The 142715-nt window shown below is 41.8% G+C and overlaps 1 protein-coding gene across 1 annotated transcript; it reads left to right on the top strand.

The window, feature by feature from the left end:
• Positions 1-22776: 22776 nt before the first annotated feature.
• Positions 22777-134793, top strand: LOC308619279 (angiopoietin-1 receptor-like; the record flags this gene model as incomplete). Its single annotated transcript, XM_081237903.1, has 23 exons — positions 22777-22873; positions 68143-68454; positions 81936-82046; positions 82911-83063; positions 86317-86448; positions 87149-87289; positions 89995-90123; positions 93181-93332; positions 95300-95444; positions 100914-101075; positions 102860-102994; positions 106696-106983; positions 108705-109004; positions 117044-117198; positions 118728-118938; positions 121299-121409; positions 123735-123925; positions 124472-124585; positions 129231-129301; positions 130270-130310; positions 131199-131295; positions 132839-132938; positions 133787-134793. The coding sequence occupies 23 exons, from the start codon at positions 22777-22779 to the stop codon at positions 133859-133861; spliced, it is 3423 nt and encodes a 1140-aa protein (XP_081094029.1). The 3' UTR covers positions 133862-134793.
• Between the last annotated feature and the right edge of the window lie 7922 nt (positions 134794-142715).

Raw genomic sequence — 142715 nt, 5'->3', positions numbered from 1 at the left:
ACACACACACACATATATACAATGGAATACTACTCAGCCATGAAAAAGAATGAAATAATGCCATTTGCAGCAACATGGATGGACCTGGAGTTTATTGTACCAACTGAAGTCAGTCAGACAGAGAAAGACAAATACCATATGATAACACTTATATGTGGAATCTAAAATATGACACAAACGAACTTATTTACAAAACAGAAACAGACTCACAGACATAGACAGCAGACTTGTGGTTGCCAAGAGGGAGGAGGGATGGGATTGGGAGTTTGGGATTAACAAATGCAAACTATTATATATGTGTAACTGAACCACTTTGCTGTACACCAGAAACTAATACAACACTGTAAATCAATGATACTTAAACAATTTTTTTACAAAATTGGGTCTGCTTGAGCCCTATTTGGACCATGTGTAGTACAGTTGAGAAAGCTGGTCTGCAGAGAGGGGAGGGAGGAAAGGGGGAGGGGTTGAGAAGAAGAGGAGGAAGAAGTGAAGGAGGAAGAGGAGAGAAAGAAAGAAGCCATATGCACAGACAGAGAAACAGAGACAAGGGCACAAGTGACCACAGGCAGAGGAAGACCAGAGAAAGGGAGACAGTGGGGAGAGAGTAGCTTCTTTTGTTCTTGATAGTCTTCTAGGAACTGGTTCCATTTCCTCGTGAAGCCTAGTTGTGTTTCCAACCCTTGGGACACATACATTTTTCTTGAATTAGTCAATTATCTCATTTTACTCCAGCTAACTTGAGTGGGTTGTTTCTTTCTAAGAACCCCTAACTAGGACAGAATTTATCACCCTTACAACATGCCATCCTTTACATCCTAAATAGTGCTTTGAAGCACTACCTGATAAAACTTTCTGTGATAACGCAAATGTTCTGTATCTTTTTTGTCCAGTATGGCACACACTAACCACATGTGGCTACTGAGCACTTAAAAGGTGGCTAGTGTGACTGAGAAACTGAATTTTTCATTTTATTTCATTCTAATTAATTAAATAATTGATTGACTTAATTAATTAATTAATAATCCAAAAAGCCACATGCAGCTAGTGGCTACCATACTGGACAGGGCAGCTCTGAAGTCTTCAGTGCTCTCTTCTCCATCACCTCATTTGACCCTTTTAAAATTCTGGTGTGATTTATAGCAGATTTAGAATAGGTGCAGTAGATTTGTAGTAGGTATCAATATCCCTGGGTCTCCAAGAGATAAAATTACTTGCTGAGGGCTTCCCTGGTGGCGCAGTGGTTGAGAGCCCACCTGCTGATGCAGGGGACACGGGTTCGTGCCCTGTTCCGGGAAGACCCCACATGCCACAGAGCCTGTTGTGCTCCGCAACGGGAGAGGCCACAACAGTGAGAGGCCTGCATACCGCAAAAAAAAAATTACTTGCTGAACAAGGTCCCATAGTGAGTAGGGACATGGCTAGGATCAAAATTCAGTTTTTGATTGCTAGCAAATGCTCTTTCCACGTAGCCTTACATTCTAAAAAGTGATGCTCTTCAACCTGTCCTTCCTGCTGATTCATGAAGCCCCTTTACCTAGAGCTTCCGTCCATGTATTCCCCAAAGACCACAAGTATCGACTGGCTGGAAGTGAAGAAGATGTCCTGTGGCCTGGAAACAGAGAGGAGATCACTGATCCATTCATGGGCCAAACCCTAGCAAAATGAGCCAACAGCTGTGGCCAGAGTCAGAAGAGTCCATCATGGCATCAGTTAAAATGGACTTGAAGCAGGATCCACTGATCCACTCCTCTGCTATGCCACACTCAAACACGGTTCAGTGATGCATTCAACCTTAAGTTATTCCAGCAAAACAAAAACAAAAACCATCTAAGACATTCCGACTGCCTCTCACAGGCTCTGCGCTTCACTCAGAACTGCTGATTATTCAGCTGAATGCCTCTTCTGGCCACTCCCTGCAGCCTCCCTGCAGCCTTGGTCGGCTCACTCCCTCCCTCTTAAGCCTACCCTCTTCCTGTTAGGTTTTCACTGCAAGGCCATATTGTCAGTGAGGTGTTCTTGTCCCTCGTCACCTGGCCTCGAGTGTACACACCCTCTCAAAGAGATCCGTGCAGAAAAGCGGATCATGTGACACCCTACCTTTGGCTGTCTGTGAAATCACATTCACAGTACTTCAGAAGATCACCAGGGGGCTTCCCTGGTGGCGCAGTGGTTGAGAGTCTGCCTGCCGATGCAGGCAGGGTCCGGTCCGGGAAGATCCCACATGCTGCGGAGCGGCTGGGCACGTGAGCCATGGCCGCTGAGCCTGCGCGTCCGGAGCCTGTGCTCCGCAACGGGAGAGGCCACAACAGTGAGAGGCCCGCGTACCGCAAAAAAAAAAAAAAAAATATATATATATATATATATATATATATATCACCAGGAAGGTTATCACCACACAAATTCTGCACACTGTAGCAATCTCTTCTTCAAAAGAATACCATCCCAAAGGCTTAGCCTGCCTGAAAAGAGACTTTAGAAAGCCGAGGGCCTTCAAAGAGCATTTCCAAAATAAAAATATGAGCTAGAGCTTGGGAAGATAGGGAAAGGAGGACAAGGACGTTTATTTTCTCTTAAAATAGACAAGTCCCTCTGTATCACAAATGTTTAATTGATGACAGTAAAGCAGCAATAGCCCAACAGCTGCCCCCTCATGTCTCCAGTAAATAAGACTTGCTGTTCTGTTATTCTGATAATGAGGGTACCATCAATCAATTCCCACGGTCCTCAGAGCAATCTCATCACCTTACATGACCCTCGTTATCACTAATTCTGCTGTTTCCCCAGGGCCTGGCATGTCTGGGTGCACGGACACCAATGTGGAAACCTTCCTCCGTACCAGTGCCAGGCTCTCATGGACACTACCAAGTCCCTCTGGCACCTCTGTTGAGAGTGTGTGAATGAGACAGATAATCATTGCAAATCCTCCTAATCGCAAAACCCGCCAGTGGCTGGTACTCACTAATATTTAAATTAAAAAAAAAACCTTGTTTGAGGTTTGGGAACTTTTCTTCCAGACATACTTAGAAAACAAACTTCAAGACATCAATCTCTTGAAGTGGATGGGTGTTTATTCAAACGTTTAACCAGCTTTAAAGTCACTCTTCCTTTTTGCTCCAGTGTAACAGGCTTACCTGAGGGAACAGTCATCTTTGTAAGATTATTTCTCAACCAAGTCCCTTAATGTGCTGCTCTTGGCTACCATTTATTAAACTCTACTATGCACCAGATTTTTATGTATATTATTAACATTTTAATCCTCACTACAACCTTGCATGATGGATGATTTTATGACCATTTTATATAAAAAGAAATTGAGGCTCAATCATATGAAATAATTTTGCAGAAATCACAAAATTAGTAGATGGTAAGGCTAAGTTTTGAATCCAGACCTCTCCAGTGCTGAAATATATATGATTTTTTTCTCACTAAAGTTGCTTTAAAATCTCATGAACATCCTTATGTTTTCAAAGCCCCTTCACAGGTAGATGTCAAAGCTCCTCACAAGCCTATAAAGGAAGCTAGAACAGGTGGTATTATTATCTGCATTTTACAGATGAGAAAACGGACACTTCCATCTCCTAATGCTGTTGCAAATGTGTTCATCATTTTAACATGCTCAGACATGTCTCTCCCGTTCAAACTTTTCTGTCTAGAATAAAGTTTTCTGGAGAAGGGATAGGTTGGTCAGTGGGCCCCTGTGTTTAAAGACAATGGCACTCCAGGATGGATAAAATTCATTACACCACTGAATGACTGAACAAAGAGGCATCTGTCCATGTCTTTATCTGAGCTTCAGATGCTCTACTGAGGCAGGTACCCAAAAGAGTTTTGAAGTAAAAAGGCAACAAGAAATCCATCTACATGGGGATATATGTATACATATAGCTGATTCACTTTGTCATACAGCAGAAACTAACACAACATTGTAAAGCAATTATATTCCAATAAAGATGTTAAAAAAAAAAAAAAAAGAAATCCATCTAACCTTACTTTCAACCCAGAGCCCCAGCAGGACCCTTGCCCATAATTGACACTGTAGGCTTATTACATGGTTAGAGCAGTGCTTCTCAAATGTGAACATGGGATCTTGTTAAAATGCAGGTTCTGATCCAGTAGGTCTGGGGTGGCACCTAAGAGTCTGCAGGCCTAACAAGTTCCCAAGTGATGCCAAATCTATTGGCCCACGGATGACACTTTAAGTATCAAGGCCTGATCTAACTAAGAGAGCTTGCCAGAAATGCAGACTCTCAGGCCTCTCCCCAGACCTAGTACATCTGAGCCTGAATTTCAACAAAATCTCAGAAGTATATGTTTTAAGGAGTACTGGGTTAGTGGGCTGCCCTACTGGCTGGGAAAGGGGAGGACTAAATAAACTTCCCTTCGTTGTTTTGTCAACAGTTTGCTTCATAAACCTAGTTATCGGCTGAGTGTGTGTATGTGAGAAAAAGAATGAGAGACTCAGTGTTTTGAATACAATTGCCTTGACAGATAGTGACAATGACCAGGTCTCTTGATCTGCATTGATTTGGATAGCACAGCCCCAGAACTCAGGACGTTCCCAGCAAAGACCTTGTCATAAATGCCAGATGGACTATGGCTGCTGCTACTGCCATGGCAGCCTCAGGCACAAAAGCTGCTTTGACTAAATAAAATGTGGGACTAGCAACGACACTGTCGTTATTCTCTGTCTTTGTTCAGTCTCCAGAAAGAAAAGAACAAGTCACCAGCTTTGCTCTGTGGCTAAAAACTATGGCAAATTCTATGTTATGAATAACACCCACTACAATCCTGGTTCTTAAGAAATGTTTGAAGCTAACTGCTCATTCAACCAATAAACCTTCACTAAAGGGCTAGGCACCAAGGACACAAAGTTAATTAAAACTTGGGCCCTGCCTTTGAAAAGTCCACAGCTTGCTGTCTAGTTCTGAGGTCAGTTCATTGGCTTTTGCTTTTTTAGCTACAAAATTAAATGCCCCAACATGGATCATGATGGGATTCCTTCACGGTATTACTCAGGTTAGGAATGAAAAAGACAGTGAAGAGAAAAATTCTCTTAAATTTCAAGTAAACAGCATAAATTGATTCAAATAAACAGCATAAAATTGACAGGCGCTCCATGTGTTCTCCATATTTTCTGCTAAATAGATCAATTATAGCAATAAAACATGTGCACTATAAAAATATGCAGAGAGCATTCAGCTGGGCTGCAAGGGAATGTTGACAAGGTAACTAAGCAACACTGGCAAGAAAAGTTCTTATTTTTCTTTTCCTACTGATGTCTGCTGACTTATTAGTTGAAAAATCAAAGACTCCTCACCAAGGATAAGGAAGAAATGAAACAGCTCTCCCATCCACTCCTGAGATGCGTCCTCTTTAGCTGTGACCACCTCTAGAGACGTTGGAGGTACAGAAGGGCAGGCAGGACAGAAAGTAGAGGGACCAGAGAGATATTAGTCGGGGAAAGGAGGTTTAATGTCTCCTCTGTGGGATGAAGCACTCCTCCTGGCAAGACCAGCTGGCAGGGCAATCCACTACAGGAAGGCCATGAGGAAAATGGGGGCCCCAGAAGGACCCCACATGAGGGAGTCCATGCCATCTTCATTGCTGGGGTCCCAGGAGCTAGGATGGTGCCTGGAACAGAGCCGACTTCACTGAATGTTGGCTGAATGAATGAATAAATGACAGTGAATGAAGAACCCTTTGCATCAAAGTGAAACGACAAAAGTGAAACCAAATTGGACCTCCTACCTTTCATTATTTGGGGACTCCACCTCAAACTGTAAGTTCACTGCCTACGCACTGAGGTCAGATATTTCCAACTGCTGGGCTGTCCTGAAAAGTCAAGACATCTGTCCAACTTCTCTCTCAAATGGGCTGTTCTTTCCCATGTGTTACCTAAAATTCCAGCTCTTCAGAATTAAAGAATAACTCACCTGATTTATTATCTTCCCACTATTTTTTTCGCTTTATGGCTAGAATAGTCCATGGAACCCTCCTCTCACACTCCAAATATTGAATAAAAGTACATTAGGTTTTTATTTTAGAGGAGTGCGTGTGTGTGTGTGTGTGTGTGTGTGTGAATAAATTCAACATCATCTAACCTTCTCAGGCTCCAACAAAAGGATTGTGCCTAAAAAGTGACTCTATCAACCTTTATGTAGTGTTTTACTCCTGCCTAGTCATTAGGTACTGTCTTTGCTCACAAAACAATCCAAAAATTGGAGAGATTCCTGCCTGAGAAGCCATCTTGCCTTTTTCTTTTTTGTGGCCCAACTAATCGACTTCCTCAACTTTGAGCTGCTGTACCGTTGCGTTTTAGACCAGTTGGGAGAGACAGTGCTGCCTCATTTTAATCTTCAAAGGCATGTATGATTTCAGAGCTTTAAAATGCCCAGGTTATTTCTGAACACAGATGAAATCAGTACAAACAGGTGCAGCCTTACAGAAGTCTGTTGCATAACCATCACTCCCCATCAATTTCTAACTCTTCAATATCCATTCAAGTTGCATTTTCATTGTTTCATTTGTATATTTTAGTCACCAGTGTGGACAGTCTAGCATTAAAAATAGGAGTAAATATTCCAAAGAGGAAAATATTGCATGCAAGCTGGTATACTGCAGTGGCAGCAATAGCAGTGATTGATCAATGCACAGGTGTTTACAGCAGAGACCCAAAATGATTCTTCATTTCACAGACTCAGAAACATCACCATTCAGAAGAGGACACTTGATGGTAAGAAAGAGTAAAAAGAGTGGAAGGATAGAAAAGGGTGGGATTTAGGGACTTCCCCGGTGGCGCAGTGGTTAAGCATTTGCCTGCCAAAGCAGGGAACATGGGATCGAGCCCTGGTCCGGGAAGATCCCACATGCTGAGGAGCAACTAAGCCCGTGGCCACAACTACTGAGCCTGCTCTCTAGGGCCTGCGCGCCACAACTACTGAGCCTGCGCGCCACAACTACTGAAGCTTGCGTACCTAGAGCCCGCGCTCTGCAACAGGAGAAGCCACCACAATAAGAAGCCCGCGCACTGCAACAAAGATTATTCTCCACTCGCTGCAACTAGAGGAAGGCTGTGCACAGCAATGAAGACCCAACACAGCCAAAAATAAATAAATACATAAATTTCTTAAAAAGAAAAAAAAAGAAAGAGAAGAAAAGGGTGGGATTCACTTGGTGTGGTTAAATTTACCATATACTCACACTGTGCTGAAGAAAAGACAGACTTTTAAAAACATATTTTCTTAAAGAGAATAAAGGTCTCTTAAATAAAGTCCTTCCTGAGCCCAGTAGAGACTGGCTTAGATTCCCAGTAATGAGGGAGATGGCAAATCTTTGGTTCTACCTTGCATAGGGTTGATTCAATCTTACCACAGTTTTAAAAATAAATAGTGAGGGCTTCCCTGGTGGCGCAGTGGTTGAGAGTCCGCCTGCCGATGCAGGGGACACGGGTTCGTGCCCCGGTCCCGGAAGATCCCGCATGCCGCGGAGCGGCTGGGCCCGCGAGCCATGGCCACGGAGCCTGTGTGTCCGGAGCCTGTGCTCCGCAGCGGGAGAGGCCACAGCAGTGAGAGGCCCGCGTACAGCCAAAAAAAAAAAATATATAGTGAAAGCAAAATTATTGCAAGATAAATGCTCAGTTGACCCATTTAATATTCATGAAAGGCATCCTAATTATTTTAATAATTTTTAAAAGAAAAATACTTCTCCAAGTTAGTAACCACTTGCTCTCTATTATTTCCAAATCTTTCGCCTAGCTAGAGAATATTTTTGTGGTTAGAAAAAAATCCTTATGATTTGAGACCATAATACTTAGGCAGGTGCCAGTAGAGAAATGGAGGATGAGGAGGTAACTACAGGTAGAGCTAATTTAATTGCTGAAATTAAAAAAATAAGGCAGATAAAAAATGTATTTTTACTTTTTAAAGCAAAGGTGTATACCAGCTGGTGTGATGTCACTCAGAACCTCCATCGGATACTGGGATAAAGGTCATTGTCAATTACCATTTCCTTCTTTCTCTTTGAGACAGGATATGCCAATTCTTTCTTGGAAAAGTCTTGCTTTAAAGGGAAAACATTCAAATTCAAGGAAGTTGGTTCCTGTAACTATCAACAGACTTATTTACTTTTAGACACTCTAAGTGACTTTGAGTCTCAGAGTCTGGAAAATTTTTATCCCTGGCACTATGGAAATTTATGTATGACATCTGGAACCACTGCAAGAGATCTTTGAAGGGGGTTAGAGAACACAAAATGCACTAGAAGACTGGAAATTGGAAAATACATTTCTAATTTTCAAAAGAATACTATTTTAAGCTTGGTGGGATGGGTAAAACTAACACCAACTGCAGGCAAAATTTGGAGGCAATATAGCCCAGTAGCTAAGAACACAGCATCTGCAGGGTTGCTGTGGGAATTCCAGAGGGCATATTGGTTAAATGTTTGGAACACAGCAGGCACTAAGTAACGTGGCTGCTGCTATCATCGTCATCATCCTTTGAATCCTGTTATGACTCAAGTTTTAACAGAGACTCAGATTCCTGAGATAGCAAACAGCCAATTAGAATGTTAGAATGGTTAAAAGTCTACTCAACCTAATTGCATAATAGTAACAATAACTAACATTTATTTATTTTAACAGAAAATTATGAGTTAGGTATTATTGTCCCCATTTTATACTCAGGGAAACTTGAGATACAGTGAGAGTAAAACTCGTCCCAGGTCATAGGAACAGTAAGTAGCCAAGCTGACTCCAAAACTCTCAACCCTAATTTAGACTGCCTCTCTAGACAGGTAGCTCACAAAAAAGACCAGAGGAACTTCTAGGGCACATCTAAGGGGGTTAGGGAAGAGGATGGGAGAAACACAGACCTAGCCCTATGTACACGGTCATGTGCCACCCCCCAATGATACATATTTCTTGAACTTTTGTGGTCTGGAGTCAGGTCCTGGCAATGACTCTGACTGGCTACATCTTTGGACAAGACACCCTTTATAAGCCTCAGTTTTGTTTTCTTTAAAAATAAAGGTAAGGGCTTCCCTGGTGGCGCAGTGGTTAAGAATCCGCCTGCCAATACAGCGGACATGGGTTCGAGCCCTGGTCTGGGAACATCCCACATGCCACAAAGCAACTAAGCCCGTGCACCACAACTACTGATGCTGCGCTCTAGAGCCCTCAAACCACAACTACTGAGCCCACACGCTGCATCTACTGAAGCCCGCATGCCTACAGCCCGTTCTCCGCAACAAGAGAAGCCACCACAATGAGAAGCCCGCGCACCGCAACAAAGAGTAGCCCCCGCTCATGGCAACTAAAGAAAGCCGGCGCACAGCAACGAAGACCCAACGCAGCCAAAAGTAAATAAATAAAATAAATTAAAAAAAATAAAGGTAAGCACCTGGTGCTTACCTCTCAAGGTTACTGTGAGAATTAAAAGAGATATCTCCTGTGGAAGCACTTCATTAGTAGAAAACCATTATATCATTACTGACATGGTGACTTCTGACGTAACAACAGGAAATGATATGAGTAATGGAAAATGATTCAGTTCGATGCAAGTGTGTGTTTATGAGTCAGGGGAAGGGGTGGCAATGGGAGCCCTGCGTATGAGGAAAGAAATCAAATGCTTCCTTCTTGCTTCATACGGATGGACTTCTAATTCTCAGGAAAAAAGGAAATAATATTAATCTAAGTGATTTGATAATGAGTCAAGATTCCTCAATATTGCACTTCCCTGAGGGCACAGTGGTTAAGGATCCGCCAGTGCAGGAGTCTCAGGTTCGAGCCCTGGTCCGGGAAGATCCCGCGTGCCACGGAGCAACTAAGCCCATGCACCACAACTACTGAGCCTGCGCTCTAGAGCCCCCGAGCCACAACTACTGAAGCCCACTCACCTAGAGACCGTGCTCTGCAACAAGAAAAGCTACTGCAATGAGAAGCCTGCGCACCGCAACGAAGGTCAGTCCCCGCTCGCCGCGACTAGAAGCAAGCCCGCGCACAGCTAGGAAGACCCAACGCAGCCAAAAATAAAACAAATAAAACATTAAAAAAAAAGATTCCCTACTACTTATAACATACTTAGCTTAATATTGTGAAGAAGCTCTAGTATTTCTGCATGTAATAAAATCTAGTGCAATATTATTTCATGAATTTTGATATACCAGGGCAAATTACATGCTGCATACCCTCCCATTAATCTCTCAAACACTTGTTTTGAATGGAATATAAAAGTTTCTCATTAAAAATTTTTAAATGCTTTACATTGAATACAGTACGTTTGGTTTTAACCCAGCTATGATTTCTGTGTGTTGGTAACAGAATAGCTTTCTCAACTGATTAGAACGTTACTCCTGTTATCAAACAGTGTTCCAGCTGGAGGATTTAGGCTGCATCCCCAGAAACTCTCTAGAGAGAAAAGACAAACATCTACCTGGGAGCTTTTCAACTCGAGAGGGGAAACAGATGGACAGGAGGATAATGCTGCGATAACACGGAGACAAATAATTAATGATGCTATATCCTCTCTGCCTTCTTGAACACATCCACAACTAAAAAAGAGGCTTGAAATAAAACTGAATCAAACAAGTGATTGTAAACGATGTGGCCACCTGGAGGACTGCACAGAGCCCTACCTTTAGAGTCCGAAAGACGTGGGCTTGAGTCCAGACTCTGCCCCTTAACGAGCTACTCTCCTGGGATAAACCCTCCCTCTTTGTGCTTCAATTTCTTCTTTGGTTAAATGAGGGTACTAACGCAATATCACAGCGTGTTTGGGGGATAAGGGAGACAGTGTGAGTAAAGATAGACAAATTTCAAATGTTACATTTATTAACCCAGATTTCTCATAGTATTGGATTTCAAGTGGCTTCATGATCAATAGGGGTCCCAAGCATAACCTGGGCTGTTCTTTGACATCTTCTCCATAAGACATGACCTTCAAAACTGTACAAAATCTTGGAAAGTTTGAAGGAGAGATCCATTTCCCCATTCTTGGTTTTTATCAGGAAGAATTTCCCCTAAGGATACAACTGGCCTTTCTCTGTTCTTGTACCAACGTTACCCCAGGGGAAGTGGAGGTACTAACTCATGTAACTGGTGAATTTGAGAAGAATCAACTGGCCACATGCTCAGCTGGCTCAGCCTTCCCTCCTGAGAGATGCCTGCCCTCAGGCAGTGTGCTATTTGCTGCTTCCCCAAAGCCCCTTGTCTCCAGTGCTGCATGGGAAAAGGGGGGTAAATCTATAGGGTTTTGATGTAAGCAAACAAATTTCACTAACAGACCTACAGCTACATCCTATAAGCAGTAAGGCCGATCTGTTGTTGCTTCAATCAATTTCTGCAGAAGTCATTTAGAGAAAACTGGTAGTATTTGTTTCGAGGGCCCTCATGGAGATCCCAATGTCATGTTGTGCCCACAAGCTTGCCTATGCAAACGTAGCTGTTTTTTAGTAGAGCTGCAGTACGACATCAATTCAAGGACGGCCCTGTTTAAGACATACCTTATTTATCTGCAGAAGGTCTGTGTCTGCACACCAGGCATCAGTCTCCTCAAGGGTTGACTCAGACAAGAGAGACCACCCATCACAGGGATCATCTCTCCCACATACTGTGCAGCCACAGCCATGGACAGTGAGAATGCTAACAGAGGAACCTCTCATCTGTGAGGTGTTTCTAAACTTTCCACAACAGTCAGTGAGTACCGGGCGTGACAGCCCCAGGTTGAAGGTGGCTACCATCCAGGAACAGTATATGGCCAGCCTTCTCCATGGGGAATCTAAACATCTCCACCCAGATAAGGCTTCTCCCTTGCCCAGCCTCAGGGCCTCAACCTCTGGTATAGTAAAGGCAAAGAGGTAGAGAGGAAGGAAGAAAGGGGTGGCTCACCATCTCTGTCCTGTGACTTCTGCATCTTGTACCCACCTCTCTCTCACACTCACACGGTAACCTCACACTACACTGCATCCCTGTGTTCACACATCTGGCCCTTCCATCCGTCTGGGAGGGCTAGGATCTCACCCTAGACTTCATCACAGCACGAGGACCTAGCGCAGGACGGGGCACAAACAGAAACTCAGTAAGTTGTGTGGTTGAACTGTGTGTCTAAATTATTGCTAATCAAATGGTGCACAGATACAACAGTTCCTTCTCCAGGTGAGAGGGCCACGCTCCCAGAATCATGATGAGAGGATGATCGACAAGAGAAACCTTTTCAGAAAACAGATACTTCATTCAAAGATCAATAGCAGCTACTAGATGTGCAGTTCCCCAGGCCAATCTAAACTGTGCCCACGTTTTCATTTTCCAGCATCCACCGAAAAGTCAGCTCCTTTGGAAGGATGCCCAGCCTTAAAAGAATGTTTCAAAACTCGTTGTCGATCTCTGTAACCATCTTCACATGGTGCTGCAAAGGCCTTTACCTGTGTGCTTTGTTTAAAAACAAAGTTTAAAAAATATACCTCAAAGGAAAAATGATGGGGAAGACAGGAGGGCAAGCAGCTTGCGGAGTTTTTTTTTTTTTTGAATATAAGAAGAAAACGTATCGCATCACCTCCTTTGGTGCCAACTCTACTTCTGTGACTTTGGTGACCATCCCCAAGCTTCTGCCTCTGCTGCATCCACCCTTTGCTGCCCTTCACAGCGGGACGTGGCAGCAGGCATCCTGGCCCCTCAACTGTGTCCTTAGATCATCCTGCACAACACCTTAAACTCATGCTCCTCAAGCCATGACCCTGCCACCCACCCCACGCATATGCTGGGGAGGCCTGCGAGCGAGATCACTGCTGGGAGGTTTCACAGCGGGAAGAAGTCTCGAAAATCACTTAACTCAATTCAACCTCTTAATGTATTAAACACAAAAACAGAAACAAACACACCTAATGCCCAGAAAAGTGAGGAGAGGCCCACACCTACAACAGACTGGAACTGAAACAAAGCCTCAACTTTGGTGCCAGTGTTCTTTCCACTAAGGCAGGAATCTCTTAAATGTTTATGCAGACCTGACACCTAGCTGCCCTTCCAAACTGTCCCCAAGTTCACAATAACTATCTCTTTCAACACTACAACACAAACCATATACATATATATATACATATATATATATATACACACATTATATATATACATATATACCCATACACATGTATATGTTTTTATGTATAGATAGTATATATACATGTGTGTATATATAATATATACATGTGTATGTATATATTATACATATAGTTTTTTTAACTCCCCTGGTAGTTATTAAGTCTTTTTTTTTTTTTTTTAGCAACAAAGACTTTTTTCCCCACATGAAGTCTTATGCAGGACACAATTATATAAAAATAGAGAAAAATTCTCTCTTCTTCAGTTGAAGCAGGGAAAAGAACCCTCACTCTTAGTCTACCCACCCTCAACAAGCCCTGAAGGACCTTCAGGTGTGGCTCTATGAATCCGATGACTCACCTGACCCCTAATGCCCACCGCACTTGTCAGGGACTAAATTTCTGCCCCAGTCCTCTCCTAGGCTTGCCCACCTGCAGTCAGCCTTCAGCCTGCAAGGCCCGGACATCTGTCACCCCTCCGAGCAGCCTCTCCTGACTACACTGTTAGAACTGACTCTTGTTACTCCTTTGCTCCCAAAGCTTTGAATGTGTAACTGTTGCTCTGTGCCAAACAGTCTGGACCATTCGTTATTCTCACACCTCACCCCCACCTCCCCGCCCATCTACCATGAGGGCCCACCCACCCATCTGGCAGGCCCTGCAGGTTCATCAAGACAAGTTTCAAACCCAAGCGGCCACGCCACGGAAGGCTCAGCCCACCCCTTTGCCTCCTCTCCTGACCCTTCCCAGATCAGACTTTTGTTTCTGCTCATCCTATTTTTTTTGCTGTGGGAATTTTTTCCCTTTGTTTATGTATTTATTTTTATTGAAGTACAGTTGCTGTACAATATTACATAAGTTACAGATGTATAATATAGTGATTCACAGTTTTTAAGGGTTATACTCCATTTATAGTTATTATAAAATATTGGCTATATTCCCCATGTGGTACAATATATCCTTATAGCTTATTTTATACCTAATAGTTTATACCTCTTACTCCCCTCCCCCTGTATTGCCCCTCCCCCTCTATTGCGCTCATTTTGGACACTTGATTCTCAACCAATGTTTATGGATTTGACTGGCTTTTCTGTGTTCTCCACTGTTCCCCTGCACTGCCTCCCATTTGTTCTTTTTCTCTTTCATTTTTCCCCTCTTGAGCCCTGGGGACTCTGGTAGAGGTGGGTGACTGCTGAAGAAGAAAATATGACCCCTACTTGCCCAGAACCATCTGTCCACTGACTCTTCAGTTCTCCCTGGGCCTCCTGGGCACCCTCAGAAATGAACAGGAAGACCAAGATAACCCTGGGTGCTTGTTTAAAATGCAGACCCTCGGGTCCCACCCCTCACTTTGCATATACTGACTGATGCACTTCAGTGTTTGAGAACTCCCTGAGCTGGGGAGTTTCACACACTAGGCCTGGCTTACCATGGAGTCCACATGGGTCAACAGCCATTTATTGAGGAGAATGGGTAGGACAGAAATGTGGTCACCTGAAGCACTGAAGGTCCAGCAATAAGAGCGACAGTAAAAGTCCTTAGGGGAAAGGAGGGCTAGCTGAAATCACACTGAGCACGGAGAGCGCGGCTCTCCCCCTGACTGGTCCACCAGCTACACCACTGATGGCGAGCCTGCTCAGATTCACCACCTCCTGTGTTCTGTGTCTATGGGCCCCCGTATGGTACAGACTGGTGGTGAAGTCAGTGAGTCTGAGATCAGACTGCTGGGTTTGACTCCCAGGACTATCATTTTCAGAGCTTTGGGCTCTTGAGCTTATTATATAACATTGCTAAACTTCAGTTTCATAAAATTATCTATTTCTTATTATATATATATATATATATATATATTCTATTGTATCTATTATCTATTTTCTATCTAGTGTTGTTATGAGAGCTAAATGACATTATCCAAAGAAAGCATTTGACCCAGCACCAGGCACAAGGTAAGTCTGTAATAAGCACTAGCTTTTAATTCTTATCATTAACATAACGCTTTCTTGACCTCATTCATATAGACATGTGTCCCCACTTCTGGACAGCAAACTCCATAGGCTTTCCACCTTCCTTCTCTTATAAACACACTCTTACTAGATTACACCTCGAAGGATCGTGGTGGTAATGGAATAAGACAGGAGGTGAAAAGATGTCTGAAGTGGGTCTAGCACACCGTAGGCACTCAGTAATGGCAGTGGCTATTGAAAAGGCTGACCCACCTTGACCAGTTCTGGAAGCGAGGGACAGCAGGAACTTCCTCCTCAGGTCTGATGCTCTGACACCTCCTTCCACTCACTAGGCACAGGAGCCTTTCAGGAGGGCAGGAGCCCTGTTCAGGAGGCTTCTCCAGGGACCACATGGAGAAAGCGGCCAGAAAGCCTGTGTTGATTGGACATTTATGCCTATTAAGATAGGAATTCGAACTCTCTCAGGGCAGTACCAGAAAAACTCATCCTGAGTCCAGGGGTGCTGTTTCAATACCAAGTATCTTAATTCTGACTTTCTTATGTAACCATAATGTGTAGACTTGCCAACAATATAAAAATAGAAGACAACCCCCAAAAAAAATCAAAAGAAAAAAATCGTCTTGAAGTTTCTAAACCAACTTGCATGGAAACAGTTACCCCACAAAAGGGTGACGGGTATAAATTTTTTCATTCATTTAGGAGAGTGGTTTTTGTTCTTCCTGTTTTATTTTTTGGGTAGGTTTATTTATTTTTCCCACACTATTCTTTAATGACAAGTGAGGGTGACACCACTCTTCTTGAAAACAATGAAAGCGCAGGTTTAAAAAAAAAAAAAAAGCCCTTAAAAACCTCCAAAGGCATGGGAACTTTTGCTCGGAGACGTGTGCTGCTCAGGCCAACTGCGGAAAACAAAGGCCTTGAGCCAAATGCCTGCGGTGAGGACTTGCTTTATTTCTGGTCCAAGCACAGAGGCCAAGAAGCCACATCCACTGACTCCTTTTTCATTTAAGATTCTACATTCACCAGTATGTCTCGTTGAGAAACCCTCCATTAGAGGTTTCCTCTATTTGTTCAAAGAAAGAAGAGGAAAAACAGAAACACAGCCACCACTCCTAGAAAAACAGCACCCGCCTACCGCCCAGCAAGAGACCAAAACAGGTGTTTGATACTATTGCCTTAGACTGCATTTTATTTTCTTTAAACTGCGTTTTATACTTAAGGAAAAAAAAAAACAGCCAAAAGCAGCTCCCTGAGTTTAAACAGTTTTTGATTTTACGTAAGAGCTAAATGACTCAAACTCCTTTTGGAAGAAGGTGATGTAGCAATCTATAAAAACCCTGATAAGCATAACCACAAACATTTCTCCCACTAATTTTAGTCAATTAAAAAATATATAGTAAGTCTTGAAGCCTCTTCAATAAGTGGTGCTGGGAAAACTGGACAGCTACATGTAAAACAATGAAATTAAAACACTCCCTAACACCATACACAAAAGTAAACTCAAAATGGATTAAAGACCTAAATAAAGCCAGACACTATAAAACTCTTAGAGGAAAACATAGGCAGAACACCCGATGACATAAATCACAGCAAGATCTTTTTTGACCCACCTCCTAGAGAAATGGAAATAAAAACAAAAATAAACGAATGGGACCTAATGAAACTTAAAAACTTTTGCACAGCAAAGGAAACCAAAAACAAGATGAAAAGACAACCCTCAGAATGGGAGAAAATATTTGCAAATAAAGCAACTGACAAAGGATTAACCTCCAAAATTTACAAGCAGCTCATGCAGCTCAATACCAAAAAAACAAACAACCCAATCCAAAACTGGGCAGAAGACCTAAACAGACATTTCTCCAAAGAAGATATACAGATTGCCAACAAACACATGAAAGAATGCTCAACATCATTAATCATTAGAGAAATGCAAACCAAAACTACAATGAGATATCATCTCACACCAGTCAGAACGGCCATCATCAAAAAATCTAGAAAAAAAAAAATCTAGAAACAATAAATGCTGGAGAGGCTGTGGAGAAAAGGGAACCCTCTTGCACTGTTGGTAGGAATGTAAATTAGTACAGCCACTATGGAGAACAGTATGGAGGTTTCCTCATAAAACTAAAAATAGAACTACCATATGACCCAGCAACCCCACTACTGGGCATATACCCTGAGAAAACCATAATTCAAAAAGAGTCATGTACCACAACGTTCACTGTAGCTCTATTTACAATAGCCAGGACATGGAAGCAACCTAAGTGTCCATCGACAGATGAATGGATAAAGAAGATGTAGCACATATATATAGTGGAATATTACTGGGCCATAAAAAGAAACGAAATTGAGTTATTTGTAGTGAGGTGGATGGACCTAGAGTCTGTCATACAGAGTGAAGTAAGTCAGAAACAGAAAAACAAATACCGTATGCTAACACATATATCTGGAATCTAAAAAAAAAAAAAAGGTACTGATGAACCTAGGGGCAGGACAGGAATAAAGACATAGACGTAGAGAATGGACTTGAGGACACAGGGAGGTGGGAAGGGTAAGCTGGGACGAAGTGAGAGAGTGGCATGGACATATATACACTACCAAATGTGAAATAGATTGCTAGTGGGAAGCAGCTGCGTAGCACAGGGAGATCAGCTCGGTGCTTTGTGACCACCTAGAGGGGTGGGAGAGGGAGGGTGGGAGGGAGACACAAGAGGGAAGAGATACGGGGATATATGTATATGTATAGCTGATTCACTTTGTTATAAAGCAGAAACTAACACACCATTGTAAAGCAATTATGCTCTAATAAAGATGTTAAATATATATATATATATATAAAAGTCTTAATATAGTCAAAGACTGAAAAATGGAGTTCCACAAAAAGAAGACTGTCACATTAAAAAAGGAAACACATCTGACAGCCACTTCAGCACATCTTAAACGCAGATTTTTACATAACTGATCAAGATAGAAACCGTTGGCAAGTATTTATATTTTAAATCACAAGATGGCTGGTCCCAACCCTAGAAACTGAGAGTGATACGCAATGAGCCGGGCCTAATTTCCTCTCCCCTAATTTGCCTGAACCCAGCGGAGTTTCTAGAAAAAGACAAAACCTGACAGAGCAGGGCAAGGATGGCCAAGGAGCCCTGATTTTCTTCAGTTTGAAAGGCCGCTCCACTCGGGTTCTCATTTCTGCAGGGAGTGCAATCCGCAGGACCGGGCTCGCTGTACCGAGTCAACCACACGTTTTTCTCATCTCGCGGAGTGATCTTGGGAAATGTGATCACATCCTGCGCAGGCGCCTGGGGGGAGGGCAGAGGGGCAGGGCAGTTGCCCCAGCACTAGGAGTCGCTCCAAGTTTGTTAAGCTTTGCTCGTGCGGCACCGGGCTCGCAGGAGGGCCCAGACAGGAAGGAGGCAGGGCTTTGGCTCTCAATTTGTCCAGTATGAGAAGCTTTCCAAGCGGGCAGCGCAAGCAGAGATGGAGTTGCTGCCCTGAGAGCTAGGTCCCTAAACTGTTCTACATCCAAAGAGGGCCTCGTGGCTTGTGGGGACCTGAAAGTGGAAAGTCAGGCCGGAGCATGGGGAATTCCAGTCCCTTCTCCAGCCAAGGGGCTAACCACAAACAGGGAAGGTCAATGATGGCCCCATCAAGATGTTCCCTAACACCATCAGAGGTCTGGTACTTCCCCCAGCTCCGCACCCCAGCCCACCTTGCTCACAGGAGGAAGGCACCTCCGCATGCATTTGGGAACCTGCCAAGAGAACCTAAGCTTTCCACGGGGGCACCCGCCCTGATGGCAGCCATCCACACCTGGAACACCTTTGTTTGGTCTTTATAATAGTCTCAGTTTAGAATGTACTTAATTTTATAAAGCCACCTAAAATTGTGTGGGAAGGAGATAAAGCAATTCTCCTGATATCCACTTTCCCTCTAACCTATCCAAGTAAACATAAGAGGGTCCTTTTAAGTAAAGGTGCTTTCGGACTAATGAAGAAATAAATGTACACCTCATCATTCCATGGCCTACCAGAAACTCCGGAGGACAGAGGAGTTAGAAGAAATGATTCAAGTGGAGTTTCCGTAGTCCTCATTGGCCCCATCAACCCTCCCCTTGTCTATCACTTTTTCATCTCTCTCACCAAGGCTGGCTGAAAAAAACCTCACTCAAGCCAGCAAACAAGTGAAGGCAATGACGTTTTTCAATGGCAGCATACCCAGGTCATCATACCCTAGACTAGTTGCCATGATGATGAGAATGGCATGTACCTGCTGGTTAGACCCTTCCTATCATTTATGTGACAAGACACACAGCTATTTCCTGTTGTGGGAAATTTTGGAGGGGCAAGAAAAAGGAAGACAGGAAGGGAAGAGAGACTCCTGACAAAATCTGGCAAAGGCTCTTTGAGGATTTACAACCTGTCCCTCTCAGGCAATAGCAAATAGTCCCATCAAAATGAACTTTGGAGTAACACTTTTGAAAAGAAATCTTATAGTGTTATACTTGGAATTTTATTTTATTATTATTTTTGGCCACGCCATGTGGCTTGCAGGAATCTCATTACCCGACCAGGGATTGACCCCAGCCAGGGCAGTGGAAGCCTGGAATCCTAACCACTAGGTCACCAGGGTACTCCCTATGCTTGAAATTTTAAAATATGCATACTTCTTCATTCAGCAAACCCACCTTTAACAATCTTTCAAAAGACAAATATGGGGGCTGTTGCGGTAGGCAGACTTCTAAGGTGGCCCCCAACGATCTAAGTAAGCCTCCTGGTATCCATGGCCCTTGAATAATCCTCTTTGCCTGAGTGAGGGACCTACTGACTTACTTCTAGTGAATAGAATACAGCAAAAGGCATGGGGAATGCTGCTGAGATTAGGTTATAAAAGATTGTGACTTCCGTCTTGCTTGCAAATTCTTCCACTCTCTTCTGCCTGCTTACCTTGACGAAGCCAGCTGCCATGCTGTGAGCTCTCCTTTGGAGAGGACCACACGGCAAGGAAACTGAGGGTGGCTTCCAGTCAATAGCCAGTGAGGAAAGAAGGCCCTCAGGCCAACATTCCATCAGGAACTGAATCCTCCCCACAACCACTGAGTCAGCGCAGAAGCAGATAGTTCCCCAGTGTATCCTTGAGATGACTAGCCCCAGCCTACACCTTGCTTACAGCCTTGAGAGAGATCTTGAACTGGAGAGCTCAGCTAAGCTGTGCTCTGACTCCTGACCCAGAGATACTGGGAGATAATACACGTAGTTGTTTTTAAGCCACCAAGTTTGGGGGTTTCTTTTTACGCGGCAAGAGATAAATAATATGACTTTTAAGCATCATCGTTTACAATCACACACAAAAAAGGGAAACAGCCCAAAAGTCCATTCTGAGGGAGCTAGTTCAGTCAGGAATGAAACATCCATACAAGAAATACTGGGCAGCCCTCAAAATGTAACGAGGCAATATATCTGTATTGAAATGGAAAGAAGTCCACGAAAAGGAAAAAGCAAGTTGCAAAACAACGTGGGACTTCTAAAACATAGCAGAGATCTAGATTTTGATTCCTGTAATCTCCAGACAAGCTCCTCATGCAGTGTTCCCATCTCAGAAAATAACAACTGTAGTTATCTAGTCGCTATAGGCAAACAAACAAAAGCAAAAAAGGAGAGATCATTCTTGACTCTTCTCTTTCCCTCTAACTGCTCATCTAATCCATCAGTAAATTACACAGTTTACCTTCAAATTTCCACCCCTCCCACGCTTCTCAGCACCTCCACAGTGACTTCTCCCATCCAAGCCACCATCCTCTCTTTCTCAGGCAGCTGCAATGGACCTGACTCGTTGCCCTGGCTCTTCTGCAATCTATTTCCAGACAATAGCCAGAGTGACACTGAAAAAATATGAATGACATTAGGCCACTCCCCTCTCTAAAGCCTGTAAAATTCCCTATCACAGTCAAAATAAAAACCAGAGTTGTTATGTTGGTTCACAAAGTCATGATCTACAGATCTGGGCCCTGGATATTTCTCCTTCCTCTACAAGTCTCCCTCTCACTTATCTGCTGTGTCCACACTGACATCCTTGATGTTTCTACAACACACCAAGTTCACTATCATTTCAGGGCTGTATTAGTTTGCTAGGGCTGCCATAACAGAGTACCACAAGCTGGATGGCTTAAATAAGAGAAATTTATTGTCTCATGGGTTTGGAGGCTAGAAGTCTGAAATCCAGACGTTGGCAGGGCCATGCTCCTTTTGAAGGCACTAGGGAAGGGTCTCATCTATGCCTCTCTCCTTTCTTCTGTGGTTTGCTGGCAATCTTTGGTGGCCCATGGCTTGGAGACACCATCACTCCGATCTCTGCCTTCACCTTCACATGGTGTTCTTGTCATGGGCGTGTCTGTCTCCAAATTTCCTCTTTTTTACGAGAACACCATTCTTAATGAAGTAGGGGCCCACCCTAGTCCAGTATGACCTCATCTTAACTAACTGTATCAGCAATGACTTTATTTCCAAAGTAGGTGACATTCTGAGGTGCTGGGGCTTAGAACTTAAACATATGAGTTTTGGGGGCATATAATTCAACCCATAACAAAGAGCCTTTGCAATGGCTGTTCCCTTTTCCTGGAAAGCTCTTTACCCAGTGTGGCTGCCATGAGGACGTGCTTCACAGCCATCCAACTTACAAGGAGCATAACTGACCAGGAGTCATGGCTACTGTGCTCTGAAGTCCATCTCTGCATTTGTGATAAAGTCATACTGTCCACAAGCTACTCCTGGTCAGTGACTGGGCAGGGCAAGATTGCCAAGGCAAGCCTATTCCTGGGAGATGAAAAATTCACCTGATAGGGGACTTTGGCTCAAGGGCTCTCCCCCAGCCTTGCCAAACTCTCTCAGAACAGCACAGAACTCTAGGAGGCTTCCTCTCAACCTTCTGTCCTCCCCCCTCCTCTTCACCTGGTCTCAGACTTGCATCATAATCTGACAGCGCTCCCAGGTTCTCACCAAGTCCCTCCCCATTTTCCCTCCTAGTCTGAACAGAGCACTCAAAAAGGCCCTGAACTTGACTGAATGCTTTGCTGTACCTGACTTGAAATCCTTCATAAGTTATTTTTTGAAAAAGGAGACTCACATTTGCACTTTGTATTGGACACTGGTCTTGTTCACAGGGGTTGCTTTAATAAATCTCTTGCACAGCTAATCCTGCGTTAGTGTCTACTTCTTGGAGGACCCAGACTAACACCCCAGATATCAGCATGACTCTTTACCACTTCATGTAAGCCTCTGCTCAAATGTCACCTCCTCAGAGAGGCTTCCTTTGCTGTCCTAAATATAGCACACTCCACCCAACCCAGTCTCTCTTTCTCTCTCATTATCCTGCTTTTATTTTCTTCATAGCTCTCTCTGATTTTACTGTATCTTTTTATTTAGTTTGTTTTGTCTTCCCCTTGAGAATGTAAACCACACAAAGACTTGTTTTGTTTAGTGTTGTACCCCAACACCTATAACAAAGCCAGGCTTGTAATAGGTAGCCAAAAATAGTTTGTGATAAATCAATATATTTTAAAAATCATATAAAAATCACCTAGATCTTCTTTCAGTTCCAAACATATATAAAACATAAGCTAGTGTGACCATCTTGAGAATGTACTTCACAGACCTATAAAATATAACTTTTTAAAAACACAGGCAGGCCATAAATGAAGAGAGAATCCAAAGCCAAAGCAGGAGGCATGAGAGCAAATGCTGCACTCACCCAGTGTGGGGTTGAATCTGGATACAGCTGCATAGCGGCCTGGGGCTGGAATTTTAATGCTCAGGTGAGGACAGGTAATGTGGCCTGGGCCCAAGCAAGGTAGGGGACTGGAACCGACATAACTGCATAGAGTCAGAATTCTTGAAAACCTGCCTCTACATGAAAGTAGGACCAGAAAAACTACCACCACTCCCTAGTAACTCAGGAAAGAGGCCAGTAAGTGTGTATTCTGCCCTAGTCTCAGGGTGAAAAAAACAAAACATCTCATGAAAAAAAAAAAACATCAAGCATGTGTCATGTACAAGTGTGATACCCAGATATACACTGTTTAAATTGTGCAAGAATCCTGAGCTGATAAATTACAATAAAAATGTTCCCAGGACCAGAGAAACCTTTGCAGAAGCAAAACTCAAATTACCCTGTAGAAATGTTTTCATAACTCAGGACTCCTTCAAGATTCCTTCAGAATAAACAAGTCCTGCTGAACAAACCAGACAAAGAAACAAACCAGTCAGAGGGAGAGGCCACATACATAACAAGCAGAACGATTAGCACCTCAAGAACTGATAGTAATAGAATAATCTGATGGAACTATAAACTAAATACGTTTAAAGGTATTTTTAAAGTAAAAGAAGGAATAAAAACTATAATGAAAGAACCAGCCTCTTTGAAAAACAAAAGGAGAGCTTTGGGGGAAAAAAAGAACTAAATAGAACTTTTGTGTGTGTGTGTGTGGTACGCGGGCCTCTCACTGCTGTGGCCTCTCCCGTTGCGGAGCACAGGCTCCGGACGCGCAGGCTCAGTGGCCATGGCTCACAGGCCCAGCCTCTCCACGGCATGTGGGATCTTCCCGGACCGGGGCACGAACCTGTGTCCCCCTGCATCGGCAGGTGGACTCTCAACCACTGTGCCACCAGGGAAGCCCCTAAATAGAATTTTTTAAATGAAAAATACAGTGCTAGGTTGAATATTAGTTACAGCTAAAAAGAGAACCAGTATCATGGAAGATGGGTCTGAGGAAAGTACTCATAATGTAGTAGAGAGAGAAAAAAAAAGAAATAGAAAAATGTGAAAGAGAGGTAATAAGACATGGGGAGTATAAGACATGGAGAGTATTATATTTGAGAAAATAAAATATCCTTTTAATTGGAGTTCCAGGAGGAAGAAGTAAAATAGGCAATATTAAAAAGATAATGGCTGAGAATTTAACAGAATTAAAGTAATACCTGTGATGTTCGTTGGAACCATCACAAGTCCCAGGTAGGATTCAAAAGAAACACACACACACATACACACACACACACCTCAGAACTAAAGAGAAAGTCATGAAAGCAACCAGATAGAAAAAGAGGTTACCAACCTAATAATGGCAATTAGATTAGCACAGGAGTTTTCATCAATGACACAGAAGCAAGAAGATACTGGAATAACACACTCAAAGTGGTAAAAGAAAATAAATGCCAAACTAATGTTCTATAACTAAATTCCTGCTCAAAAATGGGGGTGAAATAAAGACATATCTATACAAAGAAAAGAATATCCAAATCACAGAGGCTCCTTGAAAGAAAATATTAAATAATAATAGTACATTTCAATTTAAAGTAAATTAAACTAAGAACAAAGTAAGATAAACAATGAGCAAAGATCATAAAAATAATAATAAATTTATAAACACCCATACTATTTAAATTTTTTTAAGATTAATGGAGGGGAGAAGTTATAAACAACTTGGAACTAAAATATTAGATAGCAATAATATGGAAGTATGATTACCTTAAAGTATTTTAAGGTCCTTGTGTTGTTTGGTAGAAGAATAGCAATTTTGAAGAATGAAAGTTTTTAAAGCTAAGCATGCATATTATAATTTTAGGGGAAATGAGAGTGGGGATAGGGCAGAAGAAATGTAATGTATAACTTCCAAAGTAAAAGTGGGGAGGAAAAGGAAAAAAAAGAACACTCATATGAGATGTGTACAGATAAATAAAATCAGAAAGAATCTGCCATGGGCAGATCCTCATTAAAGGAAATTTAAAGACTGTAGTTCAAGCCAAGGAAATTGATCACAGATGAAAGACATATAAAAGAAGCTAGGGCTTCCCTGGTGGCGCAGTGGTTGGGAGTCCGCCTGCCAATGCAGGAGACACGGGTTCGTGCCCTGGTCTGGGAAGATCCCACATGCCGCGGAGCGGCTGGGCCCGTGAGCCATGGCCGCTGAGCCTGCGCATCCGGAGCCTGTGCTCTGCAACGGGAGAGGCCACAACAGTGAGAGGCCCGCGTACCGCAAAAAAAAAAAAAAAAAAAAAAAAAAAAAAAAGAAGCTAGAAGAAGGAACTGAGCAGATACAAGAAGATACAAGATAAAAGATCCCAAGCTATAAGAAAGTTAAGAGGACAGAAAGTGGTAAATATATAGGCAAATCGGTACTAGCATTGACTCTATAGAAGAATAAAAGAAGCAATATCTTGTGGGATTTTTAAAAGAAAAGAAATATAGACTTAAAATATACAAAACAACTAGCATACAAGGGGGCGGAAATGGGAAAGGTGTCCTTCAGAGTAAAGTAAAGATATTGATCGCTTCAGATTTTGGTAAGTAAAAGATACAAACTATAATTACTAGGTTAACCACTAAAAGGATAAAAAACAGATGGTATAGGGTTTCCCTGGTGGCGCAGTGGTTGAGAATCTGCCTACCGATGCAGGGGACACGGGTTCGTGCCCCAGTCTGGGAAGATCCCACATGGCACAGAGCGCCTGGGCCCGTGAGCCACGGCCGCTGAGCCTGCGCATCCGGAGCCTACGCGCCGCAACGGGAGAGGCCACAACAGTGAGAGGCCCGCGTACAGCAAAAAAAAAAAAAAAAAAAAAAAGATGGTATAATTTTCAGAGTGGTACAGAAAAAAAAAAGTGGAGTGAGACAACAAACTCAGTCAACCCAAAAGAAGACAAGAAAAGAGAAAAGAAACATAGAACTTGGGGGACAAATAGAAAGCACAAAAGACTCTGGCAGACATTAATTAAAATATATCAGTAACGATGATAAATGCAAGGCCACTACATTTTCCAGTTAAAAAAATGGTAAATTTGAACAACTCCTGGGGCAGGCGAAGTCACATAAATGAGTAAACAGCAGGTACAGGAAAGCAACAGCTCAAATGAAAGGGTAACTGATACCTCCTCAGGGCAGGGGAGACAACAGAGTATAGTGGGGCCTGGGGTAAACTGGTGAGAGAATATCTGTCTGAAGAAGGCTGTTCTCACGGATTGCTGCCATGTGGGAATATAGCCCAGTGCTATGTATGTCAACATTCAAACAAAGCTGGAAATTCTGAGTTTTATGGGAAATCTGATTTTTAAACATAGGCTATTACTTTTTTAACAAAGCAATCCTTGAAAAAAAAAAAGAATATCCTATTCATTCAGTGAATGGAAGAAAAGGAAATAAAATGAAACAAGCAACCAAGCAAAGAAAAAGCACAATAAATAAAATGAAGAAACAAAGACATAAAACAAAAGAAAAAAAGAGCCACCTCTGGAAGCCTTTGCAGCACAAATGGAAGTGATGGCTTCTACTAAACACCCACTGTGATCCACACCCTGTAATTTCCACCCTGTTCAACCTTATCATTTGGCTGAAGAGACCTAACATTAAAGGATGGGGAGGGCTTCCCTGGTGGCGCAGTGGTTGAGAGTCCGCCTGCCGATGCAGGGGACGCAGGTTCGTGCCCCGGTCTGGGAAGATCCCACATGCCGCGGAGCGGCTGGGCCCGTGAGCCATGGCCGCTGAGCCTGCGCGTCCACAGCCTGTGCTCCGCAGTGACTGAAAACTCCAAATAATGTCTGGATGTTTATTCCATCAGTTCTGCTTACACCAAGTCTCCTCTGGGGTTTACTGGATACCTGGGCTCATCTACCTGGTAATAAAAATAGTGATGTTAAAAGATACCTGAAAGGATGGAGGAGGAAGCAGAGAAGGGAAAAGAAGAATCAAGGATGTTCACCTTATGTGACTCTGAGTCTGTTATTTGAGCCAGTTCCTGGAATGTCAGTTCTTCCCCATGGCCTGTGAGGTAAGGTCCCAAATGTTCAGTGTGGCTTCCAAGGCCTTTCAGACCTGGCTTATTGCAGCCTGTCTCCACACCTTTGCCCAGGCTGCTGCCTCTGCCAGGATTCCTGTAGTCTCCCCGTCCACACTTCAGACCAAACCCACTCCCAAGTGAAGCATTCTCTAAAGGTTGCTTAAGGTGCCTGATGAAATCCCTGTATGAGGAATACATCTCATGGCTATTTTTAAACTTAGTCGGGCTCTGCAAAAATATGTGTAATGAGACAAAGACAACTGTGTTCATCATAATTCCAGAAGGCCTGAGGGTAAATGGATTGGCCTGATGGGGCTCCTCCCAGCAAGGGATGCCCCTATGGTTGGGACTGGACTCTTTTCCTAGAGGTTCTTGCCTGTGGACAGGCCTCCTGCTGAAGCTGTCTCACTAACTGGAAAGCAGAGCTACAGTGCCTATGGTCTAATCTCTATGGGCTGTACCTAAATATTCTAAGGCTTAAAAGAGAATACAGGACTTCCCTCGTGGCGCAGTGGTTAAGAATCCGCCTGCCAATGCAGGGGACACGGGTTCAATCCCTGGTCCGGGAAGATCCCACATGCCACAGAGCAACTAAGCCCGTGCGCCACAACTACCGAGCCCAAGCACCGCAATGAAGAGTAGCCCCCGCTCGCTGCAACTAGAGAAAGCCCACACGCAGCAATGAAGACCCAATGCAGCCAAAAATAAATAAATAAATAGATAGATAGAAATTCAGCAAGACCTAAATAAAAAAAAAAAGAGAGAGAATACAAAGAGAAAAGCATACAAATTAACAAATGCTTAAGTAAATGTCTATAAATATATGATGCTTACTTGTTAATTTTTTTTTTTTTGCAGTACGCGGGCTTCTCACTGTTGTGGCCTCTCCCGTTGCAGAGCACAGGCTGTGGACGCGCAGGCTCAGCGGCCATGGCTCACGGGCCCAGCCGCTCCGCGGCATGTGGGATCTTCCCAGACCGGGGCACGAACCTGTGTCCCCTGCATCGGCAGGCGGACTCTCAACCACTGCGCCACCAGGGAAGCCCTTACTTGTTAATTTTTAAATCTAATATCCAAAGATACTTTATTCTATATGGTAAACTACATTGTCTCACTTTTTAAAAACACGTGAATGCCTAACTCCTGAGAAATCAGAGCAATCATGAATTGAATGAGTTCATTATAGTCAGTTTCAAAAGCCAAATTATAAGAACGCTTTTCATTTCTTGCAGCAGAAACTACATTTAACGTGGGCTGTGGGCAAAAGTTGAAATGTTCGGCATGTGTGTGGGCAGACGAGGACTCAGGGCCTCAGAAAGAAGGCCATGAAGACCTGGTCCCGTGCACAGCTGGAGGGGACGCGGAGGGCTGATGGGACGTGAAGCAGTGCAGGGGGCATGGCAGAGGGCTGGTCATGGCTGAGGTGGGCCCCTCCTCTGCCCCCCACCTCTCATGAAATCATTAATAAAACTACAGGCCCAGGAAAATGCTGATTTCCATTGGATTTCTTGCAGAAATGGAACAAGGATAAGGCTCAGAATCCAGGTCGGATCCTGAGTAAAAGTGAGGAGGCTGCATGATTCAGCAGCAGGGGCAGAGAAGGAAAAGGGGGGCCAGAGCAGGGGTAAAGGGCCATGTTGAACTCACAGCACCAGGAACTGGGGTTCAGGCCAAGTTCTCCCTAAGTCTTTGAGGGGCAGGAGTGCTCCAATGAGACATGTTACCTGCATTTCATGATGGATGCTCTTCTGAAAAAGCGCCACCAGTCAAGATTGTCTGGTGCTAAAGACAGACTGGAAATAAAAGTGATCAGGCGTCCTTCATAAGGGCTCACCTTCAGAGAGTCAAGCTAATGAAGAGAGAAGGGGGAGGGGCTAGACAGCACAGAAGCCCTTGATCCAACAAGGTCTCCCAGGGCTTCCACGGAGGCCTGCTGCCTACCAGGTGCGGGCTGAGGAGGCGGCCTTCATGTTTCCAGTTAGAATGGACCGATATTAAAACCAAAGTGGAACAAAAAACCTGGGTGGGGCAGGAAACCATAGGAAGTGCATGTTTCTCCCTGTGCAAAGCTGATGGGTGGGAAGCAGAAAACAGAGTAGACCAAAGTCCATTATTGTGAGCTTATTTTTACTTTAAATAAAAAACAGAAAGAACTTGAGAAACTATTTGCTGTTAGCCTCCAACTTCGAAGTCACTCTAACCCATCCACATTAAAGGGCCACCCTAAAGGCTCCCCTGAAGCAGTCCCAGGAGGTTCCCTTTTGTTTGGTCCAGAGGTTGTTCCTGCTGCATTTCAGGCCTGCCCACCTCCTGAGCCCTGTACCTGCCCTGTGGGCTCGATGCCTGCACAAATCAACCCCTATGCCCCCTCCATACATTTCTTCTCTTGCCCTCTCAGAACTCAGGATCCCATGCATCCTGGGGCTTTGTCTGCAGGCACTCATATCCAGGTATTGGGCTCACGAGGGGACCAGCCAGTAAACTATCAATACATCCACACAGCCAGATCCAGGTGCCCACCTTGGAAGGGCTAGCCTGGGACTCTGAGACATACAGTGACAGTGACCATACACCTCAGTCCATGAAAACTTGACTCAGCCTTTAACAACACATGAACCACCCTGGAAAGTCAGCCTTGCTGCTGTTTTTGAACAGACCACTCAGCCAAGCTCTAGAGTGGCATTTTCCATTGCCAGGTGGACAGTTTCAGCGGGATGTCTCGTTGGCATCCAGTCCACATGTTGATAACATGTCAATAACAATAAGAATCATAGTCAATACTCCTATATATCACTTACTCTATATTATTAACTATTGTTAACCATAAAAGTGCAAACTCCCTGAGCTGTTATTCAAGCCTCTTTACAATAAAAGGGTCCAAAACCTACATTTAATCTGTCCAATCAGTATTTTTTGAGCACCTGCTAGGTCAGGCTGGGTTTGGGGGGTGAACAAAACAAACATAATTCTTATCTTAATGGAGCTTATAATCTGGTGAGGGAAAAGCCATTAAACACACACACACACACACACACACGATACATAATTACAACTTGTGCTGTGTGCCAAGAATGACAGAGCAAGTGTTACAAAGAGAGTACAGTGGGGCAAGGGCTAGTTTAGATGCTGGGCCCAGAACTCTGGTTTCCAAGTCAATGCTCCACTAAGCATCCTGGAAGCAATGAAGAGAAATAATTTTCTGTATCATGGGCAGTCACGTCCCAAATGAACAGAAGCAGAACTGGACCAAGCATAATTGGTGCTAGTCCCGTGGCATCCAAGCATCAGGATTTCATGTTTGGTTATACCTTTCACCTGGCATTCAAGGTCCCACATTCTGACTACAACCTAGTTTTCCAGCTTTGTGCCAGTTCTGCAGTTCTAAAGGCAAGGAGCAGAAAGCCAACCGGGCTAGTGGAAGAGGAGAGTGGTGCTTTTAAGCATATAACAGCAATAAGGAAAACGTAGCACTTGGTCTGTTTGAATTGGAACGAGAGCCAAGGCAGCTTGAGAGTCCTCAGTGTAGGGAGACAATTCTCCATGTTGTTTCTGCAAGTCTGATCCCCAGACTATCTCTTCTGGAATGTTCCCCTTAGCAGACAACCTAGGAAGCTAGAGAAATGTCCCCTCCAGATCAGAGGGCACATTTGTTTCCTGGTCAGCAGAGTAAAGACAGGGAACAACCCCAGCCCAGAGAAGATCTGTCTACACTCCAGGGTAATAAAGATAATGGCACTGTCTCTGGAGGGGAGGATGGGTGGGTCCCCCTATAAAATGGGGGGTTTCCTAAGTTCAGTGCTGCTGAGCTGGGGAACAGGCCCCTGTGTGCACAGCACCCACCTGGGCCCACATCCGCATCACCCCCATGGGACTCGAGGGGCAAGGGGAACTCATGTGAACAGGAAGTTCACACCGCCTGAGGGACCACGAGTCGTAAACTACCTAGATGCTCGTGATCTAGTAGCTCCCCTCTCTAGCCTGCTCCTTAGGGACTGCTTGGTCACTTGACCCTTACGAGCACGAGTTTGAAGATCTCCACTCTTGTATTTGCTGTTAATGACTCAACTATTTCCACAGGTTCTCCATGTACATCTTTCTCACCTCGATGCTGTGTATCTTTTCTCTGCCTTATAACGTGGTTTCTGCCAAATCACGGTTTCTGTCTTCTCTAATTTGGTTTGCTTATGGCCTTTTAGATGCATCCTTTCAGCTTTCACAGCTGTCTGATAATCTTCATTTCCAATACCAAATTTCTGAGGAAAATAACCTATTGCACCAACCTGTCTCTGATGGGACAGAGATTTTCAAGCCAGGCCAGTCCATAGGTCTGTTAATATGCAAACTGGCTCCCCTTGAGTCAGGTGACGGTTATTTATCTGTTGTCTTTCAGCCTCACAACTGCCCTCCTTTGCTCTGTATCGCCCCTGGGGCTGGAAGTCTGCAAAAGACTTTCCCAAAATCCCTCACCCACTGGTTTCCTATTATGTTGTAAACATGGGAGGAGAGGAGGGAGAGCATCAGGTAGAATAAAGACAACATCTTCCCGAATTTAGCTCTTACAGGGTGGCAGCTCTTGGAACAGCAGCAAGAGTAGGGTGATTCAGAACTCTAGCCATCCCACCTAACTCGGCTCAATAGTCAGCCCAGCAGTTATCAGGGTACCGTGCAAACATGATTTTTTACACAGAGATTCAAGATGGGTGTCACATCTACAGAGAGTTCATAATACACCCACTGAGTGGCACTGACTTAATCCCACAGGGCGCTCTTTTGCATACCCAGCAGAACTGCATGACATCGTGGTGGGCACACCGGGGGAAGCCCAGCTTACAGAATGTACGTTTCAAGGCTGCCTGTGCCCGCTTACTCGCACCAGGGTTAGAAGGAGGACTAGCCTAGGGTTGTAGCCATCCTATGGCAGGGGCTCAAAATCATTCCTACTTATTCTGGAAAGATTGGTAACTTGCACAGACTAAAGGGGCGAGCCATGATGTTTCAAACGTCTGGTGGGGATTTTAGATAATTTTGATTCCCATCTTCGTTTTGGAAAATTTAGATGCTGCCACCAGGTTTCCTTTCCAGCCATCTTGGGTGTGTTTTTCAGTTTTCCTCTGCTGTTTCATACTCACGGGTATCTTTCTGCCCTAGCACAGCCTCTTGTCAACAGTATTCCCTTTTACTCCTCCTGGTCTGTCCTCCTCTTTCACTTGTGATTTTCCTCCCTTGTCATTTAAGCTTTCTCAGCTATGCACAGAAACCCAACAGAAGCCTTTTGTGTGGGGGGATTCCCTCCCTCGCAGGCAGTTCTGAAAGCAACAGGTGCCCCTGCAGAGGCTTCGGTTGGACCTTAGACCTATACCCAGCAGCTGCTAATCCTGGGCTCTCACTACTTTTTTTTTAATTGGAGTATAATTGCTTTACAATGGTGTGTTAGTTTCTGCTTTATAACAAAGTGAATCAGTTATACATATACATATGTTCCCATATCTCTTCCCTCTTGCGTCTCCCTCCCTCCCACCCTCCCTATCCCACCCCTCCAGGCGGTCACAAAGCACTGAGCTGATCTCCCTGTGCTATGCGGCTGCTTCCCACTAGCTATCTACGTTACGTTTGGTACTGTATATATGTCCATGCCTCTCTCTCGCTTTGTCACAGCTTACCCTTCCCCCTCCCCGTATCCTCAAGTCCATTCTTTAGTAGGTCTGTGTCTTTATTCCCGTCTTACCCCTAGGTTCTTCATGACCTTTTTTTCCCTTACATTCCATATATGTGTGTTAGCATACGGTATTTGTCGTTCTCTTTCTGACTTACTTCACTCTGTATGACAGACTCTAGGTCTATCCACCTCATTACAAATAGCTCAATTTCGTCTCACTCTTTTTAAAAAGCAGTAAAATGGACTTCCGTCAAAACCAAGTGTGCTGGAGGTTAACTCTCTCATCTTGAACTCAAGCCACTCTTGCCTCGAAATTTTCCAAAAACACTAAGCTCATTTCTCTCGCCATGGGAGGAGAGAAAGACTATGCTGCTGGTACAGAACACTGCTTACATTGGAGGTGGCATGGATTTCCCTAATCAGCAGATAAATGCAAACTGCATGTGTGGGTGGGGTGGGAGTTGGAGGGTTCTTTGCAGGGTGCCAGAGTTGCAGGTAAAAGCACATATTTCCCTAGCTGGGAACAGGCCCTGGAGAGGGAACAATGCCACACCAGATGAGAATTTATTTCCTCTTTGTCCATGAAGGCATTAAGGCTCAATATCATAAGAGTAATGTCCACCTGTAAAAGAATACACAAACTAGATTCTCTATACTATCAACACAGATGTATCTCCAAAACAATCATGAAAATTCAAAGAAATATATAAAACTTGACTTTATGTTGTTTATGGACTCATTCATATATACACTAAAAGTAAAAAACAAAAAAAAAAATGCAGGGGATCGATGCTTACCAAGTGCAAGAGTTGCTACTCTGGAGAGGAGTAATAAAGAATGGAGGTGCAGCTTTAGATGTATCTGTAATGGTTCATTTCTTTAATAAAAAGAGAGATCTAAGCTTTTGCAGCAAACTGTTTATGTCTGTAGATGTAGGCCGTGTGCATTTAGGTGTGTAGCATATTATTTTCTGTATATTTCTGTTTGTTTGAAATACTTCATGACATAAATAATTAAAACACGAGAAACGGGGATTGTACAGTGGCATTCCCCAAATTACACACCTCCCGTTAAGCCCTGGAAGATGAGATCGATAGAGAAAGTTATGAAATCACATTCACTGAAATGTAATAGAGAACAAAAGACAGAAATAGGCACACATCTGTTTCAAAAATTATTTAGGACCCACAGATTCAATGCAATCCCTATCAAACTACCAATGGCATTCTTCACAGAATTAGAACAAAAATTTTTACAATTCATGGAAACACAAAAGACCCCGAATAGCCAAAGCAATCTTGAGAAAGAAAAACAAAGTTGGAGGAATCAGGCTCCCTGACTTCAAACTATACCACAAAGCTACAGTAATCAAGACAAAAACAGAAATATAGTTCAATGGTACAGGATAGAATGCCCAGAGATAAACCCACACACATATGGACACCTAATTTATGACAAAGGAGGCAAGAACATACAATGGAGAAAAGGCAGCCTCTTCAATAGTGGTGCTGGGAAAACTGGACAGCTACATGTAGAGGAATGAAATTAGAACACTACCTAATACCATACACAAAAATAAACTCCAAATGGATTAAAGACTTAAATGTAAGACCAGATACTATAAAAATCTTAGAGGAAAATATAGGAAAAACACTCTTTGACATAAATCACAGCAAGATCTTTTTTGACCTACCTCCTAGAGTAACGGAAATAAAAACAAAAATAAACAAATGGAGCTTTTTTATCATAAATGGGTGTTGAATTTTGTCAAAAGCTTTTCCTGCCTCTATTGAGATGATCATATGATGTTTATTCCTTAATTTATTAATGCGGTGTATCACATTGATTGATTTGCATATATTGAAGAATCCTTGCATACTTGGGATAAATCCCACTTGATCATGGTGTATGATCCTTTTAATGTGCTGTTGGATTCTGTTTGCTAGTATTTTGTTCAGGATTTTTGCATCTATGTTCATCGGTGATATTGGTCTATAATTTTCTTTTTTTGTGATATCTTTTTTTGGTTTTGGTATCAGGGTGATGGTGGCTTCATAGAATGCATTGGGAGTGTTTCTCCCTCTGCAATTTTTTGGAAGAGTCTGAGAAGGATCGGTGTTAGCTCTTCTCTAAATGTTTGATAGAATTTGCCTGTGAAGCCACCTGGTCATGGACTTCTGTCTATTGGAAGATTTTTAATTACGGTTTCAATTTCATTACTTCTGATAGGTCTGTTTATATTTTATAATTCTTCCTGGTTCATTCTTGAAAAATTGTACCTTTCCAAGAATTTGTCCATTTCTTTGTGGTTGTCCATTTTATTGGCATATAGTTGTTTGTAGCAGTCTCTTATAATCCTTTGTGTTTCTGCAGTGTCAGTTATGATTTCTCCTTTTTCATTTCTAATTTTATTGATTTGGGTCCTCTCCCATCTTTTCTTGATGAGTCTGGCTAAGTGTTTACCAATTTTGTTTATCTTCTCAAAGAACCAGCTTTTAGTTTTATTGATCTTTGCTATTGTTTTCTTCATTTCTATTTCATTTATTTCTGCTCTGATTTTTATGATTCTTTCCTTCTACTGACTTAGGGTTTTCTTTGTTCTTCTTTCTCTAGTTGTTTTAAGTGTAGGGTAGATTGTTTATTTGAGATGTTTTTTGTTTCTTGAGGTGAGATTGAATTGCTATAAACTTCCCTCTTAGAACTGCTTTTGCTGCGTCCCATAGGTCTTGGGTTGTCCTGTTTTCATTGTCATTTGTTTCTATGTATTTTTTTTATTTCTTCTTTGATTTCTTCAGTGATCTCTTGGTTATTTAGTAGTGCACTGTTTAGCCTCCATGTATTTGTGATTTTTACAGTTTTTTTCCTGTAATTGATTTCCAATCTCGTAGCATTGTGGTCAGAAAAGATGCTTGATACAATTTCAATTTTCTTAAATTTACCGAGGTTTGATTTGTGACCCAAGATGTGTTCTATCCTGGAGATGTTCCATGTGCACTTGAGAACAAAGTGTAATCTGCTGTTTTGGGATGGAATGTCCTATAAATATCAATTAAATCTATTGGTCTATTGGGTCATTTAAAGCTTGCATTTCCTTATTTATTTTCTGCTTGGATGATCTGTCCATTGGTGTAAGTGGGGTGTTCAAGTCCCCTACTGTTATTGTGTTACTGTCAGTTTCTCCTTTCATGGCTGTTAGCATTTGCCTTATGTAGTGAGGTGCTCCTATGTTGGGTGCATAAACATTTATAATTGTTATATCTTCTTCTTGGATTGATCCTTTGATCACTATGTAGTGTCCCTCCTTATCTCTTGTAACAGGCTTTATTTTAAAGTCTATTTTATGGAGCTCAATATCAAAAAAACAAACAACCCAATTAAAAAATGGGCAGAAGACCTAAATAGACATTTCACCAAGGAAGACATACAGATGGCCAACAGGCACATGAAAAGATGCTCAACATCACTAATTATTAGAGAAATGCAAATCAAAATTACAATGAGGTATCACCTCACACAGGTCAGAATGACCATCATCAAAAAATCTAGAAACAATAAATGCTGGAGAGGGTGTGGAGAAAAGGGAACACTCTTGCACTGCTGGTGGGAATGTGAATTGGTACAGCCACTATGGAGAACAGTATGGAGGTTCCTTAAAAAACTACAAATAGAACTACCATATGACCCAGCAATCCCACTACAGGGCATATACCCTGAGAAAACCATAATTCAAAAAGAGTCACGTACCAAAATGTTCATTGCAGCTCTATTTACAATAGCCCGGAGATGGAAACAACCTAAATGTCCATCATCCGATGAATGGATAAAGAAAATGTGGCACATATATACAATGGAATATTACTCAGCCATAAAAACAAACAAACTAGAGTCTGTCATACAGAGTGAAGTAAGTCAGAAAGAGAAAAACAAATACTGTATGCTAACGCATATATATGGAATCTAAAAAAAAAAAGAAAAAAATGGTACTGATGAACCTAGTTGCAGGGCAGGAATAAAGATGTAGACAGAGAATGGACTTGAGGACACAGAGTGGGAGGGGGAAGCTGGGGCAAAATGCGAGTAGCATCCACCTATTTACACTACTGAATGTAAGACAGTTAGCTAGTGGGAAGCAGCAGCATAGCACAGGGAGATCAGCTCGGTGCTTTGCAATGACCTAGATGGGTGGGATAGGGAGGATGGGAGGGAAGCTCAAGAGGGAGGGGATATGGGGACATATGTATGCATATGGCTGATTCACATTGTTGTACAACAGAAACTAACACAGTATTGTGAAGCAATTATACTCCAGTAAAGATCTATTTTAAAAAAATTATTTAGGAACGGTCTGAGCCATCCTGCACACAGAGTACCCAGAGTGCTCTTCCTCATGTCCAAATCTGATCAGGACTCCATGCTCAGTGTCCTCAAGGGCTCTCTATTGCCTTCCAAAGCATGTCGCCATGGCCTAGAGGACCTCTTCTGATCTGGACCCTGCTCACCCCTCCTTGAACTCAATGCCACCATATCCTTTCCTTTGAACTCAATACCCCAGTCAGAATATACTTCTCAGGTGCCGGCAGAGCACCATTCTCTGATTCCTGGGCATTTGAGCATGCAGCATCCTCTGTCTGCCTTGAGCACTGTCCTCCTTTGGCACTCCCTGACCGCTGCCCTTGGTTCCCTCCCACCCACTCTTCAGTTCTGAGATAAGACCCACTTCTGGGAAGCTACCCCTGCCTCTCCAAATCTGAATTAGGTAACTTTATTCTGTACTTCCCAAATCATAACTCTTATCACAATGGAAGCCAACTGCCTGGCGGTCTCTTTTCCCACTAGAGAGAGAGCTCCACGTCAACAGGGACTGTATTCTGCTGTCCTCTGTATGTCTCGCACATGGCGTAATGCCTGGCACCCAGGAATTGTCCGTAAATATTTGTTGGTGAGTGGGAGAGTGCATGAGTGACTGGATGAATGAATGGATCTAGAAATGGGACTAATTAGCTTTCCTAGTCACTTCCAACCCAGTGTCAAAGGGCCCAATAATCGGTTCATTTTCGGACCAACATAAAAATCTTAGTGAAAATCTTTCAACCATTTTTTGTTTTCTTAAAATGATCAAGTTTTAGTTAATCAAATCTAGCAGGCTAGATTAAAAGCTATCACAGGATTATTCAAAGCAAAGTCTATTCAAAACTGGTAGACATTGGGGCAAAGAATAAGATAACATTTTACAAATTTATAATAATAATAACCTCCCAGTGATTACTAATTCTTTATGGTAATGTAACAAGACATCAGGACCAACAGCACAGCTAAAGCTCGAAAGAGGGAATGTGTCTCTTGTGCTCACCATTATGAAACAGCAATGCAGCCAAACTTATGCCACTGACACACTTTCCCTCTGTGCTGTACATAAAAAGTATCACCTGGCTGGGCCTCTGCAGACCTGGGTCCTCTTATTTAAGGTCTCTGACCAACACAGAATTCCAGGGCATTGCTTTGACACCATCTGGTCCAATCCCCCTACTGCAGATGATGAAACTGAGGCCCATCTCTTAGTGAATAAACAGGTAAAGAAGACCTACTATGTGTCAGGAGACGTTCTAGGCCCGGGGGAGACAGTATGAATGAGACACACAATCCCTGCCCTGAAGATGCTCATGGTTTAGTAAGGGTGGTTTAAACACAAACACATACACACACGTGCACAATCACAATCACAATGACACATTGAAAGTATTATCTTGTGTGTTTGCAGAATTATGAGTTTGCTCAAAGAGGAAGAAGCAACTAAGAGTATTCAAGAGGACTCAAGAAAAGCTTCCCAAAGGAGATGAAATTTGAACTTCGTCATTTAAAGATGAGTAGGAGTTTGGTAGGAGACAAGAAAGGGCATTCAGGGCAGAAGGAAAAGCATATAGACAAAGACACAGTGTGAAAGCACTTGATCTGCTGGGGGAGAAGCTAGTGGACTTACTGGATGGCAGTACGGAGTGGGGAGAGGAGGTTTAGAGAGATTACATAATGGCCCTAAGGTTTCATAGTAGAATAGCTCCAAGGCCCACCCAACCTGGTTTCTTGACTCTCCTTCTAGGGGTCTTTTCACTGGACCTTGAGGCCTTTACTACCAATGAAATGTAGCCATCTGAAACTGCGATCATATTTAATAAATACCATCAGATGCTGTGGGCACAATGGGAAGCTCAAGGGGGAGGCCAGATGGAAGCACAGAAAGTGAAATAAGAGGAGGATTATAACAACAATGACAACAACCAGAACAAAAAGATTACTTATCGAAGTCCCAAATAGCACATCATATAGCCATTTTTTTTAATTTAGAAAATTAAGAATACCTGGGCAGAGGAAGATGATAATAATAATGATAATAATTGCAACAAATATTCCTTGTACTTTACACTTTTAAAATCCTCTTTTACCTATATTATTTCATCACAAGAATAAGCTCATTATATAGTATGAACAAAATTAATATGTGGTCCATACAAAAAGAAGATATATTAGATATATTATTTATAACTGTTCATTTGAGGCTGTCACTGCTGTGAAAATATAAAACGGATGCCTTTAGGCTGAGAGATTTGGCACCAACTCCAATTAAACCAGAAGGTTAGAAAAACAGAAAACAGAAGTGTATTTATGCTGTTTATTAAGGAAGAGAATGTTTTTCTCTCAAATGAAGTTGTGCAAGAGAGCACAGCAACAGGCTCAGAAAAATAACTGCGGCATCTTTTTAGGACATTTTAGGTCCCACTATAATTTTGCCAGAGTAAGGCATGTTTTCTTTCTAAAAATAGTCACTGTCCATCAACCTGCTTTTGGAGAGTGGGGGAAAAGACATGTATCAGGATCAACCATTCTTTTTCTATATGCCAGATTAGAAAGGTAATTCCTTAAAGATCAATATAAGCATTTTTATATTTTATAAGTATCTTTTATTTCACATCATCACTTTTATAGGCATACCTCCTTAAACTCCAGTCTGAGATACCTAAACTGAATATTGTCTTCTCACCCCCCTGCCCCTCACCACCCCGACTCCAATTGAGAATCCTTGCAGTGAAGAAAAAAGAACGTTGCAAATGAGATTTGAGAGTGGAGGAAGGGAAGCCCTTGACCTCTCAAAGGCAAATTGCAGAGTATTGTTTTGTAAAACTGAAAACACCGCATGTGCGCATATCTGTTTCTGTATGTTTGCATGAGGAAGGAGAAAGGTGTGGAACAATTCGGGCCAGTCCATGGAGGAAATGGGAGGAAGGAAGTGGGAAAGAAAATTAGAAGAGAGATTATTAACTTTTCTTCTTGTATCCTCATAATGTTCACACTTGTTACAATGGTCAAAAAATGTCATACTTTTCTTGTAATTGAATAGAAAAAAACTGGAAAGAAAAATAGAGCCCATGGATTTTTTAAAAAGTCTTTAAAAAGTTGATTCAATTAGCATTTCCTGAGTAAAATGTATCCCATAGCAAACAAATAGTCTCTTAAGGCCCAGGTATCTGACAGGTAATCTGCCAGCCAAATACCACCCAAATGACCCCCAAGGTGGAGCCTACCAGAAGATTTCTGGAGAAATAGTTCATCTACTATCTAGCCCCGTAAGTAAGCAGACCAGTGGGGTTCAACCACTGACCCAAACTGCATTTGGGAACTGCAAGTTTAGAGTACTTATTAATTGTATTTGGAGTGGAAGAGTATTAACTCGAGTTTTAGACTGTTCGGGTTAAGTGTACCAAATTTCTATTATGAAACTGAACTGACAGATTAAAAAAACTAAGTGTAACGCACGCTTTCAGGGAGGTGTGTCTACAGTACTGGGGAGTCTGTGGGTCCTGCCGGGGAAGGAGCAAGCCTTTGGAATCAAGCAGTCCTTGGTTTGCATTCTCGCTCGGTTACTACTTGCTGCGTGGCCTTGGACACATCCCTTGACCTCATGAGCTTCTGTTTCTAATGTGCAAAACAGGGATAAGTTTTCCTTTCTCGTGGGTTGTAGAGAGAAGTAAGATCGTATACTTAAGTCACTTAACAGTCACACTGGCAAGCCATAGACACAAAAGAAAGGGAGCTATATTACTAAATTATTCCATCACTCACTGATCTAGTGTCGGCTCTCTCTGCTCAGACTTTTAAGAATACACATTTGTAATGGTTCCCCGTCCCCATTCACATTCGAGTTTAAATCATGTGACAAAATCTGGATCCTGGAGATCTTGTTAAAATGCAAAATACTGGGTTGGCCAAAAAGTTCATTCGGGTTTTTCTATACGATATTATGGAACATTTCCATAAGATGTTATGTGTTTCCATAACATCTTATGGAAAAACCCAAATGAACTTTTTGGCCAACCCAATACTATTCAATAGGTCTGGATGGGGTCTCAGAAGCTGCATTTCTAACAAACTGCTAGTGATGTGAATGCTGCTGGTCTGGGTACCACAATTGGAGTAGCAAGGCTCTAGGGTAAAGCAGTTATAAACTAAACTAAAATAAATTAAGCTGAGGGAGATGGGAGCGACTCTGAGGCAGTATTAGCTACTCTATCCCTGTGCCTGTACACATTGAGCACACTTCCACTGTAGCACTGAGCACACTTCCACTGTAGCACTGAGCACACCATTGGGATTCTCCTGTCTGCTCTATGGGTCGAGAGCACCCATCCTTACGGCCTCAAGTGTTGCTGCACTCAATTCAGATATTCAATCCAGTTATGCATCAATAAGTGAATGGATCCATGAATGTGGTGAATGAATGAAATTCAAGGAAATTGCTGTTGGTTAATATATAAAAGTCTATATGAGTCTGAACTTCATACTTCTTAACTGCTGGGCTAACTTCACTTAAAATTAATGTTGTTGGGATTAAGTACTTTATCTAGTTTGATAGTCAGGCAAAAGAACCACCAGGAAAGATTAATCCTGTGCATTCACCCTAGAAATATAAAGTTTAAAGAGTTCCCTTTACGATAGAAAAGAAAAATCCAGAACTCCCCTCTCTCAAGGGAAGTCTCCTGTCCTCCAGGAAGAGTAACTACAATTCCGAGCACCTCAATGGGACAACACCTCTTACAAAACCATCATGCTGATAACATTCTATTATAATGAGCGTACATTCTCTTTTAAGGCATGTAATAGCTTTATACCTCTACTACTTTAGGTTATAGGTTTTCTAAGTAATTAAGGATCACTAAAAACAAACAAAAACCCTGCATTGCTTTTATTACAAAATACAACAAGTTTTCCAACTGGGGCTTCACATCAGTATCAGCTTGTACAATCAAGTCATGTAGTCTTTACATGGTTTATCTTACTGCACAGATAACTGGAGATTAGATTTGCCAAGGAAACTACTGTAGCAAAAACTGGTTTTCTTGCTAGGAGTTAGAAACCTCATTAAACCAGAAGGACCACTAAAAATTTAAGTTTCATTAGGCAACACTAGGAAGCACTTGTCCAAATTTGATGTATTTATATAACTGATTTTTGTTTTTTTTGATCAGAGCCTCAAGTTCTAATTCAATTGGTCAGCTCAGGGCTGTCTTCTTATGGCTCTTTTGTTGCAAATTGAGACACTGTGTGTGTGTGTGTGTGTGTGTGTGTGTACAGTTGGTACAATATCTACTTCTAAATGTCTCCAGATATGTTTAAAATTTTAGTTCTACAGCCAAAATGTTCAAAAAATTGGGCATGGTAAGCTGTGACTCATCTTCTCAATAGAATAATAGGATTTCTATAAATATGGTACATTACATTTACAATAGGGAAAACGGTAATTACATGCATCTTTAAAATTTAGCTCTGATGTAATCAACTCACCCCAGGTTGTCAAAGGTACTAGTTTTTGTCAGTACAGGAATCCACCTATTCTAAACTGAATCTTTCTCCTGGGGAGCCTACGGCACACACTCTCCCTAAGCTTACTGGAGAACTTTTAAGTCATTCTTTAATTAATGCTTTCAGCACCTCTGTGACCTCATTATGCTGTTGTTATTAAGCATTTGATTTTCTTGGTCCCAAGAGTTCTCAAAGCAAATACATGCTCCCCAGCAGACATTTATGTTTTCTTACAGAAGAGTTGGTTTCCCATGCACAATATAAAACAAATGCTAAGTAGCATGATGGTTAAGAGGGCCCAGACTTTTTCCAAACATTTTCATAGTTGGCAGCATTCCACTTTCCTTTTCCTGGAAGCCAAGAAACCTAAGTGGTTATTCTTCTTCATGGGGTAGAAATATCTAGGTAAAAGCATTCAAAGAATATTCAGAGCAGCCTCCCATTAGACATCCTTAGAAAAGCTCCCTATTTAGGGCTCCCATAAAATGCCACTGGGATATTAAATTCCTACAACCTTTCTGGAGGTCACCATAAGCCCAGCTACACCCTTTGACTCACAAGTCACTTTTGAGTATTTTTCCACAGAAAAAATCATAGATGTGCAGAGAGCTTGGATGTGAAAGATTATGAATGTCTGTATCACAACACTGTTTATCACTCAAATTTGGAAAAACCTATCTTTCCAAAAATAGATCAGTCATAGGTTATCCATACAGTGTAATTCTATAAAGACTTTTAAAAAGCTTTAATGTAATATATGATATGAAAATATGTATGATTTCGTATTACACATAAATAAGTAGATAATGAAATAGCATATCTAGAATTATCTCAATTTCCTAAAAAGATGTACATATGTATATGACTGAAAAGAAATAAATGCAAAAGTTAACAATAATTAAACAGTAAGGTAGGGTGATTTTAAATTTCTTTGATTTTCATGAATTTTTGTAGTTTAACATTTACACTAAATATGTATTATTGTATAATACTTTTGTTAATTAAAATAAAAAATGTTTTCCTCATTTTGTTGTCTTATCAGCATGACTATAGCCTTCATACATGTGAAATAAATTAATCACTACATTAGTAGGAAATAAACGGGAATAAATAAAAGTGAAATGAAGTTAATGAACTATATAGATTTGGCATTCGCTTCTTACATATATATTTTTTAACATCTTTACTGGAGTATAATTGCTTTACAATAGTGTGTTAGTTTCTGCTTTACAACAAAGTGAATCAGCTGTACGTATACATACATCCCCATATCTCCTCCCTCTTGTGTCTCCCTCCCCCCCTCCCTATCCCACCCCTCTAGGTGGTCACAAAGCACCAAGCTGATCTCCCTGTGCTATGTGGCTGCTTCCCACTAGCTACCTATTTTACATTTGGTAGTGTATGTATGTCAGTATTACTCTCTCACTTCATCCCAGCTTACCCTTCCCCCTCCTCGTGTCCTCAAGTCCATTCTCTACATCTGTGTTTTTATTCCTGTCCTGCCCCTAGGTTCTTCAGAACCTTTTTTTTTTTTTGATTCCAGATATATGTGTTAGCATACGGTATTTGTTTTTCTGTTTCTGACTTCACTCTGTATGACAGACTCTAGGTCCATCCACCTCACTACAAATAATTCAATTTCGTTTCTTTTTATGGCTGAGTAATATTCCATTGTATATATGTGCCATATCTTCTTTATCCATTCATCTGTTGATGGACACTTAGGTTGCCTCCATGTCCCGGCAATTGTAAATAGTGCTGCATTGCCAACAAACACATGAAAGGATGCTCAACATCACTAATTATTAGAGAAATGCAAATCAAAACTACAATGAGGTATCACCTCGCACCAGTCAGAATGGCCATCATCAAAAAATCTACAAACAATAAATGCTGGAGAGGATGTGGAGAAAAGGGAAGCCTCTTGCACTGTTGGTGGGAATGTAAATTGATACAGCCACTATGGAGAACAGCATGGAGGTTCCTTAAAAAACTACAAATAGAACTACCATATGACCCAGCAATCCCACTGTTGGGCATATACCCTGAGAAAACCATAATTCAAAAAGAGACATGTACTGCTTCTTATATTTAAATAAATTTCTCCCTGTAGATTCTCTACCAACTAGCTCCAATTTCTAACAGCTCATCCTTTTTCTGAAGCAGTTCAAGGATTCTTCGTAAATTCAAGACAGACAAGGAAATAAAACGTGCAAAGGAAGCTGGCCTTGGCAGAACGAAGAGGGGTGGAAACCATGAATATGAATGGACGGAGCTTTCATGACAACAAGATAATGGGAGGAGGGAAATGCTATTCAGATGGCAGCTGCCAGCTCCCTCTCCCCGCCTGTCACTCCCCTGCTGCCCACCCTCTCCTCCCAGCCTTGATTCTCAGCCCATAAGTATGCTGCGGTGCTTGTAGCCTTTGTGGCGGTCTCCACTCCAAAAGCACAGAGGATAAAAGGCCACAGTGTTGAAAGCTTGTGCTTCAGAGAGTAACAACAGTGCTAAAAGTGCTTAAGAATACCTTGCTACTTTTCATATCAATCACAGCATTTGCCAAGCTACTCCCCAACCTACTAGGAGTACAAGGGTGAGCCCTGTTTAATTAGCTTCGGGAATCTTACGAGCTGTGCTAGACCATTAATTAGAGGAGTTGTAGGAATAAGTGTGTGATGCCTGTGTTGGGGAGGAGAGGGCCAGTTAGGCCCCGGTCTTGGGAAACCATTTGCAAACGCACCTTTGGACAAACTTAAGAGAAAGTAGGAAGTTAGGAGAATTCGCTTCTTACGAAAAACTGTTGAAGTCAGCAGTACCCTAAGTTTTTGTTCTGGTACCCAATCTCTTTGAATACAAATACCACTTAATAATGCTTGAATTATTTGTTCTTAATGCCAGAATTTTCTCATCTAAGCCAACAGAGAAAACTGTGATTTGTACGAGCAGGGTCTCATACTCAAATGCTTTTAGCCGTCAGACAGATAAAGGACAAACAGTGCCAGGGCTCATGTGCCACTTAAAAGGGGCAGGGACTCAGTACCAGCAGCAGTTGCTAATGTGGGGATAAAGACCTAGAATTGCTGGATCTTCTGATTTTCCAAGAATAACTGGAAATTCAAATGTTTATGGAAAATCTGTGTATTTTTACAGGTTGACAACTAAAAAGAAAAATCAATGCTTTCTAAGCACAGACAAAACATCTCTGAGGACCAAAATAGGCCTGTGCACTGCCAGTTTGCAATTTCTGATTCCAAAGAACAAGATCTTAACATAGGATTTTTAAAGTGCATAATACTAAATTTCTCTGTATATGTATAAATGACCATCCAATGAACAGACTAGAAAAGAATCACGAGGGGGCTTCCCTGGTGGCGCAGTGGTTGAGAGTTTGCCTGCCGATGCAGGGGATACGGGCTCGTGCCCCAGTCCGGGAGGATCCCACATGCCGCGGAGTGGCTGGGCCCATGAGCCATGGCCACTGATCCTGCGCGTCCGGAGCCTGTGCTCCGCAATGGGAGAGGCCACAACAGTGAGAGGCCCGCGTACAGCAAAAAAAAAAAAAAAGAATCACGAGGGAACTTCCCTGGTGGTCCAGGGGTTAAGACTCTGTGCTTCCAATGCAGGGGACACAGGTTTGATTCCTGGTCAGGAACTAAGATCCCACATGCTGTGCAGTGCGGCCAAAAAATGAAAATTAAAAAAAAAAATCATGAAAAAAAAAATCATGAACTTAAATTCTAAACTGCCTGACCAACTTACCCTAATCAAGTTCCTAAATTCCTCTGGTATGTGTTTTCCTCCTTTTATTAAAATAGGAGTAATGGGGCTTCCCTGGTGGCGCAGTGGTTGAGAGTCCGCCTGCCGATGCAGGGGACAAGGATTCATGCCCCAGTCCGGGAAGATCCCACATGCCGCGGAGCAGCTAGGCCCGTGAGCCATGGCCACTGAGCCTGCGCATCCGGAGTCTGTGGTCCACAACGGGAGAGGCCACAACAGTGAGAGGCCCGCGTACCACACACACACACACACAAAAATAGGAGTAGCGTACTAAGGTTTTACAATTTAAATATTTTACCCGAGAACTTACAAGAGCAAATGCATTTATTTTTACACCTCAGAGCTACTAATAACTTACTTCTTTTGGGTATTTTAAAAAAAGGAGGAAAAAAGGAAAATCACATAGAGTCCAAGGGATGAGACTGGAGTTCTGTCTCCTCACAATTCAACAATTAAGAACCTTCTCTAGGGCTTCCCTGATGGCACAGTGGTTAAGAATCTGCCTGCCAATGCAGGGGACACGGGTTCGAGCCCTGGTCCAGGAAGATCCCACATGCCGCGGAGCAACTAAGCCCGTGTGCCACAACTACTGAGTCTGCGCTCTAGAGCCTGCAAGCCAGAACTACTGAGCCCGCATGCCACAACTACTGAAGCCCGTGCACCTAGAGTCTGTGCTCTGCAACGAGAGAAGCTACCGCAATGAGAAGCCTGCGCACTGTAACCAAGAGTAGCCCCCGCTTGCCACAACTAGAGAAAGCCCGCGCGCAGCAAAGAAGACCCAACGCAGACAAAAATAAATAAATAAAATAAAATTTTTTTAAAAAAGAAGTAAAATTAAAAAAAGAACCTTCTCTAAGGGGATGAGTAAGAAAGCAAGCCTATTAACCCTCTAGGTTCATGAAACAAGTCGTCATGTCAACCAAGTAGTATTCTAATTGTCTTGGCAAGACAAACTCAGGTCCTTACTTAAAACACATGGAAAGGAAATGTGTCAGGTTAAGACATTTTTATCTGTCTTTAATAACTGGAATATTAATCACATCTAATCCAAAGTGATATTAAGATGAGTAACTCAAACACTGTCCAATTTAATAAACATTCTCAGTTTCCTAGGACAGACACGTTATTATTTACAAATTTGCTTTCCACTCATGCCATTTCTCATTAGAAAGGCGACGTCCGGTCTGTGAGGGAAATGAGTCATACTGGGCCACTATCCCACCTTCTGAGGGACGAATCGAAGCAGGAAACGATTGGCTTTTTGTGTGTGTGTTGGTGTCAGTACAGGAAAACCGTGTATTCTAATACTGAACGATCTCAACATTGGGGCATCATTTTTTTCTAAATATTGTTTGCAACTTTCAGAACCATCTTATATTGGACAGAATTATAATTTTGCCCTTAAGTTGGATGTTGAAGTGATTCATAACATACAGCTATCACTGAATGCTGATAAATTTTTCATCGAAAATCAAGCTTTTAAGACAGTCTCATGTTAGATTTATGTTTATTTACACCTAACTTAACTTCATCTTGTTCTGAAATGCTGTGGCATAACTTGACCTGAACTCAGGATTATGGAGAACTTCCAGTGATTGAAAAATCACTATTAAAGGGAGTATACCAGAAACCAGACATCCAGAACTGAGTTGCCAATTCCCTTTAACTGAGTCTGGTTGATCTTCTTTAGTTTCTGCCTTTCTGTGTCTCAAATTCTCTGTACTGGGAACAAAACTGTGACTTTTTACCTATAAGGTATCTTGCAAGGAATGCCAAGTTCTTTGCAAAGCTGCCTTATTATGCAATCCAAATAACAGAAAGCACAAACAGGTGTCTTACTGAACACATGGAAAGAGTCCTCATTTAAAACTCCAATTACAGCAATAGGACCTTTCTATTGAAAAGGCACTATTGGGACTTCCCTGGTGGCACAGTGGTTAAGAATCCGCCTGCCAGTGCAGGGGACACAGGTTCAAGCCCTGGTCCGGGAAGATTCCACATGCCACAGAGCAACTAAGCCCCTGCCCCACAGCTACTGAGCCTGCGCTCTAGAGCCCGCGAGCCACAGCTACTGAGCCCGCATGCCACAACTACTGAAACCCACGTGCATAGAGCCCCTGCTCTGCAATAAGAGAAGCCATCACAATGAGAAGCCCGTGCACTGCAACAAAGAGTAGCCCCCACTCGCCACAACTAGAGAAAGCCCGCATGTAGCAACAAAGACCCAATGCAGCCAAAAATAAATAAATAAATTTATTTTTTTTTTTTTTAAAAAGGCACTATTTATGAGATAAGGACTCCACATTGAGCAAAGTAATCTACTTCCAGCAAGGGAAAGTGTCAGAGAATTGATTGTTTTAGGGCAGCCTTTCATTTTTTGCTTTACAAAAAGAGATGCTGCTAGACAAAAGGAAATTGTAAAATTGCAGTTCAAGTTTTACCTTTAGCCCCCAAGGCTCTTTCAGGAAATGCACACCCTCAACCAAAAGGACAAAGATTGGAATCTAACTCCGTTTGTCTTCTACTCTTCTGCCACCAGTTCAGCTCTCTTGTTTCTTCCAAACACACACCATCCCTCCCCTACCGAGTCGGTACATCTCTGGTTTCCAATCATCATTTGCTAAGCATTTTGTTGTAAGCTCTTCTTTCATACTTCACTGCCTGCCATCAGGTCAAATGAGGTAATGAGAGAATTCTCCACCTCAAACCCAAAACAACCTTTATATCAGCAGGTCTAGCCATATAGGACCTAGACCTACCTTGGTGGAGTTACTGGTCTGTGTCTCCTATACAATATCAAAACCAAAGAATATTTACACATTCTAATTCCACCATCTCTTACCCATTCAAGAATATGCTTGTTTGGAGATTTAACTGTCCTTCATTTTCTTCCTGAAGTATAGGGTCTAGACAGACAATTACCTCTTTAACTTACCATGCTACATTCAGCATTTCACCTCTGAATAACTCAGTACATCCCACTGGATTAAAGGTAACTATTGAATATCTTCTAAAAACAAAAAACAAACAAACAAACAAAAGCCACCCTTCATCCAAATGAGGGCTGTTGGTGGAAACTCTAGTCCAGAGATGGCCAAACACACACCTCTCCCGGTGCACAGCCAGGGAAGCCATCAGCCAATCAGACAGAGGCTCTTTCAGAATCTTCCCTAACTCAGCATCTCCAGGCCACTGCTCCTGATGGGTCAGACTTGGTTCTCTGGATGAAAAGCCTTTGTCAGGTGGCCCCCAAACCCTCAGTCCACCAGGATGCAAAAACTAAATCCTTATTACAGCCAGGAACATCTTCAGTCTTTTAAGGAGAACATCACAAGGAAGTAAGCACAGATCTTTTTCTTTTTCTCTCTCTCTCTCTTTTTTTAAAAGTGAATGGTGTTGGGTTTTTTTAATTTATTTTATTTTTGGCTGCACTGGGTCTTTGTTGCTGCATTTGGGCTTTTCTCTAGTTGAAGCGAGCGGGGGCTACTCTTTGCCGCGGTGCGCAGGCTTCTCATTGTGATGGCTTCTCTTGTTGCGGAGCATGGGCTCTAGGCGCGCGGGCTCTAGAGCGAAGGCTCAGTAGTTGTGGCTCATGGACTTAGCTGTTCCGCAGCACGTGGGATCTTCCCGGACCAGGAATCGAACCTGTGTCCCCTGCATTGGCAGGCAGATTCTTAACCACTGCACCACCAGGGAAGCCCCTTTTCCTTTTTTTAATCTATTTCAGAGAATGAGAATGAATTGTTTCCCAATTCAGGGAAGTGGGAGCCAGACTCCAGGCATCTAATGGTTTATGAATAAAGAGCTAGGGGTGACTAAACTGGAGAGAGAACCTGATGTATGTGTGCGGCCTAAGAATCAAAAGGAAAAAGGAGGGCAGGGGAGGAGCAGGGAGTTGACCAAATTTCACTTTTCTTTACAAGGTACCTACATTTTACTAGAGGGAAAATGGACCACAGAATGTCAGACCCAGCAACTTTTTATTTCATGTTTTTGTCATTTTCTCCGTCTGCTCCAATTCAGGGTCCAAGTGCCCTAAAAGGCCAAAACAAGCCTAGAACAAGACTTCAACTTCTCTCAAATTGGCAAGTTACCATAAATGAAAATGCAAGTGGAGGCAAACTGGGCCCAGCAGGCTGCTGCTCCCTCCAGCAGCCCCGACCCTGGCTCAGCAGCCTGAGAGCTCTCCCGTGCTTCGGTCTCTTCTTCCTGATTACTTTGCCCCAGATTCCGACTTGAGCATTGCTAAAAATAGTGATCAGACCCCTCTAGAGTTTGGCTGTCTGGTGGCACCAGAATCGTAGGCTAATCATTTAGTGGACCCTATAATGTGCTGCCCAGATGCCTTTAGGGCGGGAGCATTTATTCCCACAACACTCCAAGGGAGTGTTGGAGGCTGCCAGCTCTCAGCCTCTTCAGGAATTACAGGGAGTTAGAGCCACCTTGCTGGAGGGAGTTGCTGGCTAGGGTCTGAGCAGAGCACATCCAGTGCCTAGTTGACGGAGGGACATAAGGCCTGGTCCCCTGCCTTAGTGCAGCCCAGTTCCAGAGCCCTCGTGCATCACGGTCAACCTCTCCCTCTGCCCAGTTCTGCTGTTCTCACTTCTCTTGCCAGGCGTTGTTGTCATAAGCAGTTCCCCATAAATCCCCTACATGCAAATCGCAGGTCTCAGAATCTGTTTACTGGAGCACTGACCTGTGGCACTGACAATAGGTAGATTGACAATCTTGGTTAGCACTGTAGGTATTTGCAATTCTCTCTCTCTTTTTTTTTCCCCCATGTCTTTAGGGGAAAGTTGAGAAAGGCTACATCAAAGGTGCTAGTCAGACGTCATTTTAAAGCTGAGATCCAGACTTCATTATTAAGATATACATTTCCATTTCATGATGTAGTTAATTAAATATCACCTCACATTTGGTGTATCTTAAATTCCTTCGTTTTGTTTCATTTTGTTCACTACAAAAAACAGGTGTAGTGGGTTTGAATTTTCAGTTACAACAGTCTGCCAATTTGAACTTCATTTTTTGAACTGTGCAAAATAATAGAACATAAATTCCTATTACCATTGAGATTTGAATTGAATCTTGGAAGAGATTAGAATTGAACCTTGGAAGAGATTAGAATTGAACAGATAAATATATGTAGGGAAGGTCATCCTCGGCAGAAGGAACAATGTCATCAACGGCTAGGAAAGGAAAGCCTGTAGAGCGTTTGGGGCTAAAGAGACAATGGCACCAAAATTTTGCAGGAGTTCAAGTGAGAGAGAATGAGGGCGTGAAAAGGAGTTGAATGTGGGAGATAGTACTGAGCTAGAATGGGCAGAATATGGTGATTATCCAACCACTGTAAACAGTGAGGGAGAGATAGTTGTTGACAATAACTCAGGGTTTTCAAGCATCTGTGGTTAGAAAGATGGAGACATCAGAGATCAGGAGAGAGAGAAGGTGAAGAGAGGGGAAGATGCCGAGTTCATTCTAGACATATCGCAGTTGAGACGCCTACGTAGGTGAGCAGGAGGCCTGTTTATAACCTGTTTTATAGCTGGGAAGAGGTTGGAACTAGAGACCGAGACTTGGAACAGGTGATAACTGAAGTCTTGGGAGTTGGTGAGATCACTGTGAAAACAGAAATGGAGTCTTCCATAGTGCTGGTCAAGCTATAGTCTCTGGGCTAAGGCCATGGCCACTTGCTGAGTCTTGGCAAGGAAGATGAATGGGAAATTAGATCCAAAGGAAAACTTCTATTTGAGATTCATAGGCTTACACTTTTCTACTGGGATGATCAAGGTACTAAGGCAAATGTATACTCAGTCAAACAGTACATACATATGAAGAACCTACTGTGTCAGGCTCTCTATCAAGGAAGAGGAAGACATGAGTTCTAACACTGTTCCGGATGTTTTACATTTAAGATCTCATTTAGTCATCACTGTTGCTTATTTTGTCTAAGTCGGTTTCTTCATCTGTGATATGAGATATAAATGAATAATTCATGTGGTCATTGTGAAAATGAGGTACAACAATGTATTTAAAGTATCCACAAGGTGGTAGGTCCTTAATAATTTATTGCTCTTATATTACGACTAATAATTTTAGGAATTATTTATGTGTAATTGACACACTGCTGTTGAAAAGCAGAACTAGCAAATACTTAATAGCAGTGATTTGCGAACTGTGCTTCTTAAAGAAATAGCCTGTCTAGGGAGGTGCCTGAGGAGCTGTGTCAAGGGTCGGGGGAGCAGATACCAAGCTGGGCTCCTGTCTCCCTGCCGAGACACAGGAAGCATGGTTTTATCTGGTTAATTCTCAGACCTCAACACAAAATTTCATTTACATAAAGGGAACGACTGAAACATGAACGATTCTTGAAACGTGTATAGACCAGAAGGTACAAGGGGAAGGAGTGGTTCTCAAACCCTGATAGAGCAGTAGCATGAGAAGACTCCCCACCAAGTTGTGGCTTCTGTAGATGGCTCAGTGGGGTGGTGGAGACCTGGGAGAATAAACACCCTGATCACACTCACCTACCACCCTCCTGTCTCCATCTGGATCCCCCTTGTAGCTGAACCCAGCGGGTCACAGGTAACCTCCCTGGCCCCAGAGCTGGGTGGAGGAGGTTGGAGAGCAGCTGGCAAAGGGCACCCCTTGTCAAAATGAAGAGAAGAAATGGAGCATGTCTTGGGCTTAGAAAGCGAGACTCTTACCCGAGGACATTTACATTTTATACTAACTTTGACTTGAAAATGGACCCAGCCTATGCCAAGAGTATCTGACACAAACATGTAATGAAATTTCCTCTTGGCTTTCATGGTTTTGGACTGTTTTCCCTCAAGTGACTGCACAGACAGGCTCTGTCTCCTTGCTGCCAGAAAAGTCTCAGTCGATCTTAGATTGTCTACTTGGGAAGATAAAGGAGGAGCTGTTTTCCTAAGCCATTAGTGATAAACTCCCAGGCAGCTGCTGTATGTAGGATCGTGGCCTGTCACACTGCCATGCCTACTAGATATCTGTGCAGTCTGTAAGACAACAGCCTCTGCCCTGTGGCATCTGGGAGGCTCCCCAGGGTGTGTGAGAGCATGAACCAAGCCTTGGAGGCTAAGCAAGTGTTCGCCAGTTGACGGGGAAATAAAAGAAGCATTGGAGGAGGGCTCATGCAATGCAGATAAGGAGTATGGCTTGTTCAGATTCCAAGGACGATTCCTTGAGAAGAGCTCCCAACATGTTTGGAATGATGTCATTGCCACTGTGGCCCAAAGAGATGACACTAACTATGATACTCAGGGTTTCTCAAGAAGCCTCTCTTAACAAAGACACATAGATTAGCACCTCTTGAGACATTCAGGCCTGCAGTTCGATAGGGGAAAAACTGACATAAATTTTATAGTTGGAATTCTACCTGGCAAATGCATCTGTAGTTTGGAAGTATGCAAGATTTTTTTTTTGATGGAGGGGAGGGAATATGGTTTCACAAGCTGCTTCCCAAGTAGGAGACTTCCAATCACAGAAATAATTCAGGTAATGCCCAGAGGACAATAGATTCCAGAATTGTAATAAAGGAATTCCTAAACTAAATGAAATGAGACTAGAGGGTCCCTGAGCCCTCTTTCACTACTGAGTTAAGATCATGACCCCATTGGTTAGTCAGTGGTGGGGGTGATGCTTCAGAATGCAGAGCTACTGTCCTGCTCTAAGAGTAAAGTGAAGCAAAGTATAAGAACTATAGACTGTGCAGAGGGTCACTTTTTAAAAAAAATTTTATTGGAGTATAGTTCTCACTCTTATTTATTTTTTTAATCAATGTATTTATTTATTTATTTAATTTATTTTTGGCTGCGTCGGGTCTTTGTTGCTGTGTGTGGTGTTTTCCCTAGTTGCGGCGAGCAGGGGCTACTCTTCGTTGTGGTGCACGGGCTTCTCATTGCGGTGACTTCTCTTGTTGAGGAGCACAGGCTCTAGGCACGCGGGCTTCAGTAGTTGTGGCACGTGGGCTCAGCAGTTGTGGCTCGCGGGCTCTAGAGCGCAGGCTCAGTAGTTGTGGTGCACGGGCTTAGTTGCTCCGCGGCATCTTTCCGGACCAGGGCTCAGACCCATGTCCCCTGCAATGGCAGGCGGGTTCTTAACCACTGTGCCACCAGGGAAGTCCCTAGTTCTCACTTTGAAAGATGAGGAAGAAAATGTAAGGAAGGTTCTCTTGTCCAGGGACACAGCGGGAGGCCTTTGGGCTATGTCAGTGGTCTTCCCGAGGGTTAGCTGGCAGAGGCCCATGGAGTGATGGCTTGTGTCCATCTCTGAGGAGCCCCCTCATCTCTCTCTCCAAGGCTCCCTCCACACCACCAAGCTGGTTGTGAAACTGCTTTTCCAGAATCACTTGCATGTGCAGAGATTTGGTTTCCTGTTAAGGTCAGTCCTGTAAGAAAGGGGGCAGCAATCAAAGGATTTTAGAAGGAAACACAGGGAATCTTCCTTAGCTCATGATCAGCCTGTTTCCTGCTCATGTGGGTTTGAAGTGTGTGGGAGGGTGGTCACACAGCAGGACACAAAGCCATTAGAAGTTCTTCCTTCTTTGGGTGCCTTAGCTCCAAGATGACTTAAAAATTAAAAAATTAAAACCCTTCCTCTGGGGCTGACACAGACCATCTTTTCATACAGATTCACTTGATCAAACTGGCTTCATGTCATGCTAATACAAAGAGCCCTTTACACAAATGTCAGTGATTTAGGGCTTCCCTGGTGGTGCAGTGGTTAAGAATCCGCCTGCCAATGCAGAGGACATGAGTTTGATCCCTGGCCCGGGAAGATCCCACATGCCATGGAGCAACTAAGCCCGTGTGCCGTAACTAACGAGCCTGTGCTCTAGAGCCTGCGAGACACAACTACTGAACCCACGTGCCACAACTACTGAAGCTCACATATCTAGAGCCCGCGCTCTGCAACAAGAGAAGCCACCACAGTGAGAAGCCTGCGCACCGCAACAAAGAGTAGCCCCCACTCGCCACAACTAGAGAAAGCCTGCGTGCAGCAATGAAGACCCAACACAGCTAAAAATAAATAAATAAAATAAATAAATTTTTTTAAAAGTCAATGATTTAGAGGTTATTTTCCCATTTTACAGATGAGGAAAATGAGACAGAACATCAAGACCGAAGCTCTTAACTACTCCACTATCCTGTTGATGGTGCCAGGCTAATAACAATTGACAGAATTGTCACTTGAGTTTAAGATGTACTACTTTAACTATATATAAAATAGATAATTAATAAGAACCTACTGTATAGCACAGGAACTCTACTCAATACTCTGTAATGACCATATGGGAAAAGAATCCAAAAAAGAGTGGATATATGTATATATATAACTGATTCACTTTGCTGTACACCTGAAACTAACACCAGATTGTAAATCAACTATACTCTAATAAAAATTAATTTAAAAAAGAGTCAGTAAACAAAGATCTTTTCAAGAAAATTTATATCAAAATGTAGTCAAAGGGGGCTTCCCTGGTGGCACAGCGGTTGAGAGTCCGCCTGCCGATGCAGGGGACGCGGGTTCGTGCCCCGGTCCGGGAGGATCCCACATGCCATGGAGTGGCTGGGCCCGTGAGCCATGGCCTCTGGGCCTGTGCATCCGGAGCCTGTGCTCCACAACGGGAGAGGCCACAGCGGTGAGAGGCCCGCATACCGCAAAAAAAAAAAAAAAAATTTAGTCAAAGGAGCATTCTTGGACTTATAATTAAAATTCCAAAAAGAAAAAAAAAGATGCTCTACTTTCAATTACTGTTGAATTCTTCAAATTCAACTTAAATATATTAAAAATATGCACAGTCTGTCAAACACAGTTCTTTGTGCTAGGAGCTAGAGATGAACAAAATAGAGGTCTTTTCTTCAGGGAGCTCACTGTCTAAGGAAGGAGACAGATGTGTAAATAATTAAGCAAAAAACTGCCATTAGATTGATTAGTTGCATGTGTTTTTATAATAAATAAAAGTCTTCATTTTAATATTATAAAAGATAGACAATACTAAATATGTAAAACAATAAGTGAACATCTGCCTTCCTCCTCACCCCACCCTGATCCCTAAGCCTGGCAATTTCATTAGCCAGAAGTACCACTACTGGTGTGTGACTTCTAGGCTTTTCTCAATATTTTGACAAAAATGAGATCAAACATACTGTTCTGCATCTTTTCTTCACTTAATATATCAAAGGTATAATTCCATGAAACATAATATTCAATTAAATGTATGAACCATCATTTATTTAGCCGTGCTCCCAATCATGAACTTTGTGTTGTTTCCAGTTGAGGCTGTAGGCTGCAGTGAATATTCTTGCCATATCTTTGCATATTTTTTTAAAATGCTTGGCTATTTATGTATGTATGTATGTATGTATGTATTTATGGCCGTGTTGGGTCTTCATTTCTGTGCGAGGGCTTTCTCTAGTTGTGGCAAGCAGGGGCCACTCTTCATCGCGGTGCGCGGGCCTCTCACTATCGCGGCCTCTCGTTGTGGAGCACAGGCTCCAGACGCGCAGGCTCAGTAGTTGTGGCTCACGGGCCTAGTTGCTCCACGGCATGTGGGATCTTCCCAGACCAGGACTTGAACCCGTGTCCCCTGCATTAGCAGGCAGATTCTCAACCACTTCACCACTGAGGAAGCCCCTCTTTGCATATTTTTATTGGTAATTATGGAGGATACCTTTTTACTATAATTTTAAAAATTAATATACAGCTAAGTTATGTTGTGTGTACAGCTTTATGAGTTTTAATGCAACTGCCACCACGTTAGAATAGAGAACAATTCCATCACCCCCTAAAATCTTTTTTGTGCTGCCCTTTTTAGTCACATCTCTCCTACTCCTAATCCCTGGCAACCACTCATCTGCTCTTCATCCTTATAGGCTTACCTTTTCCAGAATGTTATATAAAGGCATTCATACAGTACATAGCTTTTTTATATTGGTCCTTTTACTCAGCATAATGCCATATTGTTGCAAGTATTAATAGTCTACCCCTTTTTATTTCTGAGTAGTATTCCATTGTCTGGATGTACAACGGCTGTTTATGCATTTGTCTGTTGAAGAACATTTGGGTTTCTCCAGTTAGGGGTGATTATGAATAAATGGAGCTGCTATAAACATTCACTGTATGAACATAAAGTTTCATTTCTGTAGGGTAAATACATAGAAGTGGGATTGCCGGGTGATGTGATAAATGTATATTTAACTTTATAAAAAAAGATTAAACCATTTTCCACAGTGACTGGACCATCCATTTTACATACCACCAGCAGTGATTGAGTTACAGTTGCTACACATTCTAGCTAGCACTTGGTGTTGTCAGGGTTTTTCTGAGCCTTTCTAATAGGTGTGCAGTGGTGTCTCACGTGGTTTTAATTAGCATTTTCCTAGTGGATAATGATACTGACCATCTTTCTGTGTACTTATTTGCCATCCACATATCTTCTTTGGTAAAGTGTCTCTAATCTTTTGCCCATTAAAAAAATTGAATTGTTTTCTTACTGTGAAGTTTTGAGAGTTTTAAGATATATTCTGGATGTAAGTTGTTTGTCAGCTATGTTTTCTCCCAGTCTGTAGTTTGTATTTTGATTTTAACAGTGCCTTTCATAGATCAAAGTTTGAAATTTTGATAAAATCCAATTTATCAACGTTTTTCTTTACAGATCACAGTTCTGGTGTCATAGCTAACAACTCACTGCCTAACTCCAACATCATGAAGATTTTTCTCCCATATCCCAAAAGTTTTGTATTTTTACATTTTACATGGTCCATTTTCATTTAATTTTTATACAAGGTGGGAGGTTTTAGTTTAGGGCTCTATTTTTTTTTTTTTTGGCATATGGATGTCCAGTTGTTCTGACACTATTGTTGAAGAGACTAATCTTTCTTCACTGAATTGTTAGAAGATACATTTTTGATATGAACCAGTGTAATATGTGTATAGATTAATCATTAAAAGAGTGGGTTTTGAAATCAGTTTGCCTAAATTTGAATCTCAGTTCTACCACTAATTACTTGTATGACAATGACCAAGTATTTAACCTCTTTTTGTCTTAGTCTCCTTTTCTGTAAAATGAAGATAATCATAGTGCCTATTCCATAAGGTTCCACGAGGATTAAGTTATTACATGTTACACACATGGAAAAGTGCCTGACATATAATAAATGCTGAAATAGGGTTAGATTTTATGTAACTTTACAACTGTAGATTTGCAAGCATGTCCCAGAAATGCATTTCCAAGGAATATTGGAAATATTGTGATCATTTTTTCCAATTTATTACAGTTGCCTATTTGTTTATCTTCCTCTGTGAATTACTACTGATTTATTAATTTATAGAATTTACTTATGTATTATACATATTAACTCTTTAAGTTTTATCTATAACAATATTTTTCCCATTTGGCCTTTTTATCAATTACACCAACGGTGTAGACCTTCCTGTTTATCTGCTAGCACTAGATATTATGACCCTCTCTATTGTTAGTTAATTTGATAGACAAATAATGAGATGTCCTTTTAGTTTGTGTTTCGAGATTTGTAGTCAAGTTAATTATCATTTCATATGGTAATTATTGTATCAGTTAATTTTTGTTGAGTAACAAGTCATCTGAAAACGTAATGGTGAAACAGCAAACATTTATTATATCTTAGATTCTGTAGGTCAGCTGGAAAGTTCTTTGATCTAGGGTGGATTGGCCGATCTCTGTAGTCAGCTGATGGCTTGGCTGGGGCTGGATGGTCTAGGATTGTTAATGCACATATCTGGCAGTGGGTCTATTGGGCCTCAGCTGGAATGGCTCATGTCTGTATCATGTGGTCTCTCATCCTCCAGTAGATTAGTCTGGGCTTTTCCTCATGGTGGTCTCAGGGTCCTATAGAGCAGTAGGAGGGGCAGGCCCAGGGGAAAAGCACTTTTAAAGTTTCTGTTTTTGTCACATTTGCGAATGTTTCATTGATCAAGGATAGTCTCATGGCCAAGCCTAGATTCAAGGGGTAAAGAAGTAGATTTCACTTCTCAATGGAAAGAAATGCAAATTATTGTGACCATTATATTTCAATCTACTGCAGTTGGCTGTTTATTTTATAAAAGATTTTGGAATTTTCTATAGTGCAATCTGTCAGTGTTTTCCTTTATGGATTTGTGTATATTCATGCCTTTGGATGACCAGACTGTAAGCTTCTTGAAGGCAGAAACCATATTTTATTCTTTTCTTCATCCACGGAAGGCAGCATAGGGCCCAGCTCATAGTACATATTAAGTCAGTGCTTATTGAATAAATTCACTCATCGAAGACCAGGCTTGCTTGCTTGCTTATTTATTTATTTATTCCTTCATCAGCGATTATTGAATAGCTGTTAGATGCCAGGCACTGTGCTAATTGTTAGAGATACAATAGTGGACAAAGGGCAAAATAGAATTCTCTTGTGGTGTTTAGAGTGAAACATTGTGACTGGTAATGGAACTTAGTGAGACATGGGTTCAAATTCTATTTGTCTGTTGCTGGGCATATTACAGAACATCTGTGAGTTTCTTTTTTTAACCTATAGAATGGAATATAAATCCCTTCCTTCAAGTGCACAAAGAATTCAAGCGCACAAAGTTTGTAAAACACCTTGCATAGTACCTGTTACGTAGTCTATAATAAACAATGTTGTCTTTCTTCCCGACACGGTATAATCTGAAGCCTGCTGAGAACACTCGCCCTCTTTCTTTGTCAGTCTCTTAGAAATGATCATAGTCCTGAACTTCTCCCATTACAGACTCACTTCTTTGGTTTGCTCTTCTGATAGTTCTCAGAGTTGTCACTTTAAGCTATTCTTAAATTCTTATTCTTATTCTCTTTTTTGTGCAAGCAAATCAACCCAAATTGCCTTCCTTATTGGGATCTGGAGAACAGGGAACTTAGGAGTTAAAGAGCTTGTTGAATTCTGTCTTGGACGATAGAGATATTTGGTTGTGGGAGTGAGTATGTACGTCTGTGCACATCTTTTGGCAGCAGAAGGGAGAAGGGAACTTGGCAGGTGATTGAAGCAGAAGAACCCAGAAAGAGAAGGTGGCCTGGCTCCAAAGATGGATTCCTCTCACACCAGAAAAATTTGCTGGCAGTGGACAAATACGATTCAATTAGAGAGCATCCCTCTCTCAGGGCGAAATGATAGGAAAGATTATAAGGCAACATTGTAAGGCTTGCGGGGATTTATGAGGTGGGCAAACCTCATTTCTGGGAATTCCCACTCTCTCTGTCCTGTACCCTTCCCAGCTTTTTGGCTGCCTCTCCTCAATGTCTTTTCTCTCTTGGCCCAGTTTCTGCCAAGCTCCAGGATTCTTCAGGTACCATCCTGTCAAAATGATGAACATTCCAAATTCCCTCACATTAAAGGTTTGTCCATTTACCCTGCTACCCTGGGGTGACAGAAAAGGCCCTGGGGAGAAATTCACACTTGAGGGCTGGCTTTGCCATTAGCCTTTGTGTGACCCGTGGCCAGTCTCTTTTCCATGGGCCTCAGTTTGCCCTTTATAAAGTGTGAGGCTTGCACCAGCCAATCTCTAAAGTCTTTTCCAGTTTAAACAATCCTTGATTTGATGGTGCCATGCCTCCTCCAGCCCCACCTTACAGAAATGGAGTTTTGCATGTAAGTGTGCATATGTGCTGGGCATTTAGTGAAGTCTCACTCTGTGGATGTTGGGTCTACTCCTGTGTAAAATAAAAACTTGCTTGCTAACTGACTGGTGGCCATCCTGATGTTCTAACTAGAACGTGCGGCATTTATCCTGGATGGAAACTTTCTGGCGTTCACGGAGTGGGGGGGTGGGATGCTGTCTCCTCCAGCAGTTGGACGAGGGTCCTGTTTGTCAGGGGGGCGGGGATGGGAAATGGGCATGCCCTTGGGGCGAACAGGCTTGGCGCAACTCCTGAGTGAGAGCAGTTTGTTGTGAGGGAGACCCAGCCTAGTCATATCAAGGGTGTCCTTGTCTAACTCCCAACTGTGCATGTAAAAAGTTAGAAACTTCCTTTGGTTATTTCCAGGCTTGTGCATGTTGGTATCTTTTCGTTAATTGCCCACTATCTTCTCGGAAGGAAATTTGAGGATGAAGTTATTGCTCAGAGACTTATTACATACATAAAAGTATCCTAGAAACAAACAAACAAACAAACAAAAGATTAAAATATTGGAAACATGCCTGGGAACGGGATTTCTTCTGGGAACACAAGAAGGGAGAGGAGACGCGAAAAATACTTTAACATAGAGTTGACACATAGAAATGGTGCCAGTAGTTCTTAGAATCCAATAAAAAGAAATTAGTGTCAACTTTAGGATGTTGACATTAACCAAGAGAGGACATTCTAGTGGTGAGTCCTATTAAACACTTACTCATTCTTCAAAATCCTGCTCAGTAGTTACCCTTTGGGGGAAAACTTTCCTGACTCTCTTCTCATATCCCTTTCGCTTTGTCCTGGTAATTCCAACTCTCCTTCAGGCCAAATGTCGCTTCCTCAGGGAGCCTTACCTGATTCACAAACCATTTCTCCTCTCCAGCCAAGTTTGATTAAGTTCACGGTTATGCTATCCCATAGCACCTTATAGTTCTCTCTCATGGTACCTATCATGGTTCCAGTGTTATATTTATTTATGTGATTGGTTTGCCATATCTGTCTTCTACATTTGCCTGTAAATTACGTACGGGTTGAGATCAGATCTGTTTTATTCATTGTTGTGTCTTCAGGGTCAAATATAGTACCTTAGCACATGGGAGGTGCTCAGTAAATTTGTTAACGGATGAATAGACATATAAATAATTTAATGAGTTGGTTTTTTTTAACTGAAGAGAATTCTCCTCTTCTGGACACCATAAAAAATAACTAAACTAAAATCCAAACAGTTCCACCAAATAATCTTGGATAGTTTTGGGGATGTCTTTGCTTCTTTGCTCATTGTCAGGGCCTTGATTTCAGAAATGCTTTTGGCCAAGACCTTATCAGTTCATTGCCAATCCCCTGATTTCAAAAATACTTTTGGCCAAGTTAGTGCTCATTGCCATTTTACATATTTAGACTCTAAGATATCTGCTGCTGTTGGGAAGGTGAGACAACCAAGGACACCTTGGAAAAATTTGAAACATAGTCAGTACTAAACTTCCAAGAAATCATACAGACAGTCGTTCCGAAGATGTGATGCCTTATTCCAAACACATATTAGTGAAACTCCACCCAACACCACAATTCTGCGGTAATAAGAAGCACAAGGGAATAGCCACACTCTGCAGTAATTTAACCTGCTTTTTCTGCTTAGCTGGCAAGTGCTTCAAAGGTTGGGGAGCTGTGTTAATCAGAACTTGCCTCTGCAGCTGTGCTGAACTTGAATGTGGATGGAGGGGCACAGCAGACTAATTGGAGTCAGCACCTTGTGAGGCAGGGACATGTATTTTCATTGACACTTATTCATTTAACCTTTCATTTTCTCCATCTGTAAAAGTAAAATTGTTAAAAGTGATGACCTTTGAGGTTTTATATGTTTTATTTAAGCAAATTCCTTTCTCCCAAATGAAAATTTATGTGGAGCCGAAATATAAAACAAACAGATGAAAGTTGAGCTGCTCAGTGAGAGTGTGTGTGATTGGCTGTCATCCAAGCTTCTCATTAGGGGCTTTTCCAGGTAGGACCTTAGCAGAATCAGAAGTCCTTATAGGGTTTTTTTTGTGTGTGTTTTCTAAGAAGGAGTTACGTGACTCAGTCCCAGGTCTGTCGTGACTGCCTGGCTCCGTTTTATTTTTGGTCCCTGTCAGCCACACCTGGTCCATTTTCTATATTCTTTCTTAGGGGATTTCTCTTATTTTTACGTTTCCTCAGGGGGTGTTATTTTAGTTTTACAGAAGCAATACTGAGTATAAGAAAATCTATATGCAGGGACTTCCCTGGTGCTCCAGTGGTAAAGAATTCACCTTCCAGTGCAGGGGACGTGGGTTCGATCCCTGGTTAGGGAACTAAGATCCCACATGCTGCGGGGCAACTAAGTCCACGCACCACAACTACTGAGCTGGCGCGCCTCAATGAGAGAGAGAAAACCCACACACCACAACTAAAGAGAAGCCTGCGCGCCACAACTAGAGAGGAGCCTGTGCGCCTCAATGAAGATCCTGCGTGCCGCAACTAGGACCCAATGAAGCCAAAAAAAAAAAAAAAGAAAAAAAAGCTACTAAAGTTAAAAAAGAAAGAAAATCTATACTCAAAAAGAAGATTTAAGCAGCATTTTGTGTTCACCACAATGAGATTTAGTGAGAAAATGTTACTGCAAAATGTTAGATGCTGTTCAGTACAGCACACAGAAAACATAATGAGCAGAACAATGTTGTAGGATATTGTTATGCTTCAACTGTGATGAACAGTCATTTGTTAACCCAATGGATGCTGTGCTACATTGGCCAGTATCTCCTTACAAACAAGAGACACTTTTATGCAAATATTGAAAAGTGTTTGTGAGATCTTTGCTGAGGAAAAATAATATCAATCCCCAAAGCACGTTAAGATGTATGAAATTCCATATGCGTCTTACTTACAGCAGACTCTTAGTCTTGATGTTAGAAGTGTGAATTGAACTAATTAATGAAGTTGATTCAAGCTCTTCAGGCTGTGGTTGTGGTGAAACAACTCAAAACTGGTCTGCAGTAGGACTTGGAGAGGATAGTTTTGTAGTGGAAGAAAAGGTGTTGGTTTGGGGATGGATAGCTGTGCAAGCCCAGGTGGGCTCTGTCTCTTGGCATTTATTCTCAGGAAAATGTCCCCAATAGCAGATTCCTGGGTAGCATCAGTCACGCAGTAGCAGTTACACCTTTCACTGTGCCAGTAGCAGAACCCTTTTGAGAAGCCACAGGCTAAAATTGTACCTGTGGCAGGAGGGCCTCTGCTTCTTTCTTCTTTTTGAAAGGTGAAGTTTGGCCACTCTCCTCCTCCCTTTTCTTATATTTTATTTTAACCAATTTTTTTTTCAGCATTGTGGAGTGATGTCACATTTTCTATTACTAGTCCAAAGTTGAGAGAAAAAGAAAATGCGTTATATGGATGTGATCCAAAAAGATTTGGAGTGAGTGTAGGGATAAATGATGAGAGACATATATATTTCTCTGGTTCTAGATTCCCTTACAAATGCACCTTTTTAAGGGAAGAGCAGTTAACATTTACTTTTTTACATTTAATTTTTATGTGTAGATAATATTCCAATGGTTCAAAAGCATTGTATACATTACGTATACAGTGAAAAGTGTTCCTCCCATCATTATCCCCCCAATGACCTCATTCTCCCCTAATGGGTCACCCTTGTTCTTAGCTTCCTGTATCACCTTCCAGAAATTCCCTGGAGCATATGCAAACAAGAACAAATACTGGTTCTTGTTTTAGGAAAGCTAAACAGATGATTTTTTAAAATTCATTCCAGGAACGTGGTAACTATTTCTTCCTGTATCTAAAACTCATGTACAAAATTCTTCTGATATTTTAGTGTAAGTGGCAGTACAAAGGTCAGAGAACTCATGGGTGGAAGAGTGCTTCCTGAAACTGACATGCTGAATAAGGGTAGCAAAGTGTAGTGAGATCCAGACTCTCAGAGTATACAGTTTCCCTTTCTATCCCTGAAAGTAAAGGGAGAGAGCTGGGAGGAACAAAAGGAAAAAGAAACGAGACCCATACCTAGAAATAATTTACAGATGCAGTGTGGTTGTCTTTTCAAATCAACTGCTTTTTCTATTATTTCCTAAAGTCATTAAATAAACCACAGCCAGTGCTAATGCAGTTTGGTGAGTTCAGAGCAGAGCCCTTGGTTTTGGCAAATCACTCAGCTGGCCCTAGAAATGGGGGTGGATCCCACCGGAGCTGAAAGAATTACAGTGTCTCCTTCCTCTTGATGACTCTCTCTGGGAACATGCCTGGAAGGAGTGAGTGTGGGAGATGAGGTGGTGCTTACTCAGAGGCAGGGCTGGATGTGTGTGTGTGTGTGTGTGTGTGTGTGTGTGTGTGTACGGGTAACTGTGCTGTGGTGTTATTTTTGGAGGCTGTAAAATAATTCCACAGCTAGGTTTCCTGGCTCATTCTCTCTTGTGATGCTTTTCTTATCCTAACCTCTGTTCCCTCTCTTGAAATCCTAAAGTTAAACCAATGAGGCTAGAAGCAAGATAGATGCTTGAGGGTCAGGCTTGGGAACCCATTCTACTCAAGATTTCTTCCCTCAGCATACTGAGTTAATATTACAAGAAAAATATTGCAACACCAACTCCTACTTACATTAAGACTTGACTTTGAAATTCTTCCTAGTGAATCAGATAAAAATGTAGCTCCTAATAGGATCATCCTCAAAACATCACTGTATACATCAAACATTGGCAAATGCTATCAAAAAAAAATTGTATGAGGACTTCATGGCAGGCACAGTGCTTGGCATAAGTAGGTCTGGTAAATGAATACCAGTCAGCTCCAAATCCTCAGCAACCACTGATCACCTTTCTATAGCATTTTGTAAAAGCGTAACATTTGCTTTCCCCCCTCATGAACTCAGTAATTATCAAAACAGTCTTTTAAATATGGGCAAAGGGGTCAGTTTAGACTCAGAAGAGCACTTTCATTTTTTAAAAAAAATTTATTGAAGTATAGTTGATTTACAATGTTGTGTTAATTTCTGCTGTACAGTGAAGTGATTCGGTTATACATATATATATTCTTTTTCATATTCTTTTCCATTATGGTTTATCACAGGATATTGAATATAGTTCCCTGTGCTATACAGTAGGACCTTGTTGTTTATCCATCCTGTATATAGTAGTTTGCATCTGCTAACCTCAAACTCCCAATCCTTCCCTTTCCCACCGCCCGTCCCCCTTGGCAACCACAAGTCTGTTTCTGTTTCATAGACTGGTTCATTTGGGTCATATTTCAGATTCCACATATAAGTGATATCATATGGTATTTGTCTCTTTCTCAGTTACTTCACTTAATATGATAATCTCTAGGTCTATCCATGTTGCTGCAAACGGCATGATTTCATTTTTTATGGCTGAGCAATATTCCATGGGGTGTGTGTATATATATATCACATCTTCTTTATCCATTCATCTGTCAGTGGACATTTAGGTTGTTTCCATGTCTTGGCTATTGTAAATAGGAGAGAACTTTCATTTTTAACCTCATTTTTCAATAAGTGGGAGCCAAGTGAATTGGTGAAATTGAATTAGATCTGGTATAAAATGTGTCCATATGTCCGTCCATCCATCCATCTAGCCAACAAATATTTATTAAGTCCTCTATATGCTGAGAATAGGTAGAATATTCATATGTAAATCAATGCAAATAAAACAGCTTCAATTCTCATCCTAATGGAATGTATCATCTAGGAGGAGAGAGATCAAATAAAATAATCACAGATTGTGGTAATCTTTATGAAGGAAACAAATAGGAGGCTGAATTGAGGGTGGTGGGATGAGAGTGTGTAGATATTGTAGATAAGACAGGTAAAGAAGATCTCCACAAGATAGGCATTTAAGCTAAGACTCCAAAGGATGAGAGAAATTAGCCATGAAAAGTATGGAAAAGAGCGGAAAAGAGCATTCCAGGCACAGGGATCAGCATGTCCAAAGGTTTTGAGGTAGGAAAGGGCATGGTATAGCTAAGGAACTGAAAGACCAGTGAGAATTTGAATTCCAGCTCTGACTTCAATAGCTGTGGAAGATAGAATAAGCCACTCAATCTTTTGAGCCCTAATTTCTTTCTATTTAAAAATGAGATAATGGTGCATACTCCCAGGAGAGAATTTGATGAATATTAAATGAGATAACATGGAACCTACTTGAATCACTTTACATCTACATAAAGGTCCCTGAGACTCCAGTAGCCCTCATCACCCGCTGTGCTTGACCTTTCTAGTCTCCTGATCATTTTACGTAGACTTGAGAATCAACCGTCACTGGAGCCAGAAAACAACCTACATCCCTGGTATTTCCACATTCACCAAGAGGAGAGAATAGCCACAGATTCCATTTGCTTATCTTTGAAACTTTGGAAATGAGAAGAGAAGGGGAAAGAGGGAGAGGGAGAGAGAGAGAGAGAGAAAGTGAAATGAGAGGGTTTTCTTTTTGTAAATGTGCTTTATCACTTAGGAAATAAATCTTAAAAGTCAGGTAGCATTTTCTTTTTACATTTGGGAAGATTTGAGGTTTGGGGCTAGGTGTTCAGAAAACAGAATAAAGAGAAATGAAATGATGGTCATTGGGTACCCTGTATATTGCAGACACAGTGCTTGGCAGGTTATGTAGTTTACCTCATTTAATCTTTACAAGAATTCTGCAAGACAGGTCTTATTAGGCTCATTTCAAAGATGAGGGTCAGAGGGAAATGTAGACTTCACTCAGTCCCTCTCTTACCTTGTGGAATTTAATATGGAATCAGGCAATACTTTGATAATGATGAGAGTCTATAAAGTTAGCATATGGTGTATGTCATTGACATATTTATTTAGAATAGTTTATTATTGGGATAGAACCACATTATCATTAATTGATCAATAATTAATGATAAATAATGATAATTATTTATTCAGTTCATGGTAATGATAATAATGCCATTATCATGAATTTGTCTCAATTCAGCAAACACTGAATACTTAACTATGTCTCAGGCACTGTAGTGTGTAAAGACAGCTAGTGCACATCTTGTTTTGGGAATGGAGAATAACTGATAGTCCATTACAGCTAGGGTGTGCAATGGGGCAGGAGTGGTTAGCAGGGTCTAGGTGATGCAGAGTCTTGATGCCATGCTAAAGAGTTTTGGATTTTGTCCAATGAGAGATAGGCACATGATCAGAGTAGCATTTTAGAAAGACTGCTCACACAGTTATTTTTAGACAAGGCTTTGTAAACACCAGCTTATCCTGTGGGGCCATGTTAATAACCTTCCTCATACATTATGTTCCCTCTTTTCCTTTTAGCAACAGTGGACGGTGCCATGGACCTGATCTTGATCAATTCCCTACCTCTCGTGTCTGACGCTGAGACATCCCTCACCTGCATCGCCTCTGGATGGCACCCCCATGAGTCCATCATCATAGGAAGGGACTTTGAAGCCTTAATGAACCAGCACCAGGATCCACTGGAAGTTACTCAAGATGCAACCAGAGAATGGGCTAAAAAAGTTGTTTGGAAGAGAGAAAAGGCCAGTAAAATCAATGGTGCTTATTTCTGTGAAGGGCGAGTTCGAGGAGAGGCAATAAGGATACGGACCATGAAGATGCGCCAACAAGGTAACATGCCCTTTGGTTGTGGGCAGGTGAGGTCCACTGAGCCGCAGACACCCGCCCCTTGTCTTGGCAGCTGCTCACTCAGGCTGGGTATGAGCTGCCTGAGAGCATTAGAGATAAGAGATCATCTAGTCCAACTCCCTCACATACAATCCTTTCACTAGACCTTGTGCCTAGTGCATGAGATGAAATGAAATATATCACATGTTCTACTAAGGGCTCCATGGTCCTGATGGAGATATGAACATGTTACGTGTATATAATATGATTCACAGCAATGAATACAAGTGTCCACCACCAAACTATGGGCTATTTGGAGTTTTCCCATTGATTTTTCATTTGATTCCTTATTTGTTTTCTTGGCCTCTGAGTATTCTTAATGGAAGTTAATGTTTTCAGAGGAAAAATAAGGTAGAAATAAAAAATTAAGGGAAACATCTCTCAATTTAATTAGTTACTTGGCATAGTGGTTATCTATTGACATAGTAATGCTGTGTAACACACAACCAAAACCACAGTGATAAGATGTACACGGTGATATACAGTGATAAGCCTTCATAGCTTGTGAGCCTAAGTCAGCTGGGTTGATAGGTGGCTGATCTTGACTGGGCAGCTTTCTCATGTGTATGGATATTGGCTTATTAGGTTGGCCTTGGTTGGGCTACCTTGGCTCTGTTCCACGTGACTGTTATCTGTTAGCAGGCTAATGTAGATATGTTCTCATGGAGACAGCAGGGGTGCAAGAGAACAAGCAGAAACACACACGGCTTCTTGAAACCTAGCCTTAGTACTGTATACTCTCACTTCTGCCTCACTTTTATCGCCCAAAGCAAGTTGAACAGCTGAGCCTAAAGTCAGAATGGGAGGGTATTACACAATTACATGGCCAAGAGTATGGATACAGGGAGGGATGAAGAATTGGGGCCCTTTTTTCAGGCTACATGATTTAATTTTAGAAGTTGAGTACCCAGGCCCAGCTCACAGAACACCAGAACTTTTGAAGGAGGACCTTGAGAGCCTTCTGTAAAGGAAGAGTATTACTCCTTTCTATGCCTCACAAAGCAGTGATGTGATGGAACCTTTCTCCCAAAATAGAAGTGGGTCCTAAGCTGTATCTTTAGGCCAGTCCACCACACTCATGGCAGTTGGAGGAAATGTCATTGTAAACATTATTTAATGACTCTGTTCTGCCCTAAGGCTCCCAAGCGTGGACAGGCAGGTAGACTTCTGGTGCTCTTGATGCTGTCTACTGGGAAGAAGGTACAGATTCCAGCAGAAATGACCTCTCCTTGTTCTGACGGAAATGATCTGGCCCCTCACCCTCAGTCCCTTTCTCTGGGTTGGTTATAACTAAAATGAAGGGGTCCTCACCAAATTAACATCATCATAACCACACGAGACTGTGGCCTGAGGATGTGTCATTTCATGAGACAATGACATTGTGAGCTCTTTAGGATTTGATTTTTAATTGTAAAACTGATCCAGATAAATAATGCACCTCTGCACATTTCTGATTGTCAGCTTTTTTTTTTTATTAGTCTCTGCTTTTCAACAAAGTGAATCAGTCATACATATACATCTATTCCCACATCCCCTCCCTCCTGCGTCTCCCTCCCTCCCACCCTCCCCATCCCACCCCTCCAGGCGGCCACAAAGCACCGAGCCCATCCCCCCGCGCCACGCGGCCACCCCCCACCATCCATCCACCCAACGCCCGGCAGTGTATACACGTCCATGCCTCTTCCCCGCCCCGTCACAGCCCACCCCCCCATATCCCCAAGCCCACCCCCAGTAGGTCTGTGTCTCTATTCCTGTTTTACCCCTAAGTTCTTCATGACATTTTTTTTCTTAAATTCCGTATATACGTGTTAGCATACGGTATTTGTCTTTCTCTTTCTGACTTACTTCACTCTGTATGACAGACTCTAGGTCTATCCACCTCATTACAAATAGCTCAGTTTCGTTTCTTTTTATGGCTGAGTAATATTCCATTGTATATATGTGCCATATCTTCTTTATCCATTCATCCGATGATGGACACTTAGGTTGTTTCCATCTCCGGGCTATTGTGAATAGAGCTGCAATGAACATTTTGGTACATGTCTCTTTTTGAATTATGGTGTTCTCAGGGTATATGCCTAGTAGTGGGATTGCTGGGTCATATGGTAGTTCTATTTTTAGTTTTTTAAGGAACCTCCATACTGTTCTCCATAGCGGCTGTACCAATCCACATTCCCACCAGCAGTGCAAGAGTGTTCCCTTTTCTCCACACCCTCTCCAGCATTTATTGTTTCTAGATTTCTTGATGATGGCCATTCTGACTGGTGTGAGATGATATCTCATTGTACTTTTGATTTGCATTTCTCTAATGATTAATGATGTTGAGCATCCTTTCATGTGTTTGTTGGCAGTCTGTATATCTTCTTTGGAGAAATGCCTATTTAACTCTTCTGCCCATTTTTGGACTGGGTTGTTTGTTTTTTTGCTATTGAGCTGCATGAGCTGCTTATAAATTTTGGAGATTAATCCTTTGTCAGTTGCTTCATTTGCAAATATTTTCTCCCATTCTGAGGGTTGTCTTTTGGTCTTGTTTATGATTTCCTTTGCTGTGCAAAAGCTTTGAAGTTTCATTAGGTCCCATTTGTTTATCTTTGTTTTTATTTCCATTTCTCTAGGAGGTGGGTCCAAAAGGATCTTGCTGTGATTTATGTCATAGAGTGTTCTGCCTATGTTTTCCTCTAAGAGTTTGATAGTTTCTGGCCTTACATTTAGGTCTTTAATCCATTTTGAGCTTATTTTTGTGTATGGTGTTAGGGAATGATCTAATCTCATACTTTTACATGTCCCTGTTCAGTTTTCCCAGCACCACTTATTGAAGAGGCTGTCCTTTCTCCACTGTACATTCCAGCCTCCTTTATCAAAGATAAGTTGACCATATGTGCATGGGTTTATCTCTGGGCTTTCTATCCTGTTCCATTGATCTATCTTTCTGTTTTTGTGCCAGTACCACACTGTCTTGATTACTGTAGCTTTGTAGTATAGTCTGAAGTCAGGAAGCCTGATTCCTCCAGCTCCATTTTTCGTTCTCAAGATTGCTTTGGCTATTCGGGGTCTTTTGTGTTTCCATACAAATTGTGACATTTTTTGTTCTAGTTCTCTGAAAAATGCCAGTGGTAGTTTGATAGGGATTGCATTGAATCTGTAGATTGCTTTGGGTAGTAGAGTCATTTTCACAATATTGATTCTTCCAATCCAGGAGCATGGTATATCTCTCCATCTATTTGTATCATCTTTAATTTCTTTCATCAGTGTCTTATAATTTTCTGCATACAGGTCTTTTGTCTTCTTAGGTAGGTTTATTCCTAGATATTATATTCTTTTTGTTGCAATGGTAAATGGGAGTGTTTTCTTGATTTCACTTTCAGATTTTTCATCATTAGTGTACAGAAATGCCAGAGATTTCTGTGCATTAATTTTGTATCCTGCTACTTTACCAAATTCATTGATTAGCTCTAGTAGTTTTCTGGTAGCATCTTTAGGATTCTCTATGTATAGTATCATGTCATCTGCAAACAGTGACAGCTTTACTTCTTCTTTTCCAATTTGGATTCCTTTTATTTCCTTTTCTTCTCTGATTGCTGTGGCTAAAACTTCCAAAACTACGTTGAATAAGAGTGGTGAGAGTGGGCAGCCTTGTCTTGTTCCTGATCTTAGTGGAAATAGTTTCAGTTTTTCACCATTGAGGACAATGTTGGCTGTGGGTTTGTCATATATGGCCTTTATTATGTTGAGGAAAGTTCCCTCTATGCCTACTTTCTGCAGGGTTTTTATCATAAATGGGTGTTGTATTTTCTCGAAAGCTTTCTCTGCATCTATTGAGATGATCATATGGTTTTTCTTCTTCAATTTGTTAATATGGTGTATCACATTGATTGATTTGCATATATTGAAGAATCCTTGCATTCCTGGAATAAACCCCACTTGATCATGGTGTATGATCCTTTTAATGTGCTGTTGGATTCTGTTTGCTAGTATTTTGTTGAGGATTTTTGCATCTATGTTCATCAGTGATATTGGCCTGTAGTTTTCTTTCTTTTTGACATCCTTGCCTGGTTTTGGTATCAAGGTGATGGTGGCCTCGTAGAATGAGTTTGGGAGTGCTCCTCCCTCTGCTATATTTTGGAAGAGTTTGAGGAAGGATAGGTGTTAGCTCTTCTCTAAATCTTTGATAGAATTCGCCTGTGAAGCCATCTGGTCCTGGGCTTTTGTTCTTTGGAAGATTTTTTTTTTTTAAATAGGCTAATTTAATTGTATTCACTGCTTACATGGTCATACCACCACTTAAAGGAACTCTGACAGGACAATCTACCAAAAGACAATTATTTTCATATAGTGTTATTATTTTTAATCACAGTTTCAATTTCAGTGCTTGTGATTGGTCTATTCATATTTTCTATTTCTTCCTGATTCAGTCTTGGCAGGTTGTGCATTTCTAAGAATTTGTCCATTTCTTCCAGGTTGTCCATTTTATTGCCATAGTGTTGCTTGTAGTAATCTCTCATGATATTTTGTATTTCTGCAGTGTCAGTTGTTACTTCTCCTTTTTCATTTCTAATTCTATTGATTTGAGTCTTCTCCCTTTTTTTCTTGATGAGTCTGGCTAATGGTTTATCATTTTTGTTTATCTTCTCAAAGAACCAGCTTTTAGTTTTATTGATCTTTGCTATCGTTTCCTTCATTTCTTTTTCATTTATTGCTGATCTGATCTTTATGATTTCTTTCCTTCTGCTAACTTTGGGGGGTTTTTGTTCTTCTTTCTCTAATTGCTTTAGGTGCAGGGTCAGGTTGTTTACTCGAGATGTTTCCTGTTTCTTAAGGTGGGATTGTATTGCTATAAACTTCGCCCTTAGAACTGCTTTTGCTGCGTCCCATAGGTTTTGGGTCGTCGTGTCTCCATTGTCATTTGTTTCTAGGTATTTTTTGATTTCCTCTTTGATTTCTTCAGTGATCACTTCGTTTTTGAGTAGTGTATTGTTTAGCCTCCATGTGTTTGTCTTTTTTACAGATCTTTTCCTGTAATTGATGTCTAGTCTCATAGCATTGTGGTCGGAAAAGATACTTGATACAATTTCAATTTTCTTAAATTTACCAAGGCTTGATTTGTGACCCAAGATATGATCTATCCTGGAGAATGTTCCATGAGCACTTGAGAAAAATGTGTATTCTGTTGTTCTTGGATGGAATGTCCTATAAATATCAATTAAGTCCATCTTGTTTAATGTATCATTTAAAGCTTGTGTTTCCTTATTTATTTTCATTTTGGATGATCTGTCCATTGGTGAAAGTGGGGTGTTAAAGTCCCCTACTATGAGTGTGTTACTGTCGATTTCCCCTTTTATGGCTGTTAGTATTTGCCTTATGTATTGAAGTGCTCCTATGTTGGGTGCATAAATATTTACAATTGTTATATCTTCTTCTTGGATCAATCCCTTGATCATTATGTAGTGTCCTTCTTTGTCTCTTCTAATAGTCTTTATTTTAAAGTCTATTTTGTCTGATATCAGAATTGCTACTCCAGCTTTCTTCTGATTTCCATTTGCATGGAATATCTTTTTCCATCCCCTTACTTTCAATCTGTATGTGTCTCTAGGTCTGAAGTGGGTCTCTTGTAGACAGCATATATATGGGTCTTGTTTTTGTATCCATTCAGCCAATCTGTGTCTTTTGGTGGGAGCATTTAGTCCATTTACATTTAAGGTAATTATTGATATGTATGTTCCTATTCCCATTTCCTTAATTGTTTTGGGTTCGTTATTGTAGGTATTTTCCTTCTGTTGTGTTTCTTGCCTAGAGGAGTTCCTTTAGCATTTGTTGTAAAGCTGGTTTGGTGGTGCTGAACTCTCTCAGCTTTTTCTTGTCTGTAAACGTTTTAATTTCTCCATCAAATCTGAATGAGATCCTTGCTGGGTAGAGTAGTCTTGGTTGCAGGTTTTTCTCCTTCATCACTTTAATTATGTCCTGCCACTCCCTTCTGGCTTGTAGAGTTTCTGCTGAGAGATCAGCTGTTAACCTGATGGGGATTCCCTTGTGTGTTTTTTGTTGTTTTTCCCTTGCTGCTTTTAATGATTTCTTTGTGTTTAATTTTTGACAGTTTGATTAATATGTGTCTTGGCGTATTTCTCCTTGGATTTATTCTGTATGGGACTCTCTGTGCCTCCTGGACTTGATTAACTATTTCCTTTCCCATATTAGGGAAGTTTTCTGCTATAATCTCTTCAAATATTTTCTCAGTCCCTTTCTTTTTCTCTTCTTCTTCTGGAACCCCTATAATTCGAATGTTGGTGCGTTTAATGTTGTCCCAGAGGTCTCTGAGACTGTCCTCTGTTCTTTTCATTCTTTTTTCTTTATTTTGCTCTGCAGCAGTTATTTCCACTATTTTATCTTCCACCTCACTTATCCGTTCTTCTGCCTCAGTTATTCTGCTATTGATCCCATCTAGAGTATTTTTTATTTCATGTATTGTGTTTTTAATCGATGCTTGATTCATCTTTAGTTCTTCTAGGTCCTTGTTAACTGTTTCTTGCATTTTGTCTATTCTATTTCCAAGATTTTGGATCATGGAAATAGAATCTTGGATCATCTTTACTATCATTATTCTGAATTCTTTTTCAGGTAGACTGCCTATTACCTCTTCATTTGTTAGGTCTGGTAGGTTTTTATCTTGCTCTTTCTCCTGCTGTGTGTTTTTCTGTCTTCTCATTTTGCTTATGTTACTGTGTTTGGGGTCTCCTTTTTGCAGGCTGCAGATTCGTAGTTCCCATTGTTTTTGGTGTCTGTCCCCAGTGGCTAAGGTTGTTTCAGTAGGTTGTGTAGGCTTCCTGGTGGGGGGGGACTAGTGCCTGTGTTCTGGTGGTTGAGGCTCGATCTTGTCTTTCTGGTGGACAGGTCCACGTCTGGTGGTGTGTTTTGGGCTGCCTGTGGCCTTATTATGTTTTTAGGTAGCCTCTCTGCTAATGGGTGGGGTTGTGTTCCTGTCTTGCTAGTTGCTTGGCATAGGGTGACCAGCACTGTAGCTTGCTGGTCGTTGACTGAAGCTGGGTGCTGGTGTTGAGATGGAGATCTCTGGGGGATTTTCCCGCTTGATATTATGTGGAGCTGGGAGGTCTCTTGTGGACCCGTGTCCTGAAGTTGGCTCTCCCACTTCAGAGGCACAGCACTGACTCCTGGCTGCAGCACCATGAGCCTTTCATCTACCCGGCTCAGAATAAAAGGGAGAAAATGTAGAAAGAAAGAATTAGTAGAAGAAAGAAAGAGAGAGAGAGAGAAAGGAAGAAGGAAAGAAAGGAAGGAAGGAAGGAAGAAAGAAAGAAAGAAAGGAGGGAGGGAGGGAGGAAGGACGGAAAGAAAGAAAGGAGGGAGGGAGGAAGGAAAGAAAAAGAAAGAGTGAAAGGAAGAAAGAAGGGAGGGAGGGAGGGAGGAAAGACAGGAGGGAGGGAGGAATGAAAGAAAGAAGGAAAGAAAGAAAGGGGCAGAGGGAGGGAGGAAGGGAAGGTAGGAAAAAAAGAAAGAAGATAAAGTAAAATAGAATAAAGTATAAAATATAGTAGCATTATTAAAAATAAAAAAAGTAATTATTAAAAAAAAAAACGGACAGATAGAACCCTGGGACCTATGGTGGAAGCAAAGCTATACAGAGAAAATCTCACACAGAAGCATACACATACACATTCACAAAAAGAGAACGGGGGGAAAGCAATCGAAAATCTTGCTCTCAAAGTCCACCTCCTCAATTTGGGATAATTCGTTGTAAAAAGAGGAAAAGGGGAAAAAGTGTGAAATCTTGCTCTCAAAGTCCACCTCCTTAATTTGGGATAATTCGTTGTAAAAAAAAGGAAAAGTGGAAAAGATCTTAAATGTTGTCCTCAAAGTCCACCTCCTCAATTTGGGATGATTCGCTGTCCATTCATGCACTCCACAGACGCAGGGCACATCAAGCGGACCGTGGAGCTTTAATCCGCTGCCTCCAAGGCTGTACAGAGAGATTTCCCTGTCTCTTCTCTGCTCTCACAGCTCCCGGGTCTCAGCCTTGAACCTGGCCCCGCCTCTGCGCGTAGGTCGCCGGAGGGCGTCGGCTCTTCGCTCAGACAGGACGGGTTTAAAGGAGCCGCTGATTCGGGGGCTCTGGCTCACTCAGGCCGAGGGGAGGGAGGGGCACGCAGTGCGGGGAGGGAGGGGCACGCAGTGCGGGGCGGGCCTGCGGCGGCAGAGGCCGGCGTGACGTTGCACCAGCCCGAGGAGCTCCGTGCGCTTTCCCCGGGAAACCGTCCCTGCGTCCCGGGACCCTGGCAGTGGCGGGCTGCACAGGCTCCCTTTTGGGGGGTCTGAGGTCTTCTGTCAGCGTTCAGTAGGTGTTCTGTAGGAGTTGCTCCACGTGTAGATGAATTTCTGATGTATCTGTGGGGAGGAAGGTAATCTCCGCGTCTTACTCTTCCGCCATCTTCCTCCGGATCCTGATTGTCAGCTTTTTATATAGGAATCTGTCGGTTTTTTAGATTACTGGTTCTCAAGGTTAAAAATGCTTATAAAATCACCCTAAGGGTCTTGTTAAAATGCAGACTCTGAGTCAATAGATCCTTGGGGAGAGTCCTGAGATTCTGCATTTCTAACAAGGTTCCAGGGGATAAGATGTTGCTGGGCTGAGGACCACAAAAGCTTTGAGTAGCAAGGGGTTAGAGTCAGCCCCTAGCTGGGGTCTACCTGAAAATATTTCTTTGAATTTGCTAATGGTGTAATTTAAAAATTTGAAGGCAGCAAGCTCGTTTTAAGATCAAAGTGATAAAATCATTATTCCTCACAAATGAGGGAAAAGGCCCTCTTAGCAAAACTATAACATTCACCTTTAAATGGCATCAGGCGAGTGGGAAAAGTGCACAACAGAAATTCCCAGGAATGCAGCTCTCTGATGAGGGAAGAGAGGTTGAACAAAGGGATGTGAGGTGTGCCAAAGCTATCGTGGCTGAAAAGTCGGCTCTGTTATTTTTCACATGTGTCATTTGGGATCTGACTTGTGTAAAGAGTTATGTCCTTCTGCTGATATGCCCACATTCTGAATGAAGATGATCTGAGATTTGTGCCCCAATGGTCCCACAGGATTGACATGAGAAGTGCCCTTTCTGGGCTGTCCTGAAAATGTATAAATAAGAATCCGTAGAGCAAATTAAAACAGAATATTGGGAATCAAAAACCAACCGTAATGATCCTTCCAAAGTGAGAGCCCAGGTCAGCACAGGTAAAGCATAGTTTAAGTTCAGTTAAATGAGGCTAAGGCAGGCATGGATAGTGAGGAACAGTGAAGAGAAGATGGCTTTTAGACTCAACTTCACCTGAGTTTAATTCTTCTCTACCACTTAGCAGCTGTACGGCCTTCAGCAAGTTATTCAATTTCTTTTGGTCTCCTTTTTCATCATCTGTGAAATGGGTATAATAATATCTTCAAAAGCATCCTAGGTTTTAAATAAGAGTAAGATGGTATATACAAGAAGCCAGCTCCCATGAGTGTAAGATTTGATTTACACAGTAGATATGTGCCTGAAAGCTCACTGTAAAGTGAGGCATTGCAGGACAATTTACGTAATAATAACAATAGCAGTTTGTAAATAGTGGGAATAGGATTTAATGCCAAGTGGTCTGGCTTCAGAGTCTGTATTTATTGCACTACCCTCTCTATACCCTCTCATTTACTTTAACCACCCACCCCAATTCTGAGCGCTTGTTTTATAAAGTACAACAACTCTAGTTGAAGCCCCCCAAAGCAACCTAGAGCACAGAGATATGGCAGTGGAGGTTAGTCAGACATGGGTTTGAGCCTAGCTCTGCAACCGCTGGTATAACCCAGCGCAAGTTACTTACCTGAAATCATAGTTTGCTCATTTGCAAAAATAAATGGAGATAGAGATTTTACCACGTACGTTTGAGAATCAAATGAAATCACCAACATTATCTGGCTCACAGTGAATGTTCAGTAACTGTCATTATTTAGTGCCTTGGAATGAGCAGTAATTTAGCGGGACTATTAATTTTGCTACTCAACTGTGGAAAATGTTAATATCATCTTTTAACATAATTATGGAGGTTTAGACAAAATAGAAAAATAGGAAGTACCTTCTCTCCTGTACTTGAATAACAGCATCATCTCAAGCTCTTGAACTGATTTTCTTTTGTTGACCATCCAATGGCTGAAATATGGTGTAAGGAAAGTGCTATTCTTTATGGTGAGTCAAGAAAACCTCCAACACTGTGTCTTCATGACGCTCTTAATTCCCTGGTAAAACATCATGGGAACTCAGGAGTGCCTGCCTAGGGACACAGCAGGATAGGATAAACATCACTATATCCCTGCTTGCTGCTAACTCGTGCATCTGGGGAGGAAGTGGAAAATCCATTTGAGATGTGCCAAAACACAGCTTAAATTGGCTCACATACTCCAAATGGCCAAAGGGATTTTTATCAATGGCATCATCCAAAAAAGTCAGAAGCAGTTTTTTCAAACCTCCCTGCACATTGCATTTGGGGGTAGGGAGGTATAAATGAAGTGTGGAACGTTTTCACATCCAAAGATCTATTACAGAGTGTTCCATCAGAAGAAACCTAGGTTATTTTTCTTCCTCTTTTTGTTTGAGAAATGACTTTGCTTTAAGAACATCCAATTTCCCAAACATGATTTGTGAAGTTGACTGAGAGGAGCCATTTGTATCTAAATAACTCAAATGAGCATGTTAAATGTATGAAGAAAATAGGAAAATTTGAAATCAGATTCATTCATCTATTCTTTCATTCCACAAGTATTCTTAAACCTCTGTTCGTGCCACACATGGGCAACACAATGAAGTTAACATTTCCTGCATACTTATTATGTGCCTGACATCTCCCTAAGCAATTTTCTATACATTGCTATGTAATTTAGTCATTACCAAATGCATATCTGATGAGGACTATTATGATTTCATATTAATAGGTAAGTCTTATAACTATTGTAACTTAGAAGCATTCATATCCCTGGTTTCCCGTGTTGGACCTGGGAAGGTAAACTTGGGTCTGATCCCTGTGCTGCCTTTCAAAACCGCCATGAGCCTACCCTCCTGGAATGCTCAGCCTAGTATGAGTGGGGCTATAATGGGGAAGGGCAGGGTATATGTAGGGCAGTATGACAGCACTTAACCTGGACTCCAGGATTGTGTAAGGCCCCTGGAGAAAGTGACATCTAAGTGGAGACCAATGAATGAGGAGGACTTGGTGAGACACAGGGGAAAGGAAGGAGCAGAAGAGAAGGGAGAAAGTTCATGACTTGGACGTGAGTGATCACGTGATCTGTTCGAGGGACTGAGTACAGTTCAGAATGGCTGGAAGTGAGAGGTAAGAATGCCGGGCCCAGAGTAGGATGGCTCTGGATGGCCGATGTCTGGAACAAGTGTGGAGCTCTTGAGTGTGTGTCTCAACTTTCACACTTACTGTTAGGAGGCACTGGGAAGGGACTTGGTCACCCTTAACTCCATCTCCACACTGACAGACTGTGGATATCTGGTCTTCACAGGGCTGTTATGAAATTATACAAAATAACAATGGACATAAAATGACATTATTACTCTCAGTTTTTAATTATCATTAAATTAAAGGAGATAACCGAAATTTAGCTCAATTATTTTTCATCCATGAGAAGTGTCTTTGTTTATAACTTTTACTACCTTCTAGTTTCTTCTCCACCGTTTAAGGAATAAGTGAATTGTGTTCATAGTTAAGGTCTGTGAGTTAATTAATCAATCCAAATGATCTCAAGCAAGTCATCTTCTAACCTAGGCCTCAGCTATCTCATTTATAAAAGAAGGTGTTATATCACCTATGAAAGGCCTCTGGAGCTGAGCTACCTGCTTCAAATCCTGGCTCTCCTGTGAACTTGCTGTGTAATCTTGAACAGGTTACTTGACCTCTCTGGACCTTGATTTCCTCATTTGTAAAAGTAGGATAATTGTAGTGCCTATCTCCTAGAGATATTATGAAAATTAAATATGTGTGAAGTGCTTAGAACAATGCCTGGTCAATAGGGGCTTATTGTTTTCATGATCCAGTTGAGTCACATGACTATCAGTCTATGCGTACTGTGTATACAAGTCAGACTCCTGTGTCATCAGGAAGCCCAAGGTGCAAGGCTGGCTTGTGGATGTGCTTTGTTAGTCCTCAGCAGAGAACGATACACCTAGAGTCATGAATGTGGGAGGTGGCCAGCTGGGCGGCAGGGGAACTCTGGTGTGACTGTGTTCCGACACCCAAAACAGGGAGCTTAAGAGGCGCAAAGTCTGAAATAATAAAAAACCACAGAATGGGGAAAAAGTAAAGCCACACTGGAGTTGAGCCGAGTGGAGAATCTCAGTTCCTTTTCAGAATACAATGCTGAGCGAGAAGTCCCACGGTCAGCTAAACAATCTTCACACAAAGGAGCAGAAAATATAAACAAACCACAGAGAAAGGAACAACAGCCTGAAATGGTCAGATAGTTCTCACAGGAGCCTAAGGGCATGTCGCAGAGAGCAAGAGCTGTTCGGTTAGATTGCTAAATGAAGCGCCTCCTCAGGTGAGAGGGAGCCCCGGAAAGTGGCCCCTGAGGTCCCCTGCCTGCCTTCCCTGCCACTCATGGCCACACTGCACGTGTCACCACAGCGGTGTGGCCTTTGTTTATATTTGGGAAGGATCCTAACCTCTTCTAAGCACCCAGGGGTTTGGCATACATCATTTACTATTCCTAACAACCGTTTAAGGTAAATACTTTTACTCCTAAATTACAGATGAGGAAGCTGAGGTGTTCAGAGGTGAAATAACTGGGTCAAAAACGTTCGGTAGGGCTTCCCTGGTGGCGCAGTGGTTGAGAGTCCGCCTGCCGATGCAGGGGACAGGGGTTCGTGCCCCGGTCCGGGAAGATCACACGTGCCACAGAGCGGCTGGGCCCGTGAGCCATGGCTGCTGAGCCTGCACGTCCAGAGCCCGTGCTCTGCAACAGGAGAGGCCACAAGAGTGAGAGGCCCGTGTACCACAAAAAAAAAAAAAAAAAAAAAGGTTCAGTAAGTGGCAGAGGGTGGCCTTAAGCCCAGGACTGTCTAATTCCAGGGCTCACGGTGCTCTTTGATCTCCACCACTCTCCTGGGTCCGCCCCATGTCACTATCTGCACCACGGTATCTGTGTGAGAGTCTTCCAGGGCACTGTGCCCAGGTCAGCAGGCGCTGAGGAAAACAAGCAGATGTACCTAAAGCTCAGGTCCTTCTGAGCATGGTTCAGAGGCATCTTCTGCCTTCACAGGGTAGCTCTCTAAGCTCTCATGAAAACCAGCTGACTCTTGCCAAGCAATAGGCCTCATCTTCTGATTCAAGGTTCATTTGTTCCTGGAAAAGATATATAACCTCATTTTCTCATTTGTTTTTTCTCTCTCTTTTAAAAGCTTCCTTCCTACCAGCTACTTTAACTATGACTGTGGACAGAGGAGATAATGTGAACATATCTTTCAAAAAGGTATTGATTAAAGAAGAAGATGCAGTGATTTACAAAAACGGTGAGTATGTGTTTTGTGTCATTCCAACACTGTTGTATGAGACATCAGATAGCATAAAACATACTGGGTCATTATCTTATTGCAGTCTTGGGGGCAGATATTTGAAGTAAAGCTACTATGATGCAAGCTAATCAGATTCTATGACAGAAACTGTCTTAGGTAACGTGTTTGGTTACTTAAGTAAATTAAAGTGGAGATTTTTATACATATATGAATGCACCTACCTACATTGTACATTTACAAATACACAATATGAACTATGAACGTACAAGAAAATCCCATCATGATGTAATACGTGGGGTCTCAAATTCTGCCATGTAAAATGGGATGCTGTTTGATTGCAAGGCTAAGGAAATGACCAGAGTGAGCCTGGAAAGCCAATTGGCAGTGGTTCTGCCCAAAATCTGTCTGGGTCTGACTACGGTTTGGCACCACCTGGTGGCTGTTGCCTGATGCCGCTGAAATATTGATGGAGACTCTTCTGAGTTCTGTGGATGAATGACTTACAGGTTGGAGTAGTGATTCTAGTTATCTCTCAATTGATTAGTTGGCAAGTTTACCTGACATTTTCCCCAGCTTTGTCGGTTTGCCTTTCCCTGCAGAAGATGAAAATTTAGGCTACCCTCACCTTCATCTGTTTGGTGGTAGATCCTATAGACTAACCTATCTGCTCCAACACCATACTTTTCTCAACTTTTGGGAGCGCATTCGATAGTTCAGCCTTTTCATTCTTCTCCCCCCATCTAATATGCTAGAGCACATTTTCTGTATCAGGCCAGGGAAAGCTGATCAAGTGGAGGGGGCAGACAAGGAAACAGCAGTGTTTGAGTGTGACCCATTGTTCTCCACTTTTCTCCCTTACAGGTTCCTTCATCCATTCAGTGCCCCGGCATGAAGTACCTGATATTTTAGAAGTGCATCTGCCTCATGCTCAGCCCCAGGATGCTGGAGTGTACTCGGCCAGGTACATAGGAGGAAACCTCTTCACCTCGGCCTTCACCAGGCTAATAGTCCGGAGTAAGTGATGGTGTGGTTGTTAGGATTTTTAGTTGGAAGTAGCAGAGACTGACTCTGGCTACTTAAGCAAAAACCAGGGATTAGTTGAAAGTATACTGAAGACTTTAAAAAATTGATGGAAAAGCTGATAAGCAAATTCCAGAAAAGATCTTCCAGGGAAGATCTGGGGCTCAGCACCGGGGAGGGAGGGTGGACTTTAGGATGCTACCATGACCCTAACTTAGCTTCAGTGATGTTTCTTTTACTTCTAAATGCTGAACTCTCAGGATGAACAATCAGATTGGCCAGACACGTGTCAGGTATCTACTCGCCTAGACCAGTGAGCTATAGACAAGGGTGGAGCCACATACTACATACAGAATGGTAATCACTGTGAGCTGGACAGTGTCCCCCAAAGGTGTCTGCTACAGGGAGATGAGTTGGGCCTTCTGGGTTGGCCTAATATCTAGTTAAACATTAAGTCTCCTGTAAATCCCAACTTTCCAGATCGTTTAACTCTCAAATGTGATTTCTGTTTTCAGGTTTGGAAAATGCAAGAGTTAGAACTGGTGTAAACTTCTCCCCCATTATAACTATCAAAGTGGGTAGTAACTGTCACCAGTGGTTTTTACAAAAAATTGATCTATAGAAAGCAAAAAATTTGCCCTGAATTTTCTCCGATTATGTTAGGTATTCATGAGATTAAATGTTCAGGCCTTCAGGTCTAAGTACTAGGGATGCCCTGTCATTCCTCTAATGATTAGCATCGCTAACTTGTGAAGAGTACTTATTTTGCTTTGCATTATATTTATGCATTCATTCATGCATGCAACAAATCCGTGTTGATTATAAATCTCTGCCAGGCATTGTGTTGGTGTTGAGAATACAAGGATAATAAGATGAATCACTGTCCCTGGGGTAATTCCCAAGCAGAGCAGGTACATACATAAATAGATAAACAGATACTGCGATATGACAATAGACATATGAAAAGTGTGGTTCATCTAGTTTGGGCAGGTGAAATCCCCTTTCATTCCTCTCTACTCTCAGACTGGCAAGGACACAATTTGCATTCATTTCATTAAGATGGTCTCTCCAGTGTGATATAGCGCCATGTACCAGGGGCACTCAGAGTCTGGGCTAACTTGGCAGATTTTCCAACAATATCAAAAACATCAAATGTCGATATATGGTAAAAGGTTTAAAGCTTTTTTTTTTTTTAAATGACAAAACAAACATGACTTATCTAGATTAGAATTTTAAATTTCCCTGAAGTTTTAAGATAAAGCAAAAGACTTCAAACACATTTTGATCTCCAAGTTGTCTCCTTTTCAGATGGCCAGAAGCATATTTATTCTCTTTGGCTCTTATTTGAATAAAACTGTTTGAGAAGCACTGCTAATATCTAAAATCATTCTAAGAAAGTTTGAGTTGGGCCACAACCATCCTATTTAAAAGTACTTCCTTCCATTTGACCTCTGATGTTTACTAAAAAATGAGGTACAGTTGAAGGCATTTGTCCATTTCTCATAGCTGTAAGGTATCTCTCCAGGTACATTTGAACCCTAGGAATAGTCAGTGCTTAAAGATGTGTATTAAAAATCATACTGGTTATATGTGTAGGATTTCTTTTCGGCGTAAATTCTCTCCATGGCAAAAGATTTCTCGAAAACATTTAAGTTTATAAGATTTCTCTCTGTATGCCACGGATCTATGGTTTCCTAAAATACAAAACCACGAGGCTTTTGAAGAAAATAACAGAAGCCTAACTGCATACTTGTTGCTTATCAAGGAACTCTTTTCCTGCCTTCTGCATCCCTAAGAGATCACCTTAAGTATTTCCTTGAGCTTAATCCCTTCCTCTTTCCCAGGATTAGGAGTGAAGCTGGGACAGGTCTTCAGATCCGTGCCGGGTTAGAGACATACTTTAATGTAACAGGAGAACCCCTTTCATCTCCAGTGTCTGCTATCATTAGTTTTCATCATGTGAAGATAATCTGTGGTCTGGTCTCAAGAAATCACTAATTGTGAAGAAGTATTTTTCCCTTTATATATTAAGGCATGTAAATATTAGCTTTGAGACATTTTGTAGCTTTATCAATTAAGTGGTTGCCTGTAAGCCTGGGTCTGTGTTGACAGTCTTCCTGATTATTTTAGAGAAAATACTGATAACTAGGAGTTCTTGCCAAAAATATTATAAGCTGTAGGCACAGGTCCAAGTTTACCACCGTGAGACTAATATTCAGGGACAAAGACATTAGTTCCTTTCAGAAGAAAAATTAAACTAAATTCCTGACCACAAAGGGTCACCCTACCCCGCTCCTCCTGGGCTTTCCTTATCAGAAGGTATCCTAAATAACAATCTGAAATCACCAAGTGCTGGAGAGAAAGAGCCAGGAAATATGAATCTAGAAGCATTTTACCATTCTTGTACTTTCAATTTTGTATCTTGCTTCATTTCTTATATGTTTTCTACCTGAAAAATATTTGGGGGCTACTAGCTCCTGCCTCCCCTTTTAGCTGTCTTCTGTCTCCACATTCTTTATTTTTTTAATCTTTATTTTATCTTGAACTATTTACAATTTTGTGTTAGTTTCAGGTGTACAGCAAAGTGATTCAGTTACATATATACATGGATCTATTCTTTTTCAAATTCTTTTCCCGTTTGGGTTATTCTCCACATTGTTTACACTGGAGATTCCCAAACTCTGGCATGCCTCAGAATTATCTGAAACACTTGTGAAGCATAGGTTGCTAGGCTACCTCCAGAGTTTCTCATACAGTAGGTCATTGATGGGAGTCTGGGATTTGCATTTCTAACAGATTCCCAGGTAATAGTGATGCTACTCGTCAGGGGTCACACTTTGAAAACCACTGCTCTTGTCTCTAACATAACTGCAGCTCTCCAAACATGCCATGTTTTCCTCCCGACCTAGCCTTTGCCCAGAACACGCTCTCCAACCTTATCTTCTTTGTCACTTAGTGGGTCCTGCAGATTCAACGCACATACCACCTCCTCTGAGAAGCCCTCATTTATGCCCTATTCCAACCCTAAGGCAGAATTAGGTACTTCTGTCTTTGTCGTTATCATTATTTTCTATCACATGTCTGTCTCCCACATTGGACTCTTAGCTTTTAGAGGGCAGAGATTGTGTTTTATTTATCTTCGTTCACCAGTGCCCACTCACATGACTAACATGTATCAGGTGCTCAATAAAGCTTTGGGGAATGAAGTTGCTCCACTCACCATAGTCTTGTTTTCCTTAAAAAAAAGGATGTGAAGCTCAGAAGTGGGGACGTGAATGTAACCGTGTCTGTACTGCTTGTATGAACAATGGGATCTGCCACGAAGATACTGGAGAATGCATTTGCCCTCCTGGGTTCATGGGGAGAACATGTGAGAAGGGTAAGTCAAAAGTGCTTGACGAGGGGCTTCCCTGGTGGCACAGTGGTTGAGAGTCTGCCTGCCGATGCAGGGGACACGGGTTCATGCCCTGGTCCGGGAAGATCCCACATGCTGCGGAGTGGCTGGGCCCGTGAGCCATGGCCGCTGAGCCTGCGTGTCCAGAGCCTGTGATCTGCAACGGGAGAGGCCACGACAGTGAGAGGCCCCCGTACCACACACACACACACACACAAAAATGCTTGATGAGTAACCTGTGGATTTAAAAAGCCATTGTTGCCGGAGCTAGAATTTTTAGATCTGGACGCATTTGAGAATGGAAGCTAAATGGCCTCTGTGAGCCCATATGGTACCTTTGAGTAAATTCCAAAAAGGTGCCCTTTCTTAAAGGCTCTTTATTGTCAACCACTGAAAAGTTGTAATAAGTGTACAAATCTACGACATCTATGATGTGAACGCCACTCCCTAGGTTTGTGCAGTACGCAAACTGCACTACTGGGGGTTGTGCCTGCAGTGTCCTCTCTGTGAGGCAGTTTCATTATCTCTAAAATGGGCCATAAGGGTGTGTTTACACTGACAATTCCACAGCTTACATTGGATTATTTTCCATGTTCACTGGTCTAGGAGAGACCCTTAAAAAGAAGAATCTTGCATTTCAAAGGGCTGCCTATTTGCCTCTGAATCATCTTTTTCTCACCCACAGCTTGTGAACTGCACACGTTTGGCAGAACTTGTAAAGAAAGGTGTAGTGGACCAGAGGGATGCAAGTCCTATGTGTTCTGTCTCCCAGACCCCTATGGGTGTTCCTGTGCCACAGGCTGGAAGGGTCTGCAGTGCAATGAAGGTAGGCACCAGTCACACCCCTAAAGAGAAAAGGTTCTAGCAGGTATATCAAGGAGATCCAGCTTGCTGGAAATCATTGTTTAGGACATACCTGAACTGCTCACTCAACTGTCTATTGCTGAATTACAGGGTTTTGAATCAAAGATATCTTCATCCAAAGTTAATTATGCTTTCATGTTAAGACTCTGGACCTCATAGAAAGTGCTCCTTATATACATCACCTGGGGATCTTATTAAAACAGATTCTGATTTCATAGGTCTGGACTGGGGCGTGAGGGTCTGCATTTCTAACAAGCTCCGAGGTGATGCTCTTGGTTTTCAGACCACACTTTGAGTTGGAAACCCATAGAAGATTTGTTATCTTCAGTGCATCATAAATATCATTGCTTTTAGGTCAGATCCAGGTAGGATTTGGGATTTGAAAATCGAGGAAGTTAAGGTCTTATCTTCCGTGGACCTTACACAAGCAATACTAACTTCACCTACTCGAAGATTCCTTCTACCCTTTTTAATATATATTTTCCCATTTGGTGAAGCTCAGAGGTATGTGTTTCCCATCTACTTTCCAATAAGCTTTTCACATCAACTATCACACAGTAACTTAACATGAACCTGTGGCCAAATATGCTAGACCTTCCCTAATGAATGCTAATCTGGTGAATTAGGCAGAGCTCAATGGTGTTTCAGTATTTGCCTCACAAAATCAGCTTTTTCCACATCTGGCATTCTTGGGAGCCGTGATGGGGTCTCCAGCCACTTGATAACAGTGCACTAGGACAGAGCAGTTCAGTAGAAATATAAACAAACCACGTATGTAATTTAAATTATTCTAGTATCCACATTAAAAAAGTAAGAGAAACAGGTGAAATAATTGTAATAATATTTCAGTTGAAATAATTGTAATATTTCAGTTAACCCAATATATCAAAAATATTACCATAGCAACATGTAATCAATAGAAAAAATATTAGTGAGATGTTTTACATTCCTCTTTTCATACTGAGTCTTTGAAATCTCAATTTGGATTAGCCATATTTTAAGAGCTCAATAGCCATCCATGGCTAGCAGCTACCATACTGGACAGCATAGCTCTAGGGGCTTAGAGTAAGAGGACAAAGAGGAGAGTTACACAAAAGTAAGCTTCAACTACCTGCAAAACCCCACTCAGTTCCTTCTAAATGCTGTATCTGCCCCCTGTGGAACACTGAGGGAGCCTTAGCTGTAGAGGAATCCCACATGGTCTCAGAAATGTACACCTTAAAGTAAAAGGTGCCTCCGAGTAGGGGTAGATCCAGTTCCTCCTTAAAGACTATTAAAAAATCATACACAAATTTTATAAAACATGTGCATATATGAAAACTTTGCTAGGCCCCAGAAGGGATACATGCACGTGAGGAGTCTAGAACATAAGCTTCATTAACTTCATGGTGAATATGTCTCTAGACCCAGATTTATAGGAGTACCTTTATTAACATCCCAGCCCACATCTGGCTCAAGAAATCACTAAGATTTTATGAATTGAGATATTTTAGTGTTCTCCCAGACTCCTTCCTTGGACCTACAATTACATGTATGTTAGACCTTTTGATATTGTCCCTTAGGTCCCTGAGGTTCCAATCATTTATTTCTTTTTCCCTATCTGTATTCTTCAGACTGAATACCTACTGATCTAGCTTTAAGTTCATTGGCTCTTCTGTCATCTCCATTCTGTTGCTACATCCCTACAGTGAAATCTTTATTTCAAATATTATATTTTTCAATTCTAGAGTGCCTTTTTGGTTATGTTTTAGAGTTTATATTTCTCTGCTGAAATTTCTAATTGTTTCATTTGTTGTGAGCATATTTTCCTTTACTTCACTGAGCATAGTTATTGTAGTTGCTATTTCCAACATCTGGTTCATCCAGGTTGGTCTCTGTTGATTTTCTTTTCCCTTGGGAATGGGTCAGACTTTTCCATTTCTTCTTATGTTGATTGTATTTTGGGCATTGTGAATATTACATTGAGGAGACTTGGAATATGATATATTTCTCTGAAGAATGTTGATTTTGTTTCATTATGTCCTATCAGGCAATCAGCTTGGCATGACTCAAACTGCAAACTCTGACTCTCAGGCATCAACTCAAACCCAGTTCATTCCTTTTAGCCTTAGCTGGGTTGCTTCAAGTCTGCACTTAACATGTGTGGTTCTGGGGTCAGCCAAAGATTTGGGACTTCCTCCCTCTGGCTCTTCCTTTCTAGATTTTCCCTCTCACTTTCCAGAGGCTGTAGTTGCTTTGACTCTGTCCTCTAAGATTCCTCTGTCTGTAAGACTACAGGTTTTCTTTGGGGTCCTAGCTTCCCCACATAATGTCAACTGTACCAACCATTAGACTAAAAGCTGAAAAATGGGGAGCACACCATTCCCATCTTCCAAATTTCAGTTCCCCTCAGAACCTGCATGGTCCCCTCTGTCCCTCCTCCCATCACTCTTCAGTGCTTTCAGGTAGTTGTTTTTAAAATAGAGTTGTTATTTTTGAGAAGGGTGACCTGATAGGAGCTTATTCAGCTGTCCTGGAAGCAGAATTCCTCAACCCTTTAACTTCTTGGTAATTCAGATAAATACTACTACTTGGTAGCTTGGAGAAAAGAAGTAAAACTAGCCACCTATAGCCTGAGTTTTCCTCCTTCCCTATCTTAACGCTGGTTTTTGATGTCTTTGTTTACAGCATGCCAGCCTGGTTATTATGGACCAGACTGTAAGCTTAGGTGCAGTTGCACCAATGGGGAGATGTGTGATCGGTTCCAAGGATGCCTCTGCTCTCCAGGACACCAAGGGCTCCAGTGTGAGAAAGAAGGTAAAGCAAGGTAACACGGTAGTCAGGGCCAGGTTCAGCATGTCTGAACCAAGCTTTCCTGGCATAATTCTTGCCCCACTAGCCCAAGATTCTTAAACTCCTTCTGTTTCCATCCTGAAGTAGGGAAGAATATATACCATGTTCTAAAGGACAGCTTTCTGAATCTTTTCTATGGACTCTCACACTGGCCTTTCCACTATGGAATAAACCATATGTTCTTTGTAGCACATTAAGTGATAACTGGCCAGCTGAGAACTCTGCCTTTTGCTTTTGCTCTCTTCTCTAGGACCAGCCTTTTCCCTGGATATCCACAACAGTGGAAGAATTATGTGGAATGGATTTGGATAAAAGATATTTTTAAAAAGAAAGATATAATGAAAGGAAAAAATGAAAAGTATTATCCTCAAAATGAAGTTTTAAATAATTCTAGTTCAGAATTACTGTAGGGCAGAAGTCAGCAAACACTGACCCACAGACCAAATCTGGTGTACAATTTCTTTTTAATAAATTTATTTTATCTATTTATTTATTTTTGGCTGTGCTGGGTCTTTGTTGCTGTGCATGTGAGGCAAGCGGGGGCTACTCTTTGTTGCGGTGCATGGGCTTCTCATTGCAGTGGCTTCTCTGGTTGCAGAGCATGGGCTCTAGGCATGTGGGCTTCAGTAGTTGTGGCTCCTGGCTCTAGAGCTCAGGTTAAGTAGTTGTGGCGCATGCGCTTAGTTGCTCTGCAGCACGTGGGATCTTCCCGGACCAGGGCTCGAACCCATGTCCCCTGAATTGGTAAGCGAATTCTTAACCACTGTGCCACCAGGAAAGTCCCTTGCGTACTTTTTTTTTGAACAGTTTTATTGAGGTATAATTTTTATACCATGAAGTGTTCATCCCTTTAAAACGTAAAATTGGATGCTTTTACAGAGTTGTGCAACCATCACCATAATCTAGAATGTTTTCATTTTACCAAAAGAAAGTGTGTACCTATTAGCAGTAACTCCCATTCTTTCCTCCTCCCAGCACCTGGCAGCCATTAAGTTACTCTCTGCCTGTACAGATTTACTTATTCTTGATATTCCCTATTCTATAAATAGCATCACACAATACATAGTCTTTTGTGGCTGGCTTTTCTCACTTACCATACTTTTTTTGAGGTTTATCTGTATTGTAGCACATGTCAGTATGTATCTCATTCCTTTTTATTGCCCAACCATCTATCTGTTCTCATAAAAAAAAATTATTGGAATACAGCCATGCCCATTTGTTTACAATATATCGTGTAAGGTTGCTCTTACACAACAGGGTTGAGGAGTTACCACGGAGAACATATGGCTTGCAAAGCTGAAAATATTTATTATCTTGTCCTTTCAAGAAAGTTTGCTAATGCTTACCCTAGAATATACTTTTTAAAATCTGAAGAAGCATACTTTCAAAATTTAAAAATAATAAACATATATTACTTTTTCAGTCAAATATAAATAACATATGTCCAGTGAAATCTACACTCAGAGTAATAAGACATTTATGGTCTTCTGCCTGTGAGTTTTAAAACTCAGAACAAATATGTGGGGAAATAGCAACTGTTTTCTCAAAGGCTTTAGCTTGTCAGCTTTATACTTTCTCCTCTTCCCCAGCGTTTGGACTTTGTTACAGGGCGGGAATCTGGGAGGGTCTAGGAAGGGAAGGAAAGGCTATGGGCCAGAACATGGATTGAAAGTGGGCAATAAACAAGCTTAATGATTTGGATTTTCTGCACCACTTCCTCCTTTCTGTTCCAAGGCTGATGTTACAAAAAGTGTGAGAATCTCAAACTTAGAACCAGGTTCCGGGCTTCTGGGGAGCAGCTCCCTTTCCCTCACACCCTCTTCCACCCTCTAGCTGTTCCTCCACCCCCATCCAGCTGCAGAAACTGCAAGGGGACAATGAAGGAAAGATATGGTGTGAAAATGTCAAAGCACGTTGAAGAATTCCGATGGCAATAATTATGTAGGCTGAACAGTCTGGCAAATTTTCTAATCACAATCTCTCCAAGTCTGCAGATACATCAAGGAATTATCTTTGTGGCTATTAGATCTTTTTCCCTCCTGTTCCATACACTTCACCTGTTTCATTCGAGGCCTGAGAAATAGGATATCAATATAAAATATCAATATTGATGTGTTTACCTTGACCCACCGCTGATATGGAACAGCATGTAGGTGACTGCTGTTCTTTTTTGCTGGAAAGGACTAAGCCACTTTTCCAATGTTTCCCTTATTTGCTTTAAGTGCATCTCCGTCTCCTACATTCTTTACTAAGTGTTGGACTGTTTTCAGTCACGTCTTACATTTAGTTACACATGTTCCAAAATTCTCTAAGACCTTACAGTTCAGAATAAAATTGTTACATTTCAGGATTATTCATTCTCTACTCTGCAGATAATAAGCAAGGGCTCCTGATACCTTTGTTGATACCAGAGACATTTTTTCCTTTCCATATTGGCAGCAGTATTTTTTATTTGGCTATTGATGGGAAATTGATTTGGGGGAGTCTTATTCCACTTTACTTCTTCAATGTAAATGTGAATATAATTAATCATCGGCCACTTGCAGACTTCCCAATTAATGAGACATCTCTCAGATATCAAAACTTGACATATTGTTGATCGGCAGTATTGGGGGCTTGCAGAGTGAAAGAAGAACTAGTTTTTGTTTTTGTAAAAAAAATTCCCTTAAAAAGCAAGAGGGGGAGTGGACAGTAAGATCTGCAGAGATGTGGTGCTGATGGTTTTTTCAATATTGAGACTGTATCTCCTAGGTCCACTGAGAAAGTACATCATTATGGCCAAAGAGTGTGAATTCTGGAGTCATAAAGATCTGAGCTTGAACCTGAACTCAGAGCCTCAGTCTCCTCATCTTTAAAATGGGAATAGCACCCACCCCGCAAGTTTATCATGTGATGATAAAACAATATAATATTTGCCAAGTTCTTGCCCAGTGCATGACTTACTAAACGGTAGCTACTTTTATTATTTCTATTTCTGCTGTGTTAAAGATTAGATTTCACAGTGCTCTTTCCTTCATTCAGGCATGCCAAGGATGACCCCAAAGATAGAGGATTTGCCAGATCACATAGAAGTAAACAGTGGTAAATTTAACCCCATCTGCAAAGCATCTGGCTGGCCGCTGCCTGCTAATGAAGAAATGACCCTGGTGAAGCCAGATGGGACAGTGCTCCATGTAAGAGTTATTCTTTTTCTTTTCTTCTGTAGAACAAATTATAGCCTTTTTATAAATTGAAGTATAGTTGATTTACAATGTTGTGTTAGTTTCAGGTGTACAGCAAAGTAATTCAGTTATACATATATATTTCTTTCAGATTCTTTTCCATTATAAGTTATTACAAGATATTGAATGTAGTTCCCTGTTATACAGTAAATCCTTGTTGTTTATCTATTTTATATATAGTAGTTTGTATCTGCTAGTCCCAAGCTCCTTATTTATCCCTCCCCTTCCCCCTTTTCCCTTTGGTAACCATAAGTTTGTTTTCTAAACCATAAGTTTGTTTTCTATGTCTATGAGTCTGTTTCTGCTTCATACATAAGTTCATTTGTGTCATGTTTTAGATTCCACATATAAGGGATATCATATGATATTTGTATTTCTCTGTCTGATTTACTTCACTTAGTATGATAATCTCTAGGTCCATCCATGTTTCTGTGAATGGCATTATTTCATTTTTTTATGGCTGAGTAATATTCCATTGTATAAATATACCACATCTTCTTTATCCATTCATCTGTCAATGGACATTTAGGTTGCTTCCATGTCTTGGCTACTGAAAATAGTGCTGCAATGAACATTGGGGTGCATGTATCTTTTCGAATTGTCGTTTTCTCCAGATATATGCCCAGGAGTAAGATTGCAGGATCATACAGGAGCTCTACTTTTGGTTTTCTAAGGAACCTCCATACTGTTCTACGTAGTGGCTGTTTTCTTAATCTGACCTCCTTATACTACTAGATATTTTCAGTGTAGCACTCACCCTGCTAAAGGCTGGATTCCATTCATGGCTTGCATCCTCCTAAGCTAGGGTGTTGTTAGCTTTGACAGAAAGCAGAGGAGAGTTCAGCATAATCCATTTGACTCTAGATAGACCTGATCCCACACCTCCACTCCAGAACCTGTGACCCACAGACTCCCTTCGGTCTGAATACATACCCTGGGTCTCTGCCTCTGCACTTTGTCCTCACTGTTGGTGTCCACCACTGGTTAGGGTGCTATCACAGCGGTCTTCTTTGCTGGAAAGGAACAAGCTACTCTTCCGGTACGTTTCCCTTCCCTGTCCCAGCAATCCCAAAGGCAGCAGAGACAGGAACTACCTCAAATTTCTCTGTGTCACAAGTGATCTTCAGGAAATGGATGTATTTTCTTATCTAAGATTTTGAAATAGTCATCTTATTTTTCTCTCAAAGCTGACTGAAAATCAACTTGACCAGAAGGCAGATCCAAATGACCTCTTGAGGGCAGGATATGTAGAATGTTCACACATCAGATGTCCCTGATTCCACTCAAATAATCCATTAGGTAGTAGAAGCCAACTGACAGCTTCCAAAGTCTTGTTGGCGTATCCACGCGTCAGTGGAAGTCACAGCTACCATCTAGTGAGGGCTGACCATACTATACACATCTTACTTTACATTACCTGTCCTCTTTTTGCAGAAGTGGAAACTGGCTGCGTGAAGTTAAGTAACTAAGGAATTGGTCAAAAGTGGCAGAGCTGGGATGTGAACTCAGGTCTGTGTGTCTGCCGAGCCCTGACTTTTTCCACAATACCATACTCGGCAGCCCCTCAAACACTTTAAGAAGCCATTTTGTCTTCTCACCCAACCATCTCTGTATTGGACCAGAAAGGAACAAATGTTACCAGAAGCAGTTTAGAAGGACTTAGACTCTTTGCTTGGAAGTGTTTGCCCCACACTCCCAAACACATAAATACAACAGCAGGATCTGCGAGGGCATCAATCCAACGTAAACTTTCAGGGCTACTACAATAGCTTTGGAAATAAGCCAATGCTTATACAAGCATTGCAATGATCTTCTTGATCTCCCCTAGAAAACTCCTTATTTAACAATGCGATGGGGTCAGTGTTAAGAACCTTTGTGTTTATACATATCTAGAAGCTTTTTTTTTTTGACCTTTCCAGCCAAAAGACTTTAACCACACGGGTCATCTCTCAGTGGCCACCTTCACGATCCACCGGATCCTGCCCCCTGACTCAGGAGTCTGGGTTTGCAGTGTGAACACGGTGGCTGGGATGGTGGAAAAGCCTTTCAACCTTTCTGTTAAAGGTAAGGTCCATTTTCCAGGGAAAGAGGTTGTAAACTTGATGGTGCTGTGTTTATGTATCACTGGGTGCTGCTTCTAAACAGAAATGCTCTCTGACCACTAAAATGCCTTTTGGATGTTCTCCAGGATACTAAGCCTTAAAAAAAAAAAAAAAAATTATCGGGGCTTCCCTGGTGGCACAGTGGTTGAGAGTCCGCCTGCCGATGCAGGGGACGCGGGATCGTGCCCCGGTCCGGGAAGATCCCACATGCCGCGGAGCGGCTGGGCCCGTGAGCCATGTCCGCTGAGCCTGCGCGTCCGGAGCCTGTGCTCCGCAACGGGAGAGGCCACAACAGTGAGAGGCCCGCGTACCGCAAAAAAAAAAAGTAAACAAACAAACAAACAATAAAAGTTTAGTTAAAAAAAAAATTGTGTGCATTAAAATGGAAAGGAGGGATTAAGTTTATGCCCTTTGGAGTTACATAGACCTGGGTTTGATTTTCATTGCTAACAGCTAGTAAACTTGGGTGTGGCCCTGAGCAAATGAATTTGACCTCTCTGAGCCTTTCTTTATTTGTAAACACAGCTTAGTTTATCTACCACTGAGGGTTATTGAGAAGATTTGTTAAATAGTGGAATTGTGTCTGGCATAAAGTGTCTGGTAGTGATTTTATTTTGTAAAAAGTTTAACCTTATCATTGTCGTGACTTCCTATTCACTGTAGAGAATAATTTGGAGAATCTTCATTTTGAGGACTACTCACTTAATATGAAGCCCAGGCTATGCTATACAATTAACATGAATGATTTTCTCCCATATTCAGAGTTCTGAATATTCTTCCTACTATGAATTAGTATTTCAAAATTCAGAGTTATTCTAAGTGGATGCGTGTACCTTTGAGGCGTGCAGGGAAGAAATAAAGTGGAAGTAAATCCAAGTTAGCTTGGTTGGTGTACAAAGATACAACAAAGAATTTTAAATTTGGAAGTTACTTTTTAATCCATTTAGACAAAAACACCTAACAACTCTGTGGTATATACTCTAGGAAGGCACTGAGCTAAGTGCTTATTCATCTTATTTAAATTTTATGAGTACAATGTACAGTAGTATTGTTATCCCCACTTTATCTTTCAATAAACAGGTTCAGAAGGTTTAGGTGACTTGTCTAAGGTAACACATCTGGCAAACAGCCAATCTTAGTTTTGAACCTGGTCTTGACTCTAAACCCTGCATCATCTTTTGTAGATCATTTTGCCTTCTGAGACTCTTGTGTTACAGATAAGGAAGCAAGATAACAGAAGCTGATTAGTATGTAAACTATTTCACTACCTGATTAGGAATCTTTGGGTGATCCCAGAGGTAATTTCTGTAAATGAACTGAATGTAATCACCCAGAGCATAATTTTTTAAAAAAAGGTCAAGAATAGTAGGAGCATAAATACAGCCTCATAGAGTTGGATTCTCTGCCCTGAGAACCCATATAAAACACCTCAGAATCTTTAATATTTTTTTGGATTACTGGAAAATCCCAAATCTATTTTATTCAGTAGAACATTAACACGATCAAAATAATTTCTTACATCATACATGTTCTTGGAAGAAAGGAAATGATATACAGACAAGACAAATTATGTTATTTTTAAGCTTCTTGAAATGTTTGCTGCCCATAGAAAGTAAATAATAATAAGTAAAAAACCATGTTGCTAAGATTCAGAAGAGGTACTGATTCTAATTTTATTTATTTATTTATTCATTATTTATTTATTTATTTTGCCGTACGCGGGCCTGTCACTGTTGTGGCCTCTCCCGTTGCGGAGCACAGGCTCCGGACGCACAGGCTCAGCAGCCATGGCTCACGTGCCCAGCCACTCTGCGGCATGTGGGATCCTCCCGGACCGGGGCACGAACCTGTGTCCCCTGCATCAGCAGGTGGACTCTCAACCACTGCGCCACCAGGGAAGCCCCTAATTTTTATTTTTTAAATAAAAGACACAGCACACAACATCAGTGCACAGAAACCTCTCTAGTTCTAAGTCACTGATGCCTCTTCACTGTCATATTGACATATAAAATGGAAATAGCCATTAGGTAAATTAAGCAGTGTCTTTAATCATAGTATTTAAAAAAATATATAGATACAGAGATACAGTTGCCCTTCAGTATCTGTAGGGGATTGGTTCTAGGACCTCCCTGTATACCAAACTCCATTGATGCTCAAGTCCCTTATATAAAATGGCATAGTATTTGCGTTCAACCTACGCACATCCTCCTGTATATTTTGAATCATCTCTAGATTACTTAAACAATAGTCCCCCCTTATCTGTGGTTTCACTTTCCACGGTTTAAGTTACCCACGGTCAACTGCAGCCCAAAAAATTAAATGGAAAATTCCAGAAATAAACAATTCATAAGTTTTAAATTGTGTACTGTTCTGAGCAGCATAATGAAATCTCACACTGTTCCACTCCATCCTGCCAGGGATGTGAATCCTCCCTTTGTCTCGTGCATGCCACCCATTAGTCACTTAGAAGATGTCTAAGTTACCATATCATCTGTCATGGTATCACAGTGCTTACGTTCAAGTAACGTTTATTTAACCTAATGTGATGCTGGCAATTTGAATATTCCCTTACTGTGCCTAATTTATAAGTTAAATTTTACCATATGTATGTATGTATAGGAAAAAGCATAGTGTATATAGGGTTTGGTACTGTCTGCAGTTTCAGGCATCCACTGGGGTCTTTGAATATATCAACTGAAGATAAGGGGGACTATTGTAACACCTAATACAATGTAAATACTATGTAAATAGTAACTATAATGTAAATACTTTGTAAATAGTTGCTGGCACATGGCAAATTTCAAGCTTTGCTTTTTAGATCTTTCTGGAGTTTTTTAAAATTTTCCCCCTGAATGTTGATCTGCTCTTGGTTGAATCTGCAGATGCAGAACCTGAATACAGAAGGCTGACTGTACTAGACTTTACTACCAGAGTACATACTGGAGCAACCACTTTGGAAAACTGGCAATATATATTAAAGCTAAGCATACACCTACACTGTGACCTGATAATTCTACACCTAGGTTTATGCTCAAAAGAAATGAGTGCATATGTTAAAAGCAAATACACTTCAGTAATGTTCTGAGGAGTTTTATTCCTAATAGCCCAAATATCCATCAACGTTAGAAAGGATAAGTAAATTGTGTTATATTCACATGTAATAGTTTGCTAGGGCTGCTGTAGCAAAGTACCCTAGACTGAGTGGCTCAAACAACAGAAATTAGGGGCTTCCCTGGTGGCGCAGTGGTTGAGAGTCCGCCTGCCGATGCAGGGGACGCGGGTTCGTGCCCCGGTCCGGGAAGATCCCACATGCCGCGGAGCGGCTGGGCCTGTGAGCCATGGCCGCTGAGCCTGCGCGTCTGGAGCCTGTGCTCCGCAACGGGAGAGGCCACAACAGTGAGAGGCCCGCGTACCGCAAAAAAACAAAAAAACCAAAAAAACAGAAATTAATTTTCTCGATGTTCTGGAGGCTAGATGATCAAGGTAATCTGACCTTGATCTGAGATCAAGGTGTTGGCAGAGTGAGTTTCTTCTGAGGCCTTGCTCCTTGGCTTGTAGACAGCTGTCTTCTCCCTGTATCTTCTCATGGTCTTCCTTCTGTGTGTGTGTCCTAATTTAATCTTCTTATAAGGACAACAGTCATATTGGATTAGGAATGACTGTAGACCTCATTGTAACTTAATTTCTTCTTTAAAGACCCTATCTCCAAATATAGGTGCTGTTTATAGAGTGCAAGGGAGAAGGGAACAAGTCAAAAGAGAAAAGTGATATTGGATGAGGTAGGAAGTATCTAACGTGTCCCTTAATGACCCCTGCCTTGTGGAATTCATGACCTTGTGTAACCGCTTCCCCTTGCATGTGAGCTGGACCCAGCAACCCTCCTCTCATACAGGAAGAGTGATGTGCAGGGCTGGCTTCATGGGATTATGACCTGTCCACACAGGGCCCCGCACTTGGTTTAATGTTCTGTTGTCTTCAACTTGAAATTTTATCTTTGACTTTCGTAAGTGAAGTCCAGTGACACAATGGAGTGTGCGCATGAGCAGAAGAGATAGACTCACTATCTGTCTTCTTTCTTGGCCACCCCATTCCCATAAGTGTTCTTGATGACCCAGGGCACAGGATTCTGGTGGACCTCTGATTCACAGGAGCTCAGTTAAGACTCAAAGCAAGTACAAAGTTAGTTGGGCTACTTCTACAATTGAATAAATGGGGATACTGACAGCCTGACAAGATGTCCTTTCCTTTCAAACCAGAACTTGCTTAATATTGTGGACATACTATAAATCTATTTATATACTGTGGCCCTTAGGAAGGCCACAAACCATTGTAATATCCAAGAATTTTTCTTTCCCCAAGAACCAATTTTCACCTTGTTGGGAGTGCTTTTTCAGTCCCATTGGGAATACATGGTCTTTGAGATGGGTAGATGATTCTGGATTATCTGGGTGAACCCACTCTAATCACAGGAGTCTTTAAAGACTGTCAGAAAGTGATCTCACAATGGAAGAAGGGTCAGAGACACATGACTTTGTTGTCTTTGAAGATGGAGGAAGGGACCATGAGTCAAGGAATACAGATGTTTTTTAGAAGCTGAAAAGAAGGAAACAAATTCTCCCTTAGAACCTCCAGAAAGGAACACAGCCCTTGTTAACACCTTAATCTTAGCCCGGTGAGACCCATGTCTGACTTCTGACCTCCGGAGCTGTAAGAGAATAACTTGATGTTGTTCTAAGCAGAGAGAGACAGACAGACAGAAGGACAGACTTAGTCTGGTGGCCTAGTAGGAAGACTGGTATTCAATAATCACACCAAATCACTAAGAATAATAAATTCTGAAAATTGCAGTGAAGGAAAAGGTTCTGTGGAAGGGTGTGACACGTGAGCCTAACCAAGGTTCTGGGATAGCCCCTGTGAGGAAGTCACATGAGAGCTGAGAGATGAATGATGAGTAAGAGTTAACTGCAGAATCATGGGAAGTCTACACCATTCCTTGCAGGAGAACAGCCTCAACAAAGAACCGGAGACAGAAAGGAGCCTGGTGCATTGTTAGTTGAATGAACTGAAAGGTCACTGGGACTGGAGGGTATTAGGTGAGGGAACGAGGAAGCTGAAGAGGAGGCAGGGGCTCTATCGTCCCTGGCAGGTCTTGGTATGAATTTTAGATTTTATTTGAAACATAGTGGAAACCCATTGAAAGGTCTTGAGCAGAGGAGTGCTCGTATTTTAAGAAAGCACTTTGTGGATAGTGAGTTGGAGGGGCAAGAGCAAACCAGGAGATCACAGAGACGGCAACTACATGGAACCTGAGCAGAGAACGCTAAGAGGGCTTTGTTGGGAGTGTAAAGGTACTCATCCTCTACCCCCATCTCAGAACAGCAGTAAAACCCCAAAGTGTAAGGACTGATCTGATTCTTGACACTTTATTTAGTTCTTCCAAAGCCCTTGAATGCCCCAAACGTGATTGACACCGGACATAACTTTGCTGTCATCAACATCAGCTCTGAGCCTTACTTTGGGGATGGACCAATCAAATCCAAGAAGCTTCTCTACAAACCTGTTAATCATTATGAGGCTTGGCGGCATATTCAAGGTAAGGTTTGGAAAGGAAAGGCTCCAGCTGGAGATGGGGCACCACGAAAAACTAATTTTTCCCCAAATATAGAAATCCTCTCTCCCAGTCTCAACCCTCTACCCCAAGGTAGGGGCTGTAGCAGTGGATTCCATTTCAGAGTATTCAAGAAGGAGTTGGGGGGCAGGAGGTGGTCCTCTGAGTTCTGGGGCTATCTTTTCGGAAGTCATGATGTAAAATGGGACACAGAACACGCCTGTGTCAGGAGTTACTATCTGCATCAATATTTTCTTTCCAGGCTTCTCTGGATCTCTAATCCCTTTTTGACTCTATCTTGCTTGGTCACGGTGAAAGATACAAGCTTATGCCATGAATATGGTAAGAGGAAAATCCAGGGCCTGCTGGAAAGGCAGAGACTTAATTTGCTTACATCTGAAGGGTGATTGTTCCTGCTGTATCAAGTTTATTGTTTTTAGTATTTGAGTCTTGCCCTGCCTGCAGGCTCCTAACTCACAGAGGTTTTGAGAGGACTTTGGACCAGAGTGTTTGGGCTGTGGCAGGAAGAGGAGAGGATGTGGGCAAAGAGAGGTACATGCCCCTCCCCCAACTTTTGGGAAAAACACCCCAAAATGTAATAAAATGTCAAAAGTTCATGCAGTTAAATTTATTTATTTGTAAATTAAATTTATTTTGAAACACAAATGACAGTTCTGTTTGTTGCATGATGATGTAAAAATCACATTTTTTAAAAAAAGAAAGCTGAGCATCATCTATTGAGCCAGCTGCTTTAATTGCACCATCTTATAGCGAGACCTGCCACTGTCATGCTTGTAGGGAATGTGCAGCCCTCCACCAGTACTTTAGTCTCACTATGCCTGTGACTTCCTAAAAAGCGCCCTCTACCCATGAGATGTCGATAATCAAAGTTACAAAAAAGGAGAAGAAAAAGAGGGTTTTTGGCTTAATAATACTAGCTGATTTGGGTATATTGAATAATGTCTTGGTATCATTACTGAGCTCTTCACATTCTTTTAAAGCTTCAGCCAAAATTCAGAATCCCAGCAACATAAGGCTAATTTAATGGATTGCTGTTTCTGTTGTGGATGGCTAGGTCTTTTTAAAAAAACATGGTGTTAATAATCCATCATCTCTTTGTGGACATCTATGAAGTGGTCTTCTAAAAAACCTTAAACACAGTCCAATACGTTTTCTTACCGACTAGGAATTTATCATATGGTAAGGCAAAAATCTACCTTTGCAATATCCACGGAGAAACAGGGTGGCAAAATAGAATAGCTAAGGAGAAAAGAAGCATATGTCATTTGCTTATGGGATCTATTTTCAAGTACTTCAGAACGCTTCATTTGTTATGACATGAGTGTCACAAGTTCACTGTCTAGTCCTTGTAAGCATACCGTCAAGGGTCTCTTCTCTTGATAGCTTGATTGCCATCACTGTAAGTACTTGAAAACAGAAGTTATTTAATATTATTCTAATTGAGTTTTTCCTCTAAATCTGATTGGTATTCCATATAGTTGAAGATTTGCGTGGTTTTACTCTACAAATGAAAAGACAAACACACTAGAGCAGAAATGTGTAAGTGGCACAGAGATACTTACATGAAAAAGCCTTATTTTCCTTATATTAGGGACACTGAGGCCCTGAAGATGGGATTGCCTCTCTGTTCTACTCAGACATTGTATTTTTAAAAACCAAACATTAGTTCACCTCACAATAACAACATTCCAGTTTAAAGAATGTAAAAGATTGCCAACTGAAGTTTCCTGAACTTTCCCTCTTCTCAGTGACAAATGAGATTGTTACCCTCAACTATTTGGAACCTCGGACAGAATACGAGCTCTGCGTGCAGCTGGTCCGGCGTGGAGAGGGCGGGGAAGGGCATCCTGGACCCGTGAGGCGGTTCACAACAGCTTCCATCGGTCAGTTGAAGCAAACAGGCATTTATTCAGGAGCTGGGTGGGTGGGGGAGGAAGGGGAAAGAGGAAGGAAGACCAGGAAGGGTGGTGGTGGGTGAGTGGGATGGTGGTGGAAAGGGGTTTGCTTTTGAATGGGTGGGAAAGTGACAGGAAGGCTAGCAACTTGGAGCCAAACCGGTCCTTTATTTGGGCTGCACTCCTGGTCTGTCTCCCTGGGGGAGGGGGTCTGCAGCAATCCACTGGGACAGAGAAGGAAGCAGATGACCCTTCAGGAAGGCAGGGACATCCCTTAGGAGTTGGGATTTACTTAGCAGCAACTGTGCTCCGTCTTGGCTCCCGAGTTTTACCACCAGCTTCCTGTTTCCATCTTAAGGGCCCAAGACAGGCTCTTGCCGCATACATACTCCAGAAATCCCAGTTTATTTACTTTAAAAAGTAATTTCTAGTTTTTCGAAGTCATTCACGCACATAGTGAAAACATCAAATAGAATGAAAGGCTTTTACCTGTAGAACAGCAGTTCTGGGCTTCCCTGATGGCGCAGTGGTTAAGAATCCACCTGCCAATGCAGGGGACACAGCTTTGAGTCCTGGCTCTGGAAGATCCCACATGCTGCGGAGCAGCTAAGCCCGTGTGCCACAACTACTGAGCCTGCACTCTAGAGCCTGCAAGCCACAACTACTGAAGCCTGTGTGCCACAACTCCTGAGCCCACGTGCCACAACTACTGAAGCCCATGAGCCTAGAGCCCGCATTCCACAACAAGAGAAGCCACTGCAATGAGCAGCCCACGCACCGCAATGAAGAGCGGCCCCCCCTCACCGCAACTGGAGAAAGTAGAGTCCCAGAGTGGTTAATAACTTGCCCATGGTAATGCATTGGGTACATTGCCATACTAGATCTTCAGACTTGATATCTTTTTGTTTCTCCTGGGAGAAACAAAATATCCAGGTATTTTTTACCTGGGAGTCCAAAGGCACGATGTCCTTATCCCAGTTGATGAGTTTTCCTATTTTTAGTCCATTTACTAAAAGCAGAAGGATATGGAATGATTTACTGAGAAGCTAGGAAGAGCATCAGGCTCTTCTGCAGGGGTTGTGTATCCCTAACAGAGACTCTCCCCTCCACACTCCCCACCTAGGGTGCATCTGACCAGCAGCATCCTTAAAGAACCAAATGAAACTCAGTAGCTACTCTGATGCTTGTAGAAGCATTGCACAAGTAAGGAATGGCTTCCTGGGAACCCACCAGGTAGTAAATACCAAAAATAACACTGGAGACTACGTATGACTTAGAGCATAAAGGAATCTCCATGACTATGATCCAAGGGGCCCCTAATATGTCATCAGGTTGCTGCTAAAAGGCAAATAGTAGTTAATTCTCTCTTAGAGCAGTGCTGATGAATCAAAAGGGGAAGGCCATAATCTGACTCAGATGGAAAGTGTTTATGGAACAGAACATCAAACACTTCACAGACCCGTCCTGTGCTGTCTTCAGCTCTCAGAATATGTTCCAGCCAGGATGTATTTAGAGATGTCTTGGAATATATTTCAAAGTAGTTCTCAGGGGTGGGCGGGAAGGGAATTCTTGAAGGTTCATCTTTTCCCAGCGTTTGAATTTTGCTGATGTTTGTTTTTAAATTCATTTGGCAGCTGCACTATTTATAAATGTGTTGGTTGAGTGATAAAGGCTGGGAAGGCCAGGAGGGGAGGGGAGAGAAGATACTCTGAACACATGGCAGAGAGAGGGCAGGTTGGGAGGGGTGAAGGGTAAGTCATGCTCCCAAAGGGAAGGAAATGACCATTTATGGGCTTGCTTCTCTGTACCAGGCACAGGCTTAGAAGGTTTACATGTTTGCTGCACACCATCAGTCCGCCCTCTGTCTGCTGTCATCGTAAGCCTATCTACCCACTCCAGGTGGCTTATTTTGGAACTTCAACTTTAGAGAAGAGCAAAAGGAGGTGACATCACCTCTCTCAATTTGCAAAGGTTATGGAGAAAAGACCAATAAGACCTGTAGCATAATGCCCAGCAGGTGGCAGGACCTGATTGCTGGTTCTCCCTCATCTAAGGGTGGTCAGAACTGGCCAGTGAGAGTCCCTCTCCCACTGGGTGGAAACAGACCCTTCCTCTCACCTCTAACCAAGTTTCTCAACCTTTTTATTTTTAATTTTTTTTAAACTTTTTTTTTCATTTTATTGGAATATAGTTGATATACAATGTTGTGTTAGTTTCAGGTGTACAGGAAAGTGATTGTTATACGTATATTCATTCTTTTTCAGATTCTTTACCTTATTGTAATTTTTTAAATTATCACCCTCTAAAGAGCTTCTTAGATAGTTTTGTCCTTAAGACAAAATCTCTGTTTTGTCTTAATGTCTCTTCTGCCATGAATTGTAATACCACAGATCTGTTTATATATTGTGGCCCTTCATAAACAATTGTCATTATCTAAAATTTTCTCATACCCCAAGAACCAATTTTTGCCCCCTTAGGGGCAATAATGTCCCCACCAAGAATGCATGAGTAGAGGATCACTATTCTATGTTTTGAAAATACTTTATATCTGAAGTTTAAAATATCAATATACTATTATTAGCTGAAAATTTACAGATTCCTCCACTGTCCATTGGCCCAATATATTTTATGAAGGAAGGAAGGAAGAGAGAGAGAAAATGTTGACAGAGCCCCTAACACCTTCCAAGCATTTTCACCTTCACTATCTCATTTCTCTTCCTGAGTCTGGAAGATGAGTATTTTCATTTCATGCTACATGTGAACTCGGAGAGGTTATGAATTTTCCCAAGGTCACAAAACTAAAGGGGCATGATCCTGCCTCCTTGATTTCAAAACCCATATTGTTTCCATTCAGTTACCTCTCTGGTAGCCCAGGTTCTTGGGGGTGATTATGGCCACACGGCGTGTGGTCAGAGCCAAACCTTGCTGTGATCAGAGCAGTGTGGAGCCTGGCCCAGCCATCACAGTGTTGTCATGTCTGAAATTGTCCTTGCTAAGGGGAAGTAACCCTGAAATTGCTTTACAATATATTACTCAAAATGGGAACAGAAACACTGAACCTACAACCCCAGGACCTTGGCAAATCCAGTGTTTCCATTTTCATCAGTTTCCTTCCTTTTTCACCAGTTGTAGACATGGCTTTTACCAAGTGGTAAGCAGAGTTTTTTCTCGTGTGTTATAAGTTTTGGAGAGGCTTTTGTACTTTTTCCAATAAACTTTTAATCCCTTGGATGGCTATATCATAATTTATTAAAGCATTTTCCTATTTTGAGCATTTTGGTTTCTTATGAGTGTTTGTTATTATAAACAGTGTTGTAATGGACATCTTCATGCACCTAGCTTTTCGCTTCCTTTGAGTTGTTTCTTCAGGATAAATCCTTGGTAGTCAGACTCTTCTCCCAAAGTATATGATCATTTCTAGAGTTCTTGGAAAATATTCCCAAGTTGTCCTTCAAAGGGGTTGTATTCCTGTCTTACAATTACTCAAGCTACATCCTAGAATATTTTAAAGCTTTGCTGTTCTGGTAGGAAAAAGAAAAAGTATTACCTGGCTGGTAGCGTGTGTTTTTTTGATAGCTTGTGAAAGTCTATATTATTCTAGGAGCCAAGGTTATCCTATAAAGCTGTCCTTCGGGGCTGTTGTTACCTTCACCCTATATAAAAACAATGATTATTCTGGTTTCTCCTAGGTCTTCCTCCTCCAAGAGGTCTCAGTCTCCTGCCAAAAAGTCAGACCACTCTAAATTTGACCTGGCAACCCATATTTCCAAGCTCAGAAGATGACTTTTATGTTGAAGTTGAGAGGAGGTCTGTGCTAATGAATAGTGATCAGCAGAATATTAAAGTGCCAGGCAACTTGACTTCAGTGCTCCTTAACAATTTACAGCCCAGGGAGCAGTACATAGTCCGAGCCAGAGTCAACACCAAGGCCCAGGGGGAATGGAGCAAAGATCTCATCGCTTGGACCCTTAGCGACAGTAAGTACCTCATGATGCCCCAGCCTTGCCTGAATGACACTTGGCTGCTGCTGTTTAGACTTAGCTCCCGTCACTTCAAGTCTGCTTCTTAGAAACCATAAAAGGTAGTTAGTTGTGAATGGAGGCTCATTAGTGCCCCCCACCAACACATCAAATCATTTTAGCAACCTGCAATATATACCAACTCTTCATGTGTTTGGATTTGTGATAATTCAGGCAGGACTGTGCTAAAATTTACCTTTCCTTTCTATAGAGTTACTTATTAAGTAAATTAATAACATGAATAAGGTTTTCTAGGGCTTGTTGAATCTGTTATATGACAGTTTTTAGGATTGTTGCACACAGATGATGATTCATCTAATTCATCTAATCTTAAAAGCCAAAGAACTCTGCTTGAAAAATCTTCAAAACAGACAATTCTTGGCATTACAGTCTATATTTGAGAGTAATAAAACAACTTTTCTTTCAAAATATTCTTCAGTTCAGGCTTCTCTCAATCTCATATTGGTCATTAAAAATTAGTTGGAACTTCTAGGATTTCTTTGTAGAATTGAAAGCTTTTTCATCATGAACCAGAGAGTTCTATTTTGATTCACTGCATTAGAACTGTCTGTGCATTTTGGAGTCCTTGGAAAGATTAGGTGTTTCTGGGTCACACCAACCGTCACTTATGCTAGCATCCTGTGGTCTCTTGTCAACTCCCAAAGTCTGAGGTTCTTTTCTGCAGCTGAGTTGCCACCTCGCCAGTAACAGGTGTGTAAACTGGCTCTTGTTTTTCCAGGCACTCTCTTGTATCAATAACATGGGGAAGTCTCAACGGTTTTGTCTGTGTTTAGGGATGTCTTCTTCATCTTTAAAAAATTCTGACATTTAGAAGTTATAGGACAATGCAGAGAATAATACAACAAAAACCTACATTTCTACCACATAGAATTAACAACTCAACATTTTGTCATATTTGCTTTCAGCCTTTTTGTGGAAGTAATTCCACAATACAGATATATCAAAATCCTCTTTGACCATCATCCCCAATCTAATTCTCTCCCCTCTCCCCAGAGACAACCAAAATTATGAGTTTATTATGTATCTTTCCATTCAATGTTGTATAATTTTAATACATTAAGTACATCCATAAGTGTGCATATGCATATATAGTCTCCATCTTGCTTTTTGAATATGTCTGCTAAGTGCTTAACATATTTTCTAACAAGTGCTTAATACGGATAGGCCCTATGGACCAGTGGCTAACTGCAGACTAACAGGAATCTTATTTCTTCTACTTGAATCTATTTCTTAAAAGCTGTGTGACCTCAGCCAAGTCACTTAATCTCTCTGAGCCTCAATACTTACAGTAAGATTGTTATGAGGAGTCAATGAGTTACTATATGGAAGGGCCTCTATAAATGTCAGCTCTCAACATTTTTCCTTAGTATCAAAAACAGTGTAATAGCAGTTTGTGGAGTAACAGAATTTCCGAGGTCTTAATTTAGTTTAAGGATGGCAAATATGTGATGTGTGTGTGTTGCCGTTTTCCTGTCTGCAGCCACTTGTCAAGTCTGCGTCGAGTCCACTACCAACTGGTTGGAGTTACCCTCTGAGATAACACTTACTAGCCATTCATGGTTTATGAGCTGATATTAACTCTCTCTCAAAAGCATAATAATCATAGAGATGGTAATATATCTTAAGTAAAATATTGTTTGTTTGTTTTAAATTTCTAGTTCTCCCTCCTCAACCAGAAAACATCAAGATTTCCAACATCACAGACTCCTCAGCTGTGATCTCTTGGACAATCCTGGATGGCTATTCTATTTCTTCTATTATCATCCGTTACAAGGTTCAGGGCAAGAATGAAGACCAGCACATTGATGTGAAGATCAAGAATGCCACCATCACCCAGTATCAGCTCAAGGGCCTAGAGCCCCAAACAGCTTACCAGGTGGACATCTTTGCAGAGAACAACATAGGGTCAAGCAATCCAACCTTTTCTCATGAACTGATGACTCTTTCTGAATCTCAAGGTTGGTAGAGTGGACAGGTATTTACATAGAATTATTTCTGGAGAGTATCAGAAAAGCCCCACTGTCTTACGATATTTACCCCATATTTGCATCATGTGACATAATGGGCTGGTAGGCGTCACCATCTCTAAAGAGGTCCTTGGAATGAAAATGCCCCTTGGAAGGATAGCCCGTTGATCTGTTATCTATCATGAAAACTTAGGTGAACTTAGCCCATCAGCACTCCCCACCCAGCAATTGAAACTCTGAGGGATATGAATGTGATTCCATGCAGAAGGAAGACAGAGGACCCAGCTTAGTGGAGACAGCCCTGCGTGGTGCTTCAGTGGGCACTCCAGGAACCACACTCCACTCTTTCTCAGAACGAACCCTCTTTTAGCTTGGATGACACTATGCTAGTCCGAGTTTTCTTTTACTTTTCAGATCCAGGTTATGATGTCTCCACGTCCACCGCTAACCCCCACTCCAGAGAGAATAAGCCCTTTGAGATAGAAATCGCTCAGAGTGCCAAGCACACGAGGCGCAGTGTTTGAGATTTTTTGAAATTGAAATATAGTTGATGTAATGTACCATATTATGTTAGTTTCAAGAGCACTACATAGTGATTTGACATTTGCATATATTATGAAATGATCACCACAATAAGGCTAGTAATCATTTGTCTCCATACAAAGTGATTACAATATTATTGACTACATTCCATATGCTGTATATTACATCCCCGTGGCTTATTTATTTCATAACTGGAGGGTTGTACCTCTTAATCCTCTCCAGTGTTTGTGATTGGTAAAACCTGTTGAATGTAATTAGTGAACAAGGACCCCGGGGGGTGGGAAGAACTGCAGCTCCTGGAGAGCCTTCCCTCTGAGTTCTGTCTGAAATTGCACTTCCTCGCGCTCTGCACTATACAGCTTGTGCAAGGCAATGTACCTAGAGGGACATTAGAAGGAAATGGTGATTTCTGCAAATTTATAATTCAGACCAGAGTATTTTTACAGAAAATGTTATAGCACTAAAAACTTCTTGGTTCTCTTGAGGCCTCCCTAGGGCTTAAGAAATAAAATCAAGCAAGCCCTGTTCTCAGTGATGATTCTTTGGAACATGTTTGAAATCTGCAAGGAATGATGGGTCTGCCAATTATAGAGAATTGTATGCAGTAGTTTTCACATGACACTCTTAATAAATGCATAATTTCTATAGTTACTTGTGTTTTGGTAAAACATGTACAGGCCCTAAATCCAAGTTATAAATAAAACACAAAGAGAAAAATTTAAAGACAAGATGTAACAAAACTAGAAAGCCCTTATCATCCCATTTCAGACATCTCTTTATGCACATATAAAACGGAGATAGAAGGAAAGGTAGCTAATCACAAAAGAATAATTGTTAAAAGATAGGATCATGCTCTACATGCTATTTCTCATAAAAATACATTGAATTTATCTTTATTTGAATTTAAATAAGGGAAAGAAGTGGAGAGGTTATACCATAGTCTTTAATAGTTTATTTTGACCTGAGTCCAAAACTTAATGGTTTTTCTCTCTCTCTCTTCTTTCCTTCCTTCTTTCCTTGTCCCATTGGTATCCTCAGGTTTTCTCCATCAGCTCTTTTTTTTTAACATGTTTATTGTAGTATAATTGCTTTACAATGTTGTGTTAGTTTCTGCTGTATAACAAAGTGAATCAGCTATATGTATATATATATATCCCCATATCTCCTCCCTCTTGCGTCTCCCTCCCACCCTCCCTATCCCGCCCCTCTAGGTGGTCACAAAGCACCAAGCTGATCTCCCTGTGCTATGCAGCTGCTTCCCACTAGCTATCTATTTGGTAGTGTATATATGTCAAGGCTACTCTCTCACTTTGCCCCAGCTTACCCTTCCCCCTCCCCATGTCCTCAAGTCCATTCTCTACGTCTACGTCTTTATTCCTGTCCTGCTCCTAGGTTCATCAAAACGATTTTTTTTAGATTCCATATATATGTGTTAGCATATGGTATTTGTTTTTCTCTTTCTGACTTACTTCACTCTGTATGACAGACTGTAGTTTGTTTGTTTTTATGGCTGAGTAATATTCCATTGTACGTATGTGCCACATCTTCTTTATCCACTCATCTGTTGATGGACACTTAGGTTGCTTCCATGTCCTGGCTATTGTAAATAGTGCTTCAGTGAACATTGTGGTACATGTCTCTTTTTGAATTATGGTTTTCTCAGGGTATATGCCCAGTAGTGGTATTGCCGGGTCATATGGTAGTTCTATTTTTCGTTTTTAAGGAACCTCCATACTGTTCTCCATAGTGGCTGTATCAATTTACATTCCCACCAACAGTGCAGGAGGGTTCCCTTTCCTCCACACCCTCTCCAGCATTTATTGTTTCTAGATTTTTTGATGATGGCTATTCTGACCAGTGTGAGGTGATACCTCATTGCAGTTTTGATTTGCATTTCTCTAATTATTAGTGATGTTGAGCATCCTTTCATGTGTTTATTGGCAATCTGTACATCTTCTTTGAAGAAATGTCTACTTAGGTCTTCTGCCCATTTTTGGACTGGGTTGTTTGTTTTTTTGATATTGAGCTACATGAGCTGCTTGTATATTTTGGAGATGAAACCTTTGTTAGTTGCTTCATCTGCAAATATTTTCTTCCATTCTGAGGGTTGTCTTTTCATCTTGTTTATGGTTTCCTTTGCTGTACAAAAGCTTTGAAGTTTCATTAGGTCCCATTTGTTTATTTTTGTTTTTATTTCCATTTCTCTAGGAGGTGGGTCAAAAAGGATCTTGCTGTGATTTATGTCATAGAGTGTTCTGCCTATGTTTTCCTCTAAGAGTTTTATAGTGTCTGGCCTTACATTTAGGACTTTAATCCATTTTGAGTTTATTTTTGTATATGGTGTTAGGAAGTGTTCTAATTTCATTCTTTTACATGTACCTGTCCAGTTTTCCCAGTGCCACTTATTGAAGAGGGTATCTTTTCTCCATTTTATACTCTTGCTCCCTTTATTAAAGATAAGGTGACCATATGTGCGTGGGTTTATCTCTGGGCTTTCTATCCTGTTCTATTGATCTATATTTCTGTTTTTGTGCCAGTACCATACTGTCTTGATTACTGTAGCTTTTACCTGTACTGAAGTCAGGGAGCCTGATTGCTCCAGCTCCTTTTTTCCTTTCTCAGGATGGCTTTGGCTATTCAGGATCTTTTGTGTTTACATACAAATTGTGAAATTTTTTGTTCTAGTTCTGTGAAAAATGCCATTGGTAGTTTGATAGGGATTGCACTGAATTTGTAGGTTGCTTTGGGTGGTATAGTCATTTTCACAATGTTGATTCTTCCAATGAAAGAACATCATATATCTCTCCATCTGTTTGTATCATCTTTAATTTCTTTCATCAGTGTCTTATTGTTTTCTGCATACAGGTCTTTTGTCTTCTTAGGTAGGTTTATTCCTAGTTATTTTATTCTTTTTGTTGCAATGGTAAATGGAAGTGCTTCCTTAATTTCCCTTTCAGATTTTTCATCATTAGTGTATAGGAATGCAAGAGATTTCTGTGCATTAATTTTGTATCCTGCAACTTTACCAAATTCATTGATTAGCTCTAGTAGTTTTCTGGGAGCATCTTTAGGATTCTCTATGTATAATATCATGTCATCTGCAAACAGTGACAGCTTTACTTCTTTTCTGATTTGGATTCCTTTTATTTCTTTTTCTTCTCTGATTGCTGTGGCTAAAAATTCCAAAACAATGTTGAATAATAGTGGTGAGAGTGGGCAACCTTGTCTTTTTCCTGATCTTAGTGGAAATGGTTTCAATTTTCCACCATTAAGGATGGTATTGGCTGTGGGTTTTTCATATATGGCCTTTATTATGTTGAGGTAGGTTCCCTCTATGCCTCTTTATGGAGAGTTTTTATCATAAATAGGTGTTGAATTTTGTCAAAAGCTTTTTCTGCATCTATTGAGATGATCATATGGTTTTTCTCCTTCAATTTGTTAATATGGTGTATCACATTGATTGATTTGCATATATTGAAGAATCCTTGCATTCCTGGGATAAACCCCACTTGATCATGGTGTGTGATCCTTTTAATGTGCTGTTGGATTCTGTTTGCTAGTATTTTGTTGAGGAGATTTGCATCTATGTTCATCAGTGATATTGGCCTGTAGTTTCCTTTCTTTGCGACATCTTTGCCTGGTTTTGGTATCAGGCTGATGGTGGTGTCCTAGAATGAGTTTCGGAGTGTTTCTCCCTCTGCTATATTTTGGAAGAGTTTGAGAAGGATAGGTGTTAGCTCTTCTCTAAATGTTTGATAGAATTCTCCTGTGAAGCCATCTGGTCCTGGGCGTTTGTTTGTTGGAAGATCTTTAATCACAGTTTCAATTTCAGTGCTTGTGATTGGTCTGTTTATACTTTCCATTTCTTCCTGGTTCAGTCTCAGAAGATTGTGCTATTCTAAGAATTTGTCCATTTCTTCCAGGTTGTCCATTTTATTCACATAGTTGCTTGTAGTAATCTCTCATGATCCTTTGTATTTCTGCAGTGTCAGTTGTTACCTCTTTTTCATTTCTAATTCTATTGATTTGAGTCTTCTCCCTTTCTTCTTGATGAGTCTGGCTAATGGTTTATTAATTTTGTTTATCTTCTCAAAGAACCCGCTTTTAGTTTTATTGATCTTTGCTATCATTTCCTTCATTTCTTTTTCATTTATTTCTGATCTGATCTTTATGATTTCTTTTCCTCTGCTAATTTTGAGGGTTTTTTTTTTGTTCTTCTTTCTCTCATTGCTTTAGTTGTAAGATTAGGTTGTTTATTTGAGATTTTTTTAGTTTCTTCAGGTAGTATTGTATTGCTGTAAACTTCCCTCTTAGAACTGCTTTTGCTGCATCCCATAGGTTTTGGGTCATCGTGTTTTCATTGTCATTTGTTTCTAGGTACTTTTTGATTTTCTCTTTGATTTCTTCAATGATGTCTTGGTTATTTAGTAGTGTATTGTTTAGCCTCCATATGTTTGTATTTTTTACAGTTTTTTCCCTGTAATTGATATCTAGTCTCATCGTGTTGTGCTCAGAAAAGATACTTGATATGATTTCAGTTTTCTTAAATTTACCAAGGCTCAATTTGTGACCCAAGATATGATCTATCCTGGAGAATGTTCCATGAGCCCTTGAAAAGAAAGTGTATTCTGTTTTTATTGGATGGAATCTCTTATAAATATCAATTAAGTCCATCTTGTCTAATGTGTCATTTAAAGCTTGTGTTTCCTTCTTTATTTTCATTCTGGATGACCTGTCCATTGGTGAAAGTGGGGTGTTAAAGTCCCCTACTATTAAATTGTGACTGTCCATTTCCCCTTTTATGGCTGTTAGCATTTGCCTTGTGTATTGAGGTGCTCCTATGTTGGATGCATAAATATTTACAGTTGTTATATCTTCTTCTTGGATTGATCCCTTGATCATTATGTAGTGTCCTTCGTTGTCTCTTGGAATAGTCTTTATTTTAAAGTCTATTTTGTCTGATATGAGAATTGCTACTCCAGGTTTCTTTTGCTTTCCATTTGCATGGAATATCTTTTTCCATCCCCTCACTTTCAGTCTGTATGTGTCCCTAGGTCTGAAGTGGGTCTCTTGTAGACAGCATACATACAGGTCTTGTTTTTGTATCCATTCAGCCAGTCTGTGTCTTTTGGTTGGAGCATTTAATCCATTTACTTTTAAGGAAATTATCAGTATGTATGTTCCTATTACCATTTTCTTAGTTGTTTTGAGTTTGTTTTCGTAGGTCTTTCCTTCTCTTGTATTTCCTGCCTAGAGAAGTTCCTTTAGCATTTGTTGTAGAGCTGGTTTGGTGGTGCTGAATTCTCTTAGCTTTTGCTTGTCTGTAAAGGTTTTAATTTCTCTGTTGAATCTGAATGAGATCCTTGCTAGGTAGAGTAATCTTGGTTGTAGGTTTTTCACTTTCATCACTTAAATATGTCTTGCCACTCCCTGCTGGCCTGCAGAGTTTCTGCTGAAAGATCAGCTGTTAACCTTATGGGGATTCCCTCGTATGTTATTTGTTGCTTTTCCCTTGCTGCTTTTCATAATTTTTCTTTGTATTTAATTTTTGATAGTTTGATTAATATGTGTCTTGGCATGTTTCTCCTTGGCTTTATCCTGTATGGGACTCTCTGCACTTCCTGGACTTATTTCCTTTCCCATGTTAGGGAAGTTTTCAACTGTAATCTTTTCAAATATTTTCTCAGACCCTTTCTTTTTCTCTTCTTCTTCTGGGACCCCTATAATTCAAATGTTGGTGCATTTAATGTTGTCCCAGAGGTCTCTGAGACTGTCCTCAATTCTTTTCATTCTTTTTTCTTTATTCTGCTCTGTGGTAGTTATTTCCACTATTTTATCTTCCAGGACACTTACCCATTCTTCTGCCTCAGTTATTCTGCTATTGATTCCTTCTAGAGTATTTTTAATTTCATTTATTGTGTTGTTCAGCATTGTTTGCTTGCCCTTTAGTTCTTCTAGGTCCTGGTTAAACGTTTCCTGTATTTTCTCCATTCTATTTCCAAGATTTTGGATCATCTTTACTATTATTCCTCTGACTTCTTTTTCAGGTAGACTGCCTATTTCCTCTTCATTTGTTTGGTATGGTGGGTTTTTACCTTGTTCCTACATCTGCTGCATATTTCTCTGTCTTCTCATTTTGCTTAACTTACTGTTTTTGGGGTCTCCTTTTCACAGGCTGCACATTCGTAGTTCCTGGTTTTTTTTGGTGTCTGCCCACAGTGGGTGAGGTTGGGTCAGTGGCTTGTGTAGGCTTCCTGGTGTAGGGGACTGGTGCCTGTGTTCTGGTGGATGAGGCTGGATCTTGTCTTTCTGTTGGGCAGGGCCATGTTCAGTGGTGTGTTTTCTGGTGTCTGTGAACTTAGTATGATTTTAGGCAGCCTCTTTCCTAATGGGTTGTGTTGTGTTCCTGTCTTGCTAGTTGTTTGGCATGGGGCGTCAAGCACTGGAGCTTGTTGGCTGTTGGGTGGAGCTGGGTCTTAGCGTTGAGATGGAGATCTCTGGGAGAGCTCTTGCCAATTGATATTACGTGGGGCCAGGCAGTCTCTGGTGGTCCAATATCCTGAACTCGGCTCTCCCACCTCAGAGGCTCAGGCCTCACACCAGGCCAGAGCACCAAGACCCTGTCAGCCACGTGGTCAGGTATGGGGGGGATTTTCTTGCCTTTTGGGAAGTGTGAGGTCTTCTGCCAGCGTTCAGTACGTGTTCTGTAGGAGTTGTTCCACATGTAGATGTATTTTTGATGTATTTGTGGGGAGGAAGGTGATCTCTATATCTTACTCCTCCACCATCTTGAAGGTCCCCCTGCAATAGGAGCCTCCACTGAAGATGCCAACCTCCACAAGAGCTAGAGGTGCAGAGGCTTTTTTTTCAGAGGTTTTGCAGATTGTCTTTTTGTTTTGTTTTGTTTTGTTTTCCTTTGTGCTTCGTCTAGTTTCAGTTGTTCACAGGGTGCTTCATGCAGAGGCCTTGCATCTGGCACTTCAGATCAGAGTGCCTAGTAAGAAAATCTCCATTAGCTCTTTAAAACAAGAAAAAAGCCAAAGCCAAATATCTTACAGACGCTATGCTCCTTAGAGTTGCAGAGCTTTAAAGCTTTTCCAGGTGGTTAAATTGTGCAGGGAGGTTTAGTCACTTACCCAAAGTCATAGATCTAGTTAGTCATTCTCACTATTACTTGATAATATTCATCTGCTTGGGCCTGTACTTGGAAGTGAAAGTTGAACAAAGGACAACAATTAGTGATTAGCATGTTGCCATTTAAAAAGGTCTTTTGCACATTTCTTTGAACTTATAACAGCCCTGTGAGTCAGACTCATCTCCACTGAGTTCCAGAAAATAAATGAGTAGCCCAAGGTCACCTAGCAGGGCTCAGGCTGGGCTCAGGCTGCCATTACTTTCCCATTACACTGTGACTTCTCCTGCAGATGGTCTTGGCCTCTCTCTCTACCTAGACTAACCTGCTCCTTCTCCTGTGTTCTCCGGCACAGCCCCAGCAGACCTCGGAAGCGGGAAGATGCTGCTGATTGCCATCCTTGGCTCAGCGGGAATGACCTGCCTGACGGTGCTGTTGGCCTTTCTGATCATGTTGCAGTTGAAGAGGGCAAACGTCCAAAGAAGAATGGCCCAAGCCTTCCAAAACGTGGTATGTCTCATCTTCCTAATAGTAATAAGTGCAATTCCACATATATGCAGAACCTTCATTTTAAAGATGTGGGTCAAAAATTTTACCTGTAAAGCAAATATTTCCCTTAGGCAAGTTTCGTCTTTTCTTTGTCTTCCATTATGAAATGGGAGATAAATAGCATGACTATATAATTTCTTGTCCAAATCAGAACAATTCTAAGAGTGAAAAGGCTGCTCTTAATAAGTATGCAGGAAACCAAGCCTAAAGCAGGACTACTGCCCCATCAGAAAGAGAATACAGTCATGCTAGTAATAAGTCACCAGCAAGGGTAATCTTGTAATATAAAGAACTGAACATTTTTGGTAATGAATGGCAGAAGGGTAACCAGACCTCAGAGTGATAGGTAATGAAGATTTGCACTAGACCAGTGTTCCCCACGTTTCCCTGTTTCCAGTTTCCATTTTGTACTTCTAATATCTCTTTCAATTCTATTATCCCTCCTATATGTATGGATTACCTATACGTGTGTATCTCCATTCCTGTGCACCCTTCGGTCTGCAGCCATAGTTCATGGTGCTTGGCACGGCCTCTTTCTTTCATCTAGGAATTTTGACCAGTAAAAAGTTTAGAAAATCATACTTTACCTATAGGCACCCCATTTGAGTCCTTTGCTATACTACAGCCTGAACATTTCTCTAGTTTGTGGTTTCAAGCTCTGTAAAATTAATCTGTACCCAACTTTATTGATTCTGTATATGAAACATTGAGTACAATTACATATTCCAAATGAAGTATACCTTCCTGTACATGAGTCCCTGAGATTCCCTCCAGTACAGAACAAGGGAAGCTCTGTAATCCGACTCCTTGCCAGAGCTGGCTCAACTCAGGCTGTCCCTGTAGAGGAAGGACCAACAAGGTGGTAGAGAGTGCTAGAGCGCATCATGGTACTACTGATGCTTTGTTCTGATACCATCAGCAGCCACTGAAACTCAGGAGAAAAGGAGACACCCTGTTGGGTTTTACTCTAAGCATCAGTCATCTTGGGGCCAGTGTCTGCGCCAGAGTGGGCTTGAGAGATTCTGAGCTTTAGGACAAGTTGAGTAAGAGCCAAGAATAGACCAAGATGACGCTAGGAAACAAAGCTCTCACAGAGGTGTGTCCTGTGATTGACTCATATCGATCTCTGAGTTCTTCTCCAGATCAGAACTCAACGCCTGCTCATTCCACAGCAGAGTAGAAACTCAAGTGTGACTAACTCAGGAATATGCTATTTCGTGGCATACATGCTGTTATCCTCCCCTCCCTCACCTCTGCAGACATAACTAATTGATTGTGGCGTGCTTTGCCACTGAGGCCTGTGATCGTGCCCATGCAGCTCTATAGGCAGCCACTTCATCTGAGTGGGCCTGTTCAATGAACCCTATTTCCGTTTTCATTCTAGAATTGGATAGAGTATTTCTTTTTTCACCCAGTGTGGGTACAAATCAGGAGGTATTATGTACCTTAAAATTACGAAAAATCCTGACACAAAACCATTATTTTTCTAGCGGGAAGAACCAGCTGTGCAGTTCAACTCAGGAACTCTGGCCCTGAACAGGAAGGCCAAAAACAACCCAGATCCTACAATTTATCCAGTGCTTGACTGGAATGACATCAAATTTCAAGATGTGATTGGGGAGGGTAATTTTGGCCAGGTTCTGAAAGCTCGCATCAAGAAGGATGGGTTACGGATGGACGCTGCCATCAAGAGAATGAAAGGTCAGTGCTTGGACTGCTCGAGTCAGCATTTTATTAGGGTGGGGGGACAGCTTGACTTCCTGTTGAATCTTTCCTCTAAGGTCTTACGCTCTTTAAAGAAAAAATTGGCGTGGTGTCAGATAGAGCTGTTATGTGCAACTGAAGGTGATGTTTCCTTTGAGGGTCAGGGTGTAAACATGAAGGCATAAGCTATTTAGATACCACTGTCTTGATTCCTTGGGATGTGAGAATACAGATTCTCTGTCATACCCTGCTGACTTTGGGGGAGCATTATTTTTCTTAATCCAGTGGTCCTCAAAATTGAGCATGCATCCGAATCACCTGGAAGGCTTGTTAAAAAACCAGATTCTTCAGCTCCACCCCACAGTTTCTGATACAGTAAGTCTGGCGCAGGGCCAGAGAACTTGGATTTCTAATTAGTTCCCATGTGATGCTGATTCTGAGGCTTGGGAGACCACACTTGGCAAACCACTATCTTCATGGATTATCTGCATCAACATTCCTAGAAATATTGTTAGAAATGCATCTACTTGGGTTTCTCCTTCTCATGGTTCTACTGTATTCTAATTTCTGGGATGGTGCATGAAAAATCTATGTTTTTAAGCTTGCTCAGTGGCTCTTCTGTACACTCAAGTTTGAAAACCCTTGATGTATGGTCACAGGAACTAGATCTTTTCCAGTTGTGTTCAAGACTGCTTGGGGGAAGAAAAAGAAAAAAAGACTGCTTGGGGCCTATCCATTTAATCAGATCTTCTGAGAAAGCAGAATGACTTGTTCCCTGGCAATACTAGCTGTCTTCTCTTCCGGGTGAAATGGCAGTTTAGAAATGACTTGATTGCGAAGCTGCACTGTTGCTTTTACAGCACACAGGCTTGAAAAGTGGCGTATTAGAGCCAGCAATGTAATTACTAGTTGCATTGGGCAGCTCCATTGTAAGGACTCTCTGAGGTTGCTGATGGGTTTTCCTTCTTTTTGACTGCAATATTAAGCCTAAGATGACAATTAACCCTAAATCTTTTTAAATCATCGCTGTTTTCCACATTGCTAGAAAACACTATGTCAGAAAATGAACAAAACAAAATAAACACAGTATTATTTATGCTTAGAGACAGTAATGTTTCAAACCACACACACACACACACACACACACACACACACACACCCCTTGCTTAGCATCCAGAAATCCCTTTTTCATTTTGCTACTTTAGTTACAGGGAGCTTTAGGAAGCAGTAAAAATAGTGAGAGGAGAGAGGGTGTAGAACTTTGTAGCATCAGTTTTTATTGGCATCTGACCTGAGCTGATTGTCTATCTCATGCCCATGTGAAGAGGTAGAATAGCTTAACAGGGCACCAGGGCAGACAATTTTTGCAGGAAAAATCATGCATGCAAAGAGGGCAGCTACTGACAACCTTATTATAAAGAGCTTTGCTTTTTAAATGCTTCCAAGGTATTGACCCTCAGGTCCCTGTGGTATAAACAGGGTCCTCGACTTGGAATTGCCTACTTATCAGCCTTATGGGTACCCTTAGCCCATATGAAACATTCCCATAATTTCCAAGCATGTTCAGGCATTCACATGGCTACCAGCTCCCTTCTCACCCTTTCCCCCAATGTTATTTCTTCAAAAAGCCATAATAGCATACTGTCACTGACTCAAGGCTGATCAGCCAGTTGTGCATCAGCCAAAGAGCTTTCTCTTCAGCCTGACTGGTGGTTCTCCCTCTGATCAAAGTGCTAGCGGACAGATGGAATGAAAGGAACAGAAATAAATGCAACTGTTTCCTGACTACCAAGCAACTTCTATGAAAATGACATTGAGATTTGAATTTTTTCAGTAGGACTGGTTTATGAAAAAAGTAAAGTTATTATAATAAAGCAAGGTGTGTACACTACTGCTGATGTTTCACTACAACTTTGTTTTTATCCCTGAGCATATTTGTCTCTGGACGGTAGAGTTAGCTGGGAGAGCCAGAGTCTAAGAATGGATGCAGCTCCATCTCGACCAAATCATTTCCCTGGATATTTGAGAGCTTCAACAGGAAAACTTCAGAGCAGTGGTTCTCAAGCAGGGGTGATTTTTCCCCCAGGGGGGACATTTGGTGATTTCTGGATACATTTTCAGTTGGGCTACTGGTATCTAGTGGGTCAGGTCAGAGGTGCAGCCAAACATCCTACTTTGTACAGGACAGCCCCCAACAATAAAGAAGCATCTGCATTATAGTCATCTCTGATTTCTATACAGTTTTCCAGACCTAATGGTGGCTGAGTGTACCTGAAGGTTCTGGGAAGCAGAGGGGGGACAGTTGTTTCTGAAGAGGTGTAACAGAAAGGGATCACTACTCTTTACTTTCTTCCCAGAATATGCTTCCAAAGATGACCACAGGGACTTCGCTGGGGAACTGGAGGTGCTTTGTAAACTTGGACACCACCCAAACATCATCAATCTCTTGGGAGCGTGTGAACATCGTGGTAAGATGTTCTTTTCCTGTCTTTCCTGCCAGATTTTTTTTTTTTTTAAAACAGGCACATTCCATATTGAAATTAGGAAAGACAGTCATCTAAGATTGTTATCTATTTTTTTTTAAGTTGCAGTTTCAGTCTGAATGTCTGGTCCCATTAATAGATCATGCTGAGATTTAGTACCTTTTTGAAGGTAGATCCCAAGGCTGAATCTTTTGGCCTCTGATGTGGTTCAGCTAGTACTGCCCCAAAATATCCATGGCTCCTACATGCCTCCACCTTTGCTAATCCAGAGGTTTTCTCAGCTACTACTAAGTGGATTGAGGCAGCCCTCAGCACCAGGAAGAGTGAAGTAGATTGGCTCTTGTTAGTTGCCTACCTTTTCATTTTCCCTCCAAACCCAAGGAACTGATATTCTGAATGTTAAATCTGTGAATGCCATTAATCTACTGTAATGTGAAAGCACTGGTGATGCTTAGGTTAAAATAATAATAATAAGCTTATATCTAATAGTATCAATACTTTGTTTTTATCCAAAACAATGTCCTGTACAATAACACTGAAGTTTTACAACTATCCTATGTCACACATACTCTTAAGTCCAACTTACATTATTAATTCAAGTATTTATTGAGTATTTCCTATTGTAATGCATGTAATTAGCTGTGAATGAGTAGGTAACAAGAAATCTTTCATGGCTTTACCTCTGCTTGCTACCTGGGTTTGTAGGTCTAAATCTATGCTTAATCTTAATTTCTCGTGGAAAAATTTGCTCCAACAAAAAAGCTCCACACAGTAATTATTTACAGACTTGACAACCTCTTGTTGACTTTGCAGCACAAATACCAACAATGGAAAAGAGACTCCTTCCTTTTCCTCAATTTATTAAACTAAAAATACTGGTACTTCAAACAATGTATCATTCTGTGATCCAATAAGGGTGTAATTCTGAAAGCCAGATCATGTCTCTTAGGTTAGATAATGAAGTAATGACATTTATTTTTGAGCTATTTCCTGAGAACAGTAATCAGCATGGGACAGCAGTAAATGAAAGTTAAAAAAAAAAAAAAGAAACCGACAACAACAGAAGAATGTATATCTTTTAATATTTTGCTCTATCGTCACATTATTGGTTGGCTCTTAAAATTTATAATTCAGTAAAGAAGTGAGAAAGCACATTCATACCAGAATTGAAGTATATCTTTCCTTATAGTACAACAGGATTCAGTGCTAGATTTTTTTAATTTTTGAGAATTTCACTTCCTTAGAATATCTTTGAAGTTTAAATTCCTTCAACATTAAAAAAAGACCAAATAATTCACCTTTAAAAGACAGTAAAACCACTTTACTTTTCATTGGCTCCAAAGATCAATGTTTTTATCAAAGCAGCTTACATTTTATTAAAAAGGGAAAAGGAGAAAGCAATTTGGAATAAAAATAAGACACTGCACCATAGTTTCCTCTAGGAACTATTTTGTTTTATTTTTTTCCTAAAAGGTTGAGTTTTCTGGTTTCTGTAAGCAAAAATGCAATCCCTGACACTAGGCTCTGCTGACTAGTGACCTACTCAGCAATATAGTGACTTATTCCAGATTTTAGGGAGGAGCAGAAGGCAGGAGAGAGAGAAAGTTACCTGGTGTGGGTCCTCTTCTGCTATGGATATTTTATCATTGTTTTTTGATTAAAAAAATATAACCTCGGGCTTCCCTGGTGGCGCAGTGGTTGGGAGTCCGTCTGCCGATGCAGGGGACACGGGTTCGTGCCCCGGTCTGGGAAGATCCCACATGCCGCGGAGCGGCTGGGCCCGTGAGCCATGGCCGCTGAGCCTGCGCGTCCGGAGCCTGTGCTCCACAGCGGGAGGGGCCGCAACAGTGAGAGGCCCTCGTACCACAAAAAAAAAAAAAAAAAAAAAAAAAAAAAAAAAAAAAGCTAGATTCATACTGGAATAACATGCCTGGCTCATATTAGGTTCTTGATATTCAATATTGATTGAATAAAAAAATGACAGGTGATGTGGACTAGCTGTCTTAGATCGTCTGGAAGCAAATGCTTTGATTTCATTCTACTAGTGTCACCGAGTAGGTGACAGGAAGCCCTCTATGTTTGGTAGAGGTGGGGAGGGGAACCCTGAGAGCAAGCACTTTAAGTATTGCAGGAATGATGTCACTTGTCTTCCTCCTGGCCCCAGCATTACCGAGGTCGGTACCACTAGGTGTGTAACTTTACGATAAAACAGAGGTGTATAAGCGGTTCCTGAGAATCATAGCACATCTCAGAAATATCACGGCAGCTTAGGGTTACCGATAAAGTGGTGCTGTCTCCCTTCCTGCCCAGGCTACCTGTACCTGGCCATCGAGTATGCCCCCCACGGCAACCTCCTTGACTTCCTGCGCAAGAGCCGCGTGCTGGAGACGGACCCTGCGTTCGCCATCGCTAACAGCACCGCCTCCACGCTGTCCTCCCAGCAGCTCCTCCACTTTGCAGCAGATGTGGCCCGGGGAATGGACTACTTGAGCCAAAAACAGGTTTGTCCTGAGGATCTTGCTTTGGACATCTTTCCTCTGAAAGTCTCTCTGGAATCAGAGTTTAGATAAGTTTGTACATTTGTTTTTGGTCGCTGTCTCTTCCTTAATTCCTTCTTACAATCTTCTAACTTTCATATCTTTGCTAATATGTCATCTCTTTATATAGAAGTTAATGCCCAACACTGACGGTATGTTTATCTAGTGACTCTTATCATGTATATTTGGTGAGGTGCCTTCACCGATCTAAGCTTGGTGTGGCTCTAAATAATGCATAGTAGCAGAGGCCATTCACGGCAACTGGAAGATTTCATGACCTGGTTTTTCTTCCAGGTTGCTCCTCCAGAGACATGTGGGTCATTTGGCAGAATCCACTCACTGAGCATTTAGGAGAGGAACTTTAAGGGAACTGGATTCTGGTGACTTTTGAAAACCCCTTTTCACACTGACCTCTCTGTTTCCCAAAGCTCTTGCCCCTACGCAAGAAACAAAATGGAGTGAAAAAGCAAATGCGATGCTGAAAATACATGATTTTTTTTTAAATTTCAGTTTATTCACAGGGACCTGGCTGCCAGGAACATTTTAGTTGGTGAAAACTATGTAGCCAAAATAGCCGATTTTGGATTGTCCCGAGGTCAAGAAGTGTATGTGAAAAAGACGATGGTAAGTTCAGAACAGACACTGATGAGATCCTTTCTGGGGCACCCCTCCCTCTCCTGATGTTGTTTCTCTTAGAATACCATCTTTCTGTGATGACTGAGGCCTCTGACCATTTTCCCCATTGGATAATGCCCTGGCCCAGCAAACATCCTTTCTCATTTTTGATTCCTAAAATGACTGGAGGGTCGACATTTACCAATGAAGAAGGCCCTGTCACATGTGGCCAAGTAATTGAACGTGCAAGCCTAGTGCTGCAGGGACTCAGGTCTACATCCAGCCCAGACCCTGAGGTCTGGTCTCACTCAGAAACCTCTGGAGAGCTCCCACAGTCCCCTTTTGCACAGCAAACTTAGGAGGGGGGAAAAGACACTTAATATACCTTCTAAAACATCAAGGAAATCAATTAATGAGGTTCCTAAATCACAAGGATGCTCTAGAGAGAAACTCATAACTTCTAAATGCTCATACAAAATTTCCCTCTTTGCCAAAAGTTCTCTGCTCACTCTTCAAGCCCCAATCAAATCCACTTTCACCTAATGATACCTAGTCTCCTAAACATTCATATTTTATCTTCAAATACAAGCTCCTGGGAGAACCTCACCACAGTGTTAGAAGAGAGAAGCTGGACTCATTCTGCTACTTTTGTCCACCCTAGAATCATAAAGCCCTGGACATGCCACATTCCTGGACATTAGTGCTGTGCCGACAACATGCCACCACCCTCTGCTTTCCCTGAGCGGGTGGGCAATGTAGGGCGTTGGGGGTGACACACCCTGTAGTCTTTGCACGTGTTGGGTAGGTCCACTCCACTGGCCTGGCTCTCCCAGCATTACCTGGGCTCAGCTTTCTTGGGATGACTCCAGTTCTTATAACATATAGAGGGTCCTTTTACTTTTGTGGGTACCAAATTGCCTCCTAGCAAGGCTCAGGCTTCTGTGTTTATCCTCAAGCTCAGGTTTCCTTTCTCTTCAATATACTTATTTTAGTTACTGACAAGATAACACAGAAATAATACTCAAGAATGCTTTCAAGAGGAAATGGTCCACAGTTCACAACCTGGACACGATTAATTTATTTTATTCTTTACTTATGGCCTTCCACAGGCATACATTCTTTTCCATAGTTACAATCACAGTGAACCTAACCACTTTGGAACTTCCCACTCTCTTTTTGGATGAGGTTTTGAAGTTAGTCTCCTTTGGTTCTTAGAGACCACCATGCCCCTGGTCCTGTATACTTATTAACATCAGCACTTTTTGGAAGCCAGAGATGCCTCCCTGAGGGCTGGTTTCCAGGCAATATTTTTTTTTCCCCTAAACTCTTCAGATTTGCCCCACTCAAAGCTGACTTTTCTCTGGGAAGGAGCTGGGCTGGTCTTAAAGAAGCAGGACCTACCACCACTCACCCATCTACTCTGGCTCTCCCCACTCCTCCTGGGAGCATCCTCCTTAGAATCCTCTTATCTCCATCACAGAATCCCTCTCCTTCCTTCACTCTGGAGTGGGTGGGGCGGGGGTTTGCCCCAGATGAGGGGCAAGAGAGGTTAACACAGGTTAGCCCCGTAATCCACGCATTTTATTTGGTTGCTTTCCTTAGGCCCCCAAAGCTAAGGTTGGTTTGCTCGACATTTCATCAAGGGTAGGGATTTCTGTATATTGGGGAGCTTAGGAGGAGTGCTTAGAGGGGCGGAGCACAGGTAGGGCTCAAGTCTATCTCCCAGTGGAAGGGCAAAGTGTGCAGTGGCAGCATGGGGTCTGGGGAGGAAAAGGACAGGGTGAGGGTAGGGGAAGAAAAGAGAAGGGACTGGAGAGGAGCAAGCTCCCGGCAAGAAGGGTGCAGTATAGCAAGACACCACCAGAGGGCAGAGGAGCCACTTTCTCTGGCCTATTATTTAAGTCAGAGAGATTCAATTCCTATTGTACCTAGAGTCGTCCGGGGAAATTAAAAAAAATACAGATGCTGAGTCCTATGGCTTAGATATTCTGATTCAGTTATTCTGGGGAGGGCATCCTGCATCAGTTTTTTTTTTTAAATTCCCCCAGGCGATGCTAATACTGGAAGTGTAGCAAACTAACGTACTTAAGTGATTTGGGGTTTTACTATCATTGATTAATATATCGATCCCGTCAGCATGGATTTATTTATTACTATAATGTTTCATGCTTGTGCTAGGTTTGGGGATAATATAATTCAGACACAGTGTTCTCCTTCAAAGAGCTCAGAGACCCATAATGAACAATCGTCACAGTGGATGAGGCTGAGGATGAGGAAAGTGCCAGTGCCATGGGAACTCAGAGGAAGCACACTGAAGCTTTACAGTAAATGTCAAATAGATATTGGAGATGTCAGAATGAAGTGGATGACCTGGAGGATGTGGTATATATAAAAATCGAGAGGCAAAGGAAAGCATGGAACCTTTGGCCATTAAGTAATTCAGTATGGCTGGAGTGTGATGCAGAAAAAAGGGAGAGTTAAAATGCAAGGCTGGGACTTTCCAAGGGAGTGTGGAAAGTTCCAGAATGGTTAGGTTCACTGTGATTGTAACTATGGAAAAGAGTGTATGCTTGTGGAAGGCCATAAGTAAAAAATAAAATGCAAGGTTGGAGTTAAAACGCAAGTGGGGATAAGGTCCTGAAGAGCTTTGGATGCCAGCTAAGGATTTGGGGACTCATCTAAGCATTGGGGATCTTGGGACATTAAAGAACTTTAAGGAAGGGAACCACATGGTTGTACTTGCCATTTAGAGTGATTGTGGTGTGGAGAACAGGTCATCGGGGTGAAACTAGAGGCTGGGAGATCCGTGGAGAGGTGGTGGTTTCATCAGGCAGGAGATGATGGTGGCCTGCACCAAGGTGATAGCAGTAGGGACAGACACATGTGGGCAGATCCAAAAGCAGTCAAATAAAACAGAAAGGAAGAAGTGTGCATGGAAATCAGTCATTAGGAGGTACGAGGTCAGAGGTCAGCTGGTTGGGAGTAAATGAGAGCAAAGACCCAACAGGAAATGGAGACAACTCTTTCCGTTCCATAGCTGTGAAGGGGAAGAGAGAAAAACAGGTGACAGATGGGGTGGGGTGGACATAGAGAGAAGGGAGGCGTGGATGTTGAGGAGAACACTGAAGATGTAGATGTGAGAAAGGATCCTTTTTTAAAAGAAGACTATTTTTTTTTAGAGCAGTTTTAGGTTCACAACAAAATGGAGAGGAAGGCACAGCGATTTCCCATATACTCCCTACCCCACACATGCATACCCTCCCCCATCATCAACATCCTCTGCCACAGAGGTACCTTTGTTACAGCCAATGGACCTGCATTGACATGCCATAATCACCCAAAGTTTATAGTTTACATCAAAGCTCACTCCCGGTGTTGTACATTCTATGGGTTTGGAGAAATTTATAAGGACCTATGTCCTTCATTATGGTATCTTACACATTTTCACCGCCCTAAAAATCCTGTTTTCTGCCTATTCAGACCCCAGATCCGACCCCACCCCTAGCAACCATGGATCTTTTTTGAGAAAGGATACTTTTATATTTAAACCTTAAAGTACAGGACAACCATTTGGGATTTATGGTCAGAAAGAGCTTCAAAATAGTGCCAGTAAATACAGAACTGGGAGAGAATTTCACATTCAGGAATAATCCTTGGGATCCAGGTCGGGGCTGGTCTCATGGAAGGGGAGTCTGGGAGAATGCCTGCTCTGGTTTTGAGGGGGGCTGAGAAAGATCCCCTAAATACTCCTGATTTTGCCCCACCCACTGGCTAATGTAAGCTGAAATGCCACTGTTAGAGCTTGGACAGATCTCTGGGAGGGAGGGATCCATCTCTCAGTAGGGTTCATGTATTCCTGGGGTGGGTCGAGAGGAAAGGAACCCAAATTCATAGCAAATTTGAGGAAACTAGGAATAAAACTCAGAAGTCAAACTTCACATTTTCCAGTCCACATCTCATTTTCCCCAGCCTGGACTCAATAAGCCAAGAAATGGGGCAAACCTGGAGGGAGTCGGGGCCAGGCACCCAAAGGGTGGGCAAGTGTCTCTCATCCTGTCTCCAAACCCAATGCACGTGGCACTGGCTAGAAGTCATCACCTTCTCTGTGAATCACGGGCATACTCTTCCCTTTGGCCTGAAATGCTCTTTCCTCCCCCATACACCTGATGGTGCCTACACATCTTACAGAACCGAACTCATGTGTCCCCTCCTCTGGAAACTCCTGCACAATCCCCTCCAGGCACACGCGGTCTCCTCCCATCACTTTAGCCTTTCCTGCATTACAGCTTACTTCCTAGGCCTGTCTCTCCTTTCACACCTCTGAGTGCCTCTGACAGCCACAAAGGGAATAACTGAGTGACTAGCGAAAGGACACACACATCCACACACACACGTCTGCACACATCGTTATTTTTCTTTATGTGAAACTGTGGTAGGGGCCCCTTGAGGTAAGTGGGACTCACACAATTTGCAAGTCTTTGAATTTAAAAGCACACTTGTGGGTGGGACATGTGCAAAACAGTTCCTGAGTCTGCCACGCCTTCTGTCTGGGGACCTCCCCGGGGACTTGGGTGAGTCCCAGCTTCACGCCAGCGGCGAGCCTTGGGAAGGGGCCCTGTCCAGCCTAAGCGGCATCTCACCTCGTTCTCTCCAGGGACGGCTCCCCGTGCGCTGGATGGCGATCGAGTCACTAAATTACAGCGTGTATACAACCAACAGTGACGTGTAAGTAAAGCCTCTCACTGCTGAGGGATTTTTTTTTCTTTTTTTGTCCCAGAAAAATATCCATTTGACAGAGGTTTTAAAGAGAAGCAGAAATATTGTATCCGTCTGGGGAATAAAGCTAATCACTAATCCCAGGAAATCACAGACTAAATGAAGCCACAGAGGGGACAGTTTTCCCTGGTGGCAGGCTTTGGGTTTCTTTCTGCATGTCGAGGAGTGACCTCAAGTGGTGAATCCCTCATCTCCAGAGGAGCAAGGGGCATCCCAGCCTTCCCATGGCTCCACTCCCCAGACTGACCTCAGCACGAGGACCTAGATCAGAGGAGGTGGCCCCACAGTAGCTGCTGGGGATCAGAGGTGGCAGGGATGGAAAGCAGACAGACACAGTGGGAACCATCTCTGCTTGCAGCCTGCATGACAAGTCTCAGGCTGGCGGGGGAAGGAAGGGTTGGGATTGAGGCCTGAGCCCTCTTGCTCAGGTTCCCTCTTTTCAGGAGGAAGAACTGAGGCCCCGAGTGTTCCTGTGTCTTCAGTGTGTGCCTTTATATGTTATCTCACATCATCTCTGCATAACTTTAAGAAATTGGTGTCCTCACTTTTGGAAGAATACACTAAGAGGCCTCAGGAGTTCTAGTCACTTGTCTCAGGTCACACAAGTATCAGGTGGCAGAGATGGGATCTGACATAGGTCTGTCTGGCTTAGAATCTCCTGCTTTCCAGCTTTCCACCTTGCATTCGCTACCTAAAGCGAGTGGGAGCTCTGGCAGAGCTAACACTCTTTCCCTGTTATAATCCTTCCACTGGCCGAAGAGGAGATAAATGCATGCTGTGTGCAAGGCCCTAGCCTAGGAAACAGACATGTAACTTTTCCTTTTCTGACCTAGGCTTAGTCGCCCTGGCTTTCTGGGCAGAAAGTTGACTGGGCAACATACGTGCTGGTTATTGGTTTCTCTTTTGTTCCTCTGCAGATGGTCCTATGGCGTGTTACTATGGGAGATTGTTAGCTTAGGTGAGTATCCATGTCTACCTACCAGGTGAGGCTCTAGGCAAAGCGAGTGGGCCCCTCCCGGACTCCTTTACCGTATAATCTCATGGGTAACGTGTACTCAGTGCCAACAGACGCCACTTGGGAAAAGAACCTTACGGGTTTCCATGTTTGAGTGTGTTTATTCCCATGGTTCTCTTTATGAAAGCCCTGTGTTTAATGTCATATTTAATACTAATAACCTGGTGGTCAAGAACTTCATTCTGAGTTGTCTCTGCTTGTGCACAGATGTCACAGAGCTGTCATAAGTTTACTTCTACAACTTGAAGACAGTATATTATGAAAAGTCACATTTTCTAAGGCCATTTAATACCACGTGAAAATGTGCATGCCAAAAACCAGAAAAAATTCCCATAATCCCGGTTTTATAAATATTACACATGAAAAAAACTGGGAGGACCACACAGAAGGATTTTTTAAAATGTAGTTTTTTTCTGCATTATTTTTTGTATTTTCCACAGTAAACATGTATTGCTTTTCTAATTAACATTGATAGATAAAATAGGAATTGCATAACATAAATACAGACTTCCAATTAGGAAAAAGATCCATGTCATTGGTACAATAGACGTGCTGTGTGTAGACAGACTTGGGGAAGAGGAATAGCACCAGAAGGAAGGAGACTGTGGTGGATCTCTGCACTAAGGAGTGGCCGCACGAAAGCACGGTCTGTAGCCGAAGTCCAGCTGTGATGTGCGGTAGGCTTGCTCCGGAGGAAGATCACCACGGGTGCTCAGCATCGCTTGACACACCCCGTCTTTCTCCCAGCCCCTTGGCTGTATAGCCTCAGGGCAGGAGATGCTGACTTCTGCATCCGAGGGGGCTTAGGGTGCACCGTTTCCTGTCTTCCAGGTGGCACCCCTTACTGTGGGATGACGTGTGCAGAACTCTACGAGAAGCTGCCCCAGGGCTACAGATTGGAGAAGCCGCTAAACTGTGATGATGAGGTGTAAGTCAGGCCTCACCCGGGGCCATTTTATCCTGACTTTCTCCCTGTACCTTTCTTGGACTGACTCTAGTGAAGGAGCTATCTGATACATACACGTATGTTTACCTATATGTGCACACACGCACGCACACATGCACACCCCATATAGTCAGAAACAAGGGGGTTCTTGAAACTAAGACTGTGATGCAATGGGCAGGGAATAACAGCTTTCTAGGCATAGAAATCCAGGAGGAATTTAAGGTGATGATTCTTGGTTGAATCTTAAGGTTGAAAGGAGAAAGGGCAACAAAGGCAGAAAAGATCAGAAATAAATTCATGAAATTATCCATGAATTAAATGTATGAAACCTTGAGACTAACTTTGGGGACAGAGATTTCAGAGCTGTTATATTAAGAAAGACAGATTTTTCTTCATAAAATCTTACTTCTATGAGGATTATTTTCCAGGAATAAGTATTCTTCTCAGGGGAATAATGATTATCTTTAGCGATGTTGCCATTCCCAGAACTAACCAATGTAGTTGCTGCCTAACTGGCATGATTTGAAGAGTGCAAGGCTCTAGGCTGAGCAAGTAATTTATCATCCAAACCAAGCCACTTCTAAGAGTGAAATAGGGTGCTGTTATTGTTATGGTACAAGAGATATAAAACTAGACCATCCTGGGAAAACCTGGATGTACCTGAACCATCATTGGACAAAGTCCCTAAAATGTCATCTTTTGAGATTCATTCCATAAGGAGTGATATTTTCAGCCCTTATGAAACTTCTGTTAAAGTACAAACTGTTCTATTGATAGAATCTCTAACACCCCAGGCTGATGGTTGAGAGCCCTCTGTGCACTACAGGTCCCCTGAGTCACCTGGTCAGCATGTGAAATCTTGAGCCCCATTCCCAGACATGATTCTATACATCTAGGGTGCGTCCCAGGAATCTGCATTTTAACAAGTAGTTCTGGCCACATTTGAGAAAGTACTGACTTAGACCAGCACTTCCTAAGCTAGGTGGAAAGTGTGAGACGTAAATAAATGACACAGAGTTCTGTGATCAGTTATGTCTGGGAAGCTTCTAGGTTAAACCTGGTTAAAAAGGTAGCTTGTTTTTAATGGAATGACTTCTCAAGATTTTTCTGGGTCGATCCCTAAGAGGAAGATGCCATGGGTGGCATTTTGCAAATTTATTTGAGCATGGGGCCATTTTAAAAAAATAAAACCCTGACATTTTGAGAGGTGTGGTATTCCAAGGGACATGCTGCCCTAGACATGTAACTCAGTTCTTTCCAGATAATCAGAATAGCTGAGACCAAGATCCCATGGGAGTGGTAACTAAAGCAGGCACTAGATCTAGTGGGAGAAGAAAGGGGACTTGGATGGGGAGATGGGAGGCCTAACAGAATCTTCCTAGGTGCCGTACTTTTGTCTTTTGCTGGCTAAGCGTGATGACCATGCGTTGGGTGGCTACATTCTCTTTTTTGCCATACCCTACACCTGGCTGTGCGCAGGCCTGAAGCACAGTTGTAGACTTAACCCTTTCACTGTTTTCAAAAGGTATGATCTCATGAGACAATGCTGGCGGGAGAAGCCTTATGAAAGGCCCTCATTTGCCCAGATCCTGGTGTCCTTAAACAGGATGTTAGAAGAACGAAAGGTGAGTATGGAGATCAAAGCAGGGGTTCTTTAAGTGGAATTCCTCATGTGTCTATTGTGGTTAATAAAAAGTTGATACAAGTCAACAGGTTCTCCTGAGCATGACCCTAGGTGCTAGAGGGACATAAGGATGTGGACCCAACTTTGAGGAAGTTACAATTTTGGAGGACATAAGATTCCTATATAAGATACAGTCACACACAGTAGCACAACATATACAACTGGCTTATTCGAGCTAGAAGCAATCTTAAATCTCATCAGTCATACAGCCTGACCCTTTAATTTTATAGAGGAAGAAACAGACGTAGAAGGGTGAAAAGTGACTTGCCCAAGGACAAACAGCAGGTAGACAACATAGCGTGGTCTACAGGTTACTATGGGGAGGGTCAGGCATTCTATCAAAATTTCTAGAAAGTAGTTGACTATACAGACCTGAGGTTCGAAAGACAAATCTAGGTTAGGGAAGTAGATGTTGAACGTCATCAAAACCCAGTTGGTAATTAAACCAAAGATGTGGGTGAGGTCACACAGCAGGAGGTGAGAAGCAGACAGAGGAAGGGGCCTTAGAGGATGTGGGGCGTGTCAGGAGGGACCAGTGAGAGACCATGAGAAAGAGAAGCCGGAGACTGAAACAGGTGAGAGGAAGCAATCCTACTTGCAGAAGTCAGGGGATGCTTTTCAGGAAGAAAGTTGTTAAACACAACAGAGGGAATAAGGATAGAAAACTACCCCCCAAGTATCCGCATCTGAGTTGAAACAAGCTAAGGAAACTGGGGTATTACTGTAACTGCCCCTGGCAGAGGCAGGACTGAGCCAGTTTGTGTCTCTGAACCACTCTTGTTCTTCTAGACCTACGTGAATACCACGCTTTATGAGAAGTTTACCTACGCAGGAATCGACTGTTCTGCCGAAGAAGCAGCCTAGGACAGACCATCTTCAGCTGTATATTCCGTTTTCGCTTCACCAGCATGAGAGACCCTTGAGAACTTGATGCCAAGCAAGCAAGTCTCTGTCAAGAGAGGTGACATAGAATATGGACGTGTATATAGATTGCTGTCTGTCTGGGACATTCACCGTAAGACCCCTGTGTGTGAATCTATAGTACCCTCTATTAGGACTGTATATATACTATTTTGAGTAAGAATGTGCTGGAATCAGAATGCCTGTGGTTTCATATGCAATAATATATTTTTCTAAAAACATGGACTTTACAGGAAGGTGTGAGAGTACAATTACTGTAGTGCATAACTCATTATTGTCCCAGATATTTTTGATATTTACCTATATATTGGATGTTATGTCTTGCTGTGTAGAAGAAAATATTGTAAACCTGACCCTGATAGCACAGGTGAGAAAAGTAGGGGAAATGTATGAATTCTTACAGGACATGGATTTAAGTCTGTACCTAAGCAATATAAAAGAGCTTCTTCTATCTCTAAAATTTCCCCCTCACCTGTGGAAGCCACCCCAATTTCATTTCATAATTTGACAACTTTGTCAGGTGTTTCCAGAGCCCACAAGTCAGTCCAGAATGCTAACCCTGAAAAACAGATTTAAATCTCGTTCCTTAGATGCCTAAGAACTTTGAGAGAAGTATAAGTTTGATCAATTAATAGGATTTAGTTTTAGTTTCTTTGATAACATTGATGTGTTTATTAAGAAATTAAAATAGGAAGCTTGGAGTTAGTTAGTTATATTTGGGAGACATGTGACATCATATCAGATTAACATCCCTACCTGTATTACACATTGTAAAAAGTTTTAGTTTTGATCATTTGTGAGTTTACCATTTATACTGTAGGCACATGCTACACTGAGATCATATAGTAAGTGAATAAATGTCTTGCCTACCCACATTTTGTCCAGGAATGTGTCTCATAGGTATTGCCAAATGTCTGTATTATACTTTTGAGAAAAACACCTTAAATTATCATCCTCTACCTTGTTGGTAATATGCAGAGAGCAGTTGGTGGGTATATGCCACCAGACGTATCTCAAGCTCACAAGATTAGAAATGTCTTCCAGAAGTATCCTACTGTCTAATCTGTTTTCTTGCACCTCTGGTAGTATTCCCATGTGAACTGAGGGCTTAGAACTAGAATCCCTTTTAATTGTGCTGCAATGTTAACAGTTCGCCATACCGCATAATGTTCCATATTCCTGCCATCTGCTCAACTTTATGCATCAGAAACAATGACCAGGAAATTGTATTTGTCCCAAACGCTCTTCATCCACAACAGCATATGCAGTGGAGACAAAACAAAAGCAAGACGGCTGTCGCAGCGTTTATTGCATCAACTAAGTAGGGGCTCAAATGAAGAGCCATTGAAAGTAGGTCCAAATATATATATATATATATATATACACACATATATATATATACACACACACACACACACACACATATATATACACACATATATATATACACATATATATACACACACACATATATATACACACACATATATACACACACATATATATAAACTATATATACACACTATTTATCTATACATATATATGTATAGCTATATGTGTATATATGTATATATATGTGAATAGTTCCATTTTGCTTTTTACCCAAATGTTGTGGAGATACTCCTGACAGCTCTTGGTTTGCATGTACATGGAACTGAACAAGAACAAGGATGATCTGAAAAATGTAGATAATGTCTTCAAATTTTGCATGTGGCTTTGGAATACATAATAACAGCTGCTTTTTCTATAGCAGCCTGACCTTCTTGATTACATATATTTAAAATACTTTAAATTTACATCATTACAAATTTACTTCATGTCAAGTATAAGAGATGACTAAGGAAGTACTTACGGTATCAAGAAAAAGGAACTGGACTTCCCTGGTGGCAGAGTGGATAAGAACCCGCCTGCCAATGCAGGGGACATGGGTTCGAGCCCTGGTCTGGGAAGATCCCACATGCTGTGGAGCAACTAAGCCTGTGCGCGACAACTACTGAAGCCTGCGCGCCTAGAGCCCGTGCTCTGCAGCAAGAGAAGCCACCGCAATGAGACGCCCGCACACCGCAAACAACGAAGAGTAGCCCCCGCCTGCAGCAACTAAAGAAAACCCGCGCACAGCAACAAAGACCCAATGCAGCCACAAATAAATAATTAAAAAGAAAAAAGAAAAACGAATTCAGTGATACTTAAGATTTACTTGTAAATTCAAAGTACCAAAGCAGCAAACCTGAGGTGTTCTTACTGAGGGCACATCATCACCATCAACTTGAATTTACTCCTGGCACGGAGACCATACGATTGACAGCTCTGGGTCTCATCCCTACCATTGGCAGAGAAACCTTTGTAGTTTTGTAGCATGTTAACAGCATTAATATTAAAGATTCATACTTACTCAAAGGTCGATAGTCAAATTGAATAAAGTCATGTCATTTCCATGGGCCAGTTTCCACATCATCAAAAAGCAATTAAGAAGGAAAGAACCAACGCCTTAAAGGAATTAGACAATTCCAGTACTGGGTATATAGATTAGATTTCAGTGTGTTTAGAAGAGCCATAGGACACTGCCTTAAAAAAAAAAATCAGTGAGTTGTTGATATCAAGTAAGAATACACCAGTTAGATTAAAAACACATTACACAGTAGCCAAATGACCAGAACTTTTATGTTAATAGTACACTGAAAAGTTTACATTTACTTCCATATAGTTTGTGAGGAAAATCTCCACTTCTGTTTCTATATAGATGATCTAAAGAAAACTTACAATTTTGTTAGGTAAAGATGTTTCTATCTCCAAGCAGCATAATGGTTCTAAGTATTTAGAGAGAAAAAGGAATTTAAGTAACCTGAGAAACGACCTTTGTGAAAGTCCTGGACCCATTACTTCAACTTCAAACCATCTTCCACTGTTATTTGTACACTGCCTACAAAGATGAGTCAAATTCCAGAAAACCTAATTCCTTCCCCCGCTCGTCCCCAGTCACAACTTTAGAAATCACTGTGGAAATTTAACCTTTAAAATGTAATAAATAGACCTCAACAGTGCTTGTCCTTCTCCTCTTCTCTTTGAAAGCATGGAGAAACCTCATGTTATTATAGACCAAACTCTACTGCCAGCAGTGGAGGCCAAGTAGTCACGGAAGCAATGCAGAGGTTTAAGATATTCTTGGGCAAAGTGGTTACTTCTTTCCTTTCAGGTCGTCTTTTACCTTCCAGAGTACCAGTTCCATGCAGGCGGTTGCATTTTCACTTGAATTGTGACCTTCAAATAGTATAGAATATAAAATAGCACATTAGACATAGACAACTCTGTGCTGTTACCCACGGATGGTCTCAAAACGAAGTCTTGAGTTTGAAACAAAATTACCACTGGCCACTTATCAATATTTCATTATTTCATACCTAGGACAACCCCTACTGGTTGCTTTAGAAATGTTTTACATAAATCCAGATGAACAAGCATCTCCCTTTCTCTATGTAACCTGTCCTCAGTCATGTGGTCACTACATTGCTATGACTGGATAGCACATCAGTACTTTCTCCATGAACCTCGTTTCCAGGGAGATACAACAACAAAGTGACAGGTACCACTGAACGACAGAGATCTGACAAGAAGCCAGAAATGGGCTTCCCTGGTGGCGCAGTGGTTGAGAGTCCGCCTGCCGATGCAGGGGACACGGGTTCATGCCCCGGTCCGGGAGGATCCCCCATGCCGCGGAGCGGCTGGGCCTGTGAGCCATGGCCGCTGAGCCTGCACGTCCGGAGCCTGTGCTCCGCAACGGGAGAAGTCACAGCAGTGAGAGGCCCGTGTACTGCAAAAAAAAAAAATAATAATAATAATAAAAAAATTAAAAAATTAAAAAAAAAAAGAAGCCAGAAATAAGGGACGCTAGAAAAAGTACACCTCTCCAGACAAAGAGTGACCTTAGATACAAAATGACATGGTTTTAAAAAGTAGATGAAATCTACCCAAAATATCAAGCCTACAGTTCTGGTGAAAATAATAAATGACATCCGAGATTAAATGAGAAAAATCATATGGACCACAATTCTAAAATGGTATATTATTGTTTACTTGTGTTATTCTGAGAGAACTGTGGTATTATATAGCTTTTCGAAGATTTTGTTTTACATAGGGTATTTTTTGTTAGGTGAAATATTTTTGTGTCCATGGTTCCAGATTGTTTTCAGTAGAACACATTACAAATTTGATAAGAGCATTTTCTGGGAATTTGAGATATGAATATTTTTAACAAAGCAGATAATGTAAATTAAAGATTTTCTGCAAGATGGTATTGCGTAGTGTCTAATAAACAGAGAATGAAAGAGTAAAGACCATAAAGTAAAATCTGTATTTTGTACAATAAATGGCATGATCAGCGGAGCATCTGTAGAAACATACAGCATTATAACATAATTTTAACATACTCAAAATTAACTTTCTTCTCCCTCTTGTGCAAAAGTGGGGCCTATATGGGTATACATGAAATGTACAGAGTAACTAACCTCCATTCCAAGCCAGACACATATCTCATGCATATCACAATGCCACTAACAGGATAGTTGGTGGCTGTACTTGTTGTATTAGGTTAACTTGTTTAATGTTGGGTATTTTTCATCAGAAAAACCAAAAAGAAAAAAAAGTTCTGAGAGCAAAACCTCTGTACCAATCCACTACAGAGCAAGTGCACGCATGAATGTATTGAATTTGAGCTATACTTCTTCTTACGCAATGCACACTATTTACCCTGGGTGAGAGAACTTGGACCCAAACAATTTTAGAATCTCTTTAGGCTTAACGAAAATCACATATGAAAGGAGGTACACAGCAAAATTTAGAATGGAATTAGATCTACACCAACAAAAGTTTTTTTTTTTTTTTTTTGAGATACGCAGGCCTCTCACTGTTGTGGCCTCTCCCATTGCGGAGCACAGGCTCTGGATGCGCAGGCTCAGCGGCCATGGTTCACGGGCCCAGCCGCTCCGCGGCATGTGGGATCCTCCCGGACCGGGGCACGAACCCGTGTCCCCTGCATCGGCAGGCGGACTCTCAACCACTGCGCCACCAGGGAAGCCCCAACAAAAGTTTTATGCATGAATTCCAAGGTCAGGCAACTTGCTGAACCATGATGTGGTCACCAGTCTCAGTTTAATTGCTATTTTGATGCCTGTGGAACATCTAGGACTATACCAGGCAGTGAGCATGGAACACTTTTTACTTAAGCAGAAGCTTTGGGATTCTCTACCCAAGAAGAGAACCCACAGGGCAGCATTTCAAACAGTAGACCTTTACCATGAACCTCATGGTTTACTCAAGTCAGACTTAGGATCCTGATATTTATCACGAACAAGCAGGCTCTTACCATCATCCTGAATGATTCTCCGCAGGTAGTCGGCCACTAGGCTTTTAAGGGATCTTTTGTGAGGCAAGCCTAGCCGATGAGGAAACACAACTGTCGTGTCCACAATTGAAGTATGAATTAACTGTCAAAGGAAAGAGGAAAACTCTTTAGACGTTCTTCCCAAAGAATAAGGAAACTGATGGCAGCAACAGTAACTGTAGCAGCAGTAACTAGGCTACAAAAGCAAGTGACATGAGCAGTTACAACAGGCCAGTCACTAGGCACTTTACTTGGATTATTTCACTACAACCTGCAGAGTAACCTAGCAAGGTAGGTATTTTATTGTCCCTTTTTACAGCCAAGGAAACTGAGGCTTCGAGAGGTTAAGAAAGTTGCCTAAGCTGAGTCAGCAGGGTAGAAGGAAATCCAATCTCAGCAGCCTGACTTCCAAGTCCACTTTCCTACCAAGGGAGCACCACCAGGGGGCAGCATGAGCTCAGAGCAGTTCCAATAATTACTGGCGGGGTGAGGGGCGGTAAAGGGTGAGCCAGGCTCCTCCCACCTTGTGACTCAGCGGAGGTGCAGGCACACCTCACTCTAGTGCAAGGCCCATTTCAGTGGTTTGTCTGTCCCTGGGGAGGGGGCATGGACAAGGATTAGTCCCATCTAGGTCCAAATCCCCTCTGCTTACACATGGAAGAAGGTGAATAAATTTTTCCTGAGATTTAATAAAGTAGGAAATAGTGATACAATAAGAGAGGGGTCAGATAACTGAGAGCCTGGACTGTCAGCTACCAGTTTGGATTCCTCGTTAGAAGAGCTGTACTTTGAAAAAGCATTGAAGAAGATTAGCCTCAGGACAAGAGTAATTTAAAGACTGATCAAGAAGAGAGGGGGTTGGGACTTCCCTGGTGGTGCACTGGTTGGGAGTCTGCCTGCCAATGCAGGGGACACGGGTTCGAACCCTGGTCCGGGAAGATCCCACATGCCGCTGAGCAACTGGGCCTGTGCGCCACAACTACTGAGCCTGTGCTCTGGAGCCCGCAAGCCAGAACTACTGAGCCCACATGCCACAACTACTGAAGCTCGCGCACCTAGAGCCAATGCTCCCCAACAAGAGAAGCCACCGCAATGAGAAGCCCACGCACCGCAATGAAGAGTAGACCCCGCTCTCAGCAACTAGAGAAAGCCCGTGCGCAGCAACAAAGACCCAATGCAGCCAAAAATTAAATAAATGAATAAAAAAGAAGAAGAAAGGGGTTGGAAGTTTAATGTTTAGCACCTACTACGCCCCATCCATAAACGCTTTAAATTCTCACTTTTAATGTGTCAGCCACCTCCTAGACACTGGTTCCTGGCTGCAGAATACTGAGCACATAAAAGAAGGTGGTGGGGGAAATAGAGAAATCTACGAGTAATCTGGGTGAAAGAAACAGACGGATTACAAGGAATAAAAAAACACAGTGGTTTCAAATTTTCTGGTCTGGGAGACAAGTGAAACAGAACGGTTCCTGGAAAATGAGAGACAGGAAAGTCATGGTGAGAAACTGAGTCTGAGACAAGCTGTCGCTGAGGTGTCAGACGGACACCCCTGTGAAGAGCTTTCTTACAGAAAGCTTACGTCCCCAGCTCTCTTTGCTCACACTTGGGTGGGGTCTGGTGGAAGCACATTCCAGTCTCATCTGTCACATGCACAGACAACAGTGCTGTGTGAAACAACTATCTATACTATGGTACCAGCTTTGCAGGGAAAGAGGTGGATACTCAGGAAAATTAAATGGCCTTACTTACATTCTTACACTAAAGAAGAACTAGCCCTTCTCAGCATGAAGGTAAGTCCTAGGGGTGGCTGAAACAAACAGTCAAGGTCCCCAAAGTTCTAGAGTTGCGCTGTGCAATGTGGTAGCCACCAGCCACATGTAACTATTGAAATTAAGTAAGCAAAATGAAAAAATCGTTTTCTCGGTCACATTAGACACATTTTAAGTGCTCACTAGCCACATGTGGCTAGTGTCTACCATATTGGATAGTGAACATGTAGAACGGAGAGTTCTGTTGCAGAGCACTGTTCTAGATCGGGGGTGGCCACCAAACTCTCTTCCGAGTTATAAATAGTTTAGGCTTGCAGGCCATACCACTTCTGTTATAACTACTCAACAATGCCACTGTAGTATGAAAGCAGCGATAGAAAATACATCAGTGAGTGGGTGTGGTGGCTCTGTTCCAATAAAAATAGTTGCAAAAACAGGTGGCTAACATGGACCATAGTGTGCTGACACCTGTTCTAGGACATGGAGCAAAGAACAGACCATTTTAACCTGGAGTATTAAGGGGGAGATTTTCAAGTCTATCATGCCAAGAAAAATGAACATGCCATTTGATTTTGAGCCTACCTTATAGGTAGGCTTTATAAGTCTACCTGACTTAATATGAAAAAGTTATCTTCCAGGACGTGACTATAATAACCTATTAGATAAACGTAGTTTTACCCACTTGAATATTAAAGACAATGATCTAAGACCATGTCAAAACAACGATTTTGGTTTCATCACAATTGATGATGGACTTTCTTTCTGACCTGTTTAGCCAAATGACTTGGGCATCTTATACTGCTTCTGGTTTACAAGAGTCGGACAAAGTCATCAGCACAGTGATTCTTATCTTGTTTTGTCTAAAAGGGCAAATCAAGCAACAGTGATAACACAATGATAATGACTACCACATTAGCACATAGAGCTTTGTTTTGTTTTTTTTGCGGTACACGGGCCTCTCACTGCTTTGGCCTCTCCCGTCTCGGAGCACAGGCTCCAGACGCGCAGGCTCAGCGGCCATGGCTCACGGGCCCAGCCACTCCGCAGCATGTGGGATCTTCCCAGACCGGGGCACGAACCCGTGTCCCCTGCATCGGCAGGCGGACTCTCAACCACTGTGCCACCAGGGAAGCCCCCTTTTGACTTTTTCTTTAAAGATTCAAGTTTTTATTTTTAAAGCAAGACCTGCAGTTCTCATTTTGTTGCTATGAGTATCAGTAATTAGCAAAGCATTTCCTGACTTGTTCCAAAAAGGAGTTAGAAGATTCCGCTAAACCCATGGAAGAACAAGAACCAATAAGAGTACAGTAACTTTAAATATAGTACAATTTTGTCAGTTATAGCTCAATAAAGTAAAAAAAAAAAGAGTAAAATATAAAATAGCTGGGGCTATTAGGATATGGCCAAAATGAGTAGGAAAAAAAATCAAATGAGCTCAGGAGAGAGATTAGTAACAAAATGCATTTTCTGATAACAGCAACTTTTACTGAGTTTTTACGTATTCAACCATTTTTATGAACCATGAGGAAATTCAGGTTAAAAAATTCTTGTTAGCAGAATTCTTTACAATTATTCTCAAAATTTATCACAACAACTTTTAATTCACTTGACCACCTTGCCTTACTGTGCTCCAAAATTATGGACGTAC

Source organism: Mesoplodon bidens (assembly GCF_964165515.1).
Source record: "Mesoplodon bidens genome assembly, chromosome: 6".
Classification (NCBI taxonomy): Eukaryota; Metazoa; Chordata; class Mammalia; order Artiodactyla; family Ziphiidae; genus Mesoplodon; species Mesoplodon bidens.
The sequence above is the reverse complement of the archived record's forward strand: the minus strand, read 5'-3'. Positions and strand labels throughout refer to the sequence as shown.